At 37.7% G+C, this 144,179-nt stretch overlaps 1 protein-coding gene and 1 long non-coding RNA gene across 7 annotated transcripts; one reads left to right on the plus strand and one right to left on the minus strand.

Moving 5' to 3' along the window:
* Positions 1 to 1,668: 1,668 nt before the first annotated feature.
* MAP3K7 (mitogen-activated protein kinase kinase kinase 7) lies at positions 1,669 to 48,085 on the minus strand. 6 transcript variants are annotated; one of them, XM_079297942.1, is made up of 18 exons: positions 47,551 to 48,085; positions 36,897 to 37,007; positions 35,216 to 35,281; positions 34,277 to 34,322; positions 33,488 to 33,626; positions 32,240 to 32,364; positions 28,525 to 28,653; positions 27,353 to 27,483; positions 26,838 to 26,919; positions 25,532 to 25,683; positions 24,777 to 24,936; positions 22,382 to 22,420; positions 22,139 to 22,219; positions 15,871 to 15,935; positions 10,224 to 10,332; positions 7,460 to 7,521; positions 6,806 to 6,921; positions 1,669 to 4,752 (listed from the first exon to the last, which is right to left on the minus strand). In XM_079297942.1, the coding sequence occupies exons 1-18, from the start codon at positions 47,638 to 47,640 to the stop codon at positions 4,572 to 4,574; spliced, it is 1,884 nt and encodes a 627-aa protein (XP_079154068.1). In that variant the 5' UTR covers positions 47,641 to 48,085; the 3' UTR covers positions 1,669 to 4,571. The 6 variants fall into 6 exon arrangements, with proteins under 6 accessions (XP_079154068.1, XP_079154067.1, XP_079154070.1 ...); XM_079297941.1 differs by having other exon boundaries at positions 15,871 to 15,938; XM_079297944.1 differs by lacking the exon at positions 22,382 to 22,420.
* Positions 48,011 to 102,238, plus strand: LOC306798094. The gene is made up of 4 exons (XR_013773280.1): positions 48,011 to 48,120; positions 96,529 to 96,629; positions 100,866 to 101,008; positions 102,102 to 102,238. It is a non-coding gene; the product is annotated as an uncharacterized lncRNA (long non-coding RNA).
* The last annotated feature ends 41,941 nt before the right edge of the window (positions 102,239 to 144,179 follow it).

Genomic DNA, 144,179 nt, shown 5'->3' on the forward strand with positions numbered 1-144,179 from the left:
GTCCACCACATCCTTTTCAACCTTCGTGATTCTGTGATTCTATGATGTGCTTCTCTCCATCCATTTGTAAAATGAAATGGTTCCCAAGTGCATGGCTGCCTTTATTCAAGTTAGAAGGGGAGTACTGACAAACTTATGTAGAATTATGCAGACATAAGCCCATTGTATTCTTTGGAGTATCTCAAATTTTTAGCTACTTAGTGTAAAGCACACAGCTATGAACAAAAATCTTTTCTTCATTAATACTTGTTTAGGCTAAAGCCCTAGGATTAGCAGTGTTCTAAGTATTTTCAGACAGTATTTTATTAATAATTAAAAATACTTAGTCTAAATTTGGTTTTGGTCTTTCATTATGTACTGCACCATGACCAGATAGATGTAGGTTCAAAATTAAAACATTTGTAGCAAACCTAAGTTCAGTGGAAGATGAGAATTGTCCCTACAAGAAGCAGGAAACCACTACAAGAGCACAGAAAATAACTGATGCACTGTCACATCTCTATTTATCTGCTTCTAGAGAAGATAATCTTCACTGGCATAGAATATCATCCATCTAGTGACATTACTGAAGTAAATAAAAACTAAAGAAAGCTCTGATTCTGGGAAAAAATTAGACATAATAAATTCTGATTTGATATAGGCAGCTTTCTACACAGAATCAATGAGGTTGGATAAGACCTCTGAGACAATCAAGTCCAACCTATGAGTGAACACCACCATGCCAACCAGACCATGGCACCAAGTGCCACCCTCAGTCTTTCCTTAGCCATCTTCAGGGACAGTGACTCCACCACCTCCCTGGGCAGCCTATTCCAATGTCTAATCACCCCTTCCGTGAAAAAAATTCTTCCTAATGTCCAACCTAAATGTCCCCTGGCATATCTTAAGGCTGTGTCCCATGTCCTGTTGCTGGTTGCCTGTGAGCAGAGGCTGACCCGACCTGGCTGCACTCTCCTTTCAGGTAGGTAAGAGCATGTAACACCCTGTCTATATCTGCATCTACATCTACATGGGTTTACTTTCCTAAGATCCTCCTTGTCAACCAGTTCAACAGGGATAGCTGTATTCTGAGGGGTTGGGTGTGCCACACCTTTTTACTTCCCCCTTGTTTTTTCAAACTTTCCCAGCACGTTACAGCAGGGCACCTGAAAAGGTCCAGTTGTTCAGAACACTTCAGAAGGGATCTGAAGCACAATTTTGTGCTCTTCACAGGCAATGAGACACTTCTGGGGGTCATCTCTGTCTCTGGCATGGCAATGGAATCTCCCAAGCTGTAACATCCATTATGAACAAAACAGTCAAGTTCCAGGGAATGGAATTTTTCTGAACTTAACAACAGAAGACAAGCACTTATCTCTTTGCAGAACATCCACAAGGACGATATGGCATTCTTAAAATATCTTCATACTCAGTTGTGAGTAAGACTATTCATCCTACACCCTAGTTCTGCATACAGGAAGGGACAAGCTCATAGCAGAAGAATTTTTTTCAGCAGTGGGAACAACTGCATGATGATTATCTTCCACCCAGTGTGGGATTCCATGAGAGATCACGGATGCTCTGGCAAGTGTTGGGGCATTACTACATGTTTGTGGAAGTCTCTCAGCTTTTATTAATTAGACTCCTGACAAAGCAGTAAAACCCTGTAATAGAAAGCCACACTGCTCATTCCTGAACCATATGAAATCATTCACCATTTTATGTACAAGTTTTGAATTACAATCAACTCCTCATCAGAAAAAATAACAAACCAAAAAGCCTAAAAAAGCATTTTTGGAAGAACTGCGTAGTATACAGAAGCATACTTCAATTACACAATATCTTACAGAACACAGACTGTAACAAAAAGCAGAGCCTGTTACCTTTTCTGAGAAGGCAGTGCTCAGCCAAAACTAGATGTTTCATCTCCATTACTAGAGGAACAGCTTTAACTGAAAAAAGTTCCTGAACAGTCCAAATAGTTAAACAGAAAAAAAAGTACATTTGTAAACTACTTTAAAACAAGAGCCTTATGAAAACAATAAAGGTCACTGAAAGTTAAGCTGTTAAATTCTTCTTAGCCCAAACTGCTGTGTTTCACCCTCACAGGTTTTTTTAAGGATGAACAAATTTCTTCATTTTTAGTGATAAACAAAAATTTTCATTTCATTGAGTAGAAAACCTCAGTGAGAAATCTGGGCAAGTATATTTTAAAATTTTGGTAAAGTTACGAAAAGGACAATTTGAAGGCAAAAAGTTAAACTCCAAATTCCCTTTGAAAATTAAGAATAATAAAACCAAACTATTGATTGAAGCCAGCAATGCATGGTAGCACAGCACTTATTTTATAATCTGAGACCTTTTTTAATGTAAACCCTGAAAAATCATAAGCAACTGCTAGAAATTACTTTTGTATTATGTACCATTAATTTATCACTGCATTCACTTTCATTATTCAAGCCTTGCCATAAAGTGACTTTTCACATATAACACTGATTTACCTTAAGCATATCTCTTCTACTACACAGCAAAATATAAAAACTGTCCTGGGAAATGATTTTGTATATGTAATTATCAATGCCTCTAAAGTTGAGCATCAGTATTTATTCTGCTCTGCTTAATGCTTCAGCATATGCTAATTAAGCTGCTGATCACTGAGTGTCTCCATTTTTGTAGGCAGACAGATGTACGTGAACAGCAATGCTTTGGATAACTTGTGCTATTCCTAATACTAGAGTTATTTTCTCTCCCAATTACATTTTGCTATAAATATGTGTGCCCTTAACTTGATCCCAATATCAGTTTCAGCTAACTAATCAAATTATCTGTTAAGGTTTTGGGAATGAGAACCCTTCCTTTATTTAAATAAAACGAGGGAAAGGTTTCTAACTCCCAAAGGTTTGCCAACAATAGATTTTCAAGACAGGATGTTCAGTTAAGTTGCTCGTCCTCTTTGCTGTTCACAGATAAGCACAACAGTATTAATGGTTTTTATCAAGTAGGCAGGAAGAGAAAATAGTGTGAGGTTTTTCCCCTTTAATTTTTTCCAAGTTCTGCTCATCGGTATGAGTAACCATTCATTTGAAATAAGTATATTTCAGATTGTCTCTTTTATTTATAGGGCTCAGCAGCTAAACTTCAATTTCCTGTTTTAATTTTGCAAACAAATATTATTAAAACCCTGCCTGTAACTGAGAACATAAAAAACTTATGTATGCATGTAAGGAGTAATTTATCATTGTATGCAGAAATGCCTCATTTTTGTACCAGTTAAAAGTTAATTCATAATCCAAATAATCAATCTGCAATGCAAATAAGTAATTATTTTCTCCTATGTAATGATGGTAAATAACAACACTAAGCACTACATATTCCACTCAAGTTCATTAAATGCAGTTCTTCAGTCACAAAGGCAGCAGGCATTCTGTGATCAACTTCCTTTGAGCTATGTTCAAATGAGTGGAGTAACTGAGATTCCTGATGGAGATCTAAGCTATTTCCCTCATCTTCTTAATAGTTTCCACTATTTGCATACTCAACTCCATTTTATAATTTGCTATTTAAAATAAAGTAATTTCCCCAAACTCTTCTCTCTCTACTAAGACAAACTTATTTACATTTATAGTAAATGCTTTTCATCAAGTAAGTTGTAAGAAAAAAAGTCTCCTGAAACAAAATCAATAAGGGAGCAAAACCATAAAGGGAGCAAGCATTTCAAGTTCTGTATTATTTTTTCATCTGAATTTCCTTCCAATGATTCTACAGGGACAAAAATTTTCAAGGTTTAAAACACCCTTTTACATATTTTTGATTATATCTCTTTTATACAAGGGACCAGCTCTGTCCAGTGATCACCTTCCTAACTTTTGGCCAGTATTTAAATGAAATTGCATGTCATTCTCCCCAAGAAAGTAAACAAAATTCAGCCTTTTACTTCAAATATTTTATGAATGCAAGATTACAAGAAATGTATTAGTCAAAATGCAGGGCTATCAAGCACTGAACCAAAAATGCTGGCATCAGTTTGCCTACCATTTTGCATGTGGAAAAAATACACTATGTCTACAGGTAAAAGGCATCACTAATGCATCATGAATTACTCTGGTCAGTCAACATCACCTCTGCAGCTTGGTGCATGTTTCAGTTTATTATGAAAATAATCATCATAATAATAATAATTTGAGATGAGACACTGGAACAAAATCATTCTTAAACAGGAAAGTTGTTTTTTTTTTTCTTGCTTGTACTGAGGCAACACCAAAAAACTAAAAATAAGTTCTCGCAATTTAGCAGCCTCCTCAACACTTGTTAGGCTAGCCTTCACACAAGGAGCATGCAAACAGCCACTCTTCTTGCTTTAAACTGAGGGCTATTGGTTAATTCAAGTCACTGTTTTTTCACCCTATTTAATTAACCTGTAGAACTGGATTTCACCTAGGAAAAAGAAAATTAAATGATGTTAAGTGTAGCAGACACATACAGATCACACCAAGAAGCTAACACTCATGAGCTGTCATAATAAAGGATAATAATAACAATAAAAAAAATCAGTCTTTTCTGTGCATATTTTTCATTAGAAAGGTCCCAGGAAATCATGATGTGCCTGGCCGCTTCTGTTGCTGATTTCTGATGACCTCTAATTGTTTTTTGCATTGCTGATAGTACGTTGAGAGACTTTTGTTTTCATCTAACAGCTTTTTATGTTCTTGTACCAGACGGGATGTGTTTTGCTGGTCTTTTTCATCCTGGTCCAGTTCTGCTATTAGTTCTTGCCTGAAATGAAAAAAAAAGTCATTGTCATTTTTAGCCTATTTCCATTTGTGCGTAGATGACTTCATGTGTTTCAAATCAGTATTTGATTATCAATGTGAACTCACAGCTGGTGGTATTTTGTGCAAAAGAAGTTGACAAAAGAATGTTATTCTTTAATGTAGTCTGGAGAAAAATTCCCTTCCAAATCAAATTCACATTTAAACTTTAAAATAGCTGAGAGACTGAGACTCAGTCTTTAAAACTGTCCTTTAGATAATGTCTTTCAGATGCAGTTTTACAGATCACAGTAAAACACCTAAGGAGCCATACAAAATTTCATAAATATATTCAATTCCAATTTTAGGTAACTATATGCACATATTAAATCTCTAAAAGGCAACTTAAAATACTGAATTGAAGTAATTTTTGTAACTTTTTAGTGAAATGCTATTTTCTATCTGGACTTGAACTTATTAAAGAAGTGGAAAAGTAGAATTAAGGACATTACTTCTGTAACTGGCATTTCACATTATTTATGCTATAAGTGCTCAACATGTTTTTTTACCAAAGATTTTAGAGGCCCAAACACACTGACAAACTTGCTATAATTTATTCTGCAAAACTGATGTGGTAGTTTGTTTTACTATTTTGTTATGAGGTGACAAGAAGGCAAGCTGCCAGCAATATTTTTGCAACAAAATAGCAAAGGAGAAAGTTCATGCTAATTAATTGCTGCCATATGGTTTTTAATTACAGTTAATGAAAATTTGGTAATTCTATGAAGGTTGAACTAACAACTACCTTAACCAGCATTAAATTCATCCATCCCAACTTTTTTTTTAATGCCTATGGACAATTAAATTCTGACTAAGAAAAAACAGTTTGGAAAAATCTTCCAAAAACTTCCTAGTAAGAAAACAAAACAGTAGAAATCTAAAAGTAGAGAATTAACAATTTTGAAACAGATATATTTTGAACAATTTATTGACCATTAGGGACAACATAATCAAAATTAAGACACTAACTATAGCATCACTATCTCCTCATCAAATCTGAAAATTCTAGTTTCATGTGAAAAAAACACACAGAATACTAACCCAAAGTGAATATGTGATAGGAGTTCAATCTTACAGTATAACTTCCCTCCATTCTGTATGTTATTTCTACTGTACAAAAGGTTTACACATGCATTTTCCTCATTAGCTAATCCACGAACACCAAGGCAAGCTCCCTAAGAACAGCTGCTTGCTTGCAGTGGCTCAGACACTGGTGGGTCACAAGCTGATTATTTGATCTAGTGTGTGACTATGACCTCTCTGAACTGGTCCCCAGCATCCAGAAACAGAACACAACAGAGCTTCTTATGAACTCAAATCCTGAATCAGCAATAATTTTTGACCTAATAATACAATATGTTAAGCTGCCTTACTGATATGTGTAAACAATGCAAGAGGAAAGTTTATTTCCAGAGCACAAGAAGGTACAAGCATCAGGTCTTAAACCCATGGCAGAGAAATATAAGGAGAATGTTGATAATATTGTTGTAAATGCAGTGCTTGACAAAAGTCAGATATACAATTAAAAGTAACTACAAAACGAGTAACACTGACATATTACCCAAAATTCTATAATCCATTTACTAAACAATTGTAAATAAATTACAACTGAAAATATTTTAATGAATAATGTACCAAATGAAATTCCAGGGTTCTTTAACATTTCAAGTGTTTCATTTGAGATGATACAAACAAAAATTACCAGTTTTTTACATACATTTGCCAGGACCTTAAGTAGGACTTAATGCAGAAGAGTCTTGATTAGAACTTTCAATTACCTGCTCTAAATATTTCTGTATACATCTGTATATATACAGATATATATCTGTACTGAGCAGCTCAGTACTTTTGAGTTTAAGGTTGGAAAATAATTATGCCCTATGAAATGTAACTTCATAAAGCCAGAAATAATAGTCACATTGACTATTATTTATTTTTTATGATGCATTTTTATTATACACAGACTTTGTGTATAAGAAACACAGAAGAACAGAAAAGGTTAAACACATTTTACTTACTTCCTCTGCAACAGCAATGCGATTTCTGTCTGAACTTTCATATATTCTTGTGCCATTTTGCAGTGCTGTTCAAACACAGCCATAGATTCTTTGGAGTTTGGGCATGGTGCTAGAGGCTGAAAATAAATCAGACATGTTAAAGACTAATGAATTGATATCTTAGTAAATAGTGTGTTAGAATGTCTCTGCAGTGTATTTATAACAGTCTTTTAAAAACCGTAAGCCTTTAAAAATAAGTGTTAAACCATGCCCTGGAAAATATTACTGCACCAATGTCAAAGTTAACTCAAATCTGAAATTTTTAATCAGACACTTGTCACAAAAATCAAAGCAGTGTTTAATCCCACACACAAAAAACAAAGTGTATACAACAATTTGATTCAGTAACACTCAAGCAAATAATGTCTTATTTTGACAGTCAAACTCAGCTTACATTTGGTTTTAGGGATCATGTTTCCCAGGGCTTGTTTTTAATAGCTTGATCAAACCTGAGTCAACCAGTCTCAGATTACATAATATATTTTTTTAGCCTTGGTCAAAAATTAGACAGAACATAAACCCAGGTAAATATGTGGCACTATATTTTGCAGCCCCAAAGTCACATGTTAGAATCAAATGCAAACTTGAGAATCTAATAAACTGTGTATTTATTACCTGTAACTGATGATCTAATGTGAGATATGCCATTGGGATGGAGTTATCTGACCCATTGGTCTCTGTAACAATACCAAGAAAACTTTAATGTATTTAAAAATAATTAATGCTTTTCTTACAGGACAAAAACAAGAAGTCTAAGTAATTTCACAATACACAATCTGAATGTGGATAAGCAGATGGAAATAGCAGCGTTCCAATCCCAAGGCAGATGAATCATTTTGTTTTTCTGATAGTTAAGAACATCTAAAGTATGGTCTATCACATAAAGGAAAAATAAAAAAAATATGGTTATCGACCTACATTTCTAGAAGCCATGTAACAGCACACAGAGTTGAAAAATACTATTTTTGAACAGTCTGCAATCATTTCTGTTTATAAAAAATTTGCCATTTCATTCTTGTTTATGAAGGATCAGCCAGCCAGCCCATGCATCTAATGATTTTAAAATTAGAAGCTGTGCAAATCAGCTCTGCCAAAATAAAATAAGCACAACCTCCTGCTCAGTTTTGAAACCTGCTCCCAGTGAGGTGTCTATGTATCTTCCTCACAACATGCTCTAGGGCATCTTCTCTGCTCTGTACAGATACTTTGTGGGTAGCAAGGAACCCAATAACCAGTCTATGTCCTGGGCATGGCTGCTCTCCTCTTACACTGCAGTTACTCTGGATTTCTCTAGAGCTTTCACTCCAGATTTACTATGTTTCTGCATTCTTATCTTTCAGTAGCCCACAATCTGGGGATCACAAGGTTACTGTTAAGCTTTAAGAGACACAGGAGTAAAGACACATGGAGAAACTACTGATTTTACAGCCGCATAACTGCTACTAGAGGATTATATGGAGGAGGGTAGGTGGGAAAAAAAAGGGGCTGCTTACCCATACCCCAAAAGCACCTGCCACAGAGTAGTCGTGGTAGAGAAACTAAGGTGTTGCCCTCAAAGACTATGCTATTTCCAAGAGCAGCTTCAAAAGGAAAAAGAAATAAGAGGGTGGGAATGGAGAAAAAGTGGTTAAGTGTATGCTTGTAAGGAAACTGGAAGGTGGTAAAAACAAAAAGGAAAAAAGAAACCCTAAACCAGAGACTTAATCATCACAGTATCTTATATGCAATCATGAGAAGCCCTTCCCTACATTAAGACTATTGTCATATATGGATGGAATCATTGCAATGCTTCAAAAATACATCAATACATGAAAATGCTTGAGGTGACATTCCCGAGTGTTTCAGCACAGCATCGCAGAACTGCAAATTTTCCTTGATTGACCAGATTCAGCTGCATCCTTGTTTAATCACTTTGCTTCATTAAATTAAAAACATAGCATCTTAAACAGAAAAACCAAAATTATTTCTCTCTTCAGAAATTTGAACAATTCTTTGTGCATGGCCTACATAAACCTAGCAAGCAAAAGTATACATATGCCACATTTGTATTTACCTGAATATAAGGTGAGTGGTATCTGAGGGTCAGAAAACAGACTTGACTTTTAGTTGTACTGCATTTAAGACCAAAATCTTGGTACTAACTTTTGTTGCACTGCCTTATGATTTGCAGCTTTCAATTCCCAATGAACTCTTGACTGAGTAAGAGCTTGCTTCCAATGTGAGGCAGCAATTCCTGTTTGTGCTCACTGCCTAAGGCAACTTGGGGTCCAAGCTGCAAAAGAGGGCCCGAGGGGGCTGCAGCAGCAGGCAAGGGCTTGAGGAAGTTATGAGTGACAAGGCACTGACTGTGGCCAGGCAAAGCAACAAAGGCCAGAAAGAAGAAAATAGAGAAGCAAAACACAAGAGCATGTTGTACTCCCACTAACACTGGGGGGAGAAAAAAAGTACATCTTGCATAATCACCTTATATTTGGTAAAATGCAAGTGTGCAAATACACATACATATTTATTTATATATACATATGCTTGTGCAGGAGTCCATCACCATGAGTTTCCAGATGAAAAGATCTCAAGATTACAGAATTTGAGGCACTGTGAAGTACCATCTTGAGACTAAGTTTAAGATTCAATATGTACATTTTGCTAACTAAAATCTAATTTTTATTTATATTCTAAATAGTAATTTGTGGGGATCCATTTTTTTCCCTGCAGTCCAGTACTGGGTCTTTTCATAACAGAATGCATAATGACTTTTAAAATCAAATTGAACTATTTAGTTATCTTCATTCTTAATCCTATTTCATAACAAAATAACAATGATGCTACACTAGAAGTATTTACTATGTTTCTACAGACAAGTGTTAGTGTATTTAAAACTAGCAATTTTGTGCGCACATCTACATTCTGCATAAGCAAAATTACAACAGAGACGGCAAAAGAAGTAACCTACTCCAGCTGATACTCACCTACATAACATTTAATTCCAGATGTCAGGGCAATGAAATCTTTAAATGTGCATTCAAAATACAAATAGACAAGACTAAAATGTTCCAAGATGCCTATTCCCCAAAACCACACCATAGTAAAAAAACACTGCTAACAAGATCCTCATGAAATACTACTATCACTGCAATTTACAGTACTTTCTTACAAGCAAAATGCTTACAAGTTTATGTAATTTAACAATCTATTAAAAACTATTCTTAAAAGTGTATGTGAAAAACAAGGCAGTAATGTAACGATTGGATTTAAGCAGAACTTAAAATAATCACGATCTTCATTGCTTACTTTTACTAGTGTCTGAGCACACACCCCACAATCAAATAAATATTTAAATTTTTTTACAGGCCAAAAAATTACATAATAAACAAAGGATTACCTGCATCATCTGGTGTCCATGGATTACGTGTTGGCTTTTCAGAGGTTGGTCCCGAGGTAGTGATCATTCTCACACTAGGACTAGATGATCTACTGCTGTTTCTACTCTCCTGAAATGATGAAATAAAACAAAAATGACAAGTCAGCAGAAGACTTTTTGATAAGTTCAGTAAAAACAAAAAAATTGAAGAAATCTGAACCTATAGTCCTCCAAAATATTCTCCCTCCCAAGCTTTTACTCTGAATGGTCTCCTGATGGTTTGGTCAACTTTACATGCATTGCAGGGATAATTTCATCACCATTTCTTCTTTACTACGTAAAAGAAATTAAGAGAATTTTGCTATTCAGCAAAACAAAAAGCAATGCTGAACTATGTGTTCAAGATCTTTAGAGAAAATCCTAACAATACAACTAGTGATTTTCACACTGTCATTCAGTGAAATCTAGCAGCTCTATAACATAAAGAGGAAATAAAGTTTGTTTCCAACATTTAATCAATGACTGGAACTACATTCAATTAAAGGAATACAGCTTAGTAGCTGCACTAGATTACTGTGTATTAATCTATGGTCTTCTTCTGGTTCTTTTGTTAACTCACAAGTTATGTGATTAATCTTTAGAAAACATGAAAAAAGAGTTTAATCAGAAAGGATCAGTCAATTGAAGCACATCAATCAGAAAATGAGTATTCTCCCTCATGAAGCAAATTAAGAACTAAAACAAAATTCTGAAGGATGTTTTTTCATGTACTGTTTTTGACTCCTCCACTCCTTTTGTTTACCAAAGCACAAAAAATATAATACAGACTTCATTACTCTACTAAGCTGCTTTTCCAGAAGTGTTATTTACAACAGATATGTTTCTATTTCACATACCCCCTCAGTGACATTAAACTAATACAGCAAAGGATTTAAGACTATAAGCCCCAGCAAGTTTCTCAGAAAAAAAAATGAAGTAAAAAGAAAAGATATTATTTAAACTAATTTCAAGATGGCGTATTTATAATGAAATTATTCATGAAATAACTCAATTTTTCAAAAGAAGCACTCAAATATACATTAACTAGAAACTATATTTTTTATGACTATTTCCAAATATCCTACTTCAATTTAAGTTTTAAAATTCAGGATTCCAGTCAAGTAACAATCCAAAGAATAACAAGATTCTATATGCTATATCTATTATTTCAAATGCATAGTCTTTCTTCTGTGATGTTTATTAAGCATTTTATGTTTTATGTTAATATCTAGAAACAAGACAATAAACTGTAGAAATAATCTGATGGATGTTATCAAGATTATGGTATCAGACATTTTGAAAAATCTTTTGTGTTGGAGTCTTTGTTGACATTAAGTAAAGTTTAAGTTCCTGAGCTTACTGTTGGTGTCCTCAGATATGCATGATAACCATACCCTGCTGTAAAAGTTCAGAAGATAGAGAAAGCACTTGTAACAGCATAAAAGTCCTTTAAGTAAAAAGAGATTTATTGAGTATCTGTAGCAGATAGTGAAGGGCACCTGAGAAATACTCAAGTTACAGTAATTTCTCAGTGCTTTACCAGATTGTTTTGGTCCACCAACCAAAAAAACATTTCCTTGATATCATTATTTACATGAAAGTCAGTAGGTATATAAATGAAGGAATCACATCTGAAGCATATCTAAAAAGCACTATGAAGCTGAAGGGAAGTTTTTCAAACTGAGCACTGGTTCGATTACAGTGTTTGAGTGTGTGTTGAGTGAGATGCTTTAGGCCACCAGAAGAGCAGCCCCTCTGGGAAGTAAACCAGCATCTGGACTTCAGCAATCAGTTTCTGCTACCCCTTCATCCTTGCTTCCTCCAGACTTGCTAGCAGATTGCTCTCAAATCATGTTTGCCAGGTGGTCAAATGCACATGGCATTCTTAGCTTCCATTTCTCAAAGACTTAGTCTTTAAAAGCTGGCACATTCTGAGGAATAATCCTCCCTTGAAGTTTAAATTAAACAGGCAACTCAATTTAAAGAAATGATCATAACTAGTCCTGTTTCCTCATCTCATCTGTGAATTTTATCTTGCTGTGAAAAGGGAGAAAAAACCCAAATGCGCATCTGTGACAAATTTCTCAATCTCATGGACAGAATGATTCATCTGTGTAATATCAGATCCCCAAATTACCCCACTTAGCTTGCATGCATGTTGGCACGTACATTCTGACCTTGCTTCTCAACTGTTCATGTCAGTACATGGTTTTGTTTAATACAATATTTTTCTTTTCATTTTAAAGTAAACTGTAAGAGTTATGAAGGCCCAACAACAGTTACGATGCCCCCTCTCTCCCAAAAATCAACAATCCCAAAACAAAACAAAAAATGTTTAAAAGAGGAAGTAGGTAGTTTTGCTATTCATGTGAAAGATGAGTACAAAACAACCAAAACAATTAGACAGGCAAAGCCATGGATACCACACTGGGCATCAGATTATAATCTGCAGATCTTGGGTCATTATGCCAGATACGTTTCTCAGTATCTGTATAAAACATTAAATTTTGTAAAGAATGCGTGCAGCATAAATAGCAATTTTCTGTGTTCCTTTAAGTCCCCAAAAATACTAGTAGTTGCAGCTAAGAGACTGCACATCTATGTTACAAAGGTGCTCAGGCAAGAGCAATAGCACTAGGCAGATGACACACTAAAATGTTTTAAAGTGCACAGAGAGGGAAATAGGCAGAAGAAAATTCAATTCCCAAAATAAAAAAAATAAAAAAAAAAAAAAAAAGGAGAAATTACAGTAAACAGACAGAAACAAACGGAAATGTAGCATTTGACTTTAGAAGGAACAGTCGCATCAGTGCTGCTCATGCCATGGAGTAAGGACCAGTCTAAGGTCATCAAGCATTAAAATTTGTGAAAATTCTGACCTAAACAAGTGTTTTCAACCCCAAATCACTCTACCAGATGATCCAAAGATTAAACCTTTGACCTAGCAAATTTTCCTATGTAAACTATTGATGCTGAGTAGTAAACCCTCCGTAAGGCACTATTACTGTCTGCTGTTGAGAACACCAGTAACAGTAATGCTTTAAAGTGCCTCAAGAGTCTCAACAACATAAACATAGTAATTGGCAGTCATACAAAAAATTCTTCTAAGTGCATAAAGACATAATAGACAATACAATCATAAAACATACAAGGTGGTCAAATGAAAACAAACTGATACACAAGAATAAGAATCTTGGTCTGCCCCTTTCAGGTAAGCACCCAGACTTTGGTATATGTATTATTAAATATTTATTGTCTACATATCTTTTCAATTGTATATTAATTAATACTATATACATATATATATTTGAATATTTATATATAAGCTTGGTGTTTTCCTCCAACTTAAGAAAAAATCCATTCAGAATTGGAAAAACCTTTCTAATTAAAACCAGTAGTTGTAAAAGAACCATTTTCTACTGACACAGCAGCAATTTTTATGAAAAATACATTCAGTAGAAATGCTTCTGATCAGCTTTACTGTGTCAAATAGTTAAAGGCCAGAAAAGAGGCACAGTGGCAATCCATCAGTTTGGAGTGGGATAGGGCCTCTCATGGCCTGGGTGAGGGAGCAGAGGCACGCGGGGCCATGGCTGTTTGGAGAAGAAGGCTGTGCTGCAGTGGGTGTAAGGGAGAATGGAATGCAGGGAAGAAGGATGTTTGCAATGAAGGGAGGGAGGGGGAAGAGGATTTTCACATTAGAAAGGATACCCTATATATGGTATGGTGCATATGGGGAGATTGGATAAACTGACCAGAGCTATGCCATGCAGATGCTTTTCCTGCTTTGGCTTGTAGATTGCTTATACGGATAGCAGTTCAAAACTTTTAATAAAAAAATCAAGGCACTATAGAAAACCATAATCTTAGATCTTTAGCAATAATTTCATTGTGCTCTGTTTCTTCATTGTTTTCAATTTTTTTTTTTTAATATCCAAGCATATATACATCAAAAGTCAGCATTAGTTTCAGCAGACTTTTCGATCTTTACTTACATCAAAAAGAGGATAAAAATTCATTATTTGTTTATATGGACAGTGCAAAAATGTCTTTGAAACTGCATTTTTCATGTGTGTTAAAATATTATGTTTTCCAGATTTTGTCATAACGTTTCCAAAGAAACAGCAGGATAGCAACAGATAATTGCAATTCTTCCACTTACATTTCCAATATGTACACTATCAGAAGCAAAAAAGTAAAATGTGACTCTGATACTTCTATAAACCCATAGGAGAAATTGGTGAGGTAAACATAAAACAAAATTTCTGTATCCTTCTGTTCACAAAGACAATTCAGCTAGAACACCCATACAAGCAGTTTGACAGCTTTCAAAGAAAGATTATTACAATTGTCATTAAGATACTAAGCAAATGATGAAAATCTGAAATATCAACCATTCATTAAAATGAACAGAATGAAAACTTTTAAATAAAAAAGCTGTAATTAAATATATTCACACATCAATCAGCTCAATTTGGTATAACTGATGTATTGTCACTTAGCTTTTTCCCCCAAGTCTTGCATAATTTTAATTCTACAATTAAATGAATAGGCTAAATTACTTCCTAAATTTTGCAGATTAGTTTCTTTCAAACAAGTCTCTGTCTTCTCTGAAGATACTAAAATGCATTATGTAGACTTGTTATTTTCTGGCAGATGTACACAGTAAATTTACTAATACCTACAGGATTTATGAGACTTCTGTGGCTATCACATCCATGGAATTAAAGAAAAATCAAAGATTATCTCCCTGATAATTACACCACCCAAGAATTACCACCTATTTTAGATTATGCAGTAGGCTGTTTAATAAGGAAACCTGATTAACCTGATGAATATGCTAAGCACCAGAATCCCACACTCAAATAATAGTAGGGATCTCAAAATTGCCAATTCACAGTGACCCAATAGCCTCTGTGAATTATTGAAGCAATTAATAACATAAAATAAACACATCTGAATGAAGAATTAGCTATATTTTTCTCATGTAAAACTGAAATGTAACTGGGAGCATGTTATGTAGCATACATAACATGTCTCTGTTACCATGGCATTTACAATACCAGACAAACAGCTATGTTATTATAAAATATATTTTTGAAATAGTATTTTTAAAACAAAACTTTGTGACAATATCTTGCTGTAAACTTTTCACAAGACATAGAGATATCTCTGTGATCTCCTATTCAGGATTCAGAGATTGATAATAAATAACATTTATTATACTGATGCACATGCTTTTTAATTTCATGCAGAAAGTGAGTCTATATATATATATAACTGTTTTACCCAGCAAGTAGTAATTACAATTGTTTTCTACACACAGAGAAATGAAAGGTTTTCCTGTGTAACATGTGCCCTTAACTAAATTAAGCACTACACAAAAAAACATGTGCACATAAAAGTGACAAATACTGCATAAGATATACAGAAAATGCTTCTCATCTAGAGCTCATTCATAGTTACCCTCGTGGAATCCCATTTCAATGCAATACAAACAACACTACAGTCTGCCAAGCTTCCACATCATTTCTATGAAAGCATCAGAGGTGATTTCCAGATCGGTTCCCCAGTACAGATTTGATGCTGACTTTACTGTAAGGCAAAGAAGAGATGAGAAGGGCATTACCTGACTGGACTCTGTTCCAGCAACACTAAGATCTTGAATGGATCTGCGCCTCTGCTGTCCGTTTCCTGCTGGGAAAAAACAAAACAAAAACAAACCAGTGAAATATATTCAGAACAAAATAAGAAGGGTGCGACTGTTGCAGAGGAGCTTGGAATTTGTACAAATCCACAGAGACAAAGTGAGAGAGGGGGAGAGAGAGACAGCTGCAGAATTTTAACTCAAAACATGCTGGCCTGTCAACAAAAAGTATACCCTAATACAATAACCACTCCTACCACATGAATAGCTGCTGCACTCTACTCCACCATCTTCTGTCACATGTATTTGGTCAGGCTTAGTACTTGGGGCAGGAGCTGATGACGACATCTATTTCAAGTGCGTTACGTTATGGGGATTTCTAAAAGCTAACCGCAAAGATAACAGGCTGCCAGCTTTAACCTGTTGCTCTTTGGCTTGCTCAAGGAACACAGCAAGGACTTCTGCCTGTGTGCCACTCCCCTCAAGAAAAGGAAGAAACGAAAGCGCTTCCTTCTGGTCTCCTGTCTCCTTCAGAGGAGCGAAACTATGTCCTGTTCTCATGCTCTGAGAAGTGTGAAAAGGAGACTGTTCAGCTAAATCACATCTCACCATCAACCTACGAAGCACAATGCTGTAATCTTTTCCTCTTCTCTTTCCACCTGTTTGCAATTATCTACCAGTGACAGCTACATAAAACAGTTTAAATTTTAGCACTGACAAGCAATCAAAGGCATTTTCAGGAAACAAAATCTCCTTAAAAATAAAAGGAGATTATGCAACAGAATCTCCCTGGCTACTTTGATTTTTATTACAGTGATTGTTTATATTATCTCTTGAGAGCAGGTCAGCTGTCCAAAAGGAAACACCAAAATGTCCTGAGTAACAGCTGACAATGCTCAAAATTCTTGCTCTTCGCGCTGCATTACGTAACTCTGCTACTGGAGAGGAGCATCTGAAACATGTACTGCAGCCGTGGCAGCCCCTCGCCCAGTGACCCCACACCCAGCCACCAACAGAGCTCACTCAATGCCCTGCAAAAGGCAGCACATTGCTGACCTTTTAGATACTTCTCATTCAGCATCATTCCCACGACTCCAAGCCTATCCTGACACGTGTTTTGCATTGCAAGTTACTACAAAAATGTAAGACTATTTAATATTGATTGATATATTTAATAAGCCTTTAAAGTTTTAAATATAGGTACTATTACACGTAGGAATACACTACCACAAAACAGCAATACAAATGTTTAGTGTCACTTTATCAATTTGTTGTGACTTTTTAAAATTTATAGAAGGTACTATAAGAAATAAACATAGAAGAAAATCAACCAGGATTCTAAAACAGGAATATATTTTTGCTCTGATTACAAATAGATTTGAATTGAAACTGTTCTGTGGTCTTGATGTTTTGCTTCTGGAATTCAGGGAAAGTATATACTTACCAAAGCAACAATGACTAAGTTTGTTTAATACTTTGATACTAGGGATCTTGTGAATGACAAATCCATGTCAAAATGTCTGAACTTGTTCATTTGCAGTGAACTTTTCCACTATGTAATCGTTAAACAAACAAGATTATACATTTAATAGAATTCTGTGCTGTGGACACTTCATCTGGCTGCCACAGCTCATCTAAATATTCAACATATGTGCAATCCACCCACGACTGATACAAAATTATGCGCACATTTCATTCAACAACATTGTTATAAAATTAGCTCAGCTGAAATAGGCTTGCAAAAATATCTGAAATTCTCATTTCAGATTAGCAACATTTGTGAATTTAAAGAACCCAGCACATGTGTTGCTGAAATATTAGAACATGGCTGCCAAAATGTTAAAATAATCAGGGTGGGGTGCAAGAAAGAAAAGAAAATGCCTTGCGGGAAGTGAAGGAATGGGGGGGAAAGAGTGGCCAAAATTACTGTTGTAAAAAATGAACACCTTTAAATGAAATATCTTGAAGTTAGTAGCATGAGGGAAGAGCAAGCTCTACTAGGCAATGCCATTTTAATTAGTAATATACTGCAGACATCTGGCAAATAGCTTTAACAAGGCAGAAACAGACTACGAATCAACAAATACTTATTGCTCCAGATTCAAGACAAATTTCAATTGAAAAATAAGCTACACAACACAACACAAAAATATTTATTTGAAACCATCATAGGTACTTCTTTATGCTTTCCTCTCCCAGTTTTGATCTTGTTCTTACCTCTATGTCCATTTAAAAATAATTTTCCTCACTATAAAAATGAAGAAAATAGTACATGGACAGAAATTAATCCACAGTAACTTGATGCACATTGTCAGGTTTTTGGTGACTTATAGGATTTTAAGATTAAAAAGTGAATGTCACAAACATACTTCATGGCCTCTGAAAAACCCATTTCACACAGTGCTGTTTATTTTCTAAAATTAAATTCTAAAGGAACAGGAAACTTCCATCATGTCCTGCCCTACATACTCTAGGCAAAAATAAATTGTACAACTTATTAAGGTTTTGATCACCACCCCCACCCAGCCGCCAAACATCCAGACCAGCTATGACCTCTTCTCTCTGCCCTTTAGCAGACACTTGCATCTCCTTTTACACTTTCTTATTTACTCACAGTCCTCTCTCTTCCTTACACACCTACAGGGCTCAAGCCTCTCTCACACTGCAGGATGATCAGTGATTGTAACAGTGCTACCAGACATTTTGAAGAAGTTAAAACATTGAATTTCAGAAGAATGAAGTGATATGGGAATCAAGGGTGGGATTTTCGGTATATATTGTTTCTAAAAGTAGAGAAAAAACACTACAGACCTACAGAATACATAAGCCCTAATCACTTTCTAAAGACCCTCTACAAAATGTGTCTATCTTGAGTAACCATTTATGCAGTGTCAATGCTATAAAAATCATAATGCTGAGGCAGTTTCAGATGACAAAATTACAAAGCCAAATGCACACATGTTAAATGCACGAGATGTCTAACATTGCCAGTGAAGAGAAGGCTGTACTTGTAGGCATATTTGCTAGATGCTGCTTGAATGGTTTCTATCAAAAAAGCATATAAACTAGAACTCAATTTTTTTGTTTCCTTAGAGATACTTAAACCTTTTGTACTTGGTAGGGTTTTTATTTTTATAGATAAATATGTATATAAAAATAAAGTTGGTGCTTATAACCTGTACTATGCATACTGTAAATGAAAAAAAAAAAAAGGACTGATATGTCACTAGGCTATCTGGTTGCAGGATACCACCACTGCAAACTCATTTACTAAGTTGTTACACAAAGGAAGAATTATTTGATCCATTTTTCAGTTTTCAGATTTCGTAAGTTAGTAACACAAAATAGCATCTTAAATGAACAAATAGTTCTATTCACCCTCATGTACTTATTTAGAAAGAAGAGCAAATATATTCTAAAAACTTCCCACTCTGCCAGTATTTTACCTTTAATTGATAAAGTATGTATTTTATGACCTTGGAAGCATAATCAGTTCATGGACGAAATGCAGTTGAGGCAACGCATTACGAAAACCCCCAATGATAGCAGATGTAGTACTCATACTTCCAAAATAGCCCTGCCCAAAGCAGCTGACTCACGGTAACATGCCTGCCTGGTGCTTCCCCTCTCTGGGCAGCAGCTGCTCTACCATGTGCTCAGCACAACTCCAGGCAGCAGCACAGACCGGCACTCATGAGGCTCCAAGGACAGGGACCAGCAGCTCGTCCCACCGAGGGACGTGCCCAGGGAAGTCCGGAGGAGCTGGGTCTGTGGCAGAAGTAGCATGGAACAAAACTGGGTGGGATTGAGATGGTGGTGACCATTTGGGGTGTTTGAAACTTACTGGTCTAGAAAGGGAGAAGTGTGTTCAGAGGCCAGAACTGAGAACCTTGTGCTGAGAGCATAAAGAAAGGAAAGAAGTGAGAAATATACAGATGAATATAATTAGTTTACTGGGCAGATGATCAGATTCTGTCATGTAATGATTAGCCTCATTTTTTTATGGTTTTGGGATTATTACTGGAAAGCTGTTTTGACAACCGGAAAACTTTCAATATAAAGCCCAGATTTACTTGCGAATAATTTACATATTCTTTCTGTAGTTCCAGTACTGTCCTTTAGCTTAAGTAGTTCTCTCTTCCTAGTTTTTAGCTGCAGATTCATCTATAGAAAATAATTATTCATTCTCAGCTTTCATTTTGTGGGCTAAAAAAAGCCATGCTTTCAGATTTGTTTTTTATTCTCTCTATACCCCTCTTATCCTAGTAATTCTTCTTAATATATTTGTGTGCATGTATGTTTCTTTTATATGGCTGACCAGAATAGTATGTTCAATTCCTGACTGAAACTCAACAAGGGCCAGCAACAGCATCAGTGCTTCCTTACCTTTCCTGGAAATGAACCTTAAGATTTCAGCTTTTCACAGTTACATTAGATTAGTGGCCCATACTACTGGGATTAATCTGCATGCATGTGCTATGGTCCCATGTTATCGTATTAATAGAAATTGTTGCTAATGCATGACCCTGGATTTTATCCTATTGCTATTCACATATTCAGTCACAGCAAAACTCTCCCTATGTGATACTCTAGTCCTCATCTTAATGAATAGTTGCTTCTGATAAAGCATTAACAGGGTATTTTATTATTGCTCATTTGATTTAAATACCTTAGGAGTAAAAATTGAGAAAACTCATTAATATGCTTGCTCCAACCCTATACCTTTTTTTAAATTTATTTCAATAGGTTTCTATTTCTTTCATATTTATTCCAAATTATCTTGAAATTCCCATCCAGTCGATTTCAATTAAAATAGATCAGGTGAATAATTTTTAATGACTGCCTCTGATTAACTAAGAAACCAATAGACTGGTACAATCTATTTTGTGAAAACAAGATGGTATTTTATTTCATTGACTTCTTAATTATTGCCTAAAAGTTTCAAGGTTTCTTGCAAGCCTCAATGTTGTTATGGGCAGACAGTGTACAGAGACAAGTGACACTCATTAGCTCCCAGAACTTATTAACCAGGCTCTCATCATGAGTTAACATTGAAACTGGACAGATGTCTTCACTTTCACTTTCCTTGCTTTCTCAGGACTTCATTTATGTCAGTGCAGGCCAGGACTGCTTGAAAATTACAGTGGAAAGCTACTCTAGCAAATTTTTAAGCCAATTTGTTAGCCTCAATGCCAAAGAGGTTTTCTTTTTATGGGTGCTACTGCTCTTTGGAATCTATTTTTTTATATTCTGTATTTTTACTGTAACTGTCAATAAAGTTTTTGAAAGAAACTTTTGTAGAAAATTATCTTTTGTATTCAACTTTATAATACCTAAGAATATAAATATTTACAAGGAAACTTCCTCAGATGACAGAAATTTAGAATAGGAGGGACACAGTTTTAGTGGATTTCTAGATATTACCACTTGCATTTCCTGCCCCTGACATACCATTTTGAAGTGACTTGCATACTGTTAATGGTATGCCTTTCACAGCTTGGGATTGATTATACTTATTTTTAGGCTTTGAGAAGTATGAAATGAAGGAAAGAAAAATGTCATGCTGCTAACTAAAAAAAGACTTGGGATACATGACATTTATTCATTAAAGCCCCAAATGATGGGAACATCCATGGTGCCTGATTATACTAATTTATTTTCCTATCAGAAGCCTCTCCTAGTAATTTTAGTTTGCATTACCTTAAACACAACAGCAATACTTCATGCACACACATTTTAGCCCCAGAAAAGCGTAGTATAAGAATTACACAAAGTGTTAATGTTTTAATCCACAAATATCAAATGGATTTAAAATTCTGTACATAATTTATTTTAGTTCTTTGTTCTATTATTATCTCATTAAAAATGGGACCCCAAACACAAGGAAGATCAGGGCAAAACAATTACCTAGACAGAAATTTTTCAACTTAGGTCCATTTTTACCAAATGAGGTACTGCAATACAGGACTGCATATACAGTTTTACTCTCTAGGAAGACTCTGAACATCAAGATCGTAAGGGAAAAAGTCCTTTATCAGTAGAAGTAAATTTGAATTACAAGACAGAATAATTTACTGATAAAAGAAAGTTTCTAACAAAGTATCATGCTCCTCTTTACTGAAGCATGATGAAAAATGTAGTGGATAATTTCTGAGCCTGTCCTAAGGCAACTGGAGCAAGAAGTATTTTAGCAGTCTGATCATTATTCCGGCATCTTAACCAATTGACCCGTTCACCTGGTCTGCGATACCTGGTATGATGATCTCAGGGACATCCAGAATGTTGCCAAATGAAGCAGTTTTACGATGGCCTCGTTTAGGCTTGGAATAGGCTGAAAAAATACACATATACAATACACATGCAAAACACTAAAACGGCAAGAGCAAAATTATTAAATTCCTAATACTGCATTGTTCATATATTTGGTTAAACTAGAGTTCATGCAAAAATGTGTCATGCAGAATAAACTGCATTGCCTTCCACTCATGCTTACACATAGTAAAGCAACTGTTAAAAAGCAAAAAATGCAGAACTAGCCATCATTACAACACAGTGTAATTAGTTATAGTTAGCAACACAAAAGTCAAACACAGAAAGCAGCATGGCAACACAGAAGGGAAAACCAAATGTAATTATCCAAACAGAGAACAAATTAAATTATTTCACTTCACCTGTACATTCAGAAAACAATCTTCATTGCCTGAACTTAACTAACATTTTCTCTTTAGTGTTGGGTACAAACTATTTTATGAAAAAGTTTAATTGCTAAGTACTTCTGTTTCCTTGAAACACCTCCATACAAAGCAAATCTCATCTATCTCTGAAAAAATGCTCACTTTTATTACATTTGATAGTCATTCCTGCCAGTGAAGATTTTTTGTTTTGAAAACTGGATATAACTACCAGCTTTTTAATTTTTGAATAATGTTCAAGAAACATTATACACTTTGAAATAAAATCTAATCATACTTTTTTTTAAACTTTACAACTTCTGTAGTTTAAGATAAATAGCTCCTATTTAGAGAAGAATTTGAATACATCTCCTTTGGGAGGTAGAACATTGTAGCATACTCATACAGTAAGTAATGGTCATGTGCACTACATTATTTACTCTTGCATTTAATCTAAAGGGCGATGGAACAAGATAAAATAATTTTCAACCTGATTTAACAACAGCCCAATCCTCTCCCAGCCACGCAGTTTTTTTTCAGGTTCACAGCATATTAGTTCTGCCACTCAGTTAACAAAATTAAAAAACAAAAATCAAACCCAATACAGTGCTGTTTCATCTCTTTTTGAAAAAAATTATGGTCATATGTACTTGATCTCATTTTTCATAGCCCTCTACTAGAAGTAGATTCCACAAAAAAAATACCCAAAGCACCCCAAACCAAAAAAAATAGTGCGCTTAATATGTACTTTTATTTCAAGAAAAAGATGCCTACAGTCATAACAAAAAAAAATCAAAACAAAACAAAAAGCCCTTTGATTATTCTGAATAGTAATAATTATTTCAGAGCAATGTACTTAAAGAAGACAAACTAGGAAAAATAAAAACTCATACAAAGGAGGGCCAGGTTATCTCTGCTAACGCCAAAAAGTTACATTAAGAATGTCAGTGACCAAAGTGAGTCCTGACATGTTTTAAAATAAAACCAGCATAGTGTTATTACCAAGTAAGTATACAGCTGCCTTCTGTGTTAAGAAACCTTTAGAGATATTCAGGGTGAGATGTGCTACATAGTCATCCAGTCAAAGACTAACAATACAAAAGACAAGATTTTGGAGTAAGACTTTAAAATAAAAACATGAAAATAAAAATAATTTAGGGCAAGATAAATATTATTTCAGTACCTCAGTATTTAGTAAAACAAGATCCTGGAGTAACCATAACACAATGAAGAACAAAAATGAAATAGCCATGGTGCACAAGAAAGCCAGATTTTTGATGTGCAATTTCTTATTCATTGCAGCTACTCAACTACCCTAATTTTCATACTGGTAGAAAAATACTCAAACAAGTAAATAAACCTGAATTAGCCAAATTAATTTTGTTTAAATATTTAAATCTGTGGTTATATACCATAACACAAAAAACTTTCACATATGAAACTTAAAACCTGAAGTTTACATATATTAACAAACAATATCTTTGATGAAGAAAAGAGACAAGAAAGTGTTTGCCAAGTGTACACATTTTTATTAATTCACTCCTCTGGGATGAATCAAGATTGCTTTCACCATAAATTATGTATTTATACTTACAGATAAATTCTAATTCTCTCCAAGATTTAAGGTTTAGAAATGACAGTTTAGATCTAAAGAAAACCTGGCAAAACACCTGTAGCTTTTTTTTAACAAAAGACAATGCTTTCTTAACCTGGTGAATAAAATGTAATTACATTTCTCATTCTGAAATCTGCCAAAGTGGATTTTTAAATTTATTTGGGAACATGCTGAACTTTAAATCTACCTCCTAATTTCAGAAGTATTATAGAGACAACCCTAAAGAAAACGTTATTATATAAATAATTATGCTAGCAGAGATGTAATAACACTATTTCAGATAAAAAGGAGGACGTTGTGCATTTGGAATAGGTCTGATATTTAGAAGTCTCATAACACATTTTTAAAAAGGTAAAAATCTAATTCAACAAAACCTCTAAAACTTTTAAAATACTCAAAATACTCAATATTGCTGAGTGTATAACCATAAATAAAGGCATTTCCCCCCACAATTAATAAAGGACAATCAAGACTGCAGGAACACCTCAAGTATTTTCATATGGCTACTGTTGCCAACTTTCTGTAAGACTATGCATGTTCTACATTTTCCTTCATTTCTTTCCAATTCCTTAGTCTACTCCCCAAACATCATTAAATTTTACCTGTGATGGAAGCTATTCTTGCTTCTATTTCAGACATGTCAGCACTCATCCTTTTGGCTTCTCCAGACACAAGGGCTGACGGTGGCCGTGCGCGAACGTCTGACAAGCTCTCCACGCTGCTCCCACGAGACGGGGGCAAACTCAAACGGCCAGGGTCACCCTGGTAACAGTCACATGTTGAGAAAAGAAAATTCTGCAGAAGCCCCTCCATAATATGCACCAGTATGCTTCCATAATGTGCATTTTCAAAGGAACAAGATTTAAAACTTATAACACAATAAATGGCAGTAATGTAACTAAGCCTTGAAAACAATCTAACTTCACACAGATAAAAAAAATCAGCAGAATTAGTCCAGTATTGTCATAAAAGAATCTTTGTATTTTTTGCATTCTACTTGAAATAAAACAAGGTATTTCCAAGGTATTTTCAAAATTCACCTAAATGTTTAACCCTTTCATGTAATACTAATATTTTGGTTATAAATTAAGGCATCAATTTTCAAAAAAATTTTCTTAAATCTAATGAATCCCTTTAAATACAATGAACTTTTTTTTCATTTCATTAGAGATCTTATTAGAACTCTCCAGTTTACCTTTTTTGGAATAATTATTGCATTTCTTTTCAGATTCTTTTAACTAACTGGATCAAATTTTGCACAATTTTGAATGAGGACACGTTTCAGAGCAGATACAACACTCATGTCCACCCATGTCCATTTTGTTACTCTGGTTCAAAATTGTACAAGTTGGCTTACCGGCTGCTTGGATGTACTTTTGATTTGCTGTGCCAGTTTTGATTCTAAACGTTTAATAGTGTCATTGGTAGAAGCTCCTTGGAAGTCACTTGGTTCCATGTTAGCATCACTCTTGTTACTTGTGTTTGTAGAAGTGATGTCCATGAATGAACCTACAAGCCAGTAACAAGGAAAAGTATTTGAAAATGCCCACTAAAAATACTGAAGTGTGTCTCTACACAGCAAAGCTCTCAGGAGTCTAACTTGCCTTTAATGCAATACTTTTGAAAACTTTTAATGGAAGACAAGTTGCAAGAAGCAAGAGGAGTGAAAAAAGAATATGTAGCTAAATACTATGATAATATTCTGAAGTCAAATATTACCTCTCTTTGAAATTGTTAGGGTAGCTGTCCTATTAACAACACAACAGCAACCTCATTCCCAACTAATGACAAAGACCATCATTAACCACATAGGAACACAAATACCTGAAAAATATCAGCCAACATATATACATTCACAGTTTGAAGTGATTAAGTTATGTCTTAAAATCATGTGCTGAGAGGTGGAGAAAAACTAGTAAAGTCAGTGAAAGTAAAAGCTGTAAAGATTTTGTTAATATAAAGGTCACTAAGTTGCAAAGTAGCCAGTGAAGTTTTATCCAAAATAGCAGCAATTCCTTTGGAGATAGAAAATAATCCAACCAAGCAGAGGAAGCTGAAGACATATAAGATTAAAAACTAAGTGGAAATAAAAGTACTCTTATCAATGAGAAAACTGAATTTTTTTTTTATTATTGAAATTATTTCTTTGAGGGCTAAAGTACCTGAAAATCTAGCTCATATTTTGTTCCATCCACCTTTCTAGTGATTTTTCTGCACTTATTTTAAATTACTGTATTTACTGCAGCTTATTGTACAACAAATACAAGTTTAAATTGTGGAGACTGCAACTTAAAGCAGGTGCAGCTTTCAAGAGCAGTGATAAATTTTAACCTGACAACTCCTAAACATTACATGAGTAAAGGAGTGTCAAGTGCTAGCAACATTCATGGGGAAAAAATGGAGACATTAAACCTGGGAATTTGGTGACAACTTTTAGTATAAGCTGTTTTTTCATTACATGTACACTTCAGCAAAACCATCTGACTGAAAACACTAAATATGATGTGGTATGAGGTATTAACAAAATAAATAGGGTCTGCTGATGCACAAGATTTTGGAAATCTTTTCCATTTTGAGTTCAAAATCAATATAAGAATGTACTTTGTAATCTATCTGCATCATTTCATGTTGCTTTTTTTTTTCTCTAACTTATACAAATGTACCTGTGCTAGTGGCAGAGTTGCTTTGGCCTTCATCTGAATACTGGCAAGGATACTGCAGAGGTTCATCAGCTCCTGGAAAGTACTGTGAAAAAAACAGTAATTATTTGATGAAAAAGTAATTAGAAATTGTTTTAAAATTATTTAAATAATATCTCATAATTTATAAGTGTAAATTTGATATTATACTTAGAATAACTTATTTAGAAGATAAATTAATGTAATTATTATTAATAATTTAATACATTCAATACAGCTATAACTTTATTTTCTCGAATCTACTATGAGTTATTTTACCTCTCCAAAGAGGGTGGGTATATATATATATGTATAAATAAAATACGAATTATTTTCTTTCTCTACTACAATAATTTTGATAATTTTTGTCAAAAAGAGAGAGGCAAAAGAAAACATGTAACCCCAACTTTGGAGGGGGATAAATGGCATACCTTTCGTAAATCAATTTCCCAGCTTAATAGTTTAAAAAATTATTAAAATACTTAAATAAATGTTTATACCCGCATCAAGTGTGTCATTATTTTAACAATTTCCTCCATGGATGGCCGTTGTGAGGGATCCTTGGACCAACAACGGGTCATTAAACTCTCAATTGGTTTAGGTAAATTTTTGATCAGTGGTGGCCGAGTACCTGCAATTGAAATTAGAAAACACCCTTACATTTTTTAAACAGACTCTAAAACAAGTGAGAGTGTCTGGTCTCTCTCCAGTATTTTGCTAAATAAAGAAAGGAAAATGCAGTTAATTGTAATCTGGATGAACTAGCTTGTACTTAATTTTCTCTTTTACAAACAAAAACTGACAAAAAAATTTCCTTTGCACTACACAGCAACAGTCAAAAAAAATAAACTTTTCCTTCAGTACAGGTTTGAATACATTCACTGACCAAATACATACAGTATAGTACAAAGGCTAATGAAACGTTACTTCTTTCTGAAGAATAAAGTTCTAGGCCAAACTGGGAAGCAAGTAATAGCAGTCTTTGGTTGTTATGCTGTACTCACAAGAAAAAAAAAAAAAAAAAAAGAAAAGAAAAAATGACAAAGAAAAAACCCAAAAGACTCAAAGTATTTCGAAAGCTGATTTTGCTCCTAAGAACATCCTGAAAAATTATTAGGCACTGGAACTACCAATTTTGTGTGACTTTTTCATGACTTATATTCATTTTTAATAACATGTTACTTCAACTATTGTATAACTATTCAGCTGGCTTTTGATTCAAGTTTTTTAATGTCTAATGGTCTTGGATGAGGTTTCATGGTTTCTAAAACTTCTAAGCACAGGTTAAGTTACTTAAAGTTACACATTTCTTGAAAAAAAAAAAGATAAAAGAAAGACAATGCAGCTAACAAACCATTATTCAGTCAAGTAAGACACTCTTCTCAGATCACTTTTAAAATGAAGTGTTGCAACAATGAGGACATTGCTCTTCATCCTTCTTTGTTCATTCACCAGTTACACTGTAGCAAGCACTGTAGCAGCCAAGTAACTTGAAATCCACACTAACACAAAAGTGGCAGTCTCTAACTATTTAGTCTTTGAGACAAAAATGCATATTTAATAAAGCACAAAATAGAAACACTAGTAATTTAAAGATGTACAGTTAAGAGTGTTCAGCAAATTTAAAGGCCTTATACACAATTTCAAATGCAACAAAGTATTTTCGACTCACCATTGTGAACTGCCCACATTATTCGGAAAGCTGGACCACCAATCTCATCAAAGGGTTTCCTACGGGTGATCACCTCCCAGAGAATAATACCCCAACTGAAAACGTCACATTTTTCACTGTAATTGCTACCTGGAAGAAAGCCATCAAGATAATTTGACTCTTTTCTATGTAATATGCGAAAAAGAAATACAGTTTGGGCAGATCACAGAATGAGGTTGATAAAGCGCTCCAAGATCACTGAATCCAACCTTTCACTAAACACCACAATGTCAACTAAACCATGGCACTAAGTACCACGCTGAGTCATTTATTCAGTGCTTCCAGGGATGGTGACACCACCACTCCCCTGGGCAGCTTGCTCCAATAAAAAATAGCTTTACATACTTACTTTCAATTCACATTTATTTTGCTGAGAAAACCCAGTTTTCTAAAGCTGGCTAATTCATGCTAACTTAAGTTAGAAATCATTTGATAGTATGACTGCTGAGAATACCCCTCTCTGGGATTCAATCCTTGGAAGTCATTTTGAAGTGATAAAATGCATCAGTTTTCTTCTATAACATAAACCACAATTTATTAGGCTGTTGCATTCAGGATCTAATAGATTATTTTTGTTTCCTTTAAATATTCTTCAATTCACTTCTTCCAACCTTAATGAAAACATGCCAGCTGATAAAATCTGTCATACCCATTATTCCTGATTAATTACAGGTCTTCAGAAGAACTAATAAGTTACCATAGGAATAAATTCAGGAAAGTTCTCAATTCTTCATCATCTGATTTCCTCCTGGTTTATCATTCTTATTTTTTGTAATGTCATTACATAAATAAAATTCTTTGACCATAAGTTCAATATTTCTAAGACTCCTAAGGCACTGATGACAAGTAGGTGACATAGAATAATAAATAAAAATGTTTAGAGGCTATAAAGAAAGAATGTATGCTTTGTAACCATAACTCATGTAAATGCTAATAAGAAATGTGAATGGCTAATGACATGAGAATAAATGTGTGAATATAAATTACAGGAGATTGCTCATCTATCTTCAAAAAAGGATTAAAATTGGCATATAGCGGCCAAGAAATTTTTTTTGGTTTTTGTTCATACCTAATCAGAAAGCATTGTTTAGATAAATCATTTCAGTAACAGTGGAATTAAATAAATCTAGTTTCATGTGACTACCCATCATATAGCAACAGCTGCAACAGGCTCCATCCACTACCTGTGAGCCAACTTCCTCTGCCCCCATACCTCTGAAAAACAGTGCAAGGCAAGCAGCCTGTTCTCTGGCCAGTTCTTCCAGCCCAGCCAGTTTGCAAGACAAACACAAGAAACAGGCTGCAGCACGAACCACAAGCCCTCTTTAAATGAAGGCACTTATTTGGACTTTACAAAACTCTCTTAAGAATGTGGATTTCAAAAAACTCTTTACACCTGCATCAAAGTAGCTGAATGTGGCTAATGAGTTCGAAAGGTAGGAAGAAGAAAAACAAAGTCAGCTTTACCAGTCAGTTTATTTTCAAAGATGCTGGGGGGAAAAAATGTCATGTAAACAATGGCAGATCACTAAGGGAAGCAGGACAGTCTCATCTGAGCAGTCACAGCACTTCTGCAACACGCAGCCTATAAAAAGTAGGGCTACTCCCCTATTTGAGCAACGATATTCTACTGAAGTTCTGAAAAGTGAAAGTCCAAAACTAATGAGAGAGTATTCTGTATTGTTTCCTTATATGAGAAGCTAAGATTGGATAGACACAATAATTCCTCAATTTATCCAGTTATCCCAAAGCAATTTTAATTTTTCAAAAATAGTTTCTTCTAATGGGAGATCTGATATAGAAATTGCTCTCTTTTACTTCATACTGATCTATATCATATTATTTTCATTTAGATTTGTTTTTGTTTTTAGATTTGTTGTAGATTTGATTTGTACAAGGCTTTAGGTGCCCTAATATTCAAAGTGGCGTGAAAAAATTTAATATCACAGCAACTACTTCACCATGTTCTGCAATTGATGATTTCCATGCCTTTACTGCTCTCATTCAGAAAACTTAGTACTAGAATAGCACCAAAGTAATATTAGCCCTTATTCCATTGTTGAATTCTAATGCAGTAACACAGGCAAAGAAATTTTTAGCAATTTTGACATTAGAAGTGGTTATCTTAGTAATTTAATGACTGCTTCAAGACTAATTTGATATGTTGCATTGTAGAACATGCATCAAACTGGATTCTGTCCTTGACACTTGTATTTTTATAATGATTTGTTTATATATCAGCAAATGCTTTCAGTTAAAAGTATATAAAAACAACTGCAAACTGAAGGCATCATGCTGCTTTTCAACAGTAACTGCAACACAAGATTTCTTTGGTCTATCTGGCTGGATTCATACACCAGAGGAACTAGGATAGGAACTGTAAATCCCCACTACAATACACTATTTATATCCATTTCAGATTAAGATTTTTCATGAACAAAAAATCTAGCTGTAACACTGATTGTTCAATTTCTTATTTCTAAAAAAAAAAAATCTCCTATGTATACAATTTAATTTAATAATAAACAACTATTAAGAAAAGAAGAAATCTAGGCTAAAAAAATAGAGGAAGTGCTTGAATATAAAATGAAATACTGGAAAATTTTCAGGCATCAGAATGAAACAAATAATCCTGGGGCTTGCACTCTAGGCAATATGTGGAAGAAAATGGCAACTTCAGAACAAAAGTTCCAAAGGCGATGTTTGGGAGGAATCCTAAAACTATATGGACAGTCTCTGGAATAAGGACAGTAAAACAAAAAAAGCCACTTGGATCCAGAATCTGAGAAACCACCCCTGCACATAGACACTTGCCAAATATATCAAATCAAGGACACCTGCTTCCTAAAGCAAGAGGATGACTTTTCCAGGCCATTGCTAAATTGCACTGATAATTAAGGTACAGACAGGTTAAAAGGTGTTTAATCTGCAATTTAATATCTAGAGAATTATTTCTTTGATAATCATGCAGCAATTATAGGTATCTAATTATCAAGTATCATCAGTCTTCCCCAATTACACTCCAAGAAATAGCTTGTTTTCCTAATTAAACAAATTAAATGGTATTAACAAGTTCCTCAGTATGTAGAAAAGAGGAAGTCCATCAAAACTCTAGATTACACAAAAAGCAGATGAAGATGGGAGTTACAAGAAAGCGGGGGATCAAAAAGAAGGCAATTATGTTCAATTTAGAGACTCTAACAGGGAAATTCTGAAGTTAAAAGCTGATCAGAGTGGGGAGTGAAAGTAATGACAATGTATTTAAATGACAGAAGAGAGAAACGATTTACGAATCTTAGAAACAGCAAAATTGTGGGGAAAGAGCCCTCTGGCTGCATTTTACTTACTTGCAAAATAAGGAACTGCAGCTGTCTAAAGGTACTCCTTATGTAAATCTCAGCAATGACAAATAAAGGTTCCATATCTTCACATAATTAAATGTCTAATATTAACATGAGGGAGTTGGTTCAGTGCTGCTCTTCAAACCCCTGCACAACTATTTAACAATATAAACTTGTACAGATTAAAAAAAAAATATTACTTCTGCCAAAACTCTTTCAGTTGTTACTTCAAGCTTTATTTTAAAGACTACATGATGCTCTTATTCTTACATCACCTTAATTCACAGCTGCATCCCTATAAAGAAAATGTGATATTACCATAGAATTTTTATTACCTTCAAAAACTTCAGGTGCCATCCAAGCAGCACTTCCTTTGTTGTTGGTCATGTGTGTTTGAATATCACAGGCTGTACCAAAGTCACAGATTTTTAGAACTGTCCCCCCAGCTACCAAGAGCAAACTGTCAAAGAAAAAAAAGTCTATTAAAAATGTAGAATAAAATACCTTGATAACAAACCACTGATTTTTTTAATCCCAACAACTATCATTTTACTATAGGTGAATATCTTAGCCTTTGCATCTCAGTGCTTTGCTTTAGAATCTGGGAAATATGGAAGGTCATTTGTGTCTAATGCAAACATATTATATATTTTAAAGCAATTCAATATATGTTGTAATTTATTAATATTTCTACATGCTAGATTTTAAATTAATATCTTTAGCCATAGTAAACCACAAAGCATATAGTGACAAAAGTAGACTTTCAGACGCCAGCAGCTGAAAACCAACAAGGGCTGTAACAATTTTATCAAAAGAAGAACAATGAAGACTCCCACTAATGTCAGTCAACCTAACTATTTAATCAAATGGAAGCACTCAAAGTTACAAATGAGCAGCTCTCAAAATAAAAACTGGGGAATACAAGAAAGAATTAAAGATTTAAATTGTGGCTTCATGTTATAATTTTACCCAGTAATAACCACAGATTACCACCAAAAAGCGATAATTCTATGATCCTCAAATATGTGTTTCTATCTAATCTGTGGAGCCAGATCTGAAGCTATAACATGAGCCAGATAAACTGAATGGGTAGAAAACCATTAAATTTTGTTTTGAAAGTGATGGGAGCTTCTGACAGGCAGAGTGGAACAGGCAGAAGAAGAGGATAAAGGAGGATGGCCATGTGGCAAAAGAGCTCTAATGCAAGAGATTAAACATGACATTAGAACCAATCAATCCCCCTCCAACAATGTTCTCTCACTGAACATTACAACCATTCCAAAATTGGAAGATTTTAAATGTCTCTGATTAGAAGCCCTATTCCAAATAAAATCCTCTTTCACGATGCAGGGTAGGAGCAGAGTACTCTTCCAGTTTAAAAGAAAGTTACTGAATAGTTAATTTTCTATGTCATAAACCACCATTCTGTAACTGAAGGTTCAAATGCACAGCTTTCATTAGAAATACAGTACATCCAAAAGTTAGTACCAATTAAAGGCATTTCTTTTAAATACAATAAAATTATTATAAATTATCTTATATACCAATCGTAAGAAAATTTGAAAAATTAACTATAAACCTACTTTGGTGGTTTCAGGTCTCTGTGAATTAGAGCCTTTGGTTTCATACTGTGGAGATATGCCACTCCTTGGGAACACTGTAAACACCAACTCATGGCATGTGCAGCAGTATAATGAGGCAGAGGTTCAGCACCATGCAGTACTGCAAAACAAAGGCACAAACTAAAAAGAACTTTATTGCATATTACAACAGATACAATGGAGTTAACAAAACACCAGTCAGAAAGCTCTATGGAATCTAAGTAATCACCAACACCTCATTACTGCAACCAAAAATATCCTTCTGCAGACTGTTAAAATAACAGAAATGTCAAAATATTTCCTATTTTTTAGTACGCTTTCCATAATCATTTCTATTAAAATTCAGTATGAAAGGTGTTGCTTGTTCTCAGCTATCCCTGGTACAGTCTGTGTTAAAAAAATGCCCTGGGAACTTACAAATTATGGAAGAATGTTTTCAGATGTTCCACTGGAAAATCTTAAATTACTTGCATAAAATATAGTATCTGCTATCAAGGACAAATCAGTGAACTAAAAAGTTTTAAAAGGCACACTCCCTTTTCCTTAAAATTATTTTAACAATGTCAAAGAACCACATAAGATTGGAAGAGATCTCTGGAAGTCCACCAAGCAGGTCAAGCAGGCCACCTCCAGCCAGTTGCCCTGGACTGTGTTCAGGTGGCTTCTGAATAGCTCCAAGAATGGAGACATACTTATGAAACAAGTTGTAGTCTAGATGATGTTTGTCCTAATACGAGCACTTTAATTTCAGGAAGTTGAAATGATACTCACCATTGTACAGAGAACCTCCTTCAGCATACTCCATAACAAGACACACCTTTGGGGGAAAGGACAAAAAATAGGCATATTTTCAATGCAGAGGCAGAAAACAGCTTTTGTAAACTGAAAGAGTTCTTTGAGAGCAATTACAAAGCCTCCATACCTAAGCTAACAGAAAACACATCAAGTCAGTTTGAAATGTATGTATTTACATGTAAGTAATGTCAGGTTTACACTTAGTTCTCACTGGTAGTTACAAAATAATGACTTCCCTCCTCCTCAGACTTAAAAAGCAAAAAAGTCTTCAAGCTGCAGTTCACTGTCCTTTGCTTTATTCCTTTAGTGGCTTATGAAAAAAAATTTAGCTAAATACCACACCAGAAGAATTTCACTAGTACTAAGAAAGAAAAAGGATGAAGCATTACTTTAAGCAATTAAATAGCTCCTACAAGAATTAACTAAGGATACATCTGTCCAGTCACAGTACCCTCTTTTCTACTTAGAGAATTTGTGAGACCGTTTGCAGCTGTGACAGAAAGCAAGCAAATCCTGAGAACTGCATGTATGAAAATAGGAGCTGATTTACAAGACACAACTGTGTGTTGATAATATATTTCCTTTTTGTATTGATTTGCAATTAATAGGACTGTAGATATGAATGTAATTACATATGTAATACACTAGATGCCATTGTGACAAACTGAAGTATAACTGGTGTTGTGAAACAGATTTGAGTGTTCTTGAAAAAAATTATTTTTCATAGCAGTAGAAAGGAAAAACAAGTATCTGAAAATATCAACCAATCTACACATCAGTGTATTTCCTTATTATGGCTAAAACATGAAAATATATCAAATACACATTTTTAATATGAAATACATGTTCTGTGCTTTGATGCTTGCATATGTTAAGCTAGTCACCTTTAGTTATCTGATATAAGCTATAACTTACTGGGTTTAGACAGGCTCCATACAACTTGACAATATTGGGATGGTTTACTCGTGACAGTTGTCGAAGCTGCAATACAAATCACAGTTTCAAACCATGGGAAAAAAAGGCTAATGCTTTATTTTCATAGTTATAAATAAAACACCACAACAGCAAGTACAGCTCTCTATGTCTGCATAAACTTGGAAGGCAATTTTCTGAATTACAAGACTTACGTCATTCTTTGCATTTTAATTTATGTAATCAGGTTTGTGTCAAACTGGAACTGTATTTTAAAAGAAAGTTTGAAGAATTTACATTCAAAGAAAGTCTTTTTGTCAGCCTATTGTAAAGTCACTCAAGTCACAACTATGCAACTATGATGTCTATAGATTTGGTGCTCTTCCTGGAGCCTTCAATTTTGGGACTAAATAAAAATTGCCTGATTAAGTTAAAAAAAAAAAATCAAAGTCATACTCTCAATTTTGATCTCAATATAGAGGAAAAAAGTTCTAAAACCTCAAGCCCACAACCCTATAAAATAATTTAATATAAAAATGACATAGTTCCAGGAACCTATTATTATTTGTACTGAAAATTGCACTATTTTGCATTGGGTATTTTTACCAGTACATAGTAGTAGCAAGCACAAAAGGAATTTTTTTCCCTTTACACAGACTGCTGAAATAGTTTATGCTGTCTGGAGAGCAAATGTTATTTTTTCTATACACTTCAAAAGATCTAAAAATCAGAATGAAATATTTCAACTGATGCTTGCACTGTGCAGGGTTTCCTGAATAGCAGTAATTACCAAAGCATTTCTGGGATTAGCTACTCAGATCTCTTTTGAACACAAAAATCCCAAGAGACTGATCAGATCTACACAGTGTTAAACGAGACTCAGATTAATAACCTTAAAAACTTTCCATCATAATGCAAAATATATAAATATTTACAGAAAGATTTATTACAAACATGCTTTCTCCAGCTGTTTAGTGTGTCACATTTTACGAGAGACAGTTCTAAATCCAAGAGTTTTATTTTTAATGTATTTTGTGTATCCTGAACATTCTAAGTTATAACTGAATAAATACTAAGCAGCATGTCACAATAAATCTAATTTAAATTAAATTTTTGATTCTACAAAATATTAAGGATTTTGGGAAGTTTATCAATATATCTGAAATACTCAACATTTTTAAAGAAGTAGATATTGAATGAAAACAGTGACTGCCTTTAAGGTAGCAATGGACTTATATACAAGAAAAAAATAAACAGAATTATTAGAACTGCTGAAAATTCTCAGAAATAGTCTCAAATATCAACCTGATTGTACTGGTGAATGTATGCTGTGGCCCCTGGAAGTGTTAATCAGCTCCAAGGCACTGGTACGTATTCTGGCTACATCCTGACTTCAGACTGGGACAGAATCTAACAACTGTTATTTAAATCTAAGAACCGTTAACTGTGTGCCCTTGTCTCTACCACACTCCTGCTTTTCAGTTTTTATGAGAATCAAACTAAAGAAGCTGCAATGTGCTTTGACAGGTCTCCTGTTCTGCAAGACAAGGGTCCAGGCCTGAACTGGGTATCCCAGCCAGCATCCTTCTTGTGATAAAAACAGCTTTTAGTACACTAAATGCACCCATGAATTTTAGGAAACAAGCTCTACCAAACTTCATATTTTCCAACAAATATACTGTACCTCTACAATGAAGGCTTTTCTTTCAGATTCACTTTCTATCTGTTTAATGGCTACATCTTTAGCTCGCCATTTCGCCTTGCAGACCACACCAAAGGCTCCCCTTCCAACAACCTAGAACAAAGTATAAAACACTAGAGTTAAAACTTCAAATGGTTTCATTTGCTGCACAGGACTTCATAAACAGAAAATAAATTTAATTTAGAAACTTCTAAAGATACAGAGGCTTGAGTTTTGCAGTATGAATTGAATACTATGCCATCAAAGCATAACTGGTCTTAGCTAAGCTTGCTCAAGAGATCATTTACAGAAGAATTGGAAAACACATATACAAAACATTTTATTACTAATGTGCAGGGACAGTATTTCATAAACAGATAATTACTTAGAATAAGATTTGCTTAGAAGAAAATTAGAGGAATGAGACCAATATTTTTTTAGGTTTCACCCATAAAACTGCTGTATTTATTTATTCTTGCTAAAAACAGGACATAAGATTTTGAAATTTAAATGCATACACAGCTGCACAGGACCATGATGAAATCAGGACAATTATAAATTATCATTTCATTTTCTTAGAGATGAGTCAAGGGTGTGATAGCAGCAAATTATCCTGCAAGTCGTCCAAAGAAAGCACAGTATCTATAAACCAAGCTTTCCCAATTTTGTTGAAATCTGCCTTCTAGCTTATTTAGAATTAACATTGCCTAAAACTAAAGAAAAAAAACCAATTGCAGACAAGAGCCATAACTGTTCAATGTAACTGCAAAAGCAGTACTAGCAACTTCTGCATGCTATAGTGTTCAAGTAATCTTTAACCTTTGCTGAGAGGAAGACCTAACACCACCATTATTTACAGTAGCTCTTTGAAACCAAGCATAGAAGTGAAAGCAGGATAGAAAGAAGGCCACTTCCAGTTTCTGGTGAATTATACATGATGTTTAATTGAAAATTCACTTATTTTATATGTTGCTCAGAGGAAAAACGGCAACACAAAAGAATAATGACAAAACATGCACAGGAGATGCTAAATTGAAATGAAGGTGTTGCCAAAACAGTGACTTCAGCCACTACAGGAAAGCACATATAAGTGTGTTGTTACTCATATGGTCAAAAGAACATGTTGAGGAGGAGGAAACCAAAGGCACACACAGGCACAGAAGGAAAAGGAGCTCCTCCAAATAAAAAAAAAAAAAATGCAAGGCAGGCAAGATGAAGAGTGGGGAGGAAAAACAAGGGCTGAGTATCATTTATGTGATCCATTCTCAGGTTAGGTTCTTACTATGTGCTTTTCCAATAAATAAATAGTGAAACTGATTTCCCCTGGGAATGGGATGGAAAAGGATGCAGATGCATAACTCAAGACCTGCTAAAATGTCATGATGGATATGAGAAAGTCTGCAATCAAGGCCCCAATCTGAAGAGATGAAAAATATAAATTAAAGAAACGAATCAAGATCTTGCACTAAGAAAGATCAAAAAAGAGAAATTATGCTTAATATTTCTTAGAAGGTTTGTGTGGATATAAGAGACAGCTGCCCATGACAGCCATGGTAATCAATGGCACTTTATTCTTCTGGTTTCCTAATCACTATAAGGAGTATTTTTCTCTTTTACATTACAGCATGCACTTAGCCTTCCAGGAGTTCCTGCCATATCACCTTTACCTTCTACAACAGTGGTTCACAGACTGAGTCTGCAATAAGACATGCACAGGAGATGCACAGAACATGCCCCATTCTGCTTCATTAAAGAACAGGACCTGTTGATTGTAACCTTGCACTTTGTGTTGCCTTGTTATGTCTTGTCCTGATGGAACACACACTAACTATTTTCTTGCATTCCACAAGTGAGGTTGGAAACACCAAGCCATATGAATGATAGATGAGCAGCCTACAAAAATAGTACATATACACAAATTGGAAACAATGAGTCACTGGAGACATAAAAGTCCCAAACAATCTTCCCTGTTATTTCCTTTTCTCTCTCAGACCACGTTTTGAATAAAATTGCCCATTTTCTTGAGGTTGGCAAGCCCCCCACCTTCTACTGCCACAAGAGTTGTCCATTAAAAAGCCTCTATCCACCTTGCACAGCACATGACCAGACCTACAGAATAAAGAAAATCTCATCAGTTGGTGTGTGCGTGCCATAAGTCTGCATTTTGCAGAAATGGTGATTAGTGAGCACATAAAAATCCACTATGCAAGCATCTGGGAAATACTAAGGACAGTTAATGAGAGAAGGATGCCACAGAGCACCTTGTGCAGGATGAAGTGTATTGGCAGCAGCAATACAGTTCCACATCTGCTGCTTCCCTACACTGTGAAGGAATCCAAACAGGGTTACCCAAGTGAGTGGAAAGAACACACCTTTCCACTTAGGCAAAAATGAGATGGGCATATAATGAATTCATAAATTCAGCTCATAAGTCAATATAAATGCATACTGTTCCCCTGAAGATAAATCCACGAGTATTTGCAGGTTTCATCCTGCAAACTGGTACATATAGTTCCAGTTCATATATTAAAGAAATCATTATTTTTCAATGTTGTTGTATCTTTTAAACAATGTTCTATTAAATGAAGAAACTCACAGAAACAAGTATACTGCCCAATGTAGTGTTTTACATTGAGCCATGAATGTCACGATATTTGGGTTTTAGCTGAAAAGTAGAAAAAATTCCAAATATCAGATGTACTTTAAAAAGTCCCATTGATCACTGGAAAAAAAAAAAAATAAAATCAGTGTTGAGCACCAAGAGGAAGAGTTTACCAGGCAATCCAAGCCTTAATCACATAATAGAAAGCTGTGAGGCCATCAAGTATGTAAATTTCATTGTCGGTAAAAATAGTTTGATAAATGATTATGCTGTCAAGGTTTCATAACAATTTATCAGTGACTTGGTGCCTGCTTAGGCAGTGGGTTGAACTTGAGAAGAGGACATGAATGCAGTGAATATTTACCTAGGATACAGGGAAAACAGAAGAGCCGATCCTCCATTAAAGCAGCTCAGGCTCCTGGATAGCACATGAAAGGAGCAACCATCAGAAACAAAGACAGATCCAAGTCAAATTGAAGTTTCCTATATGTGAAAACTTAGTGGCTTTTTCCTACTTAATGTGGAAAAAGTTCCTTACTCATAGCAAAAAATCCTGAACAATTGATAGAATGCAGCATGTGCTGGAGTCCATTTACATATCATTTTCTTCCCTTAAATTTATTCTTTAAAGGAGTAAGCCTTAGATATTGTCAGAACAGTTTAAACACTACCTAGTTTTCTTCAGCGCTGGAACTAAGTAACTTAATATCACAGGAGGGAGGCACTGCCTGAACTTTAGTTTCTTCATGCTCAATCCTTCTTGTCCCCTGCTGTTGGTGCCACACCATATGTTTGGGCAATAGTGCATATTCGGAATTATATGAAGCACAGATAATGGAATTATTGACACAACAAATCAATAAACAGCAGTTGATCTGTAGCACTGTGTATATTTGGAAAATGATCTAAAAATAAACGCATTCTTTTAGCAAAAGATTCTGTTCCTTTAAATATCATCTAGGAGAAAAAAGGAAAAAATAGGGCAGATGACACATTTAGAAGTAGAGTAAGAACAAGTCTGCTTCTACCTTTCTGACAGAAGAGAATTAAGTTTGTCAAAAAACACTATGTACATGACACAAAAAACATTTTAAACTGGAAGTAATACTTAAAGAGAATCAAAGATTAAAAGGATATTAAAATTTCTTCTTCTACCTGTAAAATACATACTAGCAAAAACTTACATTTTACTGTGTGACAGGGACATGGTGAAGGACAGTGCCAGTAGCATGTTTTCCAGATAATGTATTTAGAGTCTTATTTAAAGAATATGAACCATACAAGAACCCTGGAACAAGCATTACCTCTGTCTCTGTGTACAAATAGTATCAAATGCTGTACATAAACAAAGATACATGATACTGACTTGTAAATATGTAGACTATACTGACTGGTAAGTTATGTAGACTAGAAATCATGCAGGAAATAGAGACTGCAGATATGTTAAGACCTTAAGGATGTATTTTGTCCTAAGGGATGTGACCAAAAATTTCCCTTTCCATATAAAACAACAAAAATGCATCTTTATTTATTCATATGCATCATAATCCCATAGCAAATATCAAAACTTTGGAAGAATTAATTTCAACTTTACATTAACGGCACAGGTTTCCTATTAACTCAAAAACATAAAAATGCAAAGTTTTTCTCTCTATCCATAAAGTCTCCATGTAAGGTAGTTTTGTATGCTGGATACCTAGCGCTTTTCTTTCTAAAAAAAACTTGCTGGATATATAAGACAGCAATAAAATATAATAGCTCCCTGGTTAGCAGACGTAGTATTCTTTGGAGAACTGACTTCATAATTTGCAGTATTTACTGCATGACATGCTCATTTATGATACCAGGAAGCAAGACAAGCAATTACAAAAATCCAACAACAGAAACCCAACAAGACCCATGCTTCCAAAATGACAACAGGCTTTAAGTTATCTTTACTATATATATGTTGCTTTGTTTACTGATATATTTGCTAATGAAATGGCATGTATGCAAACTGAATGTTTGGGTCTCTCAAGCTCCAGACACTAAACGAGACAGAGTGGAAAAAAAAGTTCTAATAATGCATTCTAAAAACACAAAAAAGAATCACATTTTAAAATTCAGTTGCTTCTAGTCTCTCTGTCTACAAGAGCTCCAGCATTACCCATTAAGTGAACTAATACTTTCAGTTTTTTACATATCTGCCTGTATGACACATGGAGCAGAAATTAAAATAAAAAAACAAAGTGCCAAAAGAAGCCATGAACAACAGTTTAGAGCTTCTAAAAATATATGCCTACATTTTGTATCATTCATTCAACTAGCCTCAAATTCCAGCTTTGGTTCCTCTGTGTGTGCTATTCTTTATTAAGTAGCTTGAAGCAAATCGGCCCCGTGCCACAAATGACTGTGGCCAATATCCTGGCAGCACTTTTAGGAAGGAGTTTGGATCTATCTGCCAGTTCTTACAGCTATGTTCTTTGACTGGTTAAATTTATTTGTACTAGTGGGAGCACAACTCTAAGTGCTGCTTTTCCTTCCTGGGATTCATACAGTAATGAATAAACCTCCAAATCCTCTCCACCCCCCCACCCCAAAAACCCCTGTAAGCAATCCTACTAATTTGAAGTAAACTAAGTCATTTCGTTTAGATTTAGTTTCAAAGTTTCAACTTAAAAGTTATGCAAAACACTGTAGGAAAAAACCAATTCTTTCTGAAAGAAGCTGGTTATTAAAATCAACTTAGATTTCTAATAAATATTGGCAAGTTCTGCTTGACAAACTCATACAGTTGGTCCTTATCCAGGATTTAATCTGTTAAAGCTGTGTAACACTGTATAGTTTTCATTCAGTGGCTTGTCTATCTGAATTTAGTTCTAAGAACTAATTCTCTTTTCAGCTTCTTTAGAACACGTTTACAAAGAATCAAAGTACCATCTTTCACGTTCCTGAAATTATAGAATCATAGAATGGTTTGAGTTGGAAGGGAGCTTAAAGATCATCTAGTTCTAACCCTCTTGACATGGGCAGGGACACCTTCCAATAGACCAGGTTACTGAGAACCCCATCCATCCTCTCTTGAAAATTATGTTTCCAGACATTCTTCCTTTGCTCTGAACATGTAACCAACCCTCCCTGCATTTTGAGCTCAAGTCATCCCAAGAAATGGATGCATCTCAAATACAACAGTTTATGAAGTTACACTTTGGTTCTGGCTTATCACATACTGAAAAGCTTTTACACACCCATAGGGTTTTATAGTTCTGTCTCGAGAACTGAACTCATCTTAATAACCAGCAATTTAAAAACACTAACAAAATAACTGTCTGATGCTCTGCTATGAATCAATTTGTTCTGTTAGAGCAGCCCAGAGAGTGGATTACTACTTTAGAAACAAGATGTTGGGTAATGAGGCATTCAGGGTGCAGGACTCTAACATGGGCTTTCTGGGCTGGCCCTGTCTAAAATTACAGGTTTTTGGGAAAAAAAAAGCCAAAAAACAAACAAGTATTCTGCAACCAGCAAAATACTGGTAACAATCCACTGGGTGGAACAGATACAGAACATGTGAAATTTGCTCTATTGTTTTAGCTTTTTTCCTTAGGGAAAGGCACTAGACATAGAACTCTGTTTTTATCTCATCAATATGGAGCTTGCTTTCATCACTGGAACAGGAAGATCTGTGATGTTTCTTTCCCATCTGTTCTTTACAAGAGTGAAGAATGAGTCTCTTTTACTGGACGCAAACTGATTCACTGAATGTATCTGCATGTGCAGAAATGAGTGTAAAGTGTCACATTAAGAGTTTAACTAGCTTATTAGCCATCCTCTCACTCACTGCACAGTAAATTTCATCCACATGGAATTGGTGTTGCATAACTTCTGCTATAAATTCACACCCCAGCTGACACTTCAGCTATTTTCTTATGTAAATGAATGAAGAGAATCATCCTTTAGTGTAGCTAAACTACATATAAGTAGTTATTTGAATTAATTCAGAAATGTATTTAGAGTAAAATGAGAGAAAATGCTGGCATATGTTTTCACCATGGACTTATTTTTTGCCTTTGTTTTTGCATACCCAGCTTTGCATCCTGAAATCTCACTGAAAAAGGTTCAGAAATTTGACTGACTTCAAATGGATTTCTAATTACCACCCCTGGTTCTTGAGAACAATCCTTCTGTACTCATACGTCAGATATCCAAGAATGTTGCTCAGATCTCAAATCACATCTGGTTCTTCTCCAAATTTCTTCCAATTTTTCAGAATGGGGTTCTACAACTGGGGATGATCACTCAGGACACAGAAACAATGGCAGTAGTAACAGCTCCATTTTCAACATCAGCTTACACAAATCTGCTTTACCTTCTAATGGACATAATCAGTCACTGCATCTCACTAACTTTTAAAAAGTTAAATATATAAAAAGGAGCAAAACCCAGTTGCTTTTGCAATATTGTTTATTCATATGCCCCTGAACTGCTTTGCTCCAGAATTGGAAGGAACACATGTAGTTCTCAGCACACTACTCAGTTAATGAAATTAATCAACTATTTTTGAAATAGTTGCTGGGACCTTAAGTAAATTTTCTAAAATAAATATTTATAAAGCTTACCTCTTCATCTCAAGGAAAACATTACCCTTGTTCTCTTAGAATTAACCACTCCCCAAATAGATTATTGAAAATAAACTTTACTGTAAGCTGCAATATACCAGTAGAGCATTAAACAACAGTTTTCATATAATTTACACTTTCAGAGCATCCAAAAGTAACTAGCAACTATGCAAATATGGCATTAGCTTTTCAACTTGCCTGCATCAGGCAGGGATTGGGAAGGGTTGCAGTATACATGACCAGACACGTATCTTTGGCTGTGCAATCCAAGGATACACACATCATGTGATGAAGAGGTCCGTGTTTTGGTCAAGTATGGGACTGCTACCCAGTTACCTGTTGGAGGAAAGCCTGTGGAATTTTTAGGAAAGAGTGGTAGGCTCTTCCCGAGTAAAGAGTAGGCTGCCAGAACAATTAAAAACCAAAGTCTGTTTGTTGCTTAGATGTGGAAACTCCTCTGGGGAGAAACAACAGGAGCATTTTTCAAGATTTAAAGATGAGATTTTAAGACCAGGCTATTAGGCTTTTTATTGTTGACTTGATTTCAGTTATATTAGGTTTTATTTTTTTCAGTTTCAGATGTTTTGTCTATCTAATACTAAAAAACTTAAAATGGCCATTTTCACAATTGAAAACTTGTATAGCAAAATAGAGAGCGCTTCTTCTGAACACAAGTTTTATGTTGTTTTTCCCCTTCTAGTTTTGAAGATGCTCCTGCCAATCACACCAATTTTGATTTGACTCCAACTCTTTCATAATAATTGCCTCTATGTTTGACTTAATTTTAACCACTTGAAATAATAAAAAAGCAGACTGAAGCTGGAGGCAAGTTTGACTGGTGGGAAGTAAAACTACAGTTAGCCATGTGCATGGTAGCTAAAGTGAAATACAGAATATTCTTGTTTTTGTGTTACTAGAGTTCAGAAAAATCTAAACGAAAGTGCACTTATAGATCTCACATTTATTAGCAAGGTCTCTGGGCCTGCAAGTATTCCAGAACTTCAATATCTATTAATAAACCTGTGGCAGAGTGGGACTGCTATCTGCTGACAAGACAGCCTTGATAATACAACAGCAAAGCTATGATTATAAAAGCATTTGAGCTTTCAGTGTAGATCTCTTAACACTCCATTTTGAAACATTTGAAGTTTGCCAAGCATAAATATGACCATTTTGAGATATTACAGCCACTTAAAATCCTTGAAAACTTCTGAGCCTAAAGTGAGAGCACAGAAAATCCTCAGTAAGGATGTGTGCTTTGTTATGACTACGAAGTTGACTATTTGTGCTGAAACTGCATCATGAGTAAGAGGTCAACACCCACAGCTCAGAAAAGCAAGGTCTAAGTATGACCTCCAATTTTGTTTTCCATTTTCTTGTAAAGTAAGTCTTATTTCTTGCTCTGTGCAATGACATTTAGACTGTGTTCAGCACCAGGGTATCCCCATTACCTACAAGAACTTCTGGGATGACAGGTACACTCAAAATGCTATGCCAACTATGACCAGACTTTTTTCATGAAGAAAACACTTTATCAGAGTTCCCTTGCTTGTACCACATGAGTTTTGTTATCTTTACAAAAATACTGTGTTGATAATAATGCAACAACTGCGTTTAACAAATTTCTACTTAGGCATTGTTTCTAGATACATTTTTGTGCTGACAGTCCTTTTTTTGTGAGTGCCAGGCACGTGTATGGGACATAGTCAAGCTCTAAGCACTAACCTTTGAACGCTAAACTCTAGTTACACCAATTACACACTCTGCAGCTCCACATTTCCTATATGTAAAACAGCAATACAATCCTTGCTAACAACCTCCCCCAAGGGTGTTGTGAGGATTAAAGATTTGTATAGCACTTTATTCATTCAAAAGGCTATGTCTAACACAGCAGATGTGATACTCACTTCTATGAGCCATCACTGGGCACCTTTTTACGAGGGATAACCCACTTAAACTTTCTTCTTTGGGTGAGAAATGCTCTTTCTCCTGAAACACGTGATTTGACCCCCGGCTATTAGTAAGTGTGGCAAAACCAACAAAAAACCCTTCACTTCCGAATTGTTACATGCATAAGGGGAGGCGGAACAACTAGACTTAGAGAAACAAAAAAAGTTATGATTGCCAAATTCATAGAAAGAGATAAAGGCAATCTTTTGAAAAACACTGTCTGCTGAAAATTTCTAGTGCCCAATGCCTGCTAGGGTGAAAGCCAACGTTGCCTCAATACTACTTGAATACAGCAGAAAGTGCCCTGGTGCTCTGTGTAAACATTGTAGATTTTAAGGTCCCGGAACTATCCCAAGGAGACCCAAGCCCAATAGGATAATTATGATCAAACCAGTATCTAGCAAATTGCTCTAAAAACCTCAGATGCAGATTGTCATACCTATAAAAGCTACTACACAAAACTCCACTTGCACACAAACATTTTAAGGAAAAGAAGGTAATTATTACTGAAAGAGAAAGACGGTAATCTACAAATTAAAGCACAGAGACTGTTTCAGCAGTCTTGGATGCCTTTTAGGTCCAAACTCTACAAGGTGGTCTCATTAAATTCATTATGGATCTACATGAAGCAACTTCATTCCTCTAGAGAATCTAGCAGGGCACAAAACAAGAAACAGTAGCAATAATTTTGTGCAATTCTGAGTGTCAAACAACACTGTAGTAGATAGAGACTATTGAGCCTGTTACTAAAGCATGCAAGTCACCCTAGATCACACCCACCTACTTCCACAGAACTTCAGAGAGATGAAAGGTACACCTGATTCACTGTGAAATTCACTATGCGATTGTCACTGAAGAAAAACTTCCAACTTTGTTATACAGTACCTGAATGTCACTTCCTGGGTAACAGGCACGGGTCACAAATGAAATTTACATATCCATGAATGCAACATCACTAGCCTATGTTAAGGAAAAAAATATCTGTTTATCCTTACAGCTCACAGAGCTGCAAATTTAACAAATCATTAAGAGTGGTATGATCATTATATATACAATGGCTCAATCTGGTGGCAGAAGGTGAAAGCAGGGGCAAAGAGAAATAGAGATCTGAAAGAAACATCAGAATTAACAGTTCCTTCTTGACAACTATGTTTCTCTCCTATACTAAAGTGACTGGCAAAATGGGCGGCGAAACTTCAAAGTCCTGAATAAATCTACCCCGTTTAAATAAAACTCCTCAGCAAGGCATCCAGCAGAAAGGGCCGTCTGAAGCAAGCTGGCAGCTCCGCTCCCAGCCGGTCCGCCTTTGTTCGCTGGTGCCAGCCGCTGCAGCATCCACGGGAGCACAGAAGCCGCGGCCAGGCACTCGGGGGCCCGTGGCACCCGGGAATCCTCCGCGGCCCGTTCCGCAGGGGAGGCACGGCCCGGGGAGAGCCCGGAGGCGCTCGGGGTCTGAGCGGCGGGGCCGGGCTGGCCGCGCCCGGGGAGCGAGGGGACCCTCACTCACCTCTTCCACCTCGATCTCTTTGTAGTCGATTTCTTCGAAGTTGAGGACCGGGGGGGTTTCAATCATTTCAGCGGAGGCGGCAGCAGACATGCCTCCTCTTTCACGGCACGGAGGAGAGGGGGCCGGGGCTACGCGAGGGTCCGGCACCGGGCAGCCGAGGGCCGGGCCCGGGGCTACGCGGGGCTCGGCGGCGGTTCCCGGCGCAGGTCGGGGCGGGCCTGGCCGAGGCGCCGCCGGGGCCACATCCGCGGCGGCCTCGGGCCTCAGTGGCGGCGGACACAGGCCCCGGCGCCGCCGCTGCGCATCCCGCGCCCGCCCGCACCCCGCGGGGCGCCGCCGACTCCCCTAGGCCGCGGCCTCTGCGCAGCTCGGCACCGCCTCGGCCGCGCGTCCCCGCCAGAGAAGGCGGCGCCCCCGGGGCCGCAGCCGGGCTCCTCCGCCAGCCCCAGCGGCGGCAGCGGGAGAGGGGGCCGCGGCGGGGGTGGGGGAGCCGCTCAGAGCCGCGCCGCGGCCGCCGCCGCTGACATCAGAGCCGCTTCCTGCTGCCCCGGCCGAGGAGGGAGGGACGGAGTGAGTAAGGGAGGGAGGGAGCTCCAGGCGGGGGCGGGCAGGGAAGCGCCGGCAGCAGCGGCCTCTCGGGCGGCCGCGGCGGGGCCACGGCCTGGCGGCGGCACCGCCCCCATCCCGCCCCGTCCCGTCCCGCCGCCGGCAGGGGGAGCAGCCGGGCCCCGCCGGCCCCGCTTCCTGTTCCTGCCGCCAGCCGGGAGCCGCCGGCGGGGCGCCGAGCCGAGCGGAGCGGAGCGGCGGGAGCGGCCCGGCAGTGCGGCTCTGCTGGGGCGCAGAGTCCGGCGGGGCTCCCCGGCTGCCGGGCACGTCCCCATCCCCATCCCCATGTTACCGCCGTGCGAGTGCGGGGCTCAGGCCTTTTCCCTATATAAATAAGTATATAAATATATATGTATGTATGCACATGTCTTTTCCCTCTGTACATGCATATATTTCTCCAAGGCCTTGTAACCAGGGCAGCCCTTGCGCTCTTCAGCGGTGCTTTCTTAGGGGAAGCCTGTGTGCAGGAGGGCGGCTGTGGGGCGGCGGGTAACGGAGCAGTTGGTGTACACACAGTAATAAAGGGATAGGGCTCGGGAATGAGCGTGTACCTTTACCCCTCCCTCTCCAAAGGAGTCTTGACCGCTCTTTGCCGGGGCTGGCTCCTGCTTCTGCTTTGCTTTTGGCTGGAGCACCCATCCTGTTAGTGTTTTGGTGGTAAATGTCTGAGACTGGCGCTTCAGGGCAGTCCATGGTGTGAAATCAGTGCTGAGATGAGTGAATAGAGCTGCTGTGTTCCTCTCAAACAGCTGTGCTTCATTTTGATATGTTTAGCCTTCGGGCTATATATAAAAAGTTATGTTATTGTGCAATACTATTAATAGTATGTAATTTTAGTAGATCTAGTAAGCTTTTCTAGATCTTCCCCTGCTAGCATGCTAGTGAATGTCTGTGCCTCACAAGGAAGTCTGGTTAATGTAGATAGATCTTATTTACAGAGCTAGCCTGAGAAAGCCACTTAAACAGTTAACTAGGAAAAAAATACCAAGGATGAATATGGGCAGTGACCTAATCTTATGGTGGCTCAGCTGTTGTTAAAAAAGCCAAAGTGAAAGTACCTCTATCAGAGCTGCTGCACTTTGTGACAGGTTACCATTATGGGTTGTTCACTCACCGCTTTTATTTTTGTGTCAGCTTTTGTGATTTGTCCTTTTTGTAATTGCTGGAGTCTGATAAACAGATGTACACCAATCCAGAAATACCAGCCAAACAGTCACAGTACATGTTGACTCTGTTGCATGCAAGATGAAACTCGTGTGGATGTCTGGTTGGGTCGGTGCAATTACATCACCCAAACAATCTGTGTGTGCATGGAGAGCAGACTCATATGCTGAATGTGCTGACTTTCTGTGGATTTTTGATTTTCTGATATGGTTTGGTCTATAAAGATCTAAAGGGTCTTCTGTTAGACAGGGGAAATTTCCAGGAGCCACAAAATCTGACTAACATCTGCTTCATCTAGCAGTGGAGTTATTCAGAGCCCTACTTCTCTGGTTGTGTATAGGTTTGGATGTTCATGCTGACCCTGGCACCCCCTTATACCCAGTGAAGCATTTGGTTTTCATTTTCTCAAAAGTCACTATTAATGCACATCTTGCTGTGACATGGTCATAAAGAACTGTGCTTATACCTGGACCTCAGAACTTCTTACAGGAAAGTGTATCATGGTGTAACCAGCTGCTATTGTCTCAGCTTTTGAGTGTGCAATATATTGATTATTAGAAGATGAAGAACATGGATTTATGAGGTATTGAGAAAACTGCAAATCCAATGAAAACCAGACTCCTTTCAGTCTGGTTCATACATCTTCATACTGGCTTCATACTGCTGGATTAATTGTTTCAGTTCTCTGAAAGCTTGTAGATCAGGACAAGGAACAGGTAAAGTCAATTGAAGCTAAGGAAAAGGCTTGAATGAAAAGAAAGGGAGGTGTGAAAATCTATCACTGCTCGTCTTGATAGCTAGTTGCAATCATGAGCATGGTCTGAGGCCAGAAGCTTAACATTTTGTTTAATTTTGGACACATGCATTGGGGAAGGTGAACTACATCTGTACTTTTTAGAAAGATGGCCAAGTGGGTGGTTGTGCTTTAGAGGATGGCAGTTCGTATCTCTGGTAAAGTAACTGAATATTTGGCTTTTTGCTATGTTTCACAGACCTCTCTTGAGGGTATGTATCAAGCAAATGGCAGTTGCAGTCTTCTGTTTTTCAGTGGAGAGATTTTTCTGTTACCTTTGTTATATTTTGTTGATAGGTATTAAGATAGCAGAGGAGAGCATTCCAATTATAGTTGCTTGTAGGGTTCATTTCCTTTCAGAAATTGATGTGGAATTATGTATCTCAAAAATAATAACCACTTTCTTTGTGAAGGCAGAGTCATCATCATTATCAAAATGTCACTGCTCTGAAGATTGATATAGGTTTTAAGGATGTGGTAATTTTGATATTGCTTTTTTCTTTTTTTTCTTCTTTCCTGACTGACACAGTCTTAATTAGTTATGATTAGCTATTTTGTGGACTGGGTATTGGTTGTACAGCCCCAAAATATTTATTTAACAAATACAGAAGAAAAAGGAAAAGAAAGCTGCACTTGCTGTGCTTATCTTGGAGAAAAGCTGCTCTTGTGTTTAGAAGAAAAACCTAGAACCTGGGAGGTCCACATTCTGGATCTCAGGAGGCTCTCTTTAACATTGGAAAGTAGTTACACTGCCTGGAAGGTGATCACTTAAAGATTGTTGGAATAGTCTGGGTGCCATGGCCAGAGTGTGCACAAACACTCAAACCCGAGCCAGCTGCTGTGGAGCTCTTTGTCACGCCTGTCCTAGAGCATAGGACTCTGTCTTTTCAGAAGAGACAGCAGTAATTCTGATGGAAAATATAAACAAAGTCCTGGTCATCTTAACAGACCTGAGATTTAGCCCTAATATCTACATATCCTAGTGAAAATTTACCCAATATGATATGGATTTGTACAGCTTAGAATTTGGACGCATTTTCATGAATACAAAGGCCCAGATACAGTATCCTGGCGACCCTTCATCCAGCTCCCTTAAAATTACTCTGACAATTTTTAAAAGGAGTGAACAAGCATTATTTTCCACTAACAATTTAGAAAAAGCTAAGTGATTTCTTCTTTCAAAAGACTTTAACTTGTGTTGTTTTTTCAGTATATAAAATTATTTTGAGGTTGTCTCGCTTTAGGCGATTGAAGATTGATACTGGAAAACAGTGGTGGAACATATTGGATGGTATCTACAACTGAAAGGCCTACAACACGAAAGGTTCCCTTCTAGATTAAGCACAGGAATATGTTTCTGCCAAGTCTGACTATATTTTGTCCCTGTTAAATATTGTCTTGTAAATATGAAGTTATGTTATTTCAGTTTGTGGGAACCGTCTGTGATTAAAGAGCAGGTTCCTGGTGGCAGTAGTAGGGAGAACACTATGCAACACACATGCTCTCCAGATTCATGTCCCAGCTGGGAGACACCCCAGAGGAGCCTGCTGCTTGTTCCAGTGCAGGTACAGTGGAAATATCTCATGAGGGTAAATCACTATAATGATACTGAGAGATTTCTGTTTCTCAGCATGGCCGAGTTGCTTCCTAATCCACTCTTCTCAAGCCAACTCCTTTGGCTTGTACATTAATATTTCCCAAGAGCAGGTTGCAATATTGTGTGTGTCAGATTCCACTTTGAATCTCAGTGATTTCTTCAATTATGTCCTGCATTAATGGTTTGCAAAGTCTTGGAAAACAGCACAAGGGTATCTTCGGCCAAATACAGAGATAGCAGCCCCAGCATGCTTCATGTATTTTTATTGCTTCTTTTGCTTTCTGGGAAGACTTCCCCACAGCATGTAAAATCTTCTAAATAGCTATTAATTCCTTCAGTGGTGGTGTTCCCTATTATTTGTGATAAAATGCATATATTAAAAAAAACCCCTCAAACCCTAAAAAAGCCTTGCAAAATAAATGGATGAGCTGCTTTGCTAAATAGAAAACTCAGTTGTATGCAAGGAATTGTATTCATTTTGGTAAAAGGAAAAGTTTTATTGTATGATTATTAAAGAAACTCAGATGATCACCATTGTTTCTGAACCTTATTTTACCTCCTAATTTGAGGCATGTTAGATCTCCTGGAGTTTTCCAGCAGTCTAAACCACCAGGAGAGCCAGGAAAGACAAGTAATGCAGCCACTGTGCAGTAAGGGCAAAGTAAAGGTGAGAGACTATCTCGATTCAGTCCTGTAACCAGACAAACACATTTTCTCTGTTGCAACTATCAGCAGCTGGGCTTGGCTAAGTGGCCAGGGGGGAAAAGTAACAGATTTAGAAAGGAGAAGGAGGAGACAGATGGCTGTAGACTGGCTGATCTTGAACTGAGAGGTCAGAAAGATCTCGTTTGAAACATGAAATTGCTGATAGAAGATGTGTTAGAAAGAGGTGTAAGTGTAGGTAGCTATAAAGTAGCAAAGGTATTTTAGAAAGATGAAAAACCAGATCCAGACATCTAAGTGTCTTTTGCTCTGCTCTTAGTAGGCTTTAAAATAAAATGTGATGGAGAGAATAATAAAGAGCATGGAGGTAAATGGAATGAAATGTCACATCTTTTTAATCAAAGGTAGATTATCTCAGATTAACAAAAGATCATTTTTTATATATTCAGTGATATTTTTAGGCAAGGAGAGTGGGTGGAACTATTCTGTCTTGAATGTATTTGATATATTGTCTTGTGGGAACTCATTAATTAAGCTGGACATGATAAGAATCATTAGAAGAACTGGAAGTGGGTAAAGAAAGTAGAGGGGTAGTTAGGAGATAGTAGAGACTACAAAAAGGGAGGTATTGAAGTTACTAATACATTTTTTCAGGATTGAATTTTGAGAGAAATCTTAGTAATTTCATTAACAGTATTGATAAGAGAATTAGGAGTATGACAGTGATTCTGAAGACACAAGTTTAGACAATATAGTTAATGGAGAGAAGGTTAAAAATATCAAATGGGAAAATTAGATGACTCCAAAGATAGGAGAAATAAAGTGTCTAGTATTTAAAATATTAGAGTGCACATTCATAAATTAATTTGAGAACTCATAACACCTTTTTATTCTGTGAAAGATTATGAAGAAGAGGTGAAGAAGATTGCAACTCGCATGTTTTAACTGATTTTAGGAGGACTGTGAGTCTTGCAGCCAGAAAATGTGCAAGCTTATATATCCTGTGTGATATATCAAATAAAGCTAGAAAAGTTTATGTAGACGTCATCCAAAAGGCTCTACTGTGTTGGTACCTGCTTTCCAAGAAAAATGAATTGAGACCTAACTAGCTGCAGAGAAAAGCTACAAAGATGGTCAAGATAAGAGAGGGCTTACCACAGAAGGGAATATAAAACAACTTGGCATGTTTAATGTTGCAAAACAAAGACAGAGAGGATATATGTTGCCTCTGTTTAAAGAGATTGGAAAGATATTGTGGAGTTAAACAGTACTGATGGAAAGTGGTATTCAAGTAAAAGGAAACTCCATTTTGCACAAGAACCCTGTTAATGCATGCAGATTGGAGACCTGCAGTTGGGGCAAGTTACTTCACTGGATGGTCCTGATAAGTGAAATCATTTATTTGTCATAACTACCTGTGAAAGCAAAGTATTGTATTCATTTCCTAAGGAGGTATCTTCTAATCATATGTTAAATAAAAACGTGCTATTAAAAATGTAAATAATGTAATAAATTCTTATCATGGTTTTTCTTCACCTGAGTATAGATTGAAATGAGGTGTATGTTCTTAAGATTGAATTGTGTTGAATTCTGTGTGTAAGGCAGTGTTCTAAAGAAGGAATGAAATTGGATGTAGGAGAAATTTTTGGTATTTTATTTCTTGGAGAAGTAATACTATGTTTCGTATTTTTAAGCTTCTAACTCATGAATCAGAGCACGTGAAGGGAATTGTTGCAGGTGTGATTTTTAAACAATATTGGGAAAAGAAGCTTACAGCCTTGTATGTTTTATACAAGACATAAGTGGGTGAAATATCACAAAGCATAGGAACAGTGAACTGGAAATAAGAGGGGAAACTGTTCATGATCTTCATCACATAATGGGGATAAAAACATGTGGTCTGAGAGCATGTCCACTAGGCTCCTGTGTAAGAGGAACTTACCTTCAAAGTTTTACTTCTAGAAGATCTGTTCTGCTATTTAAATGGGAAGCAGAAATGCTCTGTGTGCTTACTTTCTGGTTTCATACCAGCTAGAAGCAAGGAATATATAGAGCTCTTAGTCAAATGGGAAACTTGCCTATGAGGAAAGTCTGAAGCAGTTAATCCTTTTCTTCCTGAAAAGGCTCAAGACAGAATCTCATCACAAGTATTCTAGTACTTAAAGGGCTTCTCTAGGGAGGATGGAGTCTTTCTGTTCATAGGGAAGAAAAGGTGTAACAGGTACTGGTTGTGCCAGGTTTCATCTTGATACAAGAGAGAATTTTTTTACAGTGAGAATAACCATTGCCTAGATCAACATATCCAGGTTCATGGTGAAGTTCCCTTCACTGGACATTTTCAAGACACAACTGTATAGGGTGCTAGATAATCTCATCTAGCCTCCCTTTCTCACACAAGGCTGGACCAGATAATCTTTCAAGGTTCCTTCCAAGCTTGCCTGTACTATGTTCCTGGGAATATGTTAGCAGGCTGGAAACATCTCACGGAAGGTACCCTGATTCTTGTGTGGTTTCCAACAACCAATGGCATGAGTGTGGAACGTGCTCCAGCCTGGCTGGGTACACAGGCTTTGCTTTCTTGCTGCTTGTGGATATGTTTGGAAAACAGACGATGAATGCACATGGAAGACCCATAGATGCCACCAGATAATCATATTTATAATTGATATGTGAGTCACATGTTATGTGTGCTGAAAGTCATTGTTCTGTAATGTAAAGTAAAAATCAAAAAGATCTGGTTCTTTTAAAGAGGTACTAGTTTACATGCTTAGATATGCATCATTAGGATGACATTTCTTTCTAGAAGGTATCTTTAAAAAATGGTCAGTCAATCTGTAATCAAGACAATGCATTTCTAAGAATAAAGCCAATAAAATTATAGGAGAGGAAAATAAACAGTTTATATCATTGTATCACTTGTTTGGTAATGAAATACAGTCATTGTCTTCTGTTTTATACATGATGCTCCCAATTAAGTGAGAATGTATAGGAACAAAAGTCACATTAAATATGGAAGTGATATATAACCAAAATTCATTGTGTTTGCTCTAGAAGCTTCTAGTGCTGTTTAATAAAGCCAGCCCTCTTCAGGCTGTTACTGTAGCTCTTACTTCGACAGATCAATGTAATAGTGTGAAGATCCAGTTAATTTGCAAGGCCTAACTTTTGGCATAATCTCAGCATTTCATTGTCTAATTCCTTTGCCTTGCTGAGACCTAGAGGTGTGTGCCCTCTTAAGAATCTCAATCCGTTTCCATTGTCCTTACTCATGAAGAGGAAGGACAATGAACTTTTGCAAAAAAAAAAAATATACCTATACATAGATCACATGGTTTTGTGGTGGAAAACTCAAAACATAGCTTCAAAGTTAGCCTGGAATGGTAACTTCAGGACTTGCATATTTTTTATCTGAGAATGTCTGTGAGTCTCCCAGACTATGGGGCATACATGGCTAGTGGCATGGCAGACCCTCCAAGTTCAGCGTGCCTTCTAGAAAGACATCTGCTTCTGGCATGTGTGTCAGATCCACTGTGATGGAGACTGGGAATGTGGAGATTGAACTTGGGGAATCTGTGTGATGCCATGACTTTCGGATGTTGGTTTGTGGAGGTGGAGAACATGTTGAGAGGGAAGCATAATATTTTTCCATCTTTCTGGCAAATTAAATGCATGTTTGGAGAAGAGGAGTGCTGCCTTCACTGGGAAGAGAGCATCCTAAAAGATGTGATCCTTAAAGAGCAGCTGGGTGCAGAGGTACTGTGCATGCATATGAACCGTCCCAGGCAATCAGACCTCGGTTGCTGGTGCTGCCACCACTAATGGCATCTGAGCTGACTGGAATATTGGAATAATGCATGCATTATAGGGCAGATCACACAATACAAATAATATGTACAATGTGCAACACAAACAACAACCAACAATACTAATGTTGTCAGCATGCAGAAGTAGGGAGAAAGTGTATAATCTGTTATACATTAACTTCCAGTTTAATCTCATCAAAATACGATTCCCTGAAAGTTAGATGATTAGTGCCTTCTTTGATCAGTAAGGAGAGACAGGCATCTTCTTCTCAATATGTTAGGATATGATGATCTCTTTGGAGATGTCTTTTTCTCTACTGCAAGCCCTTGTAACAAACTCCAATTAGACTTCTAGGGCTTGGTTCAGCTTCTTACTAATAGCTATTTAGTGACTTTGGAGACCCTCAGGGGTTCTATGACCTGTGCATGGGGCTGGTAAATGTGATGTAGGTCATGAGCTGAAGGTCCAGGAAGCATGTTCTGGGAAATCTGAGATGGTGTTAGATAGGTATGTATGGGCAGTTGGGTTGCTCATCCAATTTCTTATTTAAAGTGAGGTGGGGAGTGCCACTATTGGGATCTGACCCTGGCCCAGCTAAAGCCAGTATCAGTCTTAGTAGAATAGCTGTATGTGGATAAGTCCTCAAACTCTAGAGGTCTAAATGTCACAACTTAACTCAGTGTGAAAAGTAAAGCTGAATACAATTATGTTTAATTTTTTGTGAGTATTCCTGCACCATTGCCATCAATGGCAGGTTCTCCACAGCAAGAAGACAAACAAGTTTGAACTTTGTTTTCATATTGGAAGAAAATACAAAACAGCCCAACAAAATCCCCAAAAGAATACTCCCCTCCCCATCTCCCTCCTGCACTATTGGTCAACATTCTAACAACTTGAGAAGGTACTGGTTGCTCTGCATTATTATTGACATTAAATTCAGAAATGCCTATAAGAAGTTACATTTGAAAGGGTGAAAATTGCATTTAATACAGCTCTTAAAATATGATGGCTGGGCAACTATTTCTTCTGACAACCAGCAATTACTTAATCATACAAATTTCTTTCACTGTGTGGAAGAAATGGAGAAAAGCAGATGAAAATTCCCTTTGGGGATCTGAGGATTTGATAACCTTATTTCTTCAGATGTAGTCAGGAATATTACTGTCTCTAATATCTACATCAGTTGCAGAAAAGCAATAAGAAAAGTTATCTCAAAGATCTTAGCATTAGTTTATTTGTGTCATAGCCTTTAACTTCATGAAGCATTTTATGTGGGTGGAATTTGACATGCCTGATGCAATTGTTCTCTTGATTCAGTGTAACTAGAGAAATAAATTTGAAGCAAATGGAAGTCAAGTACAGAATGCAAGCAAATGTAAAAGGAGATATTTTTCTTCCAGGAAGTTTTTGCAGTAGACTTCTGAAAGATTTCATCTGGAACATGGATTCTTCAAAAAGAGTAATTTGACACTGGAAGAAATCATACATTGCATACATTGCTAATGTCTGGGTCTGTTTCATTTGTCTTCTGTAGTTATAATTTTATGTTTATATGATGGGTATTTCCTGATACTGTGCAGGGAAAGAAATCAATACTGAAACTGTTTTTATTTCCCCACAAGGTGGTACTGTGGTACTGACTATGCAGCTCTTTTTTTGGCTGTAGTTGATTTATATCTGCACCCCCTTCTGCTCATGTTTTAAAGACAGACTTTTGTTTGCAAAGTAGAAAGTTTTAGTGTTAAAATCAAATGTCATTGCACAACGTTCTTAAGACTTTTTTAATGTGCTTTTTTCCAACTTTTTTCTCATTAAAATAAATTTTATTGCAAGTTGTGATTGGCAGAAGATCTCCATTATTGTTGTTTAGATTTTTTCACCTTTTATTGCATTAAAAAATACTCTGCTTCAGACTTCTCTATTTTCTAGCTAAAACAATAGCTGTTGTAAGTTTGTTCAGAAATTAATCTCGTTTTCCCTCCTTTAGTTACGCATAAGTAAAAAAGTACCTACAATTAATTACAGATGTAAAAATAAATTAAAAACATTAAGTATTTAGGAGAATGCAGTTTTTTTTTCCCTCCTGAAAACAGACCTAATCACTGTCAAGTATAGGAGCAAAACATAATTGTTTTAATGAATCTCTATGGTAATACATAGGGTTATTCCAATTGCTGTAGGATCTATTGTGAACAGCTCTATGTGTTTGCACCCCACCATCACATTTGATAACTTTTCCGTGGTCATGTCTATTTTTCTATACTACTGTAGTTTGCAGTTTATAGTTTACATTAGAAAGTGGAATAAGATTAGGGGAGACCTGAGCCCTGGCCCTGGTCTGGGGGTCTGCATGCTGCTAGATGGTCAGCATAGTCCTTGGCAGGGCTAAGGACACCCCAGACAGAGTTTATCAGGGTTTGGCTGTAGCCTGTACTTTACATGGAAGAGAATTCAGCTGTATTGATAAGAGCTGTGCAGGGATTATTGGTCTCAAGAGCAGAAGATCTTGGCCCACTGTATTCATCAGTATCAATGTAGTCATGGAGATCCATGAATAATCCTTATGCTCAAAGCTAAGGGTGGACTCAGGTAGGTTTTTGCTCAAACACAAGCTCTTGTTTTTATGGCCCAGCCTTTTCACCCATTGTGTTTCTCTGTGTGACTGTTTCTATTCACCCCCTGTGCCTCTATATACCATGGGCAGCTTGATAAAGCTGTTACCCTACAGATGCTGGTTGCACAAGTTATCAAGTGTCATGCACAATCTACACTTAAAAGTAGGAAGGTTCATAAAAATGAGCTCCAGTTATATAAAATAATAATGAAAAAATAATATGTATGGAAGCTTACATTAATTATTATGAAATGGTATCTGTCTTATTTAGTGATATCTAGGAGCTTTCAAAATATAAGTTACTTATTTTTCTCCAGTTTTCATATATATTCTTCATGAATGGAAGAAATACGCTGGAGAGCTGAGTGTGGCTGCGACCTTTCAAATTTTCCTAACAACATCCCACTTGAAGTTGTTGTGCTCCATGGCAGGCCAGGGACAACAGTGTGGATCAGGAAAGTGAGAGATCCTAGGCAAGTTAAAAAGGAGTGCAGCCCTGTGGCACCATACAGCCTGTATGGAGGCAGAATGAATGGCTTGAATCCACAAGCAGCACTTGTCAATGTTCACAGCTTGCTCTTCATGGCCTGTAGGTCAGAGAATAGAATTGGTCCTGCTAGGGTGAAAACAGGACAGGAGATAGTTCTTTTTATGGAATATACAACTTTTCTGCACTGACATGAGGGTGTGAGAGGCACAGGAATACCAGATGAAGCTAAAATAACTGAAAGGACCTTGGTCTCCTGGCAAGCAGTGCTTGCAAAGAAGATTTGTGGGGTCTGTTACCAGTATTATGGTCAAAATGTTGTGCTAGAGGTAGCATGAGAGCAGGATAGGAAGTGCTACACAAGGCACTTCTGCTCAAACATTCTGTACATTTACAAATGGGCACCCTTTCTTCAGCTATCAGATCCCAAGCAGAGATTTTTTTCTATGATTATATCTTCTCAAAGCATGAAGTTATGGTCTATTAAATGTCTGTACACCCTACTTGGAAAATTACCTGTCAGCATTTTCAGCTTTTGGCTCTGCTTTTGAACAATCTCTGTCTATTATTATTGTTGATAAAGGCTTCTTTCTTCCTCCTATTTTCCCTTATCACAAAAAAGTTCCCTGAATTCTAGGACTCTCCTGCAAATGTTCATGCTTAAAATAACACTTTCTGTGGGCTTTTTTTAGATTTCCACTTTTTTTCTTGATGGAGATAATAATATTAATTCTTCATGAGAGAAAAAAATTTCCAGTGCCCTGGGAAAAGTGTTCTGGATCTGGTAGTGATGTCTCAAATGTGCTTGAATGAGATCTAACAAGAATAAGCATGTGTCTTAGCTGGCTCTTGAGACTGCAGGATGGGAGAAATATGCTGGAAGGAATCACACTGAAGTGGTTTGTCGGTAGTACACAGGTAGGATTGCTGGTAGGGATATTTAATAACATGGGTATGGTTCCTGTTTCCAGGACTTAGAGTTCATAAAGAACAGGTGAAAAGAGATTAAATGCTTCTCCGACATCATTTTTCTATGTCAGAATTTGCTGTCAGTGCCACAAGTCATCTTTGCAGGGGGAAAAGTGAGCTACATAGCTACAAGCAGGAAAGGGAGGTGTGCCTATGCCTTATAACCTGAGAATCTTGTTTCCCATGACACTAGATCCCAGTAACAGTATTTCTTTGTTATAGAAATGCACTTCAGAGATTGAATCAAAGCCATACAAAACAATTTTAAGAATCCTACTTCTGAAAGTAGAGGAATATCACACAAAGAGTAGCAGATGTTGAAAATATTTGCCCTCTGGCTTCCAGTTTTGGTTTCTATTCCTAAATGGTCCTTTTCTGAAGCCTAAGAAAACTATTAAGCTGGACTCACACCTGCACAGGCCAGACTCAGCTCACATGCACTCTGAAACATCTGCAAACTCTGATGTAAAACAACCAGAAACCCCATGTTTTATGAGCCATTTTGGGCTTTAGGGAATCTCTACTAAAACACAGCTTTCATATTATGGAAAGAAATTGAAGGGCTGCCAATTGGAGATGACCACCAAAGAGGACAGAAGGATCAAGATGCAAAGAAATATTTAAATAAGGTATTTAAGAGGGAATAGATCCAATAAAATGACCTTTGGAAAGTCTCTTATTCTTCTGTAATTTCTTTGTCAGTTGTTTTAACCAAGTCAACGGGATGCTCCAGGGTGAAGTAGCTGACCTTCAAACTTGGGTGTCCTTGTACTTTCCTCTTCTGCTTTTATCATTTTTTGGAAGAATTCAAACATAAATCTAGTCACCCACTGAAGAATGGATTCTGGTTTATCTAATAAATGATAGAAATTGCTGGTCTGTTCTATCTGGAAATGGAAAAGACCTCAGATAAAAGCCTCTCGTTATTAAGGAGCCAAAAGACATTTTAGATCTCATTTGGCCTTCATGCCCTACTCATTCCTCGTTGTTTTATCTAGTGGTGCTTTGCTGATACAGGCATTATCCTTCTCACCTACTCTAAACATACAATATTAATTCTGCACTGTCTTTCTACCTCTAGCCTTTTTAATAGTTAGCTCCTTAAAACCCTGTAAGGCTAATTACCTGATGATCACTCTCATGTGTGTTTCTCACCTGAGCAGGCATACTCCAAAATATTTCAGTGAATGTCCATTTTGACATTACAGACTGTTTTTGACATCATATAAAATGGTTGTCCTAGCTTATTTTAGTGATTATAATCACTATTTTAAAAATCTGTGGGTTCTTCTTAAAGAACTCAACTCACCACTTCAAACAATTACTTCTTTCTCTCTTCATTAGTAATCCCCTCACATGCTCTTTGTTACAGTGTTGTTTCATCTCGTGTTTGTTTGTCCTAACTAATTTAGATATTAAGTCCTTGGTGACTGACAATGTGTCTATCTATGCAAAGCACACTTAAATAAATAAATTTAATAATAATTAATAATAAGTGTGCCAGCCGAAAGCTGTGTATCTGAGCTAGCAAGGACGACGCTGACATTGATGAATTTGCTTTCAGGAGCAATGCTTGCTGTTCCCTGCCTTGGCTCTTCAGGAAGAGCTGTTAATGGCTATTGTGCTCTGATGGCTGCCAGGCGCCCCTCTTACTGTCCTCCCCACCAGAGAGTCACTCTGCCTTGCCTCTCATCACTGGACAATTTGAAATCCAGCCTTTGGAGCTAACACTCTCCTAAAGATGATTAAAAAACAAAAGGAAAGTATGGAATCTGTTTTGGGGGAGATGATTCTTGCAAATTACCCAAAATCCCTGTGCACAACTAGTTCCAGTATTTCACTTACAGGCAGTAAAATTTTTACATCTTTGTTCTCTGTGTGTAATTTTTTTTCTCTCCTTCTTTTCCCCCTCCCCCCTCTTGCCTTCTTATGTGTGGGAGGTTTGCAAAGCAAGTTAGCACTTTTGTGAAACAGTGTCTGTAAGTGCTTGGACAGAATCATTAAAACTGGCAGGAACGAATTCTTGTGGTCTTTGCTAACAGTTGTCTAAGCTCAAACAGGATTTAATCTGTTATTCCTGGTGGGCACTACCTTGTAGGAAAATAATATTATTACAGATATAATCTTCCGGTTAGTAATAAACCTCAGGAGTGGTCTGGGGGAGAAGGGGGACGAGTGAGTCTTTCCTAAGCAGAAGCAAACTGGAGAAAATCTATCCTTCATGTGTCTGCCTGAAAAATTGTGACTTCTGATAGAAGCAAGTTATTCACAGTACATATTGCCATTTTATTTCATTATGAATACAAGAGATTATTTGCATATACTTTCTCTGGTCCATTTCAGAGCTCTAACTGCAATAAAAGTTAGGAAAAGACTAGCAGAATAATAAGTAGCAAAGGAAGAAGAATTGCTGTAATTTCTATGATTATTAATCCATCTGAAGATGACAATTTTTGTCAGAGATGGCAACATCTAGAATGTGTTCGCTGTGATAGCAGTTTTATTGTCAGCAAAATCCTGGCACAATTAACATTTGTTCTCCCAGTTCAGCCCTGGGGAAAAGGGCTGAATGTTTTGTAGAATCTTTATTTTTTTAGGTAAGTATAAAATACACTTTGGAGGAAGTGATGTGATGCTTGGTGGAATTCAGGAGCTTCAAATTAGACCACAAAGCAGTTATTTTTCAGGCAAATAACTTTTCTTCTTATACTATAAGGCTTGATTGTGACCGAACTTTGTGAGGTCCCGGGAGTACTTTGAATATAAACACTGCAATCTCGAACTTAATTCAATATTTTGTGGAGTCAGTGGAGAAAGTAATATAATTTGTTCACTGTAATCAGCTAGTAGGTATCTCTGAAAGTCTGATTACTTCATGTTCAAATAAAATGCACTGGTACAATCCAGATGGGTGTTGATGATGGCATATATAACTGCGGTGGACTTGCTTAGGATGGAGTTTTTTAACCAATCAGAGATAAAAGAAATCATTATCGATGGGTATAGCTCCTTGGGAGCTTGGTGTGAGTGAGAAATCCAAACCTAAACTAAATACTCTGGGCATGCAGTGCCAAAGAAAGATTATTGCATAGTAACTAAAACTTTTTGAAGTCTGCTGCAGAGCCTCCAACATAATCCTCTGTGTCTCACAGGTTTCAGGTTGTCCAGTCACTTTTCAAATACAAGCTATTTTTGGCTTGTGGGGGTGAGAGGCCAGTATATTTGTCTTCCTCCATTCCCAGCATTTTCCTTAACAACAGCAGAGGTATGGCCACTTGTGGCATCTTTTCCACTTTATGGTGGTGTGTGACCCATTAGCAGTTTGAGGTTGCTCTCAGTGGGCTCAGCCACCACAAAGGTGCAGCTGGGATTTGAGCAAGAGTGGTGGGTAGTGAAGGCTGCCCTGTGCTGTGTGTTGTGCTGCTGGATTATTGCCCCTATTGTCTGGTCCGACCATTTCATGGCTGCACAAATTCTAACAAAGTCTTGAGAGAGAATTATTTCCTGCAGAGCTCTGCCTTTTAATAATTCAGTTGAAGGATAAGCATTGTTCTCATTGGTACTTGTTAGGTGCTTCTAAGCAATGTTTTAGCCTGTTCCTCATTACTTTTTTCTTCTAGGAAGCAATACCTGTCAGACTTCTTAAAATGTTCTATCTGCAGTTTATCCCAGGTTCTCATATTCACTACATTGAAGATCCCCTGAGCTTTGAGTGAAGCAGAGAAATGCTATATAATGGTCTTCTAATTTTTGTTCCTTTAGACAGCTAAATATCAAGTAATTGTGAGTAAGACTCATCTGCCCAAGCACAGCAGTCTGTAACTGAGCTAATTGTCTTTCTTCATTAATTAATGAAGAAAACTAGGCACTTCTGGGATACAATTTGTTTCATATCAGAGGAGAAACCTCAAAAATACAAGAGGTCTTATGAGCTACTAGTTTCAAAAACTGTGACCTAATTAGATCACTATAATTAATTCAGGCCATGGGACAGACTGCTAAGGCTTAGGGGACAACAGATAACAATTTATAGCTTTACTTGTTAAGAGGAATCCTGGTAATCAATATTTCCATGTTTTCAGATGCTTTAAGGAATTGTATTTCTCATAATTTCTATCCTTTTTTTCTTTAGAAAAATGCAGTGACAGGATTCCTTTCTTTCCAATTCAAATGTGACTTCCATCCATATTTTGAAAAGGCAATTCTACCCAGGAATCCCTCAGAATGAACGAGCTGAAACTGAAAGGTTTGCGTGACTCAGACAAGTGCAATGGGCTCAAGACAGGACTAACTGGATGCTATTTTATGAGTAATACAGGAGGTCAGAATAAATGATTTGGTAGTCCCTTCTAGCCTTAAAATCTATTAAAAAACCTGAACAAGTTCAATAAAAATGTAATAGTGTTTTACAGAAATTAAAATCTCTAAGAATTAATAGTCATTAATAGCCTTTTCATGATGTTTTAACTATATATTTCTAATGCAACAAATCCTATAGAGAGGCTTTTTTCTTTTTAAATTGATGATGTGATGAGAAAAAAAAGTCCTCATTTGAACGGTCAGCTCTGGCATAGAAAAAAAGCTTGTTTCCTAGGATGCCTCATATGCATTTGCAAGTAGGAAGAACAGTAATTTAGAAATGAGAGAGGGGATCTCATTTTATCATGAATTTTCAAAGCATCACTCTGTGTATCATTTAGACAACCTTTGGCTCTGACTACTGAGTACAAATGCATCAGCCAGTGTGTGTGGGCAGTGTGAGTCATTCAATTTTCCTACTATATAATAATAAAAAAACAAATGGTGGTGAAGCCAGCATTTAGGTCTAGAGAAGGAAGCTGTGATAATGCCATGAATCCTTGCACTCAGGGATCAACAGTGATGGCATACAAAGCAGGCATAATGACAGGCAGATTTTTGCTTAACGGGTGTTGATCTGAGCCACAGGCACTTTTATCCAATCTTATTTTTATCTCACAGCTCCTGCACCCTGACTAATACCTTTAAGAAAAAGGGGTGCTTTAAAACATGGTAACTCAAGCCTATAGGAATTAAACACATTTGAAAACAAGTTAATTCTTTTGGGTTAATATCACAGATTTCTGGCCTTTCTTCCTTCCTCTTATTCCCCTCAGCTATATCTGTTTTATGTTTTAATGTAATGTATTGTACAGTAGAGGCTGTAGTTTCAATTCATGCTAACGAAAAAGAATAGAAATCCAGAGCTGCTACAATACTGTGTGCCTTCTGGGGATCCCTGTAGCCAAATGTGTCTGGAGAACTTCCCTTCATAGAATATAGCTTCTGTATTATTACTAGTAAGAGACATGAATAAACATCTCATAATATAAATACCTACTCTGCACACACAAACAAGTTTTTCATGACAAAAACTATGTTTTTATTGCTTTTATTAGCACTGCTGCACAATGACAGGACTAAGAATTACTCTTACAAATTTTATTTGTGGTAAGACATGGGTATTTAAAGAAGATCAAGTGTGGAAAGAGAAGATGATTTCAATATTTTTTAATAATCAGACCATCACTTTCAGGTTTACAGGCTGGTTGTAGATAATGTGATAGTCCAAATTAAGAGAATGAAAACTGTCAGAAACAAAGTATTAAATAGGGAAAGAGTCAAACCTTTAACCCCATTACCTTATTCGTTACCTATATCTTTATAGATAAAAGATAGTCAATTCAGTGGTACATAAGAATGGACATGTTGACTCCAGAGAAACTTGGCAAGGCCAGTCACATGAGTAGAGTTATAATTCTGATGGCACAAACCCTGCATGGTAAATTGGCTCAAGGAAGATTTTCTGAACTGTTCAAGACTCAGAAAAAATTATCTGTCCAAAGTGCTTAAAGGGTAAAGCATTATTTTTAGGTTTATATAACAAACTTGAGTTATGGAAGCTCTAAAATTAGGAAATTTTTTGGAATATGCTGCTGCTGATGCCTAGTGATGTGAAGAGAAATGTGATAATGCTGATAATGACACTGTTGTGGAGGAATAATCTTTTCCTCTGTGTAAAAGGGCCCAGGACTTTAATCAGAAGTGTGGGTATGCCATAGCAATGCCCATAGTACCTTCCCAGCCCTGTTAGGCTTGGAATTCTATCAATATTCCTGTGGGTTTTTGATCCAAAATGGAGCACAAATTATAGGAGAGCTGAAGACTGTTTATTGTTGCTGGAGTAGTAAGATACAAATTAATAAAGAAAGCAGCAGCAACAAAACGCTGCCGGTCACAATTTGTGATATAAAATTAAAGTAGACAGCCTGGAGGAGCTAGTGACAATAAGTAAATAACATTTACAAATATGCTGGAGGAAATAAAGAAAAAAAAAAAAGAAAAAAAGAAAAAGGCAAAAGCAAGAGTAGCAGTCAGTCTCTTGATAGATGACAAGGGTAATAAAAAGCAGAGGGATGAGGCTTTGCACAATTCTCTTATCTTTCTGTCCTTGTTTTCACTCATGCATCCTAAACTGGAAATGTGATCCTCTCATGTTTAATGAGAAGAGACATATTAGTATAAAGGAAATAAGAAAAGCAGACATATTCCAGTGCCTTCAATGCTGCTTGTGTGAGCTTATCACCATACGGGAAACACAGAATCTGCAGCCCTGTAGCAAAGCTCAGCCCAAATGCCTGGCAAGACTCACAACTCTGCAAGAAAATGCTGCCTTTTCTGCTGGCTCTTCACATCTGGCACGCCCACATTCCCACAACACCTGCATCCTGGTGTGAGTGAACACATCACAGCCCTGTGGGGGCACTCCATGCTGGACAGGTCAGAAGGCAGCAACTCTCAAGCTCATTTCTGCCTCTGGTGAGTTCCTCACCAAAGATTTCATCTGCCTTTCTTCTACTGTGTGCCCCTGCACTACCTGTTGTATAAAACTCTTCCACATTTGCTAGAGATGTGCACCACACAAAAATTATATGATAAACTTGAGTGATTTTCTTCAGCTTCACAGATTCCTTCTGAGTGTAGGTAAGACTTCCAGGAGAACACATGACCAAAACAGTGTTCTAGTCTTTGTGTTTTCCTACTGAGGTCTCTCTGGGTGCCATCAGCCACCCACTCCAGCAGGCTTTTCTAGGATTCCCACAACAATATTGCCACAACACCTCCTTGACCAGTTTGTCTTCACCTCTTACTTTCCCAGCAGCTCTCCATTACTGCTTTTCCAGGACTTACATATTTCTCAGTGACATTCCTCTTTCCTCCCTCCCCCTTTCCTCCCAAACATCCTTTTTCTCATCAATTTTCCCAGCAGCAGCCCCTGTCTCCATGTCAGCTTGGTGCCTCTGCCTGGATTCTGTTGTTAACAGAAGTTGCTGGTGTAACATACAATTACATGGCTATGGATTATGGAGCTCTATTTAGTATTCAAATCCTTGCTTTTCCCAAGTGGCAGAATATAATAAACTCGAAGCTTTGCCTTCAGTGGAAGTTTAACAGTGGAGGCATGCCCAGTTTAAGTTTCCACTGTGTGTGGAAAGGAAACTGGAAAGATTTATGGAAGGAAGGTAACAAGAGCTTGACAAATAGGGGAATTATCCCAGAGAGGATGGCTGTGCTCCTCAGACTGCCTTTCCTTTGAGCTGGAGCAGCACTGGCCTCCGGGGTTGTTCAAAAGGGGTCTGTCTGCAGACCCACAGCACTGCAGGAGTGTGACAAATGCAGCCAGAAATGTGCTGGCAGCTGGAACATCCCTGGGCCTGGAAGCTGTTTCTGGACAGGGAAGAGTGGGATTGAAGGGCAAAGGAAGCAATGTGGGAGCAACTTTAGGTGAAGAATGTGCCCAGGCTGTCTGGACACTGAATGCTGGGAACTGATGAAGCTGGGATGAAGATGGGAAACCGATGAAGGAGGATGTCCCATCTCCAGGAAAAGGGCCATTCTGTGTCTGGGCTTGTTGGGCTGACTCAGGTGGGGCTTGGTGCCCTGAGGGGTCAGGAGGGAGCAGGTTTGGTGTCCTGCTGCCTTCAGGGAGAGCCCCCCCAGGAGCCTTGGGAAGGGAAGGTGCACGGAGCTGCCATCAGCCTCTGCAGACACCACACTGTGTGTCTCTCCCCAGCTGGCACAGCAGGGCTACGCTGCCCTGGCTGGGGCAGCAGAGGTGCCCAGTGCAGGCTGCCACGCTGTGGGCTGGCTGGCCATTGCAGCCTGCCCAGACACAAATTTAGGAGACCCTGGCAGCTGTGGGCTGGTGCTCCATAGCCTCCATCCACTTCACTCAGTGCAAAGCTTGGAATAATCAGCCAGTGTAACATACCAAGGTAGATTAACCAAGGCAAAATGGTTTTCCACCCCTGGTGCAATGACGAGCTATCGCTCTGTCTTCATTCAAATAAATACATTAAATTTTGTTGCACTAACAGTGTGTAACAAGAGTGTATGAAAGCTCTGGTTTGACCTTGTATTCATGTTCCTCAATTACGTGTCCAGAACATATATCATGTATGCACTACTTCTGTCGAGAGAAAAAAAACAAAAATGTAGAGGGAAAATTGTAGTGAAATGCAGTGAAGAATTTTATAAAATGAAATTCCCACAGCAGTGCTGCTGAGCTGCACTGAGAACACACACTTTACATAAAAACCATTCCAGAAGAAAAGCATGTCATTTGCATTATGCTACATGATAAAGCTAATGCCTCTCTTGGAATCATAAATTTTCAATCTCATGATTTCTGTGTGTTTAGCATTTTCAGAATTTGTGCTGTGATAGCAATCTTTTCCATTCATTTACCATCTAGTTGCAAAAAAAAAAAAAAAAAAAAAAAAAAAAAAAAAAAAAAAAAAAAAGTCTGCTTTTGTTTTATTAGTTTACTTTTTATTTACTGCATTCCTGCTTTACCAGAGGTGTGTTAAATTATTAACAGGTTATGTCCATGTTCACAGAGAAGCAAAATTGAATCCAGTACAATGTGGACTTATTAAAAGACTGGCTAACAGATTTGCTTTGCCCACAAAACTGTGCGCTGTGGTTTCAAATATTCTTTTCCAATTAAAGCTATTTATTTATTTTGATTTCTAGCAGTCATGGTGAATTCTTGACAGTGGTATTTTTTTCCACAGAAATGCTCTGTATTTTTGCAGGAGTAAAACTGCATGTTTAATTGGTTATTTTAACACCTCTAGTGCAATATCTCTGTGTTTTAATAGGCCTATAATTTTTAAATGTAGGTCCATTATTTTCTATGGCATGAACATTGGCAGACTTCTCAAGTGTCTTGCTTCTCATTGCTGTCTCTGATTTCACTTTAAAATCCTTCTTTGTCCCTCTTTAGTCACTACTGATGACCTGTATTAACCAAAGGATTTACAGAGCTGAAAAACTTATCAGGTTAGATAGGAGCATGTTGCAAAAAAAGTGTTTTTGTTAGAACTTAAAGTAACTATCAGGATAAAAAAAAAAGAAAACCTGTCATTGTGCACTCAAGTGCACAAATATGACATAAGTTTAGACTACTGTTTTACTTAGTATTTTTTCTGCATGATAGGCAGAATCAATAAATTTTGCTGCACTAGAGGACTGAAATCTGCAGTATTCTTTCTTTCTTCTTTTCATTTTCTTTCTTTAACTGAGCCTCCATCTCAGCAGCTCAGGTCTCCATGATTGTTGTCACCACTACAAGCAGGTCATCTACTTACATTCCAGATGTGTTTGGGAGGAAACCAGTGGAACTCTTTCCTTCATTCTGTCCCATCTGGTAGAAAAGGATGGGAAGGATTGTGGGAGAAATGGCTTTAAGAATGTCTTGTGTTGAATGCATGAGGACAGATTTTTCATTTGTGTCAGCTGATGTCACACCATGGGTTGGCAAGGGGGACTCTGTGCTTTGATGCTGGTTGGGGTCTGGCTCTTTGAGTTGTGCCTCTTTAATAACAGAGTTTCATCAGAATGACTCGTGTGTTAGCAAAATTGGGCCAATTGTGGTAAAAAATAAAATAAAATCAAGTGTTATATCCTAAAATATGTGTGGCTAAAAAAAGGGTAATGGTATGCTTAGACACTGAATGGGGAACTCACTGGGAAGTGCTAAGGGCAGAGGGCAAACACAATGTTCAGGTGTAAAAGGAAGAAATATCAAGTATGAACAGGAAACTGGTGTCCCACATTGTTCAGTGTTGGGGAGATATTTATGGGACTACTAATAAATCAGGCTGGAATATCTTCAAGAAGGATACTAAAAAACAGGGAAATCTTAGGGCCCTTTTCACAAATCTTTCATCAAGATTTAAGCAAAAAGGTTTCAAATTGGTAAATATATCATAAATTTAGAAGTGTAAGAAACTACATCAATCTAGATTCTCCAAAGAGGATATTAAGAGTGAACTGATTAATGTTTACACTTATGTAAGGAATATGTTTGTAGAGATAGGTCTTTAAAGCAGTGGAAAGGCATAATGGGATCCAATAGTCAGAAGATAAGACTAACAAACAAGATGTGTGGTTTTAGTATTGAAAGTGATTAATCCACAAATCTACTTAACTTGGAATATGATCTTTCCAACTGCCTGGTTCTTTGAATCAATAGTGAATATTTTTCTCAGATATAGGCTATAGCTCACTGAGACATTATAGACTTGGTATAGGAATCTGTTGTTAAATTCTGTGGGAAGCAAGATTAACACATCATATCATATATGATATCATATACGATTTATGAATAATATTGTAATTTATGAATAAATTAAGTAATCTTGGCCAGTTCTACATTTTGATTCCTGTTTTCATCTGTGTTTGGGTGTAGAATGTTCATGCAGAATAGTCTATTAGATCAGGCAGGGAATCAGCAACACTCCTTGGGAAAATTTATGAACTAATTTTTCTGCTTTTCTGAAGGAGTCAGCATCAGCTGTAAAGCAAATGGATGTTGAAACCCTTAGCAAACCCTTCCTGCTGACCTGACCAAGAGGTCAGCTGACATATGAACTTGTGACAGGGTTCAGAGTTGACTGTGTCAGCCTATGTTGAGATGTAAAAGAGATATATTTCTAGCCAGGACCCCCATGAGAGTAGTTCAGGCTGAGCAGAGTACACAACACGATTTGCATTTCTTCTCTGTATCAGACTTCATTCCTTTTAAAGTATGTCCTCTTTCCAACAATGCTATAGGAAGAAGTGGAAATAGAAGAAACCAGTCTTCAGAGTGTTTTTTATTTGTATCCACTTAAACTAAGAACATAAGTGAGGATTAAGCTATCTGAACAAATAGAAGGTTGATTCTCTATAAGTTGTAACATGAATCAAAGCAAAATGAAAATTCCTCCTTTACAAAAGCATGTGATTATTTTACTGGAGCTATTGAAAACCTTGTTTTGTTCAAAAGCCTTGTTATAAAACCTGCATAAGACCACAGAGATGTCTAAGAAGCAGTCCCCTTAAGCCATAATTGGAGAATCATAAATGTAACAATTATTTTTGTGCTCCTGGAGTCTGTACAATTTTTCTCTCATCAAGGATTAAAATGAAAAAATTACAATAATATTGTCAGACCATGGTTCATACTTTAATTCAAAGTTTGTGAGCTAATCCTGGCAGCGGTGTAACTACAGTGAAGTTTATTAAAGTTGCTTTACAAAGAGATTAGATGCTTTTTGTCTCCCCATGTATATAATATACCTTTATGTAATTAGATTTTTTAATCATGGCTGAAATATTGACTGTATCATTTTTATAATTTCAAGCTGCAACTTAATTTTTGTTTTGTTTCAGTAATACCTTTGTCAATTGACAACAAACAATTGTGAGTATATTAAGCTTCTATTTAGTTTCCAAATGGGCGATGAATGTATCAGAGGAATCAGAAGCAGAACTGTAGTAACTATGATTGATGCTATTTGGAAATAAATTGTGCTAATTTTAAGCTTAATGAAATTCCAGTAGTCAATTTTACACTAAAAATTATTCCTTCAAGTTCTTGAACTAGCCCCCATCTGTGATGAGCTCATTCACATTGCAGTGCTCTTACTTGTGAGGAAATCTCAATCTAAATTTGCTTTGGATTGTAATTTGTGACATGAAAATGCTATGTCCCAGAATGATGCACTCCCCTTATCCATATGATCCATATATCACTTTTGTTTTCAAGCAGGCATTGCCTAAAATTAGAAGGAAAAATGGGTAAAAAACCCCCAAAAACAAAACAGTGTGGGCATTTATTTCTAATTCTTCTAATTCTAAAGATTTTGATGTGTTGCCAGTGAAGAGAAGCAGTATATTCTTAGACCCTGAGCACAGCAATATCTTTTGTGTCATCATGTTCCAGAGGGATTACATGTATTTAGATATCCTTTGTGGAGTTTAAGAAGAAATGTGAGGCTTATGTCATACTGCTCTTAACCCTAAGATGCTGAGGCACTTAGAGAAGCTAAACTGATATCTGTACACTGATATAAGTCTCCTGATGCTTGGTCAGCTACTCAGAAGCACAGCACTGAGAGTGTTTCCTGGAAAACTTAACTCTCCTGAACTGTTCCAGTGGAAATATGGAGTGTTTGTGCATCCTCTGGGGATTGTCCATAAGAAGAGAAATGGAACCTTTTCCTGAGGTAGGCCTTGCTTAGCTTGAGAGGCAAGTGCATGGTAACCCACTAGGGCAGGAGCAGGGGGAGGAATGAATTGTTTACAGCCACCACAGAGACCATTTCTGTTTACCTTCTTCCACAGGCCAGGCTGTAGGATGTCATAGCCCATTTTCTTGTAGCAGCTCTAGAGCACCTGCATCAGGCAGAAAGATGCTACCTTACCACGGAGGGAAAGCAGGGGGTGATTCCTCCATCTTTTGCAGAAATACAGGATTTTTACAAAGACCTTGGAAATCCAGTAATTAATGGACAGAGAGTGAGATTTCCAGATGTTTGAGACTGCATATTTTCTTGACTATACAAGTCTTTTAGTATTGACCTAGGCAAGATCTAATTCCATATTTTAACACTTTTCATGTGGCAATTAAAGTAGTTATTCAGTATATAATAGTATAAAGCTCACCTCAATGAACAGCAAAACTCCCAAGAGCATCTGTAGGATCAGGTTATTACCTCCTGGGCTTTGGGGGCTCTCAGTGGATTGTGCCTCTCCTTTTCCTGTGATGAAGCTTCCAGGCTCTTGGGTCACTCTAATGTCTATTGAACAAAACTCCTGGTAGTGTCCCTATGTCCTTTTTGTCTCAGGCTCTTGACTAGGCTGCTGTGGATGTTGTGTTTACTTTCTTCTATATTTCACTTTGAAAAGAAGAGAAGGACTTGGAATTTAAGTCATCAAAACCATGATTTTGACAATTTGAAAAACTTAATCTAATAAACTATATGTAGAAAAACAATAAATTCAATGCAGTAAGAGAATGAGTGAAGTATTTTTGTCACTGGGGAAGCGTTCTGTAAAAACTGTGTCAGGGATGAGCAATATATTTATTTTGTTCTCATGTTTCATACTTTTTCGGACTGCAATGCCAAAAAGGCCTATAAAGATCATCTAATTTGGATCCCTCCTGCATAAATAGAATTTCACCCAGTAATTTCTGTGCCGAGCCTGATAATTTCTTTCTCCAAAGATATATTCTTTTAGCAGCTTTGTGCTTCTTAATGGTTATTGATTTAAGCGTCCTCTGTCCTGCTCTTAAAAATGCTTTGTTTAGGGAAAGAAAAAGTGCACTTTGTTACTTGTCTGAACAAAATGAGCTTCTTTACTCAGCTTGGTGTTTCTCTTCTTTCTCTATAACAAGAAATTTCTGCATAGCAGCTCAGGACATTTCAGGGAGTATTTTCAATTGTCAGTGGAAAAACCCTATTGATTTCAGGTAGCAATTGGGGGAAAAAATCCCATGAAAAATAGAGAAGGGAAAATGTGAATATTTGGCATATGATTAGCAGATTCAGCAACTTCACTCACTACTCTAATTGTTTATAGACTGAAGGACACATTGATAGCAATCACTCAGTTCTTTCATGATAATGATATACTGTGTACGTGAGCTTTGCTGCAGTTTGAAGAGGAGACTCCCTAAAATATTTATTCTTCAGTCGAAAAGATGGGAAAATGCAGTAATACTGACATGGCATGAATTTTTAGAAGTGCATTTGAGGAGCAAGGAGGATGATCTGGAAGCATTTGTCACCTCCCTGAGCTATGATATCACTGGTGTTAGTGAGACTTGGTAGAATGAGTGACTGGAATGCTGGGATGGAGTGCTACAGATTGCTCAGGAGTGATAGGCAGGGAAAGCAAGTCTTGCACTGCATGTAAGAGGTTTGATTGCACAGTCCTTGCAGTTAGTGATGATGTAGTGAAGGGACTCTGTGTGAGGATTGAGATGGAAAACAAAGAAAATTTTGTAGTGGGTGCCTAATACTAATCACTCAGCCAGAATGAAAACACTGATGATTAATAGAAATTAGGAAAAAATTCTGAATCAGTAGCCCTTGTCCTTATAGGGGATATCAACTGCCCAGACTTCATCTGGAAATGTCTTGGAAATTCATGAATTTTACAGGAGATAATTTTGAGTCACAGATGCTCAGTGAACCAATACATTTTTTTGTGGGGAAATGTTCCAACCTAATCCACTCTAGAGCCAGGGCAGAAACCCCCCCAAAAAACAAAGGAACAAAAAGCATGTGGACAGCTGTACTGCTTTTGTTGACTTTTGCTTTTACTCATTCAGTTACAAATGGGAAGAGAGAAGAGCATAAGCAGTTGGCATAAGCCATATTGTTATCCATTCTTCATTTCTTATTTCACGTCCACTGGGAAGGATGGAACAAGTTTGTCTGGACCTGATGAGGTGGAGTACTCCTTATCACCACTGGATTTGTGATTGAATATTGGTACATGTGCTGTCGTATCGTGAGGTGAATGCTGTTTTACAGGTTCATAGCTAACAAACCACATGGTGGAGGACAAATAGTTGATAGTAACTGCATCTTAAATTTCAACAAATAAATTTTCAAATATTTTTTACTATTAGAATTTGGTGTAATTTATATTAAGAATTTGGTACAAATGATGATTACTAGTGGATTTAGATTTTACTACAAGATTTTACTTCTCTGAAAGGGCTTTCTTAAGTCATGAACTACAAACTCCTTGTGTTTTAATTTGTTATCATTCTGGGGTCATCTGTTCTTATTTCTAATGTGTACTTCTTAGCTTTCACCTTTGATCTTTGCAATTTCTAGGTTTTTAAAATTTTATAGTTAATTATTACATGATTTAGTGTGCCAGAGAAAGGATATTATCACTTTCAGTGGCCTCGTGGGAGCTTATTAGTTTACTACCTGCAGAATTGCAAATAAATAAGCCAGAAAGTAAATATTATGAAGGGATGCTTGTGTCTCCCTAGTTAGAGGTGGTGAATAACTTTGTGTTCCAAAGTTGATTATAATGTGCTGCCTCACAGGAAAGTTCACTAAAACCAAAGCAAGCTACCTAATAAATCACATGTGAAGTATCTTGGTGGAGGTTAATTCACTGTTGAAGCTTAAAGGATACTTGAACAAGGACTGCAGTGTAGTAGTCTTTTTTTATCTTTTCATGTATCAATTCTTTCTTCTTTTTCTTTTTAAACTGAACCCTCAAAATTATTTTCTTGAGTAGTGCCAAATTTATGTGTGTAAAATAAAGCAGGAAGAGTCACTCTGGCAATAGTGAATGGAACATAGTGAATGGAACATAAAATAATAGGTGGTATAGCAGTTAGCACTCAACCTTTTCTTCTCTTTGGCACTTCCTACACTTTATGATAAACTAGTCATATTTATGAAACAAAAAACATGTCCTCCAGAAAAGGGCAAAGTGAAAGAAAATGTTATTTTTCTGTCTTTTCCCCTTTCATTGTTCTTAGTCACAGCCTTCATTAGACAATATTTCAGTATTCCTTTATCACTAGTTTGCATTCTCCTTCACATCACTCTGCAAACTTAATGCTTCAAATGCAGGGATTTGTTTGTGTTTTATTGTGCAAGTCAGAAGCATTATACTGGAGTAAGTGGGTTACTGGGTAGCAGTTACCAGTAACTGGTAACTGGTGAGATCCAGCGGGGCACTTCTTAACATTTCCCTCCACTGACTGTGTAAGGAATGAAGAGGAGCTGTGCTCCTAATTTCTGTTTCCTGACAATTAATGTTGTTTGGCATCAGTTCCAAGCTGGATGCTCTGGAAGCAGGTACCTCTGATGTTGGTCTGACTTTCTGGAGCAACAGGAGTCCACCATGAGCTCTGTCCTTATGAGTGAGGTCAGACTAAATGACCTGGGAGAGAGCAAGTTCTCTCTCCTCCTGATGAAATCAATGAGAATTACAGACACTGAGTGTATTCCAGCAGGTGTCCAGCATCCCACAAGATCAGGCACTTGGTTAATAGACTGAGTCTGTATAAAAGGGTGTATGCTATTCACAGCCAGGGAAAAAATCAAGAGATAGAGAAGGACTTTGGGCTGAGCTGTCAATTACATATTGGAAAAAGAAGAGAGAAACTGTCTGTAGTACTTAGAGCAAAGGGTTTAGACAAAATAGAAAAAGTCACTAATGTTTGTTGCTATCGAATGTATTGTGCCTTTCAGAATAGTAAGTATTTTTAGTAATGAAAAAAATTCTGCAGCATCAAATGTGTTAAAGAGTCACCAACATGCAATCATATTGCTCAGTGATACTGATTACTAACCTACCTCCAAGTCTGAACATATTCAGGCTTAGGTTAGCCTTACATATTTAGGTAAAGTTGACTTGATTTTGAATGCATACTTGCAAAAAAATGAGCAAGTTCAAAAAGTCTGGACAATACAGATCGAAACAACAATCCACAAAGTTTTTGAAATTACTGAGAAACTTCATGGATCTGGTACCTCCATTTAACCATTCACCACACCAATCATACTTGCTAAACTTAATTTATAGCATCTATACAAAACTGTGTCTCACAGTAGTGTAATTAAATTCCATAGAAGCTTTTCATAGTTTTAACTTTGTAGCTGGGTATAGCATTCAATAAGTAATACCAATCTCATACCACAAATTGACTCTAATGCAAACAGATACAAGAATCAAACCTGTTCAGAAGAGACTATTAGCCACATAATGGAAACAAAAACTGAGTTAGTGTTGCTTAGCTAATCAGCTCAGATTTTATTATCTCATTGCTTTTTTTCTTCAAGTTGTAAGAGACCAAATCAGAGGTTATGTTACCATGTTCAGTTTAATTTTTCTTCAAAAACAAAAGCTTCAGCTCTGAAGGGCTGTAGGAACCCATTCCATGTCTCTCAGTCTGTGGAGGCTGAGCATCCTCTGCAGGTGGCAGGAGCTCAGGCAGTTGGCAGTGCCCAGGTGCTCAGCAGCTCTCAGCAGGGTGGAATGCTGCCGGCAATATCGCTCTCTGGGAATCAATTAGACAAGAAATATTGGCAATTAGTAACACAAACCCTGGGATACTGCTGTAATTGGTTTGGCAAGATATTAACATTGGTACATTCATAGTTCCTTCATTAAAAGGGCTGTGAAGTGCATCTACATTTCATCAGAAGGGTAGTGGTGTCATCTGCATCCACACTCTTCTCTTGCACAGGGGCAAATGCTTTCACTCATCTCAAACTCTCTGGGCCAAGGAGGATATACCTCAAACCTTCTTTATTTTAACTCTTCACAACACTCCTTGCATTGTGCTGGGGTAATACAGCTTTTCAGTTTCTCAAGATCTAGCAGGTATTCCTTTAGGGTCATATTTGATTACTGAGCCTGTGAACACTTCAGGGCATACAATATCCATTGCTATAGCACAAGGGTTTTCTCTCTTGTGCTGAGGCTGCTGGATGTGTCTGTGATAGGAAAAAGATGATATTTTTCCAGTTTTCTAATCATCTGATATTGCATTCTGGTATCAGAAGTCCCCTGAAGTAATTGTTCATCCTTCTGATCCCTAATTGCATTTATCAACTCAGTATGAAACCTATTGCTACCTGGAGCTTTGTCTTCCTTTATCCAAATACTTCCTCATAACTATTTTCATAATCTGCAAAAGAACCTACAAAATATATCCTCACAGGAGGCACTGTTAGTTTTCTTCTCAACAAATAAAGAGAGAAAAGTCATTGAGTTTTATGTTATATTCAAAATTACTGCTAATATGAAGGAATGTTTTCTTTCAGCATACAAATACCATGCAGCACTATAGGCTATGAGATAGAAATTGTTTGTGTATTATTAGGTTCATGCTGTTTTGAACTACAGAATCACTTCAGTAATACTTTTTTGGAAAATCAATTATATATGAAATTGTGTAGCAATTTAGTAACATAAACCCAGGTAATAATATAATTAAAAAGGAAATATTTACTTGCTGCACAGGCTATTTTGGATGCATCTTAATTATGTACCTTTGCTTGCTGACTTGTATTATGTTTACAACCTTTGGGTAAACCTATCAGGTAGATAGGAAAATAATAAAAATTGATAACATAGTTAGACTTTAGGTGTAATTTTAAAAATTGGTATCTAGATATTTGCTGCCTCTGGCACTGTGAATTAGGAAAAGACATAGAAAAATATATTTCTCAGGATGTAAATCTTACATTGTAGTGTGAGGCATCAGAATGTAAGCATCCAACAAATCATGTTTAAAGTATTTTAGGCCAGATTACTCTAAGTGGTGTAAATAGTTTGACTCTGGCAGAGTCCAGTTTTTGATAATATTTCTCTGCTGTGAGTCAGCTCTGAATTACGTCATTTGCTTTATTGTTCATTTTAATGGAAAGGGTTTTGGGAAATACTCTTCCCAGATATCTTGCAACACTAGGCATGTACAGTGAGTGATTCCATTTTTCCTCGTTTATCAAAAGTAATTTATTTAGTTTTTATATCAGGAAGATTCTCTTCATACATCTTGGAGTAGCTGTTTTATTAGGAGTTTCAGATGAGATCACCACAGTCATTTGCAGCATCACTGAAGTAAATGAGGCAAGACTTAGCCAACTAGCCAAGTGAGCATTGCAGGCTTATATATCAATATTTGTCAAAGTATTTTCAGACTTTTGGAGTCTTTAATTAGCAGTTGTATGTTGAGGATTCAATTCAGTGAAGATAGACTGTATTCCCTTCAAAAGCTGGATGAGGTTTACTGCAGTTCTGACTTGAGGATTTGTTCTGTGTTGCAAAACAAATCGAGCTCCTCATTAATCACTTTCTGCATTGTTTCCTTACCAGTCCTAACAAGTTTTTTTCTCTAGGACTACTAAATTAAGTCTAAAATCCCTTAAGAAGACATGTCCACTACTCAGTGTGCTTGGACACTTTCCTTCAGAGAATTGCTTGACTAATTTTTCTGGTTTTAGGTGAGAATGTCCACGACTGAGTAGGAGTCAAGTTTGCTGCTGTGGCTACTGATGTTCTAACCAAGATTCTCAGTGGAGTTCATTCATCTGACCAAAAGCAGTTGGTTTTTTTGTTTTTTTTTTTTTTGACCAAAACAAGTTGCTTTCTGAACTCCTCTGATTAACTCAGATATACTCATGTCTGCTATGTAGACCTGAGTATGAGGTGAATGCCACTTTTGGTGCAGAAAATAGAGGCGAAAGTCAGATACACAGGGCAGAATTACTCCTTAGACTTCATTATAAGAGGAGCCTGTTGTTTGTGGATATGTGGTGACTGCCTCTTGTGGCAAAATGTCTCAAGTTTCAGTAGAGTTTGCTGTTGTTGTCACCTTCCCTTTCGCACATGTTGAACCTGCTGCTCTTTTAGGTCTGTAAAATTGATGCTTTGCAGTTTCCTTCCACCCCTTGGGCTGACAACCCCTGCTGATATCTTCACATCTGTGTTTCTGTGTTTTCTTCACTACATTTCTCCAGTCTACCATCCTTACATACACCTCCAAGATTTGCTTTTTGGTCCCATCCTTTGAGAAAAAAGAAGGAAGGAAGAAGAATATTTTGTGTAATGCAGTTTCTCTGTTTTTTGTATAACTAAATTCAACTCAGAGCCTCCTTGCTGTGAGAGGCCAATGTCCTTTATACACTATTCTATATTTATACTCAGCAGAAATCAGCATCAAATGCCATACTGGGCATCTGCCAGGGCTAGCAAGCCCTTGTTTTCTGTGGAGACTCCCATGTATGCCTGACATTTATCAGTATTACAAAAGATCTCCTCTGCAAGTAATATTGGATTCCACAGATTCTCAAAAGGACAGCTTCTCCTGTGATAATGAGTAACCTGGTTCAGTTTCATCCAGAATGTCTCCTGACTGTTCTCTGGCAGTCCACACATTCTGTAACAAAATTGTTGTTTCATCTGGCAGTAGAAAACTCAAAGAAGAAGGTCAATGCTTAGTTTTAAAATAAGTAGGGGTTTAAAGACTTTTTGAGCACCCTCACCCCAGCCCCAGGTCCTGGTAGGAAATGTTTTCCTGTCTTTTGACAAAATCACAGCCTGGGTCACACCCACAGAGGAAAGAACTATGGTGGGAGTGAATAGACTGGAGAAGTGGGAGGTCATCTGGTCTAGGTGCCGTTGTCATCTCTATTCAGGGGCTTGCTTTACCATACAGTTTGAGGCCTCTGGGGAGTCTTGCCAGCAGGAGTTTTGTGAAGGTCCATGATGTTGTCCTGTCCACAACCTGCCCTGAATGCACTCCTTTTTTGTTTACTGCTGGTTTTCAGGCTCTGCTTTTTTCCCTAGTAATGTTTTTTTTTATCTACAAGTACTACAATCACTGTGTTCTGAGATGCTTCATTGGAATCTTACCTGAGAATTTTCTGCTACGTTGTTAAAATTCTTTCCACCAGTATCTTTCTAAAAGGTGTTATCTTGAGCAATGGTCTATATTTTTCTTTAGGCTTTAATATTTGAGAGGACTAAATAAACTCAGATGTCCTAGATCCTTTTTCTGATGTAGGTGTTGTAAGACAGCTTCCTCTTTCCCTTCTCATCTCAGTCTTTTATTTGGTATATTCTTTCTTTATTAAGTATAGTGTATCAACTATAATAGCCACCTCCAGCAGTATTATTTTCCTCTGTTTCAAGTAGATATTATTGAATTTTCTTCCTTTATCTTCAGTGCATACTTGTCTACTTTCTTCTAGGCATCTTTCTCCTATTTTAAAGTCACACAGCTGCTGGGTTATGTCTTTTACCCCTTGGGCCTTTTAAATCAGCATTAAGATGCTCTCTTAGATCTGTAATGGATCTTAAAATGAGTCAGAAGGAAAAAAGAACTGGAACAAAAAGAACTACTACTGCAATGTTTTGGGTGGGTCAGCTTTCTTCCTGGTGACCACTGACAATGCAGCATCTCTGTACTTTTGTAACCCTTTCTAGTACATGATAAAAGTAGTTTAGGATTCATTAACAAATTGCACATTCTTGATTAAAAAAATTAATTACTCTGTCATTATGTAAAAAGCAGGGGTACTAAATTTGGAAAAAGTATTTCTCCTTTAAAAATCTGCTTTGATTGCATAGCCTATTAAAAATGCATCTAGAAACTCACTTTTGTTTAAGATAACCAAGTACTTTAAAGTATTCTTCATCTCTTTGTATCCACAGTCAAAAATTCATGTTTTCAGATGATAGAAAAGCTCTACACAACAACGTGAAACAACATAAATTTGGTTTTTGGCCAGTAGAAAATAATTTATTTTTCTGATCCACAGGAAAGAATTAGTGCAATCAAGGCAGATATCAGGACATAATCTAGTTCCAGGACATCATTTTAGGCCCTGGTAAATTGTAGGCCAGATGCCACTGCATAAGATGAGTATGCTGCTAACCTCTTTCTCTGACCTACACTAGAATGGCAACAATGGTAAATGCACCTGTGTGCCCCAATTTTCTGTCTTGAATAGGTTTCAGGTGGTTCTCCAGTTTCAGCCCAGTGAGAAATCACAAAATTAGGTAAACATGATAGATTGATGCTGAGGACATTTGGGGTGAATGAGATCTAGTTTATACACAAGGCACTCAGGTAAATGAATAAGGGAAATTGACAATCATTTTTATATGCCAGCATCAGGGGGCATCTCAATAAAGCTGCTGGTAAGAGGTCACAGCTCATCTGCCACTGGGACAGCTAGCAGCCAAACTAAGAATTATTCATTTTTAGACATTATTTAGGTACTTTGTTCACCATGGAGGTGAACTTCTTCTTTTTTAGCTTCTTTTTTTTTTTTTTTTTTTTTTTTTTTTTTTTTTTTTTTTAGCAGGCAGAAGCAATAAATCACCTAGTTTAAGAAGACCCAGCTAGTCCAACACAGATCGATTTCATGGGGCAGTCAATGGGCTGCTAATAGAATTACAACTACCTGTCAAAATAGGGAAAACATACCTGTGACAGTGACAAAGGGCAAATCAATTCAAGAAGTGTTGTGGGTTCTTTTCAAATTTTTGGTTTTTTGGGATTTTTTGTGAATATATGAGAAGTACAAGCAATTCTTTCAAAGTCTGCAACTGTGACAAACAGCAATGTTTATCCCTTTACAGGAGCCATCAATCCTGCAATACTGAATTCTATGGTCACTTTATTTCTACTGCCATTACTAGCCTCCCGTAAAACAAAACTAAAGAGCTACATCCAGAGCTATTTGAGCAATTTCTCATATATTAGGAAAGCTATTTAAATAGGTTTTATTAACACCTGTAATAATTGCTTCAGGTGAAAAACCTTGGCACATTTTGTTTACCAGAAACTGGTCTTTTTCTTTCAATTACACACAGGAGCTTGCCAGTTTCAGGTGTTTTCTAGCATTTGTACAGCTCAAGCAGAAAATCAGTTACAACAATGTTGTTGGCTCAGAAATTGTGTTGTAATTTGCAATAATTAGATAAAAATTGAGTTATTGAACAGTGAAAAGTCGCCCTTCTGCTGTAAAACTACTCTGCTGCCTGTATAGCATATATAGAAAACCTGTACTTAATACTTTACATATCTATGTCAGAGATAAAAAAAATTATATGTAATTTTATGTAATTGTATGTAGTACATGTTCATGCAGTAGTTTGTGATGGCTCTGCAGATGCCAGATGAAGTTGTGAGATATTTTCCAAGTCATGTCAGCACATGCTTCTGCTCTGCTGGTACAGCTCCTAAGCAATGAAGAAATATACAGGAAAGTAAGTAGTCCTTATTCTCCCCTCACTGCACTCACTCCTAGGTCTAAAGCTATCTCTGACTTTCTACAGAGAAAATCACATATTTTTATGCATTTTTAATGCATATATGAATGACAAGTTGGAATAAAACTGTAATCAAAACTAATTATCTGGGAATCATCCTCCTATATTGTTGCTTGGGTATATAAACCATAGAGGTATAAGTTGTGTAATTTCTTAGTGCATACCAGTTTGGAAAAAGATTTGGTGCAGGAAAACTGTACTAACAAAATCAAAAAAGCAAACAGTTCTATTTTCCAAAATTTACTCATCTTGTTTGTTTAAAATATGCATATATATATATATATACACACACACACACACACACAAAAAGTAAACTGGGGAAACTTCCTTAAAGTCAATTGAATTTGCATTTAAATCGATGATAAAACTTGTATTGACTCTCAATGAAACCAGGATTTCATACAGTGCAATTAAAACAGATTATAAGAGGAGTCAGGGTCAATATTCTCAGGTCTGTATATCTCGCTTTTCTTACATATTTTTTCTTGCTTTGCCTATATTAAGTCAATGCCCTGCCATGCTCTTTATCACAGGCTGCAACTTCTGTCGACTTTGTTGGGTCCTTCAGGCTTCTGTGAGTATGGCAGTGTCTCCAGAGGCAGAACTGTGTTTTAAATTCTTTGGAGCGAGGAATAAACTATAACATTAATCTTTTTGTAGAGCATTCTATGCATTTTTAACACTGCGATTTTTAATAGATAGTAATAATAGCAATTTTGAAGTACCCTGCCGATTCTAGTAAAGGACTTTTCTTCAGAAACACCCTCCCCTGCTGCTAGTTTGCAAATCTTCTAATTCATTACCACATGGAGTGTCCTATGTGTACAACATTTTTTTTGCTTCAAAACAGATAAATCCATATATTTTACCAACAAAGGTTTCCCGACAGCATGTTACCATTTCTCCCATGTGGGACTACAGCTACTTTAAATCATTTCCAAATAATGGTGGTGGATAATTTAAAGATCATGAATAAGTCATTTATTTAAATTAAGCATCTGTATTTCAAAGCTTATAGATCCCTACTAAACTAGTATATTTTTCCTGAATAGTGTTTTTATGGTGCAGGTTATTCAGTGAGTCACAGTATTCCTCAGCAAGCTGCATCACCCTTAAGTTATATATATCTGTGAGAAGTGTGTTTCTGTGCCCAGCACGATGTGACTGTGGATCTTTGTGCTCTACAGAGCTCAGGAGCCCAGCAGGGAATGCTTGGGCTGGTGGTTCAGAGCTCCTACAGCAGGGCAAACAACGGGGAAGCTATTGCTGGAGCTCTGGAACAAAAGGCATGAAGTGAGATCCAACACCAAGTGATGACAGAGTAAGTGTCTGCCTGCCATCCACCACGGCTCTTTCTAGAGGCTTACTCACTTCAAAAGTAGTCAGAAGACTCTGGGAAAGAGGGCAGATTCTCTGTTAGTTTCAAACAGATATATAAAAAACTGGATAGCCAAAAAGGGTTTAACAACAGCTTTGTATTGAAACTTGGAAAAGAGCGAGTGCCTAGGGCTTTGTCATCATGGCTTCAGAGTGCATCTGGTTTATGCAGCCTAATTTACATTGCACATGTCACTACACCTTTGATCTATGTTTTATAAAGTAAAACTCAAAGCTTTACTTGGGAGAGTTGCCATGAACTTCTAGTGTCTCACAAATAAGAAAGATTGAAGGAGAGTTTGTCTCTCCAGAAAACTTGTATGTCTGAGAAAAATGCATGGAAGGAAATGGGTTGTGGAAACACTGAATCCTAGAATATTAGCACAACAAATATCCTGCCAGCACAGGTCCTGGCCTTAAAAACTTGGCATCTTTGTGCTGAATTGTACCTGGAAGAGAAAGCTGCTAGGGACAGAATGTATAAGCAGTGCTTTCTGCTCAATCACTTTAGCGGTTGCATTTAGCCCACTTTTATAAACTATGTGTTTTAATAGGCATTATGAACACTTGGCCAACAAAGGTATTCACTTTTATTAAATAGAATTTCAGTGAAATATGTCTTGAGAGGATATATGACCTTTTTAAATCAGGAAAAACTATTAGTTACTATAGAAGCCTAGAAAATATTTGCTCAGTGCTCTCCTAAGCATGTAGCCTGAATGCCTCACAAGCACAGTGTCACCATTATAAATTAAGCTGAGATGAAGTTCCTGACTTTCTTCTGTTGTTCTGGTGTGATACACTAAGTCCTGTGAAAAAGTCCCAGCACTTTTCAGTAGCATCAAGTCAAGGCAATGCAGTGGAAAATCAGATTGGAGGGGTATTCCTGGTGGGTTTATTAGCATTTTTGAGAAGAGGTCATGCTTCTATTCCTTTTGAGGATTGCGCTTACTAGATAAAGTTTTAAAAGGGCTAATATTTTAATGTTGTGTTTTAGCATGTATAACATATACTGAAAGTGCTCTAAAATGACAATAAAAAACCTGAAATCAGCTTGTAATCTTTGGAGACCATGCAGGCTGTGGAAAGATTACTTTTAGCACATGCTGTATATTTCCACCAGAACTGCATTTCCATTTCATTTTAAAGTAGCTGAAAAGCTCTGTATCTCCTCCGTGTTGGCATTTGACAGGTGATCTAAAATGACCCTAAGCATTAAATAATGGCAAGTATATCTGACAGATTTTGGGCATCTTATCTGCACACTCAATTTTTTCAGTAATTTCCTTGCAATTTTCAGATATAACTTAATTTAAAGGAGATGAAAGAAAATGAGGAGAACATTAACTTTATTACTATACGATTCAATTTTAGAGCTACTTACTATGAAAAGACCAAGCTCATTCCACTAAAATAAAATTTAAAACAGGCAAAAAAATATCAAAATTTGAACAAAAATAAAGTCCCTCCAAAAAAAGTCCAAGTCCAAAACAAGACAAAGTCATTCCAATTAATCAGGTCTACCCACAGTATGGGGAATTTGTTTTCTACCAAACTTTAATTCATTAATTTCTTTATAGAGTTATAAACTGCACTATCTCTCTTGTGCAGTAATCAACACTGTTAAGGAGCTCATGAGCAGATGTGATACAAGAGAGCCTTTTTATTTTATTTATTTTTTTTAACTCCAAGAGTAATGACACCACAGTATCATGTGGTGAAGGAGCAATAATTTGATAAACATTGTCTTTCCATTAGATTAGAGCAATTAATCTGATTCTAATTTAGCTGAAACATTACCATACTGGAATCCCTAGAGCCCGATGAATAATCTCTAAACACATTGACACACTCAGCAGACAAACATTATCTCCACTCATACTGTTGTTCCATATGGTCTCCTCCCATTCTGGTGGAGGGCACCCTGCTGTTTCAATCAAATAAATGTCAATTATCTGAGATAGATTTTTTAGTTCACAAGCACAGGCTTACAATTCGGCTGTGGAACAATTGTCTGCAGTTCTCCCCTGATTACCTCTGCCTCCTTTTTCAGCTGCCCACCTTGCCGGATCGCTGTCAAACTTTGCTGCATCATACACAGTTTCCAAGGCTCTCTCTTGAAAATTGTAGGCACAGGAAATCATTTGTACCTGGGGAGAAAGCAGCAAAACACAGAAGAAATGGCAGAAGTGCTTGCCATGTAGGCTTCTTTACCCTATTAGTTGGGATGGTCTTTATTGCCTTTTCTATTTGTTGATCTAGCAGGGTGCCAGAGCTCCATGTAACTAAAGAAGATTGATAGACCATTTGATAGAGACTTACTCCTCCAAGGCAATGCCTCACCAGCCTTTTGCTTCAGTGGGCTGTGGGCACACTTGCCACATTCCACAGACTGACTGAGACTTTTATTTGAAAACAGTGTAAAAGATGACAAGCTGAAAACTTCAAGCCCGCACAAGCCACGGTTTTGACCACTGCTACAAGGTTCAAAGCTCATCCAAATGATGTCTTTGGAGTGATAGAGTAAATGTAGATTAGATATTAGGAAGAAATTCTTTATGATGAGGGTAGTGAGACACTGGAACAAGTTGCCCAGATTTGTGGATGCCCCATTCCTGAAATGTCCAAGACCAGATTGGATGGGGCTTTGAGCAACCTGGACAAGTGGAAAGTGTCACTGCTCATGGCAAGGAGATTGGACAGAGATGAAGTTCAAGGTCACCTTCCAACCCAAACCAATACTATGATTCTATGATTCTGTGGTACTTAGACTGTTTGTTGTGTTTGCCTCTTATATGACTTGTGACTGCTATGGTGTCTGACACTGAGGGAGTGTTGTGCAATTCAGGTTGCTATCAGTAGAGATAAACTAATGCCATCAGCAGAGAAAAACAATCACAGCATCTGAGGTAGAGCCCTCTGAGTGCTGGTCTGATACAGTACTTTGCAGGTGGAATTCATTATTTTATTATCCTACATGACCTCATGACCTTGAATACACTCAATGCTAAGGGTAGATGGAGATGAAAGATTTTGTTGAACTGTACTCTCTTCTGCTTTCTGTTCTTTGGGTTCTTAAAGTAACGTAGCAGAAGATACTCTCTCTTCATCCAAACACCTTAAACTGTGCCAGATAACCCTATTGCACCTGCTGCAAATTATATGGCATTAGTTGGTTGACCATATCTATTTAGAATGATATGCAGCTGCACAAAGGCTGATCTGTATATATATATATATGGAAACACAGGTTGGATCACTTGGCAATCTGACATAAAGAAAATTTTAAAATTCAAAATTCTGCAATTTTTCGATGATACTTGGCATCCAGCTTGGCCTAAATGATATGGTCAATGCGAGAAGAAATGGTTTTTTTTTTTAATTTGGGCTGTGATCTGTGTGAGAAACTGATCCTTCGATCATATGCATGAGGGCCAGTGCAGCATTCCTCTGGCTGAGAAAACCTTTGTCTTGAATAACCTTTTAGGCCCAATAGACTGAGGTAGGAAGTACAGTGTGAGTTGCTTTTCAACAGCTTTAAATCATGACTGTGAAACTGGCTTATTTTGCCTCTCTCAGGTATAGTATACCTGCTCTTCCCTGCTCACTTTCCTCTTGCCTTCCTCACCAGGTTTTCTTCAATACTCATTACATAGACTTGAAATGCTCTAATATCTCTGCTTTGAAAAAGTCTTATTTTTCAGGATGCTGGCTACCTTCTCCTCTTCCTCATATCAAATTCCTAGATACCTCAGTACCTCAGAAACAAATTAATTCATTCCATTTCCACCAGATATTCCTCTTCTCTAGCATGGACAGCTGGAAACGCAGAGAATCTATGAATAAAATGGGATGATTTGCATGCAGCAGCTATCCATAGATTCCCACAGAAATCAGGGCTTTCAAGCAGAGTAGGATGGTTATCAGTTTCTAATGTAGAATTTTAGGCTATCCATAATTGTATTTTATAGAAATAAAAAGTGTCTCTTACTATGAATTTGGACATTATGTTACCATTAATGTGCCAATAAAGGCTTTGCTTGAGGACACTGTGGAGCAACACACTTCTGTTAATATTGCTCAATAAAACTATTAATACAATCAATTTCATTTGAAATGCCTCTTGTCTTGTAAAGTATCAGATCATTAACTTTAGCAATGTCAGAGAGTTATAACTATCCCATTCAACTAAATTAGTGTCCAAGGATTAGGTAAGACCTCATATTGCACAGTGGAGAGTATTAATGTACTGCTGGATCTAAATAAACTGAGCAACCTTTAAATGCTTCAGGAAGGATGTAAGTTTGCACTGATGCATGCTGCAAAAAAAAGGGCAGTGAGAGATGTGAGGCAGAGAATGAAATAATAATGGTTCTTGAACTGAAGGCATGAGATAATTGAATATCTGAAATTTTCTTGTACTCACAATGATTCTCAGGGCCTCAGAGTAAGGCATTTGATATAATTATATAATTTATATAATATATTTAAAATATATTTATATATTTTTATCTGTTTGGTTTCTGTTTGAATGATGCAAAATGAATAATTGAGCACAAACCAATCTCAAGTCAGAGAAAGTAAAATGAAACACACATTGATAGACATGAGATACTAGTTTCAGTCAGAATGCCTGTGTTCTACCACAAGTATTTTTCATGCAATACCTGCCTTTCTCCTTTCCTTAACAGGCTGCCCTGTGGTGGAGTCACCATCCCTGGAAGTATTTAAAAGATGTGTAGATGTGGCACTTAGGGACATGGTTTAGTGGTGGACTAGGTAATTATGGATTAAAGGTTGGACTTTATGATCTTAAGGTGTTTTCCAATCAAAGTAATTGTATTTTTCTTGCTATTGAGAGACAAGGAGTAGGGTCAGGAAGTGCACAAAGAAGAAACTCAGGTATCTGCATTAGCATTTTAGTTCAAATCAGGAGAGTACCTCTGGAGCACAAATCATAATCTTTACAGTTTACAATATTCAGTTCACATTGCAGAGACATCTTGGAGTACATGAAAGTAAAATGAAAGGTGTGCTCTCAGTTTGTACCTAATTCACTTTGTTCATGGCGGATCAAATCCACAGGAATGGACTGGAGATAGAAATAACATGCCCTGAAATTCTGGTAAAGTGTAAGATGAGTCTTCAGCACTGTTTCACTCAAAAAATCCCTCTTTATTGGGCTGCACTTCTGGCTTGTGTGGACATAGCAGGGAAATATGCTGAGGACTCTTTCCCCTGCCCTCCGTATATGTTCTTATCCTAATATACTCTGGCTGTATGAACATGTATAAATAATGAACCAAGAGTAGTTGTCCCATTTACATTTGGGAACATCATGATTTAAAGTCTGTTTTTAAAAGCATCTGTGAATGCTTTGGTACTGGCAGTTCCAACAGCTGAATTTATTATTAACATGGGGCAGAGCCTAGTGTGGGCAGTGTGAGTGCAGAAGGGAGCACTAGTGGATAATGGGAGCTGAACATGTTATTTTTGAACTCCTATGGATGTGATTTGCATATTTTTATTTCCGATCTGCTCCTCTGCTTAAAATAAACTCACCAAATAAACTCACTGACTGTCCAAGTGGTAACTGCTCCAAAGGACTGGGTGGATACCAAAATGAAGGAGGTGACAATGTGGCCTCATTTGAAAGGGAGGCACTTCATGCGGAGTGTGTTGGGAGGAGTGTGGTGGGTAGACTCAGGAAAATAACTCTTCTCCAGTCCATGCTGGTGATGTTGCAGCTAGACCAAGGTAGATTGATTGGAGGCCAGTCACAAAGATGATACAACTGCAGTGCTTGAGAGTGGTGGCAGGTCACAACCAGGGCAGCAGTGAGAGAACTGCATTCAGGTTTGTCATTAGGAAAAGGTGCCATAAGTGCCACACTGGAGCAGGCTGCTTAGAAAGATTGTGTGATCTCTGCTGTTGGATATTTGCCCTAGATGGGTAAAGCTGGTCTAGTGCTTGTGGTGGCCCTGCCTCAAGTGGGATGTTGGATAATGTGGTTTTGGGAGACCCCTTCCAATCTGCACTGTTCTGACTGTAGAAGGCTGTGAACTCCAGTGCATATTAGGGACTGACACAATAAGTAGATTTGTTAACTAGAACATTTGGCTTGGCCTGGCTTTCTGGAAGGTCACAGGCAGCAAAAACTGTACCCTCGCTGGGACACCAAAATCTGCAGCAGTTACCTGGGGAGAGTCTGTCTCTTTGAATCTGAGATTTCTTAGCAAAGAAGGAGGTAAAACTGAGGTGGAGAAATTAGAGGGAGACCCTTGGGGAGCCTGATTTATCATTGCTGAGGGGAAGAGGGGAATGGTAGCTGTTTTTTGAACTCCTCATTCTCCCACCCAGAAGTAGCTGCTGCCCTTCATGTTTCCAGCTGTAGTCACAGCAAAGGCTGATTTCCACCTGGCAGCCTGCTGCCTGAGGCAGCTGCCTACATCACCTCACCTTGATGACTACTCTACTCAGGACTTGCAAACCTGCTCTGGGGAACAGAGCAGCTGCACTCAAAATACTGAGCAGACGTCTTCATCTCACCTCAGTACTGAAGGTTTTCCTCTTTGTCCCTGTGGGGTGGCTCAGTGGTACAGGTTAGGAGGAGAGACAGGTGTCAACATGGCCTTAGTGAGACATCTAAATTTTCTCAGCTTTACTGAGGTGCTGGGAGATGAAGCTGCAATCTGGCCTCAGAAATGTCACACATATGGACTGGCAACTAGATGTGACCCACAGAGGCATAGCTGAGCAGGTGTCTGCTTAAAAAACAGCTGCATTGATGATGGCTTTTCTTCACTGCCTGTGTCAATTTTCTCATCCAAAGTCAGTGGCATCAGTGGCATTGAAAATACTCAGTACAATATTTCAAATTGATTTTAAAATTAAAATATATATAATTAAAACACTTTTCTTTCAAAATGCATTTTCCCCCAAAGTTTGACTTTTACTGAGGATATTTTTATGGTTAACATCACAATTTACATTATTTTCCAAAGAAATCAGTGACTTTTTTTGGTTTTGAGTTCCTTTCTGAGAGTTTTAGTGAGACAAAAGAAACTTTCTGTGGTGGGACTGGAGAAAAAGGCTCCTTTCACAACACAATAGTCTCATAGCAAATGGTAAATATGACCTATGGCTGTAAGACTCTAAATGGATTTTTATCTCTGCTCTATTTTCAAGATGTGACAAAATTACTAGGTAGCCTATGTATCCAAAGTCAGAAATATACTGGGAACTGAATACTGCCAGCAAGAATAGAGAAGCCTGATTTTAACTCCATTGCAGCACAGCAGAGTTCTGCTTTCATGGTGCATTAATTCAACACCTGCAGGTGCTCTCTTCCCTTGCTGAAATTACAGGCTGTCTACTGAGTAGTTAAGGCTTGGAACTGAAGTGTAAAGTCGTGAGGTCTTTATTGATCAACACAGGGCCAGAACCTAATAGCTGGATGCAAGCTACAGATGCTCCCTCATGTTGCCTAAAATGGAGACAAAGGATGAAACATAGCTGAGATGTTTTACTGCTGTGTGCAGTTTTTAGTGTTCTTCACCTTTAAAATAGAAGGTTCTTTAAATTCAAAATTATAGTGCCAGGAAAGGATCAGCATTCAAATATGTTGGTCAGTTTATCAGTTGAAATTATAATTTAAAAGCCACATCAGCATCTCAAAAAAGATTTTGAAACACAGGACTGCATGAATTGGACAAAAGCCAACCCAAAATCTTTGCTTTTGTCACGTACTTTAATACATTAAATTAGAAACATTAGAGAAGCTTAATTTAATTTGAAAGTAGGCAGCTGACAGCACTGTTTGGCTTCTGGGCTGTAGAACCACTCTGGTTCCAGTGCTGGTAGGAAGGGCTGGAAGTAAGAGAGTCTAGAGAGGAGGCCATAAATAAAAAAGGACGTTTAATTCAGTTCCTTAGGTAAAAGTTTAACAGTCGTAATGAGACTGCTGTGGGGCATGTTAACATGCTCCAATAAGCAATATGTTATTGTCTCTTTGGTTTCCCTAATGCAGCAGTTGTGTTACAAGGTCTCTGTCTGGCAGGGTGGAAAATGGGGATATTTCTGAACTCAGAGAGCAAGAGCTGCTGCCTCATTGCTGAAAGTGCCAGTCCTCTCCTGTGTCTGGAGCAGTGGTGCTGTGGGGCTCCTGAAGTGTCCTGTATTGCACTGATTTGTGTCTCTTGGCTGGTTTTCTACCTTCAGGCAGGCAGTATCTCTCAAGGCTCCATGCCTCACCAGAGCCTTGACAAGGGAGATGCATCACTGGCAGCAAACGTTTGGTGGTGTCAGGTCTCTGCAGTAGAAGACCATGCTGAATTCCTGCCAGTGTTTGCAGTGGGGCAGTTACCTGAGTCTTGATGCTGTTCAGTGGATCAGTGCAGGTATGCATGCAGCTGTATGCACTGCTCCACTCTGAATGTTGAACAATTTGCCTAGACTTAATGGGGACTTGCTGTATGCTGAAAATTTAGGACATAAATCACCAGACTATAAGAGCACTGAATGGGGTTGTACCACATGGCTCTCTAACTCTTTTCCCAGTCCCTGATGGCCATCAAAAGGAGGTATCTGGGAAAGAGGATAAAAACAGGGTGCACAATACGTGATACTTCCTTAGGCACTCTCTCTGCTTCCAACCATTTGCAGCTCAGAGACTTCCTGACCTGGAGATGTTTCTTTGAATTTACAGCCTGAAAAAATTTCTGATCTGTGAACTTGCCCTGCCTCTCCTTGGATCCATGTAAGCTTTTAGCTTCTGCAACATCCTGTGGTGTGGAGTCCATCAAATGCACTTGCTTTTCTAAGATCACAATCTCAGAGGTCAGGCTGACTCCTCATGTCAACAAGATTCAGTCCCCCATTGCCATCACAGCAGGATTGTGCTCCAAAACCAGCTCTTCTTCAGTACCCTCCCTCTGTACCTGTTAATACACGTTAATATTGATTAATGCACTCACCACATATGGTGTAGGCACTTATCTTACTCCCCATCCACCTGGGATACACATTAATCAACAGTACAGCATGGTATAGTATGTCATGTCTCATTGCTTAAAGATTTTCCTACTCCCTTATGTTGTTTTTAAATTGAAGAAAACTAAGTGCTCAGACAGAAGTAATAGATCAGTATAACTAGATTTGTCTTAATACACCCCTGATGGATTTGCCCAGAAAAGTTTAACGGAAAATCTTTTTCAGCATACAAAAAATTTCTGAGGAGTTATATCACTGAGGATTGCTTTTTGCAGAAAAAGCCAAAAAAGCTCTTTGTTCTGTTCCCATGACTCCCACAAGATAAAGACCTTTTTTTCCCAATCCTCCATAAAGTATGTATATATAAATTTTTCACTGTGAGGTGTGCTTAGACACTAGAACAGGTCTAAACCCCTGTGAACCCAGGGAGGTAGCAGATGCCCCAACCTTGGTGGTGTTCAAAGCCAGGTTGGATAAAACCTTGAGCAACCTGGTCAAGTGGGAGATGTCCCTGCACACGGCAGTGAGGTTGGGACTAGATGACCTTTAAGATCCATAGCAACTCCTAAACATTCTGTGATTAATTTACTGGCTTCAGAAAGGCAGCATTTCAGCTTCTCAAACTTTTAGTTTCTGAAACAGTAATAGGTTATGGACTGAGTACTGCTGTAGCTTAGTTCAGTTGAGATGCCAGAGATGGTGGCACTCAGTTTCCTAATGCTGGAGGAGTCAGGTGCCTGACAGAGCAGGCAGCTCTGCAGTGGACACAGAGGAATGGGTGCCTCCTGAGAAAGATTTATTTTAGTTGTTTAAAAACAGCCCCTAGAGATGCTCTATGGATTAGAGGTTACTGATTCATTGAAAACTAGCTTAGACTGCACATTACCTCTGGGAAAAGTTGTACCTTGGGACCTGAGCTTAAAGAAAAAAGAAACATGATGGAGAACTAGCATGATGGAGAACTATTTGAATTGTGTTTGGTATAATACTCTTCAAATATATAAAAATTAATATTCAGCAGACATAACGGAATTGAAGAAACCAAATTTTCACAGAAGCTAATGCACAGAACACAAGACCAAAGGACTGACAGGGCAAACAGCAGGTCCTTCCAGTGTGAGTGGTTTCTGGTGTGAATTGTTCTGTTACAAGTCATATGAATAGTTCATATGTCTAACTGATCACTAAATCATTGTTGGTGGTCTTGGTGTAAAATAAGGCAGAAATGGTGGAAACTACCCTGTGATCTATGTATTTTATAGGGGTAATGGTGACAACAATGAAAGAGTAAGAGTTGAAGGTGATAACCAGAGGTTTTGCACTCTGTACGGTATTGTTGGACCTACCTCTTGAGTACATGAAGTTTCTTATATTTCTTTTGGAAATTGTGGAAAAAATTCTGTCTTTTTTTACTTAAGATATTTCTGAGCTTATGCACAACCTAGTAATAGCATGGTATATTTTAATGTGCTTTCACAAAATGGGGGAAGTTTTTGTTGCTCATGTAGTCCTTATCATACGATTTTATCACTTCTGAATGCAAGTTCTATGCCCCATTAATGTACTTTTTGAAACTTTTTTTTTTTTTTTTTAATTCTGTCAAACAGAATTAAAAATCAAAAGATGTCAATATGCCTTGCAGATTATTGGCACTACATGAATACCAGATAGGAACTATGATTTTCTTACAATGACTGCATATTGGATGCTGTGTGATAAAGGATACAGTCAGGCCTTCTGAGCATTGCAAATGTGGCTTGTGATGCAAAGAGTGAGTCCAGAATAACTTTAATGTAGGAAGTATTTTGATGCATTATGAAGAGCTTTTTCATGGAATTATACTTTGCAGAGTATTTATGCAGCGCCTTCATCTTTAAGCAACTGTATAAACAATAAATAATCCTCCTCATCAGTGTCACTACATCCTATTGAATAAGTCCCCAAGGCACTATAAATAAAGGTTATCTTGCAACCATTAATAATAAACAGAAGAAGGATTTCTTCACTGACTTTTATGAAGTTTTCAGTAGTCTTTAAATTTGATTTGGCATTTTTGATAGTGGCATTGTGTTTGCCTGCCTGCTTGCCTGCCTGAGATGTTCAAAGACAAGGAAGTTTGTTAGGTCCACAAATCCCACGTTTCTATAGGATTTCAGAACTTTGTAGGCTGTTTGTTAATATCACTGCAATCTAGTGCTCTCTAGGGTACATTTGAGACTGCAATTACATTTAAATGTGTCAGGACTGTCCCTAGACATGCTCACAGAATGAAAACAGGGCTACCTTCTCTTGCTCTAACCAAAGAGAGCTTATTCAGGTTCAGCCAGTTCAGAGTAATATAAAATCATAGGATAATTTGGGTTGAAAGGGACCTTAAAAATCATCTTGTTCCAACCCCCTTGCCATGGGCAGGGACACCTTCTATTAGACCAGGTTGCTCAGAGCCCCATCCTGGTTTCCTCACTTATTTCCCTCTGTGGTTCACTCACTCACTGGTGACAAAGGCCCTCATTTCTTTGCATGTAAAAGCTGGTTTGGCTTTTTAAGATCATGCATGCTGATAGTTTACATGGAAGGCTTTCCCCAGTCCTACCTGAGCAGTGACTTTGAGGTGTCATGGTTGAATCTCCAGCCCCTGCCCAGCAGCAACACTTTTCCATTGCTGTCCCTGGGACATTATACTTGCTCTGTTTCCTAGTACGTTTCTCATGATAGAATATTTTGTTTCCCAGCAGTGGTACCTGCAAGAGAAATTAAGCTCAACTGAAGGAGGAAACTGAAAAAACCCCTGAAGGATATTTATCAGACAAGACATGAGTAACCTGAAGAAGAGGTGAGTTATAAATTTCCACATTCAGAGGACACTGCTTGCTTGTACCTTTCAAACTTGTTAGTACCACTGCTGATCCAAGCAGTATTTCTGGCTATTCTCATTAGGATTCTCCTGCCCAAAGTCAATGGACTGCCTGTATCATAGAGCACAAGGACTAAACTTATCTTTGCACTGCATACACTAAAAATGTGTCTGAAATGCTATCTATTCATAAGGGCAAAGGAATCAACAAAATAGCCTTTGCAGGACCTATTCTGATATGAACTCTTCCTGTGACCTTTATATCATGAAAATCTGATACCTCTGAGAGAAATAACCTGAAATGCTTCATAAATATTTTTAGGCATTAATAGAAGGCATAACTTTTCAAGGGCTCCAAATATCAGTCAGTCCTGTTGCCTTTTACTAGCTTTGAAGGAGAATTTTATAGTAGTATTTTACTTCTAAATTGAGAATATTTTTTAAGAGAAAACAAAGCAAAGCATGAACAGAAAGATTAAGTCTAGAAATATTCTGATTTGTTGCAACAACAAAAATTTGTGTGTTAGCGGAGGCCCATGTTGGGTTGTTATGCCCTATGCTTTTGTCATGCTTTGTCTCTCTCTGTTTAAATTAAATCCCAAAGCTACTGTTGGGTCGATTTTGGGTAGAGCAGAAGTGGCATAAAGCCAGTTTTTCTCAGTTGAGAAAGTACATTCCCTCTGTGATAATGTCTTTTTAAAAAAGACACTATCAATAAAGTAATCAGTAAAGTAAGAAACATCAAGGTAGATCCAATAGGCACACCAGTGTTTACTAATGCATAGCAAACCTGCCTGCTTCTCATGAGATCACCACAATAGACCTGACGTTTTTGGGTTTTAATTTTGTGTCAGCATGAGCTCTGTTCTCTCTGTTCAATATAGCACTCTTTGTACTGACAAAGTGGAAATGGCATCTATCCAAATACTCTGGCTCAATGAGCCTTGGTTTTGATGACCTTATGCCTTGTTGGCCTTCTGGTTTAACTGTGGTAAGTTTATTGTTGGCTTCAAAGCAGTTAAATGTACTCTGAAAGCTTTTTCTTATTTATTGCTTCTTTTTTTTCCCCTTCCTCTTGTTTTTGCTTCTCATTGTGGAAAGAAATACTATGCCAAGGACAAACACTTATATTATAGATTTTTTTTCTTTCCTATTATTGTTTTTTATTACAAGGTAACCCTGAAGACCTTTTAATTCTCTTGACTGTTTAAAGAGGCTTCATAAAAACATGACATCTCAGATGTAGAGATAGGTGTAACTGAGTGAAAGATTCCATTTGCCAGGAGTCTACTACAGCAAGATCCTAAGGAATTAAAAAAAAAAGGAAAGAGTTAGTAAGGTTTTAGTGGAATTTGATAGGAGGCCCCATACAAATATCCACATGAAACTCTAGCCAATTATTCTGTGCTGAATATTATGCCCTGATGAAAATAAAATACCTGAGTTTAATCTTTCATTCAGGGTAAAGATTTGTAGTATAATGACCTGATTTAGCTGAAAAAAGGAAAAAATAAGTAAGTCTGACAGCTGAGAACAGAAGGGGGATTAATCTCAAAAGCTGCTAGTCTTTGTTTCCCATCCTTTCATTATTATTCAATCAGAGCAAAGAAAGGACTAGCTGCCCTGACACAGCTCCAATTGCATTGCTCGGAGAAAGCGAGAGGCATGGTGGAGAGAGAGATTTCATTATTTACAGACTGAGGAACTGAGAGGAAAATAGAGACAAAAGGAGCCATTTGGTCACCTTTAGGTGTGCCCGAGGCTTTGGGCAAAAGCAGGCTGACAGTCACCAGCAGTGCAGCAAGGGCAGCTGCAGGTAGGTACGACAGGGAGGGGTGTCTCACAAGGTGCAGGGTGCAGTCAGTCACTGAATGAACCATTCCTCCACTTTTCAGTCTACATTGGACCACCATGTGCACATAAGGAGAAGAAGGGAGATGATGCTGTGACATACATTACAGTGCTGTCTGCTCTTCTGATGTCTTTGGTAGTTGCTCTTCTTGGTGTGTGGCATAATCTGAGCTCTCATTCCAGTTATCAACATTTACAACCAGGAGCTCCACTACAACCCCTAAATGCTGGTGGCTGCTGCAAGTCAGACTGTTGTGCATCTGCTCTCTCCAGCTGACCAGAACTGCACTCAAAAGTACTGTGATGTACCTTGTACTTCTTATACCAGCTGTTTTATTTAATTGCTTAGTCTGCTAGGCTTTAGTTCCTGCAGTAATACTGGGACAAATATTCAAAGTATCATTAAAGACCTGGAGGATGACAAGGAGATGAATTAACAGCCATTATGGATTTTCTAAAATCAGGTTATATCAGTCACCTAATTTCTTTCTGGAACTAAATAATACTACCCTTATAAATAGGAAAGACACAGGCTGTGACACACTGCTTTCTCCTGACAAATTCTGATTTTATCTCTCATGACATTTCAAAAACTAGCTAAGAAAGCACTCTATAGATTAATTATAATAAGGCTAGTTGCACTCTCCTTGGAAAACTGCATTTAAAAAGTTTTTAAAAGCTCACTATCACTTTTCAGTATTTTTGTGAACTTTCATAAGATACCAACATTTAAGGAGCATAGTAGGACAGGATTAGTCTTAGGCAAGAGTGTGACACATTAAAGATGCAGTCTAAGGCAGCAGTTCAACAAGAAGAATTTCAAGATATTATGCTTGGACAGGGATAATCTTCTTACATCCACAGAGAGAGAATAAGAGATGGATAATTGAGTGTCCTCCTCAATGGAGAATAAGAGGTTAGGCTGAATCTCCCGTCACAGTGAATCACCTACTGAACAGGATAAGAAAAAGTAATTTTGTTGTGAGTTAATAGGTTAGTTACACAATAGTATTACCCGTAGGGTACTTGAAATCATCTTGTGGTCTATTAAGTTTTGGTAAAGGTTCATTTGGAATATTATGTCCAGTTTTGAGTACTAACTTTTGACAAATACCTGGCTTAACTGGAGAGATTGCTGAAAACAATTGTAGGAGCAGAAAATTCGATTTATGAAGAAAGGGTTAAGAAATTGAAAGAAAGAAAAACATTACCAGGAAACATAACAGTGTTTGCACAACTTAAAGGGGGGTGGAAAACTCTTCCTTTCACATTCTACTGATAGAATGAGAAATGACAGGCTTTAACTGGGGTGATGAGGGTTCTTGCTAAAAGTTAGGATTAATATAATGAGAACAAAGACAGAAAAACTTTAGCACAATCTGTGAAAGTTTGTGGAATCTCCACCTGAAGAACTTGTCTGTCAGGCATGGTTTGGGTATAGATCAGTGAGGAGAAGTATTAGATGTCCTCTTGAGGTCATTTCAGTATGATTTTCTATAACTTTTTTGCTGAGTCTGCTTTTTGTTGTCCTTTCAAGATGAGATTCCTTCTCAAGAGCAACTGTAAAGTGAAAGATGCTATTTAGCAGAAAAAGGAGATTAATTTAACTTGTTTTCCACCTATGATCACATCTCACATGCTCAAAATTGACTTTTTGCATCCTATGTGAGCCTGTGGTGCTGGCTGAGCCTAGTAGGTAGACTAGACTTCAAAAATGTCTGTGCCCAACTTGCAAATGCTTAAGAAATTTTTACGAGTTTTATTGTATACATGGCACAGTTTGCAATGACTTAGAATTCAACATGATACTTTAGAAAAAAATTACTGCTTTGGAAAACTTTAGACTTTGGTTCATCTTGAGACACTAATTTTCCTTAAACTATGCTCTGCAGCAGAACAGTGCATGAAATTATTTGCACTTTTCTAGGTGTTGCCTTTGCTGACTGTAATTCAGCTTCCAAAATAAAGTTTCAGCTGTCCTCACTGTAGCCTTCTTATTTTCATGGTTCTAGGCTATGAATACATTAGCATACAACATATGATCCAAAAAGTTTTCTTGTTACTAAGTTTTCCTGTTAAATTGCAGGTTTGTAAGATCTAGTTGCAAACACTTGGGAGTTTAACCATTTCATCAGAAGACTCTGAGCTCTAGTACTAGGATTGTTGATTTTGGCTGGTAAATGCAATCAAAGTGGAATAATTAAAAAAAGCAGCAGTGGTTCAAAATGATTGCCAGTTGTAATTACAAACCAAAATAAACAATCCTACAGCCTACTGGCACCATCTGTTTTTTTCTGCTTGCTGTGACTGTTGTTCCCCATTTCCTACTGGATACCTTCTACTACCTGCTTGTTCCCTTTGCAGGGCATCAGAGGTGGATCTTCCAGGGGCTGGTGCTAGCAAGATGTCTGCCAATACAAGCATTCTGCCCATGTATATGGGGTTTGTCAGGCCTCCTCCCAACAACCTGTCATGGGAAGAATGCCTCTTGTTGAAGGAAACATCAGGTAGCCAACTGAATTGATGAAAAAACTTCCATTGTTGTTTGTTAAACTGACAGCTGGAAAATTGAGTCACAGTTAACAGTTCTAATTTCTATTATTGGGCATCCAACTCTGTCTTGAAAATAATTTAGATTTTGCATTTAATAACTTGAATATGTTTTTTTCTTTTTTTTTTGTTTATGTGTCACATACTGGATTTGCATAATGAGATTTGAAAGCATGTCCAGAGGTAAAGAACCCCTAAAATAGCCTAGATTATGTTGAAGGAGACAAGGAGACATTTACATGTAGAAGCCAGAAGAGGGTGAATACAATCTTATTCATGGCTATTAAACATTCTGCCAGTTTACAGTATCATCTCATTTGACATTTCATCATGGACTACGGAGGCAAAACAATTATAGCATAGAACATTGCAAACAAATGATCCCAAGGTATAAATACAAAAAAACCCAAAAGTAAAATATTTTTTAATATAATCAGTCACACTGGTCAGTAGTTTAACTTCCTTCCATAGCCCAAATATTCCATTCCTAGGCTGGTACCTAGTTTTAGGTTCAACCTTCTGCTGTCTGGAAAAGTAAACAGCTGTGTTGGTGAGCTAGTTTTGGACAAGACAGGGTTAATATTTTAGCAGTTGCCAGGAGGAACATAATATTATTCAATACTATCTTGTACTTGCAAGGGGCAGAAGTAAGAGACTGCATTTTGGGGAGAAGATTGGTATTTTGTTGCAATTTTTCTGTGTAAATTGTTTCTTTGTCTTCTACCTTTTGTTATTAATGTTGTTGATGTTACTGTTCATTATCTTACCTCATTGCTGTTTCCTGTAAATTGTTCTTATCTCGACCTCTGAATGTCACCTTTTTGTGCCTCCAATTATGAACTCCATCTCCTGAGTGGGAAGGGGGAGAGCATGGGGTGGGGAGCAAGCAGGTGCTGTCTGATTTCAGAAAGTTTTGTTCAGGGGGTGGAGAAGGAACTAAATTGGGGAGTGCCATTCCTAAGACAAAACAATTGCTTTCCAATGATTTTTCACTAACTCTGGTGGTATAAAAGAAAGAATATACTTCTCATCATGTTTAAATTCTTTCAGAAATGTTCAGAAGAATGAAGTAACTTGAAAATCACTTAGATTTTCTGACTGTTTGTGGCTCAGTACTGCATGTGACGATGGTGCACACTAGCCAAGATGTTCTCTCAGAAAAGGCTTGTTATTCAATTTAATCTGTGGAGATATAATATCTTCAGTTTGTAACGTCTTCAGTTTGAAAGTGAAGATGCAGATCACTGAACCCAAGCTGCAAGTCTGCCAATGGTACTGAAAATCAGTTTTTTCAAGATGGAAATGAACTACAGAACTGGGATATTATTTGGGGGAAAAGAACATAATCTCCTGTGGTATACAGAATTTGGGTGGCATCTTCTATAATTTTTGTGGAATATCTAACATCACAATATGATGTCAGGAAGTGGCTGAACAGTCATCAGGGCAAGAATGTCTCTGTAAACAAACCAGACAAATTGGTGGATATCTAGTGGACAGAGTTATGTGTATTGCAGCTGTGCCATCTTTCTTTTATGAAAAAAAAAATCCTCAACAAACAGTATTTTATTAGAACTAAACATTCTTATTTTCTTTCCTTACTATTTTATGTTAGGAATTGGAACTTTACTTTTAAAATTCCAATATAGGGAAGAAATAACTGTAATGAGATTAGATTTGATAATTTCATATAAATGATGAATAGGATCCCACATGCATTTGAAATAAAACTGATTGAAATTCATTCTAGTTGTCTCCCATTAATCTTAATTGTAATTCTCTATTTCACTTTAATAGGTTGCTAGACTTTAGGAAGCTGTTTTATTGTTCTTATGTACTTGATTGGTTTTTAATTCATGAAGTTTTTCTGAGTTCTGCATGTGGAAAGGAATGTGAACACTGCCATTTTCTATATAGGTGTGAGTAGGCCAAGCAGCATTGCTGTGATTCAAAACAAGTAGAAAAAATGCAGTAAGTTCTGCTAAAGAGCAGAGTTCTGTACCTGGGAGAAATTTGATGGAAGGCTTTTGTTTGTGGTACAACTTTTGAAAGAAAAAATAGACCTTTCTGTCCACAAAGAACAGGATACTGGTGAAACAAACTGACCATAGGGCTCATGCATTGCTTTAGAAAGCTGTGCTCACTTTTTTAATGTCCAGAAGGAAGACCTGGCATTTGTAATGCAGAACCTGGAAGGACAAAAATCTCACCCTTTCTGCTTACACTGATTTCAAGGAGAACTGAGTGTTCTCCACACCTTGCAGGATTGAATCCTTCGTAAACTTGCTCATGATTAATATATGTTATGAATATCTATTAAATGTTACAGTAGGTTGATAACACCCAGCCATATCACTCATTTATTAAAAGAAACTGCTCAGTCAAAGTCTGAATAGGGAGGTGAGAGAGCAACTCAGCTGTACTTAGATTGATGATACTTCTAAAAATTGTCCAAGCATGTGTGCAAGAACCTGTCAAACTAAGAGTTTAATAAATGAGAAAGTGAAGGACAGGTAACTTTCCCAATATACAAAAGTTGTGCACATGCACATGCATGCTTCATTTATTCCCTGCTTCCTAGCAGGTAAACAACACAGAAAGAGAGTCTGTTTGCCATTTTTGAGCTAGATTGTCTGGAAAAGAAATTTGCCAAGTCAGTTATTACTGGGGGTACAGCAGCATGCTGCGTGGCATCAGCAGATTTCCACCAAACTCAGTGTAGTGGTTCTTGCCTGTTACCCCAAGAACCTTCTCCAAGAGCCTGCTCTTCTGGGCAGCGTCAGCCAGAGATGAATTTGCCCTGGAAGGACAGGTCACTTCTGAAATGAGCAAGAGGATGAGCAAGGGAGGGTGAAGAAGCAGGGGGAAATGCAGAACAGAGACTGGGGAGCAGATTGAGCCTGTGGAGTTGCCTGCTCCAGGAAGTCTCACCCTTCCTCCACAGTGACAGCATCAGTTCTGATTTTTTAAGAAAATTTGCATTTTTGCCAAGTTAATTTCTGATTTTTTTTTTTTTGAGCTGTCCCTTTTTACACCAGAATTAGTAAGGTACCATAGCACTATAAAACTCTTGAGGCATCAGGATATGTTAGGTATCAAAACATTTTCCTCCCTACTGGTACTTTGGAGTTGTTTATGGTGAATATTTGTTAAACTAAATGATCAATACATTTTGAAAAAGAATGTGTCTAATACAGGGATTGGAAACTACATTTAGCTACTTGCCTGATGTGGAACCATCATCTTAACTCCAGGCTTTGATCATGTAAGTTTCTGAGAGCAAAATATAATGCACTTGGAAATAGCACTCAAGATGAAAAGGACTGTTGGCTGAGTTCTTAGTACCTGAGCACTCCACAGAGAGTCTTTTCTGTGCAGTCATCTGCTTTCTTTTCTCCCTCATAGCTATAGAAGCTATTCCATTTGTAATTACAATAAGGGGTTTGACATAGCCCACATTTCTAATAAACTGCTACAATGCTTTTTTATCAGCTGATTTTTTTTTCACAGCTAACCTCTTGTTTCACAAGATAATTCATATGTTAACACTGCTGATAGGTTACTGAGTAAATGTCTGGGAGTACTACCTCCCCTGTGTTCCACATTGTCATTTTGACATTATCAGTACTTACGTGGTTGCAGCTCAGGCATCTTTGCTTAGTAAGTAGGCTATGGATTTTCTATAGTAAAATGTGATATTTCTAAATCTTGGGCATCCAGATTTTTTTTTTTTTAGAATAAAATTGCTCTGCTTTAATGTCTGTTTTTGACACTGTGGCTGACATCTGGTGTCTGATTTAGTAGGATGTGTTAGGTGGCTGACTGGAGTTGCTACCCTCCAGATGTTTGTGTTCTAGTGTGTGTGCAATAGGGAAGTGTTGTCAAGCTGGCTGGTTAACTGTGGTATTTACTGCCCTTTAAAAGAGGGAGGATGCTGTCAGGGCCATAGGAGCACCCAAATGCCTCTGCCTATGGATAAGGAGTTCCATTTCAGTACACGTCCCCACTCCTGACTGAGAAATGTTGAGGGTTGCTCAGGATCCTTCTATCTTGACTTCCTGATAGGATTTTCTGGGGGGAATCTCAGACCTATGCTCCAGCCAGGTTCCCATCCCTGCCTCCCCCTGTTCCCAAAAAGGTCTTCCTGCATAGACCCAGGTCTGATTTATTCACCATTCCTGATGGTCCCTGGCTGGTTGATGGCTGCCACAGTCACTGGGTTTCCTCCTCTCAGATGTGGTGGGTCAGCACCCTGGCAGAAGAGGACACTGGCTGTTCTGTGTCCTTTTGGCTCCTGTGGGCTCCTCTTCCCTCTGGAAGAGCCCCAATCCCCTGTAGGCAGTATTGTCTGCCTCAGTTGGCTCAGGCAGCTGGTCATTATATAATGACCTCTTTGAATCGCCTGTCTCAAGTCTTATTGGCAGGAGCAGGAGCCTTTGATGATTTGATAAATCCAAAATAGATGAGGGTCACTTCACGGTCATGGTCAGGTTGCCTAGAAACATCTGCTTCATCTAATGGCATTTGGTGCCTTCTATGGGAAGTGGATTGTCGGGGCTTGTGACGTATTTAAAGAGTGTGTCATCAACATCTGAAAGGACTTTAGTGCCCTCATGTTGTGTGCTTGGCATTGGCTGGAAATGTAAGTGAAGACAGTATGCTGAGCCACACTGGAAACATTCACACCATTGTGCCTGCAGAAGCACTGGAATATCTCACCAATCACTTCTTATGGCTCAGTTTGTCCCTTTGAGAGTGAGGAACAATAACTTATTATCAAGTTCTGTGAGATATGAATAATGTGCTATTCTTGCCTGTTAACTCCTCCTGAAATTGCCCTGTGATTTCTGCTGCACACTGCTGCAAGGTAAATTGAATGTGTTTCTGGGAAAGGGAAAACAACCCCAAACCAAACCAACAGCCCTCAAGCAAACGAAATGAATTGTTTAATAATTTACCTTGATAGAAGAGGCACATGGATGGGAAAAACTAACCAGTCAGGGAAAGTATCAGCAGTAAAGAACAGCAATCAGTGTGAAATAATCACCACAGTATCTGAGTGCTTGTTCCAAGTCCAGAATTCTGCATCAAGTCTCAGCCTCTACCTGGCAGCATAGAGGTCACAGTGTGCCACTTTCTGTCATCTTGGCATTAACTGCTTGAGTGAAAAAATGTAATGAGAAAAAAAAGTCCAAATCTGGGGTATGTGCCATTTGTAAAGGAAGTATCCTATTCAGAAAAATAACTCCTATTCATGAAAGATGTAAGCCAATGTTAGAAAAACTTTTAGTGTAGGTTACATAGGAGGCTGTATGATACAGTTTTCTCTAATAAACCAAATTTTGCATTCATCAATATGGATTTCTTGGCATGCAAGTGGCATTCAGGAGCACACAAGGGAGGGGAAAGGCAGGCCAGTACAGAGGTGAAGAATGAGAGGAAGTTGGCACTGACACAAATGATACCAAAACTGCTGATTTAGTAAGGAAAAATGTAAATCATTTTTCGTGTCTTTTGAAGAAATGTGCCCAAGTTAAAGTTGCCTTGAAGGCATATGACCCAGCCTGACATTGCTTTGGCAGCAGAATGTGAAGGGTGTGGATGAGGACATGAAATGTCCTTTGATGGAGAGTGCTCACCAGCAGCCTTTCTGACAGCAACAGCAACACCAATACTTCTGAAGACCCAGTAATTTCTTCTGTCTCTGGACAAAGAGAATCAGGAATAATTTGTTAACTGTGAAGAAAAATGGATGTAATTTTCCCTATATGGGGGTATTTATCCCCTCATTTCTTCACAATCAGCTAAACATAGCACTAATTCTAAGCATATAACTGGTTCAAATCTTGGGAATTTTTATCTGAGATAGGGACAGACACAAAACTTTAAAATCATTATAGTCAGTTTGGGACCGAATCAAAAAACAGTTACCACTTCAATATGCAGAGTTGACCATAAAGTGACATCTCTGCTGGGATGCTGTTGAGCACAAGAGCTGTCTAAACTTTCTAGGTGTACAAGGCCACATCATATAGAGCTTCTCCTGCTCCTAACCCTCCTCTGCCTCTCCCCAAGCCTGGTGTGAGCAGGAAAAGTCCTTGTTTCTGCACCAGGATACAAGACCATTACACTTAGTTGTTGGGTGCTTATCATTTCAGGTGCATCTTATGCTCACTTGTCTCTATTCTTTTGGTTTTCTTTGTTTTACAACAGGGAACAATGCACTTTCATACAGCATAGTCCTTTAAAAGTCTTTTGAACCTTGGCAGTCCTGTGGGGTGCATCACTAGAAGTATGTATGATTTTCTGTACATCTGGGGTGTATGCAGGTAGCAGAGAGCTTATTTTTCTTTTTTTTTTCTCATGCTTCTGTTTGATTTCTGCAGCACAGCAGCACGCATGAAGTGCTGAAGCACCTCTCCATCCTCTCAATTCAGATGTGAGTGGTGGGATGACCCTGTGGCATTGGGCTACAAGTGTGAAGAGTGCCTGTGCTGCTGGGGGAGCAGGGGCTATCCCTCTGGTGGAGCTGGGCCTGGATGCTTTAACTTTGTCACCTGCCTTTGTCACATTCCTTTTTTGAAATGCAGCATTTTTCAGTGTTAAATCCTCTGAGGGATTGTTGAGCCCAATCACGTTAATTATGGGCCTGAATTTGGACTCAAGCTGGAAGAATTTCAGTCCCAGTTTAAACTGAACTGGACTTTAAGGCTGGATTGAAAATATGCTGATTCAGCTTGTACCTGCAGGCTGCTTCAATTTCTGGAACCCTGTCCCACCACACATGCTCAAATCTCCCAAGGCTGGAAAGCAGCAGCCATTGTTGGGTGGGTCAGTTATATTCTGCAACAGCAGTTCCAGCTTGAAGACCTGTAATTTCTCCTGGTGCTTTTTGTGCAGCTTGAATGCTTTATGGACTACCATCACTAACCACAGCCATGGGAGCAGGGGAATTAGAAATGGGCTCTTTGCAGAGGCTACCTGCATCCTTCTGGGAGAATGGCTAAATTTCTAGGTGGCTAAATTTCAAGGTGCCAAGTTTACTTGTGAGCAAAGAGCTCCCAAGAGAGGCTTAAGCCTGCTACTGGCTGATGCACTATTTGCCTTTCTGGATTTGCCCTTTGAGTTTCTTCATGTGCCCCATTTGGGGTAAAACTAACCCTTAAAGAGAGAGTCTGGAGTCCACACATAACTTGCCTCTTTATTTAACCTTGTGCTGACCAGTTACTCAGGAATAAATTAAATCTCTCCTGAATTCTGCTTTCCAATATGTATAATTTAAAAGCCCAAATGAACTGAGTCCTTTTCTGTTTTGCAGAAACTGTAATAACTTTTCATAGCCTCTAAATTATTGGCTCAGAAATCTGTTTTCTTTCTGAAGACTTCTGACTTTTAATAATGAAGAAACTGCCTGCCCCAAGCAGAGAAATACAAAGAGCACTTTCTTTGTTGGTTATTCTTCAAACATGGATATCTTTAAAAAAAGGTTAATAGCTTGTGACCTGGGTATATCAACAAGGAAGCTTACTAGTATCATTTGTTTAGTCCAAGTTGGAAACAATTTTTTTATTTATCTTTATCCTTCAAAAGGGAAATTTGTAGAACCTGCTTGGAGATTTAGGGAGATGTTCATTGCTTCATTGCCAATTTAACTTTGCCATTTAATGTACACAGTATGTGGGCTTCTCTTCCATGTTTTGCAATAGATGTAGAGTAAGAGTCATAATATATCACTTTCACAAGCAATTTAGCACAGCATAAGGGAGGAAATGTAGCTGTACTGTCTTCCTACTTATTTTCTAATAAAATTCTAATAGATTTTAGGTTAATGACACAGAAGATGACATTTATATCCTTTTTTTTTTTTTTTTTTTTTAATCTGCAGCACAATGAAGCAGGAAGTTATAAAACCAGATGATAAGATAATGCACTCCTTGCTTGTGCACAATGAAGTACCATTATAAAGTGCTGGTTTGCCTTTGGCACTTCACTGAAGTCTCCCTGTAAGACAGTACCTGGCAGACCAGAATCAGTAAGGCTGCTTAGACTTTCCTTCACTGAGATTGATTTGCTCCTTACTTGAAAGATGATCTGCTTTAACTCTCCCCTGCCATGCTGAGAATTATCAGACTTTTTTAAAAAAGAAGGCAGGAAAAACAACTTTTTTCCTTATGGTTAATAAAGGAAGATTAAAAAGACTCCCCTGTTGATAAGATCTAACCATTTATGTTCCTGTGTGATGAAAGGTGAATACTTATTTAAGATTTATTTAGTATTTTGTCATCTATAATGAATCTAAAGGGCACAACAATTTGTCTTAACATTCTATAATGCAATGAAGCTCATTTTAACAAATAACTATATAAATAACACATTTACTAAGCCCGTTGCTTGACTGATCTTGTGTTTGAGCTGTAAAACATTTTTAATTGATAACAGACTGAATCCAAAATAGCAGAATAGATTCTTTCTGTATAGAAAAAACAACAACAAAAAAAAGAGTTTAAGGCACTTGTAGCTGTGTACATATGTTTCTGTAAATCTGCTATGCATCTGTGTAGGGTCTTGTTTCATGCCTCTCAAAGTAACTATGAATATTGTGTCTGATTACTTTGAACATGGCACTGGACAATATCTACTTTCAAGTTCTTCAGAATTTAAATGAAGCAAACATCACAGTATTTTTTGAAATGTCACAATGTTCTTTGATTTCCAGAGGCAGAAAAAAGAGTCTATGTCTTCTGATAATTTTTTCACTATGAACCAATACTTGATAGAAAAGATTGCAATTTCTGTACAACAGAAGTAAAGTAATATTGTGGCCGGATTTGATGCTTACAGAATCATGCAACCTATAAAACAAATTGTGAGACCTTAGTGCTGTCACCCATGACTTTCTTTTTAGTTTCCAATGGATGTATTTTTGTTCAATGTACTTGATCTTAAAGCAGGCTTTTGCCTGGTACTGTGAGTTGGCTTATTGTTGGACGAGAAGCAGCAAATTAATAAGAAAATAAGAATACAGCATAGGAATATGCCCTGTGGAAAGAAAACTCAAGCTTCACATATAATTATTTCAAATCATCTCTGTTCTATGCTATGCCCACCCATGGGCAGAAGTAAGTAGAATATCTGATTTAGTTTCTCTTTTGGAGGATATGCTTTCTGCAGCAGCTCAGTTTGACTGCATGGAGTCCAGAAGGACATAGCATGGGTGCCAGGCTCTCATTTGGACCTTTTCCCTTTCGAGGCAAGCCCTGAACAACTGAAAAAGGCACTGTTTGTATGCCAGTGAGTTTACTCAAGAAAAACAAATCAATGGCTTTGTTATGGGTGGAGTGGGAGCTTCAGACAAAATGTTAGAAAAGTTCTCCTATTGAGTCACAAGGAGCAGAAAGGACCCCCTTGCTTTTGAACTCCTCTCAGACAGGAGCCTTGGTGAGACTGGATCTCCCCAGGCTCAGTCAACAGTTCATGTTTAAGTGATTATACAGGTGTAATGGAACTTTTATAAAACTTTGTCCTACAGAATAAAAGATGGCCACTCAGATATATTTATATAAATAAAATGAATTATTTATTTGAGTTAATTAAAAATTATAATTACTAGATTAAAAAAGAGCTTAATCAGAATTATTTACTATGCAGTATGCTATAACTATTAGTATAGTGCTTTATTTGAAGCAATATTGAAGCAATTATATTAAAGCAATTATATTGAAGCAATTATATTAAAACTAGAAAAACCAATTATTAATGACTGAGAGCAAATCTCTTTCTCTCAGCCTCAAGAAGTAACCTTGAGGGGTATCTCCACCCAAGGGAAGGACCATCACACCCCTTAGGGATGCATACTTGAGGGCCCCACCATGCAAAGTGGGACTGGCCTTTTATGGTATAAATGCCATACACCTCTTTAAGATTATGTTTTGTCAGATTTACTCAGCAAAAAATGCTTTGTGCTGAAAGAAAGTACTAGCAGCTCCTTGGTTTTTACTGCCAAACACTTTTGACTCTCACTTCTGTATCAGTGCTTGTATTTCCTTGCTGGTCCCTGTCTCAGGGGTCTTGTCTTGCACATCCTTGTGGTGGGGTCTGATGGTTTGGTCAAACTGATCTCAGCATTCACCAACACTAAAATCAGCAGACCCTCCTCGCTCCAATGAAGGGCAAACTCTCCTTGCTCAAGCCATCAACCTGTAAAAAGATACAAGTTTTGAGCTGCTGTATCCCTGTTTAGGCAGAGCATCCATTACAATGTTCTTATTCAGCTTGAGATATCTAAACAAAATCTTGTACTTTTACTTAACTGTGTCTGACTTTGGGCAAGACTTGAGTATTTTTAAAGAGTGTAACACTGAAATAATTCAGGGGCATTCACATTGGCCCCTGAGGATGGTACTTTTGCAGTATTATCTGATATCTTGTATTACCTCTTTCTGAATATGAAAGGAGTTATTTCCATACCTGTTTCTCTCAACAGTCTACAAGAAGTCCAGACAAGTAGTCCTCAACCTCTAGTGGCTGAGACTTAATGTTAGGTGTCTATATTACAGACTCTACCTAGCAAGTCTGTTTTGCTGTGACTCCCTGAACTTATTTAGCATTTCCTTTTCAATGAAGCATTCTCAGAAGTAAAATACATGAGGGGAAGCTGGAGCTGCAGTGCTGGAGCAGGGAAACTGATTCTTCTTCTATGGTGGGACTCCAATGAGTCTTCTGCTCTGCCTCTCTATGTGCTCTCTCAGATGGATATATGATTATTAGAAACAACAAATTGAATGCATTAACCAGGACCTTTAAATCACCTTGTCTAAAATTCTTTGTTCTCTATGTCAGTCACAGTTCTTTGCCTACATTGGAGCAGTATTTTCTTAAAAGGAAAAGAGTGCAGTCAATGTTCAGCTGAATAAGTACTACAATTTTTTCATAAGATATGTTGAAAGCTCTTCAGATGTTTTAAGAAAATAATCAGAATTCAGAGTGTATATTAAATTATCAACTATCTAATAAGCGTGCTACTTCCCAGCTGGGATCCTTCTGGTACATTCATTCATCTTCAACTGGTGTAATTAAAGATGAAAGGTGTAACACTGATGATCCTCCTCTAGAGATCTCATCAGTTTAATTCTAGAACTATCAATGGAAAGGGAATATCATATAAACTTTTCAGACTTAATTGGACACCTGCTGGAGGTCAAGCAAAACAACCAAGGTCTACTGAAACAGGGATTGCCTTCAGTAATTCAGTAATTTGGTAGGAGGGAATTTGGCAAGGCAATACAATCTTTGTTTTATATTTGCTGAAACCAAGCAAGATTTGTCTAGCAGAGTAGACACTAGGAAAGAAGTGGAAAACAAGAGGAGCATACAGGAATGTGCTTAAAATCTCCTCATATAAACTGGTGACCTCATGCATGGAGCAACTGAAGTAAAGAATGCTGTGTCAGGGTTGCATTTAATATCTTCCTACTGTTCCCACAAGGGTGTGCAGGACTTTTTCTGGTGTAACACAACTTCTTTATAAACTTCTGTTCACAAAGTGTGCTGTACTAGATGAGTGAAAGAACAGCCTTTGTTTCCCTCAGGAGTGATTTAAAATCACATCAGTGTGTTTTGATGTAGTGAAAAAAAAAAAAAGAATGACTCACTTTCAAAATAATTTTTCATATGGTGGTGTCAAGAATACTTTTTCATTATGATGATGTCATCAGATCCACATACCCATTTATAGCTGTTATTTAAATTGCTGTTTCCATAAATGTATATGATTGCCTTGAGGGTGTCTATATTTGTTACAGAACTTGTCTCAGGAATCTTGGAGCAATCTCCCAATCTAATTAAGAGTGCTTTAATTACAGCAAAAAGGGCCGTGCTGCTAACACTAAAGTTTCAAAAATCATGAGCCAGGGCCCATAATTTGAGACTGGTCCCAAATGTGAATATTTGCTTTTTAAAAGAGTATGTTTTGGGCTCAGTGTTAATTTTTGAACTCCCTCTGCCCTTTGCCACGGTTTGTGTGTGTGTGTTCATATATGTGCATGCGTGTGTGCTGTAATTCTATAAAAAATGTTATTTCTTCACCACAGGTTTAGGAAAAGGCAGTGCTGGTCCTTTGTCTCATTTCTGTCAATCTGCCTACCTTTCAGCACCCAAGAATTGTTACTCTACAGGTCCTCCTGTGGAACCTTACATTACATTCTTTGAGAAGGGGACAAGTTGTAGTATCTAGTGTTCTTCTTCCCAGCCTGGAAGGGAAAGAGATGGGAAAAAAGAACTGAGGGAGCTTTCCCACATGGGAAGAAGGGACAGGTATCATGACTTTACAGTCTGTTTGCTACTCAGATGAGAAGTTTATCTTCTTGGCTTTCATTTTCCCCAGAGCTGGGGAGCTACATGGTAAATGCATCAAGATCTGATGCAGGACTAAAGTATTTGGATTTATATAAAGCTTAAACCAGGATCTTCCTTGCCCTGGCTACAGGACGAGGCTAAGATTTGGTGATAGTGGTATAGTGAGTTAAGTCCTGAAACATGACTTATGATGCAGTGTTTTTCTTCTGTCAACATTGCATTCAAGTTCTCTTTGATAAAAGATCTCAGCTCTGACACTGATAGGTACAATATATATCAGTCTTCCATACAAAACAGAATGAAGAAACTTCTGCTTGGGTAGAGGTTCTAATACAAGACTTAATCTTTGCTTTTTTAAATCACTTTCCTATAGCTTAACTAATCCCTGGAATAATTTATTTCAGTTATCCCTAGAATTTCAATTAGTGAATTACCATAAGGCATCACCACATCCTACAAGGCAATTTGAATGTTTTGCCTTGGAAATGGCTGTGTTACAGCTTAATGTAGGATGTGTTGCCTGTGAATGGAAATATTTTTGATTTCCCTCCTCATCGCCATGACATAAATAAAGAAATCATTCAACAGTCTCCCCCAGACAGCAGCACGAATCTGCCTCACCATAAAATATTCTTTGCCATGGCACTTCAAAGAGGTATTCTATTAACTGAGATTTTTTTTTTAAGGGATAAGAAGCTTTCTAACTTCTTTTCAGATTCTTGTAAATGTTTCCTCATACTTCAGCCTTTGCATCATCCTCTGAAATTGCTTGGCATCACTGCATATGTTCTTCTAATTGCAATCCTCCTTGAAAAACTTATCCTTTTCATATCAGCTGACTCAAGGTCCCTGGGTACTTTTCTCCCTTCATGATATTTGTAACTTTTGAACATTATCTAGGAATGAGTAATGAAATGTGCCAAGTTTGACCAGACATTCTAAGAAGCACATCTGTCACTTCATTTTCATTTCTCAATTTTGACTTCATTGTTTGCAAATTATGCATCTTGTTGACTGGGCCAACAAAAAAGACCACGTATCCCTATTCTTAGCTCTTGTTTGCACACAATCTTCATTGCACTTGAGCAGTGAGGTTCTCAAGCTCTCTTCTCTGATTATTAAGGACTCTATTTGTAAGGCAGAGAGATTGTGCATTGTTCCAGTGAATCTTGCATAGCTCTTTGGAAAAATGCAACACTTAATTCAGAGTGAGGTCTCCTTCAATATTATGTAAATACAGGCAAGTCACCTTTTCTCATCATCCAAGCTTCACCTGTAGAGGAACAAGCACCATAGAGAGGGGCATGTTTTTCATAAAAGGCAAGAGTAAGCAGGAGAAATTCTCCTGTGCAGATACCCATCCTTCCCTTGTATCTGGGTGAGTCGTGACATTCTGCTTTGTACACTCTAACTTCAGACACACATCAGGCCTATGCTTTCAGTATCTCCTTTTCTCGCACTGAGCAAATTCCCCTGGATGAACTGGAGCACCCATTAGGGATCCCCAGGGCCAGCTCCTCCTGACATGCACCAGGCACCTGATTTCTGGGAAATATTTAGGATGCTTTTTTGTCCTTCTAGAGTCTTTGGAGTCTGGAACTTCACCTCAATAAAAGAAAAGTATCTTTTACCTGTAAATAGTGCTACTTATGTTTTGTTGTTTGTTCAGGATGCAGGTGTCAATTGTTAGCAGTATGTATGGACCAAACACCATTCCTGTTTCATAAGCCTCTTGTGGAATGTCACAGGGATTCTGCACAATTCCCCCAGGTTCAGCAAATCATAGTGCCTCAAAGCACAAAACATGTTAGCTGCTACATTTTTTTCTCCTTAATAGAAACAGCCAGACCCTGAGAACTAATATATTACCACAAGAAGGACAATTGTATTGCTACACCTTAACCGTGCATAATTTATGATTAAAATTTTTGTTAAAAAGTCTCTGTGACAGAAGTTTTCCTTTTACTGACAGTTTAACAAGGTGAATTTGTCTTTGGCAGGTAGAAATTCTTCCCTTTGGAACTCATACCTTTTTCTAGAACTCCCCTACATTATGCTTGGGTACTTCACTGGTGCAATGTATAGAGTCAGCTCAGTTCTGCAAAGCTATTGAGTTATTGTGCTGGTTAATATAGTGAAATTTATACAAGTTTAATCACATTTATTATCCCTGACAACAATGCAGGTGTTCTGAATGCTAAGTGAATTTTTTAGGAAGAACATAATTAGTTTTTTCTTGCCCTGTCCAAAAATGCTTAGTGGTCAGTTCTGCCATGGAAATGTATTTGATAATATGTAAATCTGGCATTTTGGAAAGTAATTAAAAATAAAGTTGCTGTAATTTTAAATTCAGCTAATATCTGTCTCGCTACATTCTAAAGTGGTGTTGGGCTAAGTGCTTGAACTAATCGATTTTTAAAAGGGTTTGGTTAGTGATCTCAGGGGAAATAAGGTAGGTTGTATGAAAACATATTAATTACGAAGCCTTCTTTTTTAATGATGCATGCCCTTTTTAGAGTGCAATATATTGATGTAGTGACTCCTTCAACTTAAATCATCCAACAAACCTTTCTAGTTTTGTCTCATCTATCTTGATTGTTAGCTATATTTATTACAGGATGAAAATAAGATTTTAGATTTTTAATTATTAGCTATAAAGGATTCCAGAGCAGCTCAGAGATTTAATTTCTTTGTAAAAAGTATACAACTTCAGCAAATTTTTGCTGACTAGGAAATTTTTCTTTCTCAAAGATTAATATTACTTTTGTGTTCAGTGTGTCATATTTTGCTCTCAAATGTGCAGAAAGCTTATTCATGAAGAGGTTTTTAGTCTTTGAATAATATTTTAAATTAGTCTTAGAGTGTCTGTTGCAATTTTGCTTTATGTGAATCAATATTTTAATATAAAAGGAATAAAGGCATCTTTAATGCAGAGATAAAGGCTATGCCTAGCCCCTGGGTTGGAGAGAAATATCAGATTGTCTGGAGCAGAGAGGCCGGGGTTTAACTGCAGAGCACAACTGGAACTGCCTCCAGGGAATGTGGGAAGCTGTTCCTGATGGGCAGGTCCTGTGCTGCAGGATGCTGACTGCTTGCAGCCACGGTGAGACAGGGCAGAAGCTGCTCTGCAGAAGGAAGGTTGGCCTGTCAGGATTTATTGTGGAGATGGCAGGGGTGGTTAGCAGTGGGCACAGCCTGCTGATTGAAGTGAGACAGAATGCACAATGAGCCAAAGCACTAAGGAGGAGCTGCCTGCATCTTTCTCCTCCAGTGGGTGCAAAGGGCATGGAGTATCAAAAACCTTGTTTACTTGGGCCAGCTTTGAATATATTAGTTTTGAAACTGAGATAATTGAAGTCTGCTACAGAAGAACAAAAATGTAAAGCTTTGAAAAACAACTGCTTCTCTTAACCACTGCTCCTTGAAGGACAGACAGGTCCTTTCCTCCTGCTCTGCTTTCAGTTTTAGTGTCTTCCCAGCTTACAGCAGACACTATATAAAAATCTGGTCTTTGATCTTAACCCTGGTTGTTTGTCTGCCTCTGAACCCCAGAGTCTCTGCTTTTTCCACCCTGGAATCTAAAAGGTAAGTGTGCTTGGGGGCAGACCCCCACTTGCTACAGAGAGTTTTCTTTGACCCCAGGAGCACCTCCTCTCACAAATCTATCGGACAGCTCTCCCCTCCAGCTTCTTAATAAAAAAAGCATGAGATACAACAAGCAGTGAGCTGTGGATCAACAGATAAAATAGAAAGATAGGATCATTTTAGTTGGAAAAGACCTCTCAGATCATTGTGTCCTGCTGTTAACCCAGCACTGCCAAGTCCACAACTAGATCATGCCCCTAAGTGTGACACCCATACCTTTTTAAATACTTCCAGAGATAGTGATTCAGCACTCCCCTGAGCAGCCTTTCCCCGTGTTTAACAGCACTTTGTATGAGGAAATATTTGTTCCAATCCAACCAAAATCTCCCTGGGATAACTTAAGGCTGTTTCCTCTTGTGCTGTCCCTGGTTGCCTGGGAGAAGAGACCAGCTCCTACATGGTATGCCCTTCTCTCAGGTAGTTGTAGAGAACAATAAGGTCCCCTCTGAGCCTCCTTTTCTCCAGACTAAAAAACCCCAGCTTCTCATGGGACTTGTTCTCCAGACCCATCACCAGCTTTGTTGCCCTCCAGCACCTCAATGTCCTTCTGGTAGTGAAGGGCCCAAACCTGAACACACCGCTCACAGACTCACATATAGGGACCAGTTTTCCTGCTTTGTATAATAGATGCAATAAGGACCAAAGGGAGTTGTTTTTTTTTGTTGTTGTTGTTGTTTTCTTTTTTTTTTTTTTTTTTTTTTTTGTGTTTTTTTTTTGGGGTTTTTTTGTTGTTGTTTTTTTTTTTTGGTGTTTGTTTTTGTCACACATTTCAAAAAGGATATTTATTTATTAATAGTTCCAGTGTTAGGCTGCTAGGTGTGATCCTGTGCTGTCTTTGTGACAAATGAAAACTGCTACTACCAGAGCTAACACTACTTACAGTGCCTAATATTGGGCAGATTTTTCAAATATTTTTAATGAAATTTGCAGCTAATAGCCAGGATCTTATGTCACAGAATTGGTCAAATTCTTCACATACCACCAGAAAATGTAGTTTCCAGCTAGAAGAAAATTATTAAGTGAATATTTATATCTGATTATCCTGTTGGAATGAAAGATGTGAACATTATGAGTGTTCCAGGTACTGATTAGGCAATAGAGTTTTGCTTATGTTCAGATAAACTCTTGAGGTGTTTGTCTGAATTTAACAAGGTGGTGTATAGGGAGTAGAGTACCTGGAATAAATCTGACAACACACAGGTTATCAGTCCCATTTTCAGTGCTGAGGTGGGGAAGACAAGAAATGTCTATTTCAGAAGGTGGTTCTACTAATATACCAGCACAGGAGATCCTGTGCCTTTTTCCTTTTGCACTCTGGCTGTGTGCTCCTGTACATTTTCTTGTGCTGTCTCTGAAGCCAGTCTGACCCCTTGATGAGACATGTCAGCTTATTCAACAGGCAGAAAATTATCTCCTTTTTTTTGCTTGCTGAGTGAGCTGAATTGAGTCATCAAACTGTTGGAGCCAGCACAAAGGAAGTGGTAAGTACACACAGCTGAGACAGAGAAAAAGGGGAAAGCTGAACCATATTTTTAGTGGTAGGAAGCTGTTAGACCAGCTCAGCACTCTTGAGAAAACTCATTCTCAGTGAAGAACTCCTGTGTCACATTCATTCTGCCTCTGGACTGGTAAAACCTGGATATGTTGGCTGCTGAGGCTGGTGGTTCTGCAGAAGTGTTTGCTAGAAGAAAGTTTGTTTGATTTAAGAGGGTCCCCTGATGGAGATGTCATTGGCAATGGATATTGATGGATTGAAGCTAATTACTAAGTCAAACTTCATAACCTGTTAGTCCTTTTACATATTTTTGTAACTGTAAAATTTACACGTGAGCTATATTTTGTTGACACTTATGAAAGACTTTTCCATTTGCACTTCAAAAACATTCATGGAACCCCAGAAGTTTTTGTTAGAACTACAGATGTATCCATTTACTATATCTGTTAGTCACATGAATAGGATGGGAATGCCTCAGAATCTGCAATGTTAAATAATGTGAGACTACTGAAGAGAATGCTTGCTGGAAAAATATAAAGCCACACAGAAGTGAGCATATTGGAGAGGTTTATTTTTGCTGCTTTAGACAAATGCCAGTGATTATGTCAGGATTTTAAATTTTTGTGGTGTTCAGCAACCACTATAAATAAACCCCCACAAGCAAAGCAAAACCCAACAACAAAAAACCCCAGCATTTGTCTAGGCATTAAAAAAGGGACACATTTTAAAAACTGTATTTAATACCCTCACACTTGGGTCTTCTGTGCACTCTTCAAACCTGTTAAATGCTAAGATTTCAAGCTCCTAAGAAAGCTGGCTTAAGCACTCCATGCCACACTGAACAGACTCTGCACAGTAGGGTAAAAATGACTGCCTGTTTTCCACTGCAGAACAAATTATATATCCAGATTCAGCTGGAGATATCCAGGAATGGATCAAAACAATCAAAACCAGAAGACTCGAGTGACCTTCAATGAAATGTTGTGCCATACAACAGGATAAGAAACATAGGGCAGAAGATAATGCACTGGAAATTCCACCTGAATATGAGGAAGAATTTCTTTACTGTGTGTGAGACACAGGTTTCCCAGAGAGGTTGTGGTGTCTCCCTCACAATCCTGTGAGTTGTGCTGTATTCTGATCTGCAAAAATGAAAAAAAGTTTTTTTAAATTGTTAAATGACAGGAGATGATGTCTCTGAGACATCTCTATAAGCTTTATACAAGAATTATTTTTCTACAATAATTACAAGTTTATTTGGGGAATATCAGGAAGCAGGAAAATAGATTAAGATAAAAAGTTCCTCTGAGTAAGTAGATACTGGGTTAAGGCTGACCACAAGGGAATATGTGAAATATCAATGCAAGGTGTGTGAGCCAATAAATGGAGGCATTGGAACTGTTAATGTACAGAATGAAGTTGAATATCACAGATGAAAAAGAGGTGGCCATGGCTGGACCAGGGATATATTCAGGGTCTAAATGATCAGAATCAATGAGATTACCTTCACTCAGTATTTGTGATAAACACATCACTCCCCCAACCAAATCAAACAACAAATACAGTGGATAAAACCATCTTGAAGTCAAAATGATTTTTAGAAAGGTGATAAAAGCTGTAATATCAGAAATGGGCCATCAGACCTTGATTTGGCTATACCTGTGGATCTGGTGTTGAATTCAGAATGATAAATAGCACTGGAAATGCATTTAGTTAAATCCTAACTTATCCAGGATAAATTAGAAAAAAATTCTGTGAAGAAGTCCATCACAACTTTATTTATAAAAGCAGTCTTTCAATATTTTACCCCTACAGTCACTGAACTAGTAAATGCTGATGTTATTTTAAGCTTGATTTTGCATGAAGATGGTTAACAAAAGACTGTAATACAAAACTATTTTGAATTGAATGGCCCTGCTGTTCTCCAGTCTGAGTGAAAGAACAAAGGAGAGCCTGCAGAGTTCTCAGTCTGAATGGGAGAGAAGTGTTTCCAAAGAAGAGGATTTGTCCAAGGACAGCAGCAGAGTAAGTTATCCACAGACTTGTCCATGAAGGAGACTTGTAAGTAAGTCGAACGTGGAAAATGAGTTTAGAATTTCAGTCCCAGGAAAAAGAGGGGAAATATATTTGAAATGTAGCTGTGCCAGTGTTTACTTTAAGGGGTACCCTAGGAATATCCAAAGTGAAAAAAATGGATATTTTCAAGGCAATATAAAACTGTTATTGAAGAATTGTGAAAAATGAACCCACAGAACCACAGATCCAGTATCAATTTTTTGAGTAGTTTTCTTGGTTTCAGAGTGGCTCTACATTGCATATCGAATCTGTTTGTAGGGAAAAATAATCAGAGAAACCTATATAATTTAGCTGAGTTCTATAAAGTTAAAAACATATTTTGAGAGAAATAATAATTAAGGATATCAAAACAATTGAGGGACTGGATAAAACTTAAAAAAAATTTATCAGATCAGAAATCTGCAAGCATATCCTCTCACCTTTTTTAGTGTAATGAATTATTTTCAAGGCAAATGCAGTATACTTAACTAATCATAATTACAATACAATAGTATATGAATTTCCTATTAGATAAACTTTGTAATGAAGATGGTAAAAAAAACCCCACCTGTCAGGAGAGGAACTGTCTAAAAAAAGGACATAGACATATTGTGATATAAAGTAGTGGGAGTTTATTGTTAGACTTCTTTTGGAGAAGCTAGTAGAATATATCTCCTACAGTCTTTTAATTTAAGTCAGTGTAAAGGCTCAGTGTTTAGAGCCCAAATGAATTTTGCTGATGGTTTAAATTGAGGAGGCATCGTTATTTCAGAAGAGGATCATAGTATGACAGTGGCAATATTGGATGACCTTGAGAACTCTGATCACAGAAAGAGGATGGAATTTGAAATTTGAAATACAAGCATCATATGAAGATTTTCTGCTATGATTTGAGATCTTACCATTAGAACAGAGAGAAGAGAAAGCTCGGTCAAAGAATGACACAAGGAGCAGAAGTGATGCAATTCTATGGGAAGAAAATTAAATTTTAGGATGTGTCTGATAACAGAGTGAGGGAAAAATGGATGTGACTGGATGTGATCTTCACTATTACTGTACAACCCCAGTGACCTGTGCTTGCAAAAGAGAGTTGAAGCCAGAAAAGCTGCAGAGAAAGGCTAGGAAGATTGTGAGGGGAGTGGAGAGAAAACAAAAATATCTTTTATTTTTTAGCCAAACTGCAGACTCAGGAAGTATTTAGCACAGGCCTGTATTCCTTGAATATATCCTTGTCTAAGACTTCTGGGAATGAAACTCTCCCAGTCAGATATTCCTACATCCGCTGATTTTGGTTCCTTTACTACTCACCATGGAATTTCTCTTAAAATATGGCAGCCCTTCAGAGATATTGCATAGAGAATTAAAAGAATTTAAGTAAAATAACATATGTGTAGATGCTTTCATCCTGTCTTGAACTGCCATTAGATGCATCTAAGGGGAAAAAACTGTGGAAAATGTGCAGGGTGAAATCCTGGCTCCAGTAAAGACAATGGTGAAAAGGAATGGTTATGGTGTCCCCCAAGAATATAGTTAGTTTGAAATAAAGTAGCTTGAAGTAGTTAATTTTTATGGTCATCTGATCTTTCCACTGTTCACATTCTTTGTTCAAATTTAAAAGTGTTAACATAACTGTTTTTAAAGAATAAAACCCTGAGATTTTAAAAGACAAATATTCCTGGAATGAAGAAAACAGGACAAGTTCTTGTTTTTAAACCTGAACAAATAATTATCAGAAATTAAAAACCCTCACAAATCCTTAAGCACACTTTTTCTTTTTGGTTTTTTTTTGGAATGAAACATTTTAGATTGTGGGAGAGAGGAGAGTTGTAATTTTACTATGTCTTTCACTGTCACTCAATAAATTTCAAAGATTATTGGAAGCAGGTTCACACAAGACTCTGTTATTTGTCTTTCGAAATATGCACGAACTCTTAGGACAGTTCGTCTAAATCACTTTGAAACACCCAGCAGCCTGGCACTGTAATGCAAACAGAACTATTTTATAAATCAGTCAGGAGAGCTCATTCTTTAAAAGATATGCTACATTACTGGAGGCAAAAAGCTCTCTGTTTCATTATATAACAATGACAATAACTCAATTTAAGTGTATAATGACCCAAGTCAGCAGTCCACAGCAACAAAAATTTAATAGGAACCTTATCTAGTTTGCTGACATGTTCTTCTCTAGAAGCCATTATAGACTCTTCAGTATACAAAACAATTGGCTCTAATCTTTAATATTGCTAAGCAGCAGGGGGCAAATAGGCATTTTAGCACAGCTTTGCTTTTTATAAACAGCATTTAAAATATTCACGTGCTCCTGGACACAGAGCTGTATGTCAAATGTTTCTGAAGTTTGGTCATTAGAACAGGCTCTCTCGAAGCAGAGAATTGCTCCTGCACTCCTGTGATGCCCTTTAAAATGGATTGAATGTCACCTTGTGGTGAAGGCAAAAGATTCCAGTGAGGGCCTCCATCAGGAACAGTGTGATTTCCAGCTATCTCCTGATGTAAATTAAACCCATGATAAAATGAATGGGCTCCAGAGAACCATTACAAAGAAAATCACTCTATTAAATACAAAACCAAATGTAATTTCCTCCCTATTTCTTTCACTAGTTTTCTATATACTGCATGTCTTTACATGTAGTACATACTAATAATAATGCCTGCATTGAGTAGGTTGTAATGGCCACTTAGCTTATGATATGGAATGTTTATTGGGGTAGTAGTGCTAAGACCAGGAAAGCAGCAGAGTAAGAAGCTGTCAGAAAACACCACCTGTATTTACATCCCAGTCATGTCTGTTCAAAATTCATTCATTGTGTTCATTTAAATGCCATTTGTTACTTTTACAGTTAAAAGGCAATCAGAGGACCTTACGTATAAATACATTTCTTATTGTTTTGGTAATGCTGCAGTGCTTTAGCAGTGCATACTGGCCCTCCACAGAAGAAAGGTGTAAACTAGCATGTAAAAAATCTGCTTTCTGCCTGTAACAAAAGGCTTTATACAGAAGGCACTGCCTGAGTCAGTCAGTCTAGTCACCTGTCATCACAGATTAGTGATTTTTAGTTTAGAAGGCTTTGCAGCAGATATGTCTCACATCTACTTGCACACAGGCCAACCAAAAAAACCCAAATACACTTTAATATAGTGAAAGCCAATGGTAAAGGAGGAGGCATTCCCAGAAGAGAAATGGGAAAGAGGAGTATATGGGGTAAAATGAGATGTGGTGAAGGACATATTTGAGGGATGTGAATGTAAAGGGAAACCTAGAGCTGAGGAATGCAAAGTGAAGGTATTTGGGTATGCTTGTGGACTAGAATAAGTCACACCATGTTTGTCATAGGATAATTTCACAAACTTCAGCAATTGTTGTACCTTGCCTGTCACGTGTTTGGGATATAAACCACTACACCTAGGCTAGCCAGGATAATCTCTCTTTAACCTAATGGAGAAAAGCAGGCAATTTTAGGACAAGAACAGTTTCCAACATGTACTTTGGATGGGATGTGTTGGGCCATCAAAGTACCTGATTCTCTCCATCAGTCCATGTAGTTTCTTTGGTTTAGTTTTGTTTACATTCTGTGCATGAGAAATATATCCTGCTCATATGGGCACTTTTTGCAGAAATGTTATTACAGGACATGTCCTTTGTGTCCAACTCATGGAGGCATGAAGCTGCCCTCCCATGCATATTGATATAGCTGTATATGATGTGTTGTATATGCTCTGTTCTGAGGGCTCTGGTCACCTCCTCCCTTTCATTTTGTTGCTCAGCTAGCAGAATGAGTTCAAAAGGTTAGTGCTTTTTCAGCCAGTGGTGTAGGAAACACAAAACCAGGAACTTTGTGAAAAATCATCCTGTGAAAGGAGAATTTTTGGCGTTTGGATCCATTATGTTATGTTATCCTTTTCAGTGGCTGCTGACAGCTTCCTATTTAGTATTGTCAATCTTTTCTAGTGTTTCTTGTCTACAGAGCTTGTGGGGCCTTCTTTTTATTTTAATTTCCAACTACCAAACAGTTATCTGACACCTTGTGAATGGAACCTGAGGAAGAATGAAGTTGAAAGAGTGTGCCATACAAGGATGTTATTTGACAAGATAACTGTGCTGATCCAGCAGCTTCCAGATGCCAGAAGGAGTAGTTTTGCTCTTGCATTCCCTGTTCTACCACTGCTATCAGTTGAATGGCCAAAGATGGCTTAGCAAAAGCATAAAAAACAAACTCTGAAAAAAAAGGAGAGGGGAAGAGTTCACTGTGCACCAGGACTGCTGAAATTGAGAAGACAGGACTGTTGCTGAAAGAATGTGCCTGGAGAAAGAAGGAAAGAGGACCTCATCTTTTGGAAACAGCATGTTGCTCCCTGTCTTATCTGAGGACAAACAAGATAACTATAGCCAAGCACCTGAGGAAATGAAAAAGGAGCTGCAATGACCTAGGAGTGATGACATTTTCCCAGCATCTGGAGCAGGCAGGTGATTTTCACTGCACAGAGTCCTGAAGCTGTACCACTCTGCTGATGCCAGGATGCTGGGAGCTTACAGGGCTTGAAGGGCTGCTCAGGAGGCTTTGCACTTTTGGTTGTGTGAGCAGAAGGAGGCTTAGAGGCTCAAACAAATGTTTTCCATCAGGTTAAACAAAAAGAGGTAAATGTGGGAAAGACAAGGGCTTGGAGGTTATGTTCATGTTTTTATTAAAGCAGTCCCACTGAGTTTCCTTTGGCTATTTTTCTGATTCCTCAAGTGGGGACCCTTAGGTAAAGACCATGGTAAAGCATTTTCACTTCTAAAATATAGTGCTGGGATATCATTAGACCTTTAAATTAGCCTTAGGTCTTACTGCCTGTGGTTAGGAAGGAAACTTGTTTTACATGCACTAAAATGCCTAAAGAAAAGACACCCTACCATGAAGATTTTTTTATTTCAATTAAAATGTCTTTGGGTTTTTGGAAATATTTAACACTTTTTACTTGCTTTTCCTTTCCTTATGAAAAGTAGAAGAGTCCAACACCCCTGAAGAGAAGGTGAGCCTGTGCTTCATGGAGAGCTATTTGTTATCAGGTGGTGAAGTGTGAACTTGCCTTGTCTCACTAAGGAAGCTGACAGAGACAACATCTACTTTTCCTCCCTGTAGTAATTGCTGTCCCTAGGCAAAATAATTTTCAAAGTCTTGGGAAAGAAAAATTCCTGTTAGAGTAAGTCTTACTGATTTTATCATTACTGACCTCATAAGTGGCTGCTGACTGGCTTTTCACCAGCCAATAAGAACATTCTGGTTCCTTTCAGAGGAAGTGGTCTTAAGACAATGTCTGTCATGAGGTAAAACCATAGGCTCAGAGGATTTGACATTGTTTATTTCTCTTAGAACTCATTCATTATGTTTCCCATTCTTTTTGGATTTCAGAGGCTTATTTCAGAAAATGAGCAGTTCAATACTGATCTGTGCTAAAGCAAACACATGGTCCATCTGGTGAATTGCACATCTGTCTTCAGACAATAGAGGGCGATTGGACATTCTCCAAGATGGTATTATGCCCTAGGCTGGGCTTTGTCTTGTGTCTTACTAGCCATTTCAGATTCTCTCATTTTTGTAGCAGTCTTCATATAAAGGCATTTCAGTTTTGAACTTTTCTCTTAGAATCCATCAGTGAGTTTTATCTGTGTTATCATATGAACACAGACAGTAAAATGAAAATATGGTATAAAGCAAGAATCATGGATCTGATTCAAATAGCTGATCATGGTTCCTCCTGCATAGAACCGTTTGAAGCATCAGGGCCCAAGTTAACAATATCTACAAAGACAGAGATTGGAGAAAACTAAATGATTATGTAATGATGATTAAACACCAAAGCCTTTTTCTAATAAAGAAATGAGGTATGACCTAATTACTACTGTTTGCTGGTAAAGATTGATCCATTTATCATTTTACTCTCTGTAATGCTTAAATTATTTTCTCTCAATTTTCAATAAAGTGGAACTTTTGAAGTATTTTCAAACTTTTGAGTTATCATTTATTGGAGCTCAAGTAGTCACAATTAAATTATGATGACCTGAGAAGTTATTCTGCCGTGACTACCTTTGTGCTTTTAGCCCACCTCAGTTTAATGTAAAATGCTAAAAGCTTAATGCCAAATCTTAAGCTTGTCTAAGTTCAATCTATTTTTTGCTGAGAAGTAAATCAGCAGTAGTGACTGGAAGGCACCAAAAGCATTCACATTGTGGACTAGGCTGGCTCGGTTGACAGAGTAACCTATGAAGCCATAGAAATTTGGTCATGCTTCATCAAAAGCCAGAGTTCCAGCATTTTTCTCTGGTGTCCTGGTGTAAGGCCCCAGAAAACTCACTCAATGAGCCTCTGACAGGGGCTTAGGGTATTTTATGTACTCTGAGTTAAATGCACAGGAGAAATACTGACAAGATATTCTCAAGAAGTCAAAACAACAAAAAGAACTTTAGTGGCAACTTCAGAAAATCAGAGGGCTTTGGTAGAAGTTTAGAGCAGCATTCAATCAACATGAAGTGCTTCCCCAAGGCATTATCTTAGCCCATTCAACTTAGCAAACTCCAAGCCCATCTGATTTTACCTCACTCAAAGCTTCAAGAAGAGGGACTTAGAAGAAAGAGAAGAGACAGACAGAAAAAGAAAAGAACAACTGTCAGTACCAGTGATTCCAGTAGAGTTCAGCTGGTAGAATTTCCAAGAGGTGATAGGATGCCACATGTCCTGGATTAGATACCCTTTGTGGGCCCTTTCCCCTTCCTCCAGCTGGGGCATCCAGTCATCTGACCATTCTGGGGCTGGACTGGGGCTTCAGGAAGGGGATGTGGAGCATTGCCCCCAGCGTGCCAGGGATTGGTGGCCACTGCAGGGTGGGATACAGGCCAGGGTATGTGGGGTATGTGCTGCAGGGCATCACCTCAGCAAAGGCAAAGCCCCACCTGCTGCTTTACCCCCACCCTGAAATGTTTTGAGCTTGCAATCCTTCCAGCCTTTCACATCTGGGAAGAGCGATGGAAAACTGTATTTAACTCCTTGGGAGGTCCCATGCAAAATAATTTAAATATAGAGGTACATCTGCTTCCCACACCTGACTTTGTAGGTGTTTTTCAGCAACAGGAGAGCAACAGCATTGTAATGATATGGGCAGAAGCTGAATTAGACAGCACTCTTCCATTTTTGTGTAAGACAGGACATTTGTTTTAAACCATGGCACAGAATAAACAACAAGGCCTTTGATAGTCTTGCCAGAATCCAGAATTTCCTATCTTGGGCCAAAAGTTTCATGGCACTAGTGTTTGAGATTTGGATAGAATCACAGTTGACACAGAACTGGTTTGTGATTCTGGGGTCAGTCCCATATCTGGCTGAAGGGAGATTTCCCCTGTTATTTCAGGGTTTGCACCGTAGTGTTTTTACCCGTGTTAGATTCTGTACTTCAGATTAAGTGTTGTTCTGAAGAGAAAAATGAATATCAGCTGGCAGGCTGACAGTGAGCTTTTTGCCATAAACCTTGGTCAGCTTCAGAGTATTGATGAACAGTGAGGCATCTTTACTGTCCAACCCATGTGAGGCCCTATAGGTGGAAAGGTGAAGGCATCAGGTGTTCTAAACTTGTAATGTCTGGTGCTTTCCAAAAAAAGTACAAGTCCTTCTAGTTCTTACCTGGAATTAAGACACTTGAAGGGAACCTGTTTGTATTTACCCAGCCGGTTGTGGGGAAGAGGATTTCAAATGAATAGACAAGATGGTTTAGCTGAAGATTTTGCTTTCAAGATAGCAAACAGCACATGTGTTTAATTTTAAGCACATATGCTTATTGCAATTCCACCAGCATGCTCAGAACTTCATCAATGAGACAAACACTGAAGCTAATTTCCACTGCTCCCATGGAGCTCTAGTCTAATCATGTCTGTTGAAGTGACCTTTGGAAAAAAGTTAACAGAGTAAATGACAAACTTATCAAGGCTTTATTAGGGCACTTTTGCCTCATTTTCATAGCTTTTGAAACCTTCAACAAAAATGTTTACTGTTGCCACTGCTGGTGAAGGAATATACATGAAAAATTTGTACAATTTTTCCTTAGAATTTCTCCCTTTTTTATTTTGAATTTGATTGAATTTAAATAAGAATCAATACATGCATTTTTCCATAGCAAAATATGTCGAGCTATGTAGCTACTGTTCCTAGATGTTCTGAGATTTTGCTAAAAATTGTAGTGAACATGTTCATTTTCTGAAATGAAAAATGGATGGACTGATAAAGTAAAAAAAAAAAGCTTAGGTAGGAGAGGTGTGGAAGGTATTCAGTTCTTTGCAGAGTTGTTCTTGCTAGGCTTGGTATTGTTAGGGCAGAAAAATGAAGGCCATAGGCTTATGGTCTGCTTCTCTGCTGCTAGCCTATGGTATGTGTCTTTGCTTCCCAGGCAAGCCAGGAGGTTTCTCTCTCTTGCCACTACTTTTGTTCTCAATCATTTCTACTCCCTTGACCTTTACCTCTGCTGATGCTGGAGTAGATCAGAAGGCGCTGTTGACACTTAGAATTTTAGAAAATGTTCAGTTAAACTTTAGGCCTAAATCTTTCAACTTAAACTTTAAATAAAAGATGCTCACTGTTAGGTCTTTGGTCCTCTGGAGGGCTGAAATTCATTGCTCCATAAAACTGTACAATTGCAGCCACAATATTGTGCTTGCTACTCCTCTCCTTATGCTATAGATTTTATGATTTTGCAATGTGCTCTTTGTACTGCAGCTATAGAAAACCCCTTTTATTTTCCTTGATTTTGCCAAGAGAGTTTAGCAGCAGGTCCTTTACACCCTCAGAGAAGAACTCTGGTTGTGTGGTTTGCCTGTGTTGGCTCCTCCCTGGGTTCCAGAGTTCCCAGGGTTGTGTTGTGCCCCACACAGAACTTCAGGGAACATCCCTGTCCCTCCTGTGTCTCTCCTTTTAAAGTAAACCCAGCTGGATGTGACCTGTTCTGTCCCTGAGGTGGACAGTCAGAACACTAGGATTCCAGGGCATATTAAGAAGTGCCTTTTGCCTTCAGTCTAGAAATAGCCTCTGGGTTGAGTGTAAATTTGAGTGTTGATGAAATGGGTGAACTGTTCTTGTGCTCCACAAAGAAGAGGAGAGAAGGAATGAGGAAAATAGCAGTGAGTTCCAGCACTACAACAGATCAGTTGGGCTTCTGTCTGTAAAGGTCTGTTTCATTCATCACCTGCAAGATAATTATGTGAAAAACCTCAATTTCTGTTAAATTGTACCATCTGTTTGTTAAAGCAATTTTTTATAGTGTTTCTCCAAATGTAGCTACAATTCCTCACCTCTGCTCTGAGAGCTGACTCTCAGAGGCCTCCCACAGACTATTTCTCCTTGCAAATATATTCTTCTTACCATTTTTCATTTAGGCTAAACACAAGGGAAAAGGCCAAACTTTTGTAGGTCTCTGTGTCTGTCAGACACACACATGAGGGGAGAGTCAGACTCCATACTTTGGAATACACAATGAAAAAGAAAAAATATGTAATCTGTTTTCAAGGTAACTGATTTTCATACATTTTAAATGTATAGTATATAAAGAGTTGACTTAATATTTTATAGAATATTAACCAATATTTCCCTCCAATTCCATCCTCCATTTCAGATTATATTTTGCATGTGGATGGAATTGAGTATTCAATTAGGTGCAAAGTTATGGAAGCAAATTTTTTCTGTTTCTAATTGCATTGCTTGATCAATCCCCTTGTAATAGTATTGAGAGTCAGTTGAACATGCAATTTATCCTCTATGTACTTAAAGTACCTGAAAATTTAGCTCCATATAGCTATTTATACACACACATACGCACTCTTGAATATTTGCTGAGTTTTGCACTGATCAGATGCTTGACTTCACTATGCTGTCCAGTATGAAAAAAAAAATTATGAAATTTATGTTTGCTAGCATTTTTGTATTTACTTTCTTTTGTAAGAAATCTGAGCCAACATGCAATTTAAGGAGAAAAAAGCATTGCAATAATAGAGAACAGAAGGTCACTGATGAAACTTTCAAATTCAAAATATAGTAAAGAATAAACCAAATTTCAAATATTGCAGATAATAAAATATGTTAGGTCACTTTCAAAAGCTATCAAGTCAAAGAAGCCTGACATTCAGAAAAAGTCGAAAAGCATTAATATATTTTAGTACCTCCTGCATAGGATCTAGAAGTAGCTGTTGCTTATCAAAACCAGTTTTCACACTGTATAAAAAACAACCATTCTAGGAGAAAAATAGTGCTATTTAATAGTGCTATTATTTCATTGTTATTACCCTCAGCTTCAGGATAAAATCTGATGGCTACTGTAAAACTGCCTGAAAGGAAGCAGTACTAACTCCCAGTACATGTGTAAATTTTCTCGTAATTACTGAGGAATGCTGCTTTCTGCACTTTCCTCAGGGGCAGGGCTGTGGGGAGGGCAGGCACAGCTGCTGGCAGCCACTTCGATGCTCAGGATGCAGCCACAGCCCTGGATTCTGGCTCCCTGTTCTCCTCCCTGGGAGGAGGCTGCAGCAGAGATGTGAGATCAGAGCTGCTTACTGTGACCAGGGTGATGTGGGGCAGGAGAGCATTCCTGTGAATCTGGCCAATGCCCTTTTTATAGGGTGAAATCCTATCCTTGTGAAATCAATGGGATATCTGCCATCTCAGGGCCAGGGTTTGTCCCAGAAGTTCCTCATTGTAATCTGAGATGGACAGGCAGACATCGTTGGGACTGTTGGAAAAACCCCTCAACTTGCTCTGGTTTGCTCCTACTAGGTCCAGTTTCCCACAGTTTTGTATATGAAGTTTAATTTCTCACTGTGCCTGCAGGCTGGGCATTAGGACTGGAGCTTTCTTTTTGCCCCCAGGGACCAGCTAAAACTGCAGGAGGGAACTTTTAGCTCAGGCTGCTCCAGAAGGCTGTGCAACAGAACTCATGAACTTGACCCTCATTTCAACTGTTTTTCCTTTCCCAATTCCTTTCTTCCTTGCCTGGCAGGGTGATGGTGATACAGGAGATCTTTTTCCTCCCTTCTCTCTTCCTTGGTGCAAGAGAGATGGTGGCAGGGGATGCAGGCAATGCAGAAGGACAGAGTTTTGAAACACAGGGAAGCACATCTGTTGTTTCTCAGATTAGAATTGAGCCTATAACAGTTGTCTTGACAATTTGCAAGTTGGATTTATAAATCTGCCATCGTAAGAGGCTAAGTTATAAATGCACTGTGCAGTTTATAGAACCTGCCAGCAAATCTTAACTGCAAACCCTTGATTTATAAACCATCTTTTAAACGAGTAATTTTTAGTTCGCTTTTTACTGAAGCATTTCAGTACATGATAAGTCAGAGAAAAAATTTCCATATCCTAAACGGGATTAACAAATCTTAAATCAGATCTGTAAGTCCTAGAACAGATTTACAAATCAGACCAATAAATCCAAAATAAAACTATGTCTTCTTTTTTTCCCCTTGGCTTACAAATCCTGATTTTGCAGATGCCTGGTAAGGAAGTGATTTATAAAGTAAGAATTCAAAGCTCAACTGTCAGCATGATCAACTCTGAGAGGTCTGGCTCTTACATCTTATCTGAGTGCTTTGATTTACAAGCTGTAGTCAGGCTCTCTCTATCAGAGATTTTCTCCTGAAACTTGGAGTTGTTTATTATGAGATCTACAAAAGGTTAGGCTCTCTCTCTACCAGAGTTTGACTGGCTTGGCAGTGTTATGGAAAAGGTGATACCTAATCAGAATGCAGCTGGCAAAAGTGCTCTGCATAACATTTGGTTGTCACAGAAAACAAACAGCAGCTGAGCAACAAATTCTTGAAATGCTAATAAGATGAGATCCCTGAGTCTTTCCTCTTGCACGCCAGGGTGAGGCAAGAGCACACCTTCAACAGCTACAAGGACAGAGGTGTAGGTTCACATGCTGATTTGCACATGTTTAAGTCCCATTAGGGGCAAGATGAGACATAGGTTATGCATTTTGTTGAGTATAAATGGGCTTAAGCACATGCTTCAGCTTGTGTTTTAGTGCACTGCCTAACAGGATTGCAGCTGATTCTTTTTCAGATTTGAGATTGGATTTTCTTTCTAACTCATGTCAATACCTTTGAAATTCATACAAGTAAAAATGCCAGACAATTAAAATTACATAATTAGAGAATGCATTCTGGAGGCTGAAATCAATGTAATAATCTGTCTCCTTCTGATGAAAAAAAATCTCTACTAACAATCGAAAGTAGCTTCAATGACAAGAGAATATTTAATTTATGGGATATTTATGTGAATTTGTTTCTACTTGACAGATTAGCTCCTACTAATCAGAAAAGTAATTTAAAAATCACTTTCTATGCTCTAGAGTGATTACTTTAAGTGCCCATTTTTTCTTTATTGATAGTCAGGATTTTCTTTATCTCATCTAACATGTTTTCCTTCTACCTACTCTTCACCTCCTCTTTATAGATTAAGTACTAAGAATCCTTTCACATAAAAGAACTTGGTGAATATCTTATGTCCATCTACTGTTTGGACTCACTCACTGTCCTGTGTGTACACCTTGTAGTTCAGAGGTTGCTTTCACTATTGTTTGAGCTCCTTGAGAGCTTCTGGGCATCTTTGTATCCAACACGCATGTACCTGCCAAACCCAAAAGATACTGACTGCAGCTGCTGGGAAGGTGTTTAATTTGGGCTGATTTTTATTGGACTATTGCTTGATTATTCTAATGTTCCCCCCTAGGCACAAAAGAGACTGGGTGATACCCAGGCAGTGCTTACTGCTTAGTGCTCTGGTCTTGTGCTGCTTAGGACTTTCATGAGTTCAAGACTCTCACATTGCAGCAGAATCCATGCAAATCAAGGAAGTCCATTACTCTTTTCTGGTAAATTCACTGAAACTCCATAGAAAACAAATGTAATGTTCCTGATGCAGCTAAGCATCTAAATTTTAGTATGATAAACGTGATTTGACAGGCAGCTACCTGGATTTGAAGAGATGAGATCCGATGTGCTGGTGCCTACTGATTACACAGTGATTATTTAAATCCTTGTTTGTTGTTGGGAGCTGTTTACTGAACATAGCAGCTCATCAAGAAGAGACTTCCCAATCTGAACAAATAAATCACGTAATCCTAATAGCAAACAAAGTGTTACAGAAATAATGAAAGAATTCAAGGAGGGTGTTTGGGGGCTGAAGCATGGATGAGTAACTTTGTTGGCACATACATCCCTCACTAGTGCCTGTTGGTTGAATTTTCAGGGGCCCAGCAACTTAATGGCAGGGCAGCAAGTTGTACTGATAACAAGATATTACAAAAGATAAACATAATTACAACCATGGGTCTGTGTGGTTAATTTTTTTAAACCTAATTATGATAGCAGTATGGTTTTAATAATGTATGGAGCTGTTCCAGAGTAAGCAAGTATCTATTATGCTCAGGAAAAATGTGTTTTACTTTACTTGTGTTTGGTTTTATCCAAGCATACCAAAACTGTCTCACAAAGAGCTATGGGACTTGAAGAGACATTTGACCCATGATGAAAAAGAGAACAGGAATCCAAAAATTTGCTTTGTGGCTTCTGTGGTTATAATGAATCAGAGGAAATATCACATATGAAATGGCATAAATATATTTACTGTATTGCCTTGGAGGAATGGGTATGTAAAACTACATAGACAAAACTTATGCAGATCTGGGAAACTGTGAGGTAGAAGTTGTCCTTATTTTTATTACTGTAGTTGGTACACACATACATACCTAAAGGAGTGTTTGGATTTTCTCAACTGCATATCAAAATTTCTTCCTTGAAAATCCTTCCCTGGATAAGCTGGAAACCCTACAGCTTTTGTATGGACAAAGGCATAACAAAGAATTTGAAGTGAAGATCTTTTCTGCATTGCCTTGCACTGAGCTGGAGGAGGAGTAGAGCATCCCAGGGATTTTATGTGACATGCCAGTGTATGACGTCCTGTAGGGGCAGCTGAGGCCACAGTACTAAATTTGAGAATGGAGGTTTTATGACCTAAGTATACAGCCACTTCAATTGAGTCACACTGAGTCACTTCAATGGCCTAGAATTTGATTTCATAATTGTATACTAGGTTTAATCCCAATTTGTACCAGAATTAACTGGTACAAATTCTGGCCCATGATATAAATAATACAGATTATCAAAACATGTCCCTATTCTTCTTGGAAGACTATATTTTTCCCTTAGAATATGAAAAATCCTTGACTGAAAATAAAATGCAAAATATTTATTTCAAGTTGTTCCAACGTGATTTACAATGTCTCGGTTTATTTAACCAAACCAAGAGGTATCATCTTGGGACAAATCGATGTTAAAACCCGTGGTTTTAAATTTTTGTATTTTTTTTTTTCTAAACTGTATTTTTCTGAGGCACAACTGTGATTTTCCCAGCATTTGAAATGCAAATAGCTCATACTTCGTTCACCTCAGTGGGTCAGCATTCCCTGTCTGTACTGAGGCACAGATTACTTCAGGGACTTCTTGCAGTACAAAATGGGAACTGTGGTTGGAAAGCAGTTCAGAGGAAGTGTGCTGCTCTGTGAAAATGGGGGTGTTTGGCTCCTAAAATGCAGTTCTTATGAAGTGTTGTGACAGCTTACAAGGATCATACTGAACAGTGAACCGAAGTGAAGCATTTGCTTATGGGACTGCTGAGATGTTTTGCCTCAGCTAAAAGATGTATGTTCATATTTCCCTGCAAGGTTCTTCAGCTTTTGGTTAAAGTACTTTTCTCTGTGTGTGTGTTTATTTTTTTAAAACTCTCTTTGCTTCCAACCCCACACAAAAAACCCCACCAAACAAACAAACAAACAAAATATAAAAAGGTAAAAATTATACTTAAAATATGACATTACTATTGGAAAACTGTATTGTGATAACCTTTCCACACCTACAGAGATATTTGATGAAAAAAAAATGCTTTGGTCTGTTATTTCCACCCTTGTAATGTACAGTTTTGCACTGATATTCACACACAGGCATGTGCAAACACAGACAGCCCTAGCTGGCTGATATACTTAAAGGGAGTCCAAGCATTAAAGATAAGCCATTGCATTTTACTCTGTGTTGTAAAAGGCTACGACCATTTCTCAGCACAATAAAAAGTGAGATAGGTAAATGTGTTTTGTATTTAACTTTTGAGGTTTTCAGCTTGTTCTGGACAGAAAATATTGAACAATAAGCTATTACTGTTCTCAGCTCTACCCAAACCTACCTCCACACTCCCACACGTAAAGGGAAAAGAAGAAAGCTCTTTCTGGCTCCTTAGTGAGAGAATAGCAGCCCTCCATACTATCTTCTCTGTGTGAGAGAACAAAGACTGTTTTCTTGGCCCTTTGCCTTGCCTCCCCCTCTTCTCCCTTGGTGGTGGAAATCATCCAGCTCTCACGTCCCTTCAGCCCCTGGCAGTGAGGAGGAACTGCTCTGGCTTCTCTCTGTGTTAAGTCCCTTGTGAATTAGGCTCAGATTTGATAGGGATTCTCTGTCTTTCAGGAAAAAAAAAGCGTGTTATTTTAGCAAGTTTGCAAATGTGCTGGTTTACAAAGTTTAAAATTATTGTTAACCTTTCACGGAGTGTCACAAAGAAGGAAGGAAAGCAACCTTTTATGAACTGATCCAGTTCTTAACAGCTCCTTCAATGAGTCCTCGTACCAGAGGAGATTTAAAGTAAAGAAGAGAGAGACTCCTGATGGGATAAACTTTTTCTTATGTCTTTGAATTACAGGTCAGGCTTTGCATTATAACAATGAAAAAAGAAGTTGGAGCAGGTATTGACTTCACAATGATGTAGATTGGGTTTGTGTACTCACGCAGACATAAATGAGAATTCAAAGCCAGACACCATCTCACAGAGGGAAGAAATGGAAAATTAAACCTCTCATTATTGCATTGGAAATTATAGGATTATATCTATCACCCATAGCATATAACAAATGTTGTAGCCAGCTTTGCTGAGTGGATTTGCAAGACTCTGGAAACTAGACATTTAGAAATAGTAGTTAAATAAGGAAAAAGTGCAAGCTGTTTTTTATCTTTGTGACTGCAAGCTGTTCTTTGTCTTTGTGACATATGCATAACTTACATCTTGCTTAAAAGGAGAAGAATTATCTTTTCAGCCTCATCTGTGTTTTAGGTTAGGTTTCATTTCGGACTAAAGGAGCAGCTTAATAAAGACCATATCCTTAAACATCTGCATCCATTCGATCAGTAGATCAAATCATTGCTTCCCTTAGGTGTATTTGACCTGACCCTGTTCTTATTGGCTTCACTTGCAGCAGGGATTTAATTCCTAATGTTTAATTTTCAATTATTAATACTCATCTATGTTGTCAGTTTATTTAACAAACATATAATATTAATCTAATTCAACAGGGTGCTGTTTAAAACTGAGGAAGTTCTGATTTTTTTTTTCACTGCTATCATCAGTTATCCTCAACAAAGCAGACTATATAGAAAAGAAAAATATCCAATAGTGACATTTAGAGTTCAACAGTGAGCTGCACACAAGATGTCAAGTGTTTCTCTTTGACTTCTTGACACAATAAAAAAAAAGACTTAAGAGATTTTTTTTTTTTCCCCACTGGCACGTACAAATATTCTGGAGTTAATGTGTGTGTCTGAGGAAGAGAAGAATTTGACCTAAGTGTTTACTTTTACCATTTTGGATTCTTATGTGTTACAAATGTGCTTCCAAACACGATGGGCTGTGGAACAGAGCTGTGCCCAAGCATAGTGGGTATTCCAGGTTTCTCAGGCATTCATGTTCAGTGAAAGGAAGGAATTGTTAAACTGTACTAAATAAGAACAAAAGCCCCAGTGAAGTATTCACTTACTTAGAAACAGCTTTCTGTTTCAATCTTGTTATTCAATTACATCATGGGATACTATGCAGGAGACATTGAGCCAGAAACATTTTAATCAAATAAAGAAACTGAAAAGGACTTCTCCTCTCAGTATCGTCTTATTGAGATTAATATTGTTATTGTCTATGGTGTCCATATCAAAGAATCTGTATTGATTTAATCATTTCAGGTAAGGTTACAGAGAGAATCCTCCACACATATCCATCAGCATATGTTTATGGAGATCAGTGCCCTCGTACCAACTTACAACAGCCCAGGGTTTAACTAGTACCTTCAGCCCCCAGCCCTCTTGGTAAGTTTCTGGCTGAACTCTGGCTGGTTGACTAGGGAATAACCATGAAAGGGAGCACCTTCATCTGAAAAGATGTGGTGCATATACTGTTCCAATGTGACAGCTTTTCCAGCTTTTTACAGCATGAAAGGTGGCAAGAGACTCTGTCATTGCCCTTGCCCTCCCCAGTGGGGTTGGTGCCTCTGCTGCCAGCACAAGACCTGTTTCTCTGCTCAGGGACATGGAGGGCTGCCAGGAGCTGGTGGATGCCAAGGGTAAGAGATAACTAGGAATGCAATGAGGTAAGAAAAAGCTTCTTGGTTTTCCTCCTCCTCTAGTACTCGTATGTGGTTAACCACGATCTGGACGGAGTACAATGTTTGAATCAAGCCAGATGCAATAACCCTTAAATCAGTCTGTGACGAGACGAGAGAGAAAGAAGGACATGATTGCTCCAGTTTGGCAGTGCTGGCTTGGTGTCTCCACAAAAAGTGCTGCACTTTTTAAAAACATGAATGGACTGGTTTAAGCAGTTGCAGCAATTAGGCCTTTGCTGATCCTAATTAGGGGTTTGTCATCTAACACAGAATAGCATTTGAGAACGTGTGTAGGATCTGAATGCCAAAATGTAGGGACTTGGTTTGCATATCTGTTAACAAGTTGCCCAAGGGAATTTTCATCTTCCACTGTCTTCTAGGTAAGCCATGTGCTCAGTGACAATGATAAGGAAGGTGGCACAGACAGAGGTGTCTCAGTGCTCAGTCTTCCTTTGTTCAAAAGATTTCTGTTGCCACACCAGGGGAGAAATGATAACACACACTTATCAAGGCACTGTGACATATCAAAGCAAAGGTGAGATTGAATCTGGGCATTATCTGACCAGAACATCATCAGAACAGAGAGCCAATGGCCCCCATGTGTCAATTGTCTGTCAAAGTGTCTGGCTGATGGCTGTAAATGGCAAATACAACCTCTGAAATGCACCTCAGTTCTGGAACAATTTGCTAAGGGGAGCAGGTCATGAATGACTTAACTATCACTAATAGTAATCTGTAATTATTACCTCGTTAGGCTGTGTTCTGCTAAAGCCATCCCCTGGGAGAAGGAGCAAAGTCAAGGGCACACCTTGGACAGATCTCCCCCTACAGATCTCTCTGTGGGACTACCCTTGTGTTTAGCCTTGCTGTTGAAATAATCAATTACGTTCATCTTCTAATTAATGAACCAGTATCCGTTTCATAGGACATGCTCACGCCGTAATTACCGTAGTTACCAGTGCAGTGCTCGGGGAGTGAACGTGTGTGGAGTGCTGGTGAGCTGGAGATGGATGCTGTGGGGAGGGAAGGGGGATGCTTCCTCTCCCCTGCAGTGGGAACGTTTTAAACTGAGAAAATACAGAAGAATCTGATCAAAGTGACACTAATGAGACAATATATTTTTCTCTGGTTTGTGGTATACTAACCATACCTTTCTCTTTTACGATCATAATTAAGGTTTTAGTGTAAGCATTTGTTTTATCTCAACTGCTGGAGAAAGTCTTTCCTGTACAGTAGGAAAAGTCTGCAACTCAACCTGTGTGGAGGAAAATAAAACATTTTGCATCCTTCTTTTATGTTATGCTGTCAAATATTTTTGTGCATTAGATTTCAAAATTCTGTGCTATCTTGAAAATCTTTAATAAAAAATGTAGCATCATTTCTGAATAGAGGCTTTATGAGGAGTCAACTAGATGGACAGCCTGATCACCTGGAAAGTGGTACTTCCATTTGAAATGAGTCTACATAATAATTTATTTCGCTTATCAATTAAATTCTATATTGAAAATCAGAAGGAAAAAAAACCACATAAAATTTCATTAAAGCCAACTAGAAATGTCACAGCAAGTTACTGGGGCAGTTCTTTAAATGGTGTAAATTAACCTGGTTTCGCTGAATTACAAAAGACTTAGCACTTTAAGTTCTAGTTATAAAAATAGATTTTCTGCATTTGTCCTGGAGTCTGAGAATAATGTACAGTTTTATTTCAGTGAATCAGGACATATAACAATAAAAAGTAGCTGAGATGATAAGTAAGGGGCTCTTTGTATATAAAACCAAATCACTAGACTTACTACTCATTTGCAAACTGTGGAATTAAAAAAATTAAAGCCAAGGATTTGTTTTGCAGGTTTTATTTGTTTGTTTTGCTTTGTCACTTTCCCCCATTTGTTTCCTTGTTATCTTTCGAAAACCTTAGTTTCAAGTTTGCATTTAATTTGGTTATACATCCTATTTTTTTTTTGTGTAGCATCTCTTTGCTACTGATTGTCTGGTGGAGTAATGTTGCTGTATGCTTAACAAATTATTGTTCTGTTATGTGGATGATCACAAAATATCTGCTTTATATAATTACAATTTAAGACCAAACAAGAAGTAAATTCTGTTGATAATTTGTGCATATGGCACTCAAGGCAACTTCTCATATTTTTTACTCCAGAAGAGAGGCGGTAAGTAATAATTTTCTGGAAATTAAAGTAACTATTTCTTACTTTAGCTTCCTTATGCATTTGTGTGCCAAGTTTCAGCCTGAAACAGACTTTAATGGTTGTGTATGGAGCTCTCAAAGTGGCTGCAATGAAGACACTGACAAACTGAACAATACTGAAGTTATATAAATCATTATGGAGTGGATGTATGCCAGCTGCCAAATGATGGGATTTGAAAGAAAATTCTGTGTGTGCAGCTTATTTCAAACTTTTCTTCTTCGATATTTCTTTTACCTGTCAGTAAAATCTCTCACCTGTCTTGTGAGTGTATGAATATTGAATTAATGGACCTCTGTCCCAGTCTAGACAGAAGTTTTCTGACAGAAAGTCCTGTGTTTTGGAGTGGCCAGCTGTACCAGTACTTTGTACTGAGTGTACATGTGGGTGTGTGTTTGCATTGGCAGCAGCATGAACAGAGATGGCACTTAAAAAGCCTGTGGTGGCTTGAGCTCTTCCTCTTCCCCTGGATCTATCAGGAGAAATCTTTCTCATGAAGGGGCATGTGAACACTCTGTACAGAGTTGTGATAAATTACAGATGTGTAGTAAATTAAATTTATGATAGCTACCTTTGGCCTCCTCCTATATGCTTTACTTATTAATCACATTTCTTCTGGGATCACTTCTGCTGAACATCTTCCAAGATTTCCACATTTCTAAACTGGTCTGCTACAACTGTGTATGAGTATATGATGCTACCTAAGGAGGGAGGAGGCATGAGCCAGAGACCTCATCAAGGAGAAATATTTCGCTGCTTTGGAAAACTGTACTTGACTGGAGAAAGGGGAGGAAAGTTACAGCAGTGAGCAGCACTGGTTTAATGTCAGCCCATTTCTTCTAATGAATACTTCTTCTAATTGACTGTATTGTGATAGCTGTATGCCCATACATAGACAAACATCAAGATAAAGACACAGTAGATAAATATCTGCTCCATTTTGATCTTATTTTGGATTCAGATCTTAGATGACAAACCAGTGAAGTTAACCTCTGTGCTACCCTCTTTCCTATGTCCCATAACACTTTCACCCTCAACAGTTGTGAAAAGGTGGCCATATAAACTTGCTCAAAGTGTCAGCTCCAGGAAATTGTGCTCCTTCCTTTCATGAGTCTGTGAAGATAAAAATACTATCCCACCACCATCCATTAAATGCATTCTCTATATATAGAGAATATATTAGAATGATACTACGGATATTGAATTTATCTTCATGAGATGGGGATGGTCTCATCAGTCATGAGTGTCACAACTAAGCAAAGACACAAGTGAATAATGAAGCCACCCTTATCGAGTACAGATGAATTCAATTTCCTCTGCACTATAATGTCATATTTGATTCAGTGAACTATAACATCTACTTTTTATTTTTTAAGTTGCCCATGGGTTCTATCTTTTTCTCATTCTCCCTCTCTAAAGCTGTTTTCGGGACACATTTTTCTGCTTTTATGCATCCTGCATGTCTTTTTCCACTGTCTGACATAACAACTAAGTCGAGTTCCTAAATGGCATACACAGAATGAGAACACTTACCATGTCAGGTGCCTAAATTCCTTGCCCCTACTAGCTTTTCTGAAGGACGAGTCCCTGGGATGCTGACAGAACTTTACACATAGAAGTACAGGCCAGTGGTAAATGGACTTGTTCTGGGATATCACTAAGGCTATATTATCTCATTATTTTTTTTAAAGTGCGTATGAGTCTGTCCATTTGACAGACAAAGTAGCAGGAAAGAACAAATTGTAGGAGTGGACTTCGGGTTAGGCAGCCCTGTTGTGAACCCAGGCTGAGAAGAACAAACCAAATGTGTACAATATTATGGAGCAGTTGCTCATGCACAAAAAGGAGAAAAACTGCTGTGTCTTCTTACCAGGATAGTTTTTAATATGAGAAGAGCTGATTAGAAAGCCTGCTCCTCTCTACACCACAAGCCTCTTGTAGATTTTTCTAGAAAATGTGCTCACTGTGAGCTGCCTATCAGCCTGCCAGTAAGCTGCTGTTTCAGGATGCTTTGGATGCACTGGGAACAAATGTCACTTGCACAGCACTGCTACAGCTGGGCACTAGACACTGCAAGAAGTGCAGAGGGACAAAGCTTATTTGAAGCCTCTCCCCCTGTTGAAGTTGTGCCAGCATGCTGGCTGCAGACAATACCAGATTTGTTCTCAGGCAGATTAGTCATTCACATAATCCTACAAAACTGACGTCTTTCTCCTTAGACAGGAGAATGTGCTACTTAAACTATCAAGGGCAGAGCATAGTGCTGTCCCTGGAAAGAGCTTCTCCTGGCTGGTGCAGTTCTTGGCACGGTGGAGACGTGGCCTCTGGCTCAAATCCCCAGAGCTTGCTCTATTTTTCCTTCTTTGCAATAAAGAGAATAAACACAAACCTGTTGCGTGAGCAATGCAGCTGCTGCATCAGCTCTGGGCTTGGTGTTATTATGTACCTAGGCTGTATATTCTATATTGCTTAATACAGAAAAGGGCACAATAGCTCAATTTCAAGCTAATTATAGCAGTAGAAGATTCCATGGGAATGCCTCTCCAGGTTTTACCAATAAACTCCTTAGAGAAACAAGGAAATGTATTCACATTATATTTACCTAATAGATGAGATTCAGTCTATTAGATGAGATATGAAGTAAATTAAATTCCATGGCAGGTGAACACCCTGAGGGTACTGTAGTTTATAACACTACATTAATATTCTGTAAGACCACTGCATGAGCTTAGTACAGCTAACTTCAAAATTAGCTTTACAGGCCACCTGCAGAATTTTTTCTGGTTGCTTTCATAGTGCTGCAATCATAGATAATTTAACATAAATATTAAGTAAATAATTGGTTCAGAATATTTCAAGGTTAGGGATATAAATCTCATTCCCATTACATGCATGCAAACCATAAAAATACAAGGTGGTGCTTAACCTGGCAATTTGAGTGTCCAATGAGCCATATTCCATTTTTTGAAATAGAAAAGACCTAAACAAATTTTACTGAATGCAGTTATTGAAGGTGCAGAAGAATTACTGTGGAAAGCAGATATTAATTCAGAGCTCTATGTAAAAAAATGCTCAGGCTGCTAAAATGATTGTAATGAGCATTGCTAACATTTTATAGTGCATTTGTATAGATTTAGTGATATGAATATAGACTTAAATGTTTTTGCTATCCTTTTATGAAAGAATGATTTCAGAAGCTGAGTGCTATTTGAAGTAATGAGAAAGAGGTAGTAGGTGTGTCTCATTATGGTAGCTGTGGCTATGACATCCTCCTTAATTAGCCCCCAGAAACCTGCTACTTGCAGGTTAGCTAGAAGTAATCATCACAATAACTAGGTGGTGTCTTAGCCAGGAAAGGACATTTACATTTTGAACGAGATAAGCTTTTTTTCTCCTAACACAGCTCTCTAGCACCAGAGCTTGGGAATGAGATCAAGAACTACTCTTAGATGTCAGACTTCAGGCTGTTTCCAAAAAAATCTCAGCAGTTCATCACAGTGATACTTGAGAATAAGTCAGTAAGGTGATATGTCTGTTATGCACATTTTCCCAACATCAGCAGGCCTTTAATATGATATTTTTTTATATATACCACTTGCATATTTGTCTACTGACTGTAGCATGTCTATGGAAATTCTATTTTGATGCCCTTCCCCCTAATTTGTCCATAAGGATACAAGGAATCTTGTATTTTAATCTTTGCCTTAGACTGTAATTTGGTTTAATTAATCTTCTGTTCCTTTCCAGATCCTTTTCAAAACATTTGCTTTTTGATATTATTGTCAATTTGTAAGAGGTGGCTAAGGATGGAGAGCTGCAAGTGTTTCTCATGGACTAGACAATGCCTGTTAATGCAAAATTGATCTGAAG

Source organism: Erithacus rubecula, assembly GCF_903797595.1.
Source record: "Erithacus rubecula genome assembly, chromosome: 2".
Taxonomy (NCBI): domain Eukaryota; kingdom Metazoa; phylum Chordata; class Aves; order Passeriformes; family Muscicapidae; genus Erithacus; species Erithacus rubecula.

Bases quoted from the DNA above. Each gene is read 5' to 3' on its own strand.
- MAP3K7 (XM_079297941.1), bottom strand. From the start codon at position 47,640: ATGTCTGCTGCCGCCTCCGCTGAAATGATTGAAACCCCCCCGGTCCTC. The intron at 34,323-35,215 runs GTAAGTTATAGC...TTTCCCCCAAAG, and splicing joins ATGGAGCCTGTCTAAACCCA to GTGTGTCTTGTTATGGAGTA. The intron at 6,922-7,459 runs GTAATAAATACA...ATTTATTTTCAG, and splicing joins CATTAGATCATCAGTTACAG to CCTCTAGCACCATGCCCAAA.